This window comes from Aotus nancymaae, unplaced genomic scaffold (assembly GCF_030222135.1).
Source record: "Aotus nancymaae isolate 86718 unplaced genomic scaffold, 86718_ANA_hifiasm-v0.15.2.pri h1tg000016l, whole genome shotgun sequence".
Lineage (NCBI taxonomy): Eukaryota > Metazoa > Chordata > Mammalia > Primates > Aotidae > Aotus > Aotus nancymaae.
Genome location: NW_026988428.1, coordinates 57,350,378 through 57,472,849, shown reverse-complemented (window position 1 = coordinate 57,472,849; position 122,472 = coordinate 57,350,378). Strand labels below are relative to the sequence as shown.

The following is a 122,472-nucleotide window of genomic DNA, read 5'->3' as shown; positions in this document are numbered from 1 at the left end:
TTCTGGAACTCAATTAGAAACATAATAGCTACGGAAGATTTCACAGTAGAAAATGTGAAAAAGCGGATTTTAATGAACTGTCAGTTCAATGATCCAGTAAGATGAAGTTCCCAAAAAAGCAGCCAACCAAACCAGGTTAGCTTTAGCCTGACTCCTAACAATGAGCCAGGTTCCCAATTTAAAGAGGGTGTTGTGATCAGTCCTGGCTGCCACATTCAGGATTGGTGTAGAGCATGTTCAGGGGAGAGGAGAGTGAAGACTGCACGATTTGAAAGATTAGGGAATATGTAGCCTTGCAGATGTCCCCAGATACCTGAAGTGCTGTTGTATTGTTGGGAAATTGTTTCTTCTATGTGGCCCTAAAGAAAGAAATTATAAGGAAATCTACTTTGGCTCAATCAAAAGGAGGCATTTTTAGCTTGTCGAGGTGGGCTGGGATGGTGTGGCCCTCGAAGGGTTCAGATGTAGTAGGCTGGCATTGGTGGGGTGATATAGGAGCGATTTGTGGCTGTCACAGTGGCTTGTCTGGAGAGCCCCTCCCTTGACTGAGTGAGTTGTTCCTTGTGTACGTGCTGCACTCCTCCCTGCTCTCCCCAGCCTCCCTTTGTGTGGTGACAGTTGCTGATTGTTTTTTGGTTAAAGTGTCTATCATTTGCTTTATGCCTAAAAATATTTTGTTACTAAGTATTCCAATTTGTTTATTTGATCTTCACACTTCCAGCAGTTGCAGGAGACTTGTAAATATTGGCTTTGCATACACGGAATTTGTACTGTCCACCTTCTTCACTTCCTTTATTCTGGACCATGTGAGGCCCTCTATCAGCCTGAATACAAACACATGGCAGATAAAAGAGAGTAGTGGATATAGAACGCACAGTCAAGTATAATGCTGGGAAAACAGGATTCCAACATACTAAATGACCAGACTCGGATGGCTAAACTGGTGCAAAGAAGAGCACTTCTTCCAAATCCATGTCATTCTCACAGGGAACACTGCAAAAACACTCTACAAGGAGAAAGCAGCCCATTTGAAGGCCCACCTCTTGAATACATATTCTATTCTCCATGTTTTTATTCTTTTTCCTTGCTCCTGTGCCAACCCCTTGCTCACCGGCACGAAGAACAGATTGATTATCTGTGACTACTCGCTGAGAGACCCACAGCATCATTTCCACCACCCTTTAAGGCTGTGGATAAGTGGGAAACACCTGGGGTATCTTTCTTATTTTCTACTTAGGATGTCTATAAGCTGCTTGGTTCTCTTCCTTCCTGGCTCAAAGAAGGTGCTCAATAAAAATGTGTTACATGACAAACTGCTTTCTTAGTTCAGATACCATCATCTCTGGCCTGGACTCCTACAGGCCTTTTAAGTAGTCTTTCTGGCCTCTAATCTTGATCCTTCTCCAGTCAGTTCTTCACATATCCAGTCAGAATTATCTAACATGCTAACCATTTAATTTCCATGCTTAAAACTTACCTGTGGCTCTCAGGATAAAGTCCAAACTCCTTACCATGGCAATCAAGGCCCCTCATGATCAGATGCCTACCTACCGTCTCTCTTGGCCCTCCCTGGCTCTTCACTGTCTGGCTACAGCTCCACCAGACAGCCCTTCTGTTTTATATCACCTTCTCCAGAACTTCCAACACGTTGGGCTGGGGTAAACATCTCCTAATGTGCTTGTCTCCACGACGCTCAATCCTTGTCCCTTTAGTGGTTCTTAACATGTTGTACTGAAGTTGTCATCTCTATCATTAAGACTGTAAACTGGCCGGGTGTGGTGGCTCACGCCTATAATCCCAGCATGTGGGAGGCCAAGGAAGGCGGATCATGAGGTCAAGAGTTCAAGACCAGTCTGGCCAACATAGTGAAACCTCATCTCTATTAAAAAAAAAAATTAGCTGGGCATGGTGGTGGGTGCCTGTAATTCCAGGTACTTGGGAGGCTGAGGCAGAAGAATCCATCGAACCAAGAAGGTGGAGGTTGCAGTGAGCTAAGATCTTGCCATTGCACTCTAGACCGGGTGACAGTGTGAGACTCTGTCTCAAAAAAAAAAACCAAAAAAAAAAAAAACTGTAAACCACCTTGAGGTAGAAAACAAATATACACATCTCTGTCCAGTGTCCGGACAAAAATAGGAGCTCACTAAATGTCTGTGGAAAGCATAAACGCGTCTGGCATATTTATGCCCATTTTATAGGACACTACTGGTCTTTCCTAATGGACATATCACACATATGTGGAGTGGGCGGTGAGTGAAGACTTAACAGTAGTTCCTATTTCTTGCGCTGCCATTAACAAAACATGACTTTAGAGGAGGACAGGTTGAATAATTAAAATTTTAAAAGTCCCCCAAACTAGGACATATAATTGGTATTTTGAATGACTTTTATCATTTTATCTTTGCTTTTATAATGTACTTCTATTCCCATGAATAATTTTTTTTTTTTGAGACAGAGTCTCTCTTGTTGCCCAGGCTGGAGTGCAGTGGCACGATCTCAGCTCACTGCCACCTCCGCCTTCGGGTTCAAGCAATTCTCTTACCTCAGCCTTCTGAGTAGCTAGAATAACAGGTGCCTGCCACCACGCCCAGCTAATTTTTGTACTTTTAGTAGATACTCGGTTTTGCCATGTTAGCCAGGCTGGTCTTGAACTCCTGACCTCAGATGATCTGCCTGCCTGGGCCTCCCAAAGTGCCAGGATTACAGGCGTGAGCCACCATGCCCGGCCTCCATGTGTAATTTCTAAGTAAAGGTTTAACTTCTTATAAAAATATTCCTATAAATATGACAATTTATATACTTCCACATTAAAAAGTGGTTAAAATGCAGAAACTGGCACTGTAAAGCTCATGCATCTCTACCATGGAATACAGTACCATGGAATTGAGGTCTGAAAGATCAAAGTGCAAATGCTGTGTCAGCTACTTAGGAGTTGTGTGATTTGGGAACAGTTCCTTGGATGGCTATGAATGTTTAAAGTGTGACAAGTACCCCATATTGCACTTGGCACACAGTAGGGACTAAAAGGTTAGTTCTCTTCCTCTCACTTATGGTTTTAGGGAGATCTGGGAATACAGAGATTCATTAAGATATTTTTTCTTTCACTTTTGAAATAAAAGGCATAATTAGTTTCTTAATTCTGTTTTACTTTGATGAATCTACCTTTTAAGCAATAGATGATTCTTTAAGTATACATGAAAAATGTAATTTTGTCTAGTGATATGTGCCCCTATTCTCTTTGACATATTTTAAGGAAATAAAATTGTATTTAAAAATATAAAGGATGTAAAAAACAAACTGACAACTGTAATGCCCCAATGAATCCTGAAAATTTATTATTTGGGAGAATATCCAATATTGATTCTTTGTTTTACAGCTCATAATAATCAGAAAATACACATTTAAAATGAAAGTCAAAGAATAATTACATATAATACATATTACAGATTTATTTGTACATAAGCAAAGCAGTACTAAAAGCATATTTATGTGCTCACAATTAGTGAACATGGCAATTTTCTGTTTAAAGCTGCAGCAACTCAAATTCTCCTAGGGTCAATAAAGAAAAACATATTGAGAAATACATTTAGGGCTATCACCATGTCTGGCTGTAAATCTATTTTTAATCTTTCCCCTCCCCCCATATATATGTATATACTTTATTGCCTTTATATTTCTGCTGGTTTAATATAATTAGTATACTAAATAGTTTTCTACATTTATTTGGTTTCTAAAAATATATAAAATGCATTGAAAAGAGCTCCTGCAGCTTTCAGGCAGTCACTGTCCTGGCATCGAAAGCTTATTCTGGAGATGTAAAGCAGCAATACTGAATAAATAGTGATTGTTTTGTCTTTTTGATACAGCTGATGGCCTTCACCCCAAACTTAAAAATACTGTAGCAAATAGTATAAACATGCAACTTAAAAAAATGAACATAATATAAAAGTAATACTTATGAGCTAATTTTAATACAATATAAACCAACAAGACAACTTTAGGTAGAAGGGGGATGTGAACACAGCATGGTTATTTACATATAAATTAAGGCTCAATTTATAAAAGGCAATGCACAACAGGAACTGTCCATCTGCCCACACACTTTGCATGCCTGAAATTGAAAGTTTTTGTCTTTTCTGTGTTATTTCCTCAATCCATTACAGTTCTATCTTGGAAGATGTTCACAGAAATGGCTTCAAATGAACAGTTTGTTTCTCTAAAAACCATTTTGCTCTTATTCACAGAGAAAATTATCCTTTAATGCAGGTGTAAATTACATTTATGCTGTGGAAGCAAGTGCTTACATGTTCTTGTTATATACTGCCATACTTCACATTTCACACCAGAAATTGTTTTTTTACTGTATTTATATAGTTTTTACTCTGTCAGTCTTGCTGTAGCTCTTGATTATGACTAATTTGAACTATAGGAATTGATGATTGCTCATCAATGACTGGGAGAATTAAGTGGCTAACTCCTATTAATACCAATTGAAGTCTCATATTATAAAAAGCCCCTGTGCATCAAAACAAAAAACCAAATGTTATCAAACCCAAATATCTCAGAAGGACAACAAAAGGACTATGGATACCATGTCCACAGGCGACACACTATGGGCCATTCTCTGAAGATGATAGACACTCAAAAAATTAACTATACCAATGCTATTCTAAATTATTTCTTGGTAAGATAAAAAGATCTTTAAATGTATCTAATAATCGTAGAAAATCACAATAAAACACGTTGCAGTATGATTTTTTTTAAAAAAACACAAAACATTGTAATCTAATTTAGTATTTAGAACCTGAATATTCCCCCAGAGGAAAATTTTATATTTGGTATTTTTGTATATACCATTGCCCACTACCCCTCCAAAATGTATCCAAGATATGGCACTTATTAACTCATTTGTATCTGCAATAGATAAAAATGATCATAAATATACTAAAATATCTTCAGATGCTTCTATGAAAACGAGTTTTTTCCCCTCTGAGTCTTAGAAAATATTCCTTAGATATGTGCTTCCAGAAGTAATATAACTAATTAAAAAATACAGCTTCTTAATGTACTCATCATATTCACATTTCTATACTTTCCTCATCTAGGAAATTATTTTTAACTTGTAATTAGGTCTATGAAGATTATTTGGCAGCTTGGAAATTCTGATGAAGTTGTCAGAGAGGCTAACTGTGATACTATGCTGGGAACCCAGGACTGCTACAAGTTGCTAGGATGCTGCTTGTCTTTCTTTAAAGTTATTAGGTTAATTCTGATAACAATTTATAATTAGTTACATATTGACTGTGTTTTTCATGGTGTGCCAAGGCATCTCTGCAATTTCTAATTACAAAGTTTAATACTGCCTCCAGTTTAACATTTTGATTTAAATAAAATGTGATCAATTTATAAAATGTTTTTCTTTGTGAATAAGATCTCAATTTCTCTGAACAACAAAATTACTTCATACAGAATGACTTTTTAAAAAATAAGGCATATATTGAGCATATGTAAATCATTACTGTCACAAAAGTTATAAATTATTTTAATTTTTAATCATCTTAATTTTAAATATAGGTAGATAGAAAATAACTATTATAAATTGTGAGCAAATGTGTACAGGTTGTGGTTATTTGGGTAAGAATCATTTACTTCTTAAGTTATTTGCAAAGTAATATAATGGCAAGATCAATTTGATAACTCCAAGAACCCAAAGAAAATTGTATCTTCAGTTGAGGTTCGCCACTAAGCTGCACTAGGAAAGGCAACTCTGCATTATTACTTTCAGTTCTCTAGAAGCTTCTATACAGTCTCACAGCCATTCTTAAAATTTTTCATAAGAAACCTAAGTAGAGCAGCATTCTCAGCATTCACTAAACCAAAAATAAGTCAAGTGTGTTAAAACATCCAAAGTTGCCTTCATGCATAAGACATATCTCTATTGTTACCAAGCATTACCATATCAATCCACTTTTATTTTGTTGCATGTAAATAATACAGAGGATGTAATTTCTTCAGAATTAAAACTACTTTAAATTTCAGATTAAAGTCTTAATTATACTGTACCAAATCTGACCAGAGGGAATGTAAGAATGACTAAGTGGTGTCTGAATCAATCTGTCTAAATATCACTTGTATATCTTAAGTCACTATTCATGAAAAAGGTGTTGACTCATTTTTGGTTTTACAAATAAAACAACATATGTACAAATGGAGATTAGTGTCTGGTAAAAGTCAAGCCTAAAAATAAAAACATATACTGAATTTGACTTTATTTCCTTGCTAAAACGTACCTAAGTTTAATCTCCTTTCCATCTAAGTGACTGGAAGAAACCATAATGGTCCAAAATATACAGAGTAAATTATGTGTGAGGAATAACTTACCCATGGTGTGTACACCAATAGATCATACATATGAAGCGGGTTATTTTAAAATACATCACTTAAAAAGCAATGTTCCTGAACTGGACCAATCCAGCCCTCAGATATCTATAACTTACATGTTAAATCAGTTCTGAAGATCCACGTGTGTAAATGATAAGGCAGGGCAGAAACAAAAGACATAATGTATCAGGAAACCCCATGCCTGTATGGATACATACTTAAAAATTCATTTTTGTTCAACAGTGTCTGAAACATTGCAAATGTTTTATACATACAATTTACCTCATGAAAAATTTCTGTTATGCTATGTGGCCACACATATATTTGGAAATACTGTAATGGAAAGACTAAATTCCAGATATTTTAAAAACCCCTGAATTATTTCACCTAATTAAGCAATGGCTAGGACAGTGTCACAAAATGAGTGCAAGTGGGTTCTTCTGGAGTTAGTTTCGATGGTGGAGCACCCTAGGACACTTGGGTAGTGTAAATCAGCAATGCATGGATGGAGTCTGGCAACATGCACATAGTCATAATCACAAAATATGTAACATAAGTCTGTCACAGGATAAGTCTTAATAAAAAATATTAAAACATCAACAATCATACATCAATTGATTACATGAAATAAATTAAACTAAGCCAGTCACAAATTTCTCTTCATTCTTACTTAAGTCACGGCTTATTTACGTACACACTATATAATACTTTCCTAAAGCTCTCAAAATGCTACAAAAAAGGAAGGCTTTGCATTACAGCTGCTGGACAAAAATATCAACACTGTTGATGTGTGAAAACACAGTTTCTTTGTTCTTTAGCATCAGTGCACAGGGTATGGCTCCAAATGGTATGCAATTTAGAAGAGAAAAAACATACAGCGGCTTGTGGGATAGATCCTCTGTTCATCATTGGCACAAATCAAAAAGGAAGTTTACTGTCCTTGGTACCTCTGTTGGGTCTCCCCCGTAAAGACAGGTAATGTCATACATATATGCCTTCAGGATTAAAACCAGATGAGATAGGATTCTGCAGAATGCGGAGATTACTGGGGAGCTGCCGAGATGAACCAGGTCGCTTCAGGGACCCAGACTGGAATGTTGCCTCTAAACAGGAAACAAAGAAAGCCACTTGATGAACTCGTCAACTTGGAGTACTTAGCAATATAAAAAAATTAGACTCCTTCCTGCCCCGAAGAATCCGAAAGAGAAAACCGCATAGAGCAGTAATTGCAATCCCCTGTGTGCCCTGGGCTGGGAGGAAAGGCTAAAACCCTCTCAGGTTGAAGTCTATTTGATAAATAGTTTTTGGTGATTTGAACAGTGAATGATCTTTACAAAAGGTGAATATTTTTGCTTCTTTTTCTTGGTTGTTCACACCATATGCATATACAGATTTGGAATTGTCTTTTAAATATCAGCACAAATTAATAATAACTTTTAGAAGAAAAGGAAGGAAAGAAGGGGCATAAGGAGCAGAGAGAGGTAAGCAAAAATTCAAATTAACAGATTATGACTCATATATATTTCAGAAAAAAATTTTAAACTAATGATATGACACTTGGTGATTACATGCTCACCTAAGTAAATAAATAACCTAAATTTACTGGTTTTCCTCCCGAAATGGGAAATATGTTAAAAAAAAAAAATTTTAAGTGTCCCACTTAAAAATTATCTATAAATGGTAGGGTAATATTTTAACTGAATACAAGCACTTTATTCAAAGTTAAGCAGATGGCCAGGGATGCTGGTTCATGTTTGTGATTCCAGGACTTTGGGAAGCTGAGGGAGGCAGATCGCTTGAGCTCAAGAATTTGAGACCAGTCTGGGCAATATGGTAAAACCCCATCTCTACAAAAAATACAAGAAAAGAAAATCAGCCAAGTGTGGTGGCATGCACCTGTAGCCCTGGCTTCCCAGGAGGCTGAGGTAGGAGGATCACCTGAGCCCAGGAGGCTGAGGCTGCAGTAAGCTGTGGTTATACCACTGGCATTCTAGCCTGGATGACAGAGTGAGACACTGTCTCAAAAAACAAAAACAAAAAAATTAAGCAGTGAGAATAAAGGGAAAATAAACCATATTTAGCAACATCTCACCCCTTTCAATGTCTGCATGTGAGGCCTCTATTTCAATGGGCTCCGCTGGCAGAACAGTAACTTTTGTCCCTGTCTGCTGGATGAACTGCTGGAGATTGACTTGCCGCAGCTCCTTAGTCAACTGCTCCAGTTCTTGTTCTTTGTCCTAGATGGAAATTATTATTATTATAATTTTGAGGATTCACTACTGGACAGTGCAAGACAGTGACAACCTATCTGCTACAGGGGTTAAATGTGGGATATCTGCTTTCATAAAAGCACATTTAACAAGTCTGGTTTATACTGATACAATGGGCTAAAGAGGTCACTTTCACTCTGTGGTATAGGCCAAGAAATAAGCTAAGGGAAAACAATAGTTTCTTTAGTCTGTCCTCTTAAATGTGATGCTTTCCTCTGGGAAACCATTATGCACCCTTATCAAATAAATATATGTCTATAAACTTTCATTAAAAACAAAAACAAAAAAAGTCATTAACATATGACTACCAACTTAATTGTAATTTGATCCATGGATTTAGAATTCTGGTTTTTTGTAACCTGTTTCGATTTTCTTGGATACATTATTGAGATTAATCTTATAGCATGAGGAAAGCAAGATTCCCACAAGATTCTTACTATGGAATTCTTAAATCCTAGACAAAGATCTTAGAACTACAGAGCCCTAAAGGAGGAGATCAAGTTTGGACAGTTGAAAAGCTGTAAAAGCAAGGAAGGGCATTCTATTATTTAAACAGTTTTCATTTCTTTCTTTCCTCTACTGCATATAAAAGTACCCTAGCTCTACCCAGGCTGGGTGGGTCTCAAGGATTTGGTAGGGGTTGGGAAGAGATTAGAAGTGAACAGTTGTTTCCTTCACTTATTTGGATATAGGGGGTACTTGGGGATATACCAATATTTGATTATCAGACATTTTTCGGTGGGTAGAGGGATTTACTAGTAATGACTGTGGTAAGTTGGTGTTTCCTGTAAGTGATATCAAAAGCAACACAACTTCCACTTGTACCTTTGTTAAAGGTCAAAATGAATCCCAATAGTAAAATACTGACAAATCAGAGGCTCACAACCTTCTACAGCATGAGAAATTCTTGATCTTCAAAATTTTGGTGGTAGTTTTATCTCTTACTATAGATAGTGACAGAGAAGGGAGATTGTATCAGTTCTTCCTAAGACCTCAGCTTTCTCTGATTGTGGAACTCTTGATGTTCTAAAGTAGCTCTTCTCAAACCTCACCGTACACAGGTACTACTTCAGCATCTTGTTTCAATGTAGGTTCTGAATTTCTTACAAGTGTACACTGAAGCTGCCTGGCATGGACTACACTTTGAATAGTAAGCTCTAAGCCAGCACAGTCCAACAGAACTTCCTCCAATGGTGGAAATCTTCTGTGTCTACACAGCCAGCAGAGCAGCCAGATGTGCTACGGGGCACTTGAAATGTGACCATGTTTGACTAAAAACAGAATTTTAAATTACTTAGTATTTTAAATTACCTTATTAATCATAATTTAAATGTAAACGGCCATATTATAATCAATTATGTGATTTTCTCATCTCACCTGATAGAGACTGATACATCTTTGCAATTTTTGCAACACAATCACAGGGCCTTTTCAAAAATGGGTATCCAAGAAATGTAAGTTGAGAAGTTACGTGGCAAAATAGAAATTTTCTTGTACGTGAATTAGAAAGGAGGAAAATCAGAAAGAAATCTCTGTGCCCCTCTCAGGAAAGCAAAGGAGGGTACCGCGGAGAGGGGAGAAGGGCTGGGGGCAGTTTACATGTCAGGAAAGAAGCTGGGATTGGCTGGCAACATGGAGAAGTGACAGATAAGCAGTCAGCTAGCCACAACAATCCTGGCCAACCAATCAGTGGACAGCTCTTTTGGCTCTGGTTTCCCTATCTCTGAAAGGAGAAAGTGAGATTTACTATCTCATCATTAGTGTCCATTACATCCCATTACCTAATGCTACAACGGCCACAGTTAAGACAAGGCTTGTACATGGAGAAGGATCCGTGTGGCTATTGCTCTCTTCTTTATTCTGATCTCACATCTAAGCTCACTCAGATACTATCTAAGTCACAAGAATTCGACAAAACTTTTAAACAAGGCTGGGTTTCTAATTCTTTGAATGTAAGGAAAAATGGACAATTATGAAAAGGAGATTCCAAGAAGATATTAATGCTTTTAAATGGGCCAAGCATCCTATTTATCAAAGTGTCCTTACCTGTAAGCGTTTGGTGGCTTGTCCAAGAGATCTTTCCACAGCTTTAATGCCATTCTCCAACCTCAGACTCTGCTGGCCTTGAATGTCAATTTCCCCTTTGACCTTACCGATCTTTCCTTTAACCTCTTCCTCATTGACCTGTGCCTCCTGAACTTCCCGTTGCAATTTTTCTGCTTCCAGACCACTTTCCATAGTCTGGATCTGTGCCAAATAGTCCTTTAATTTGTTTTCATATTCTGTTATTTTCTGTCTTATTTCTTGAAGTTGATCCTTCAGCTGTTTTTCATTTTCCTGTTCAATCTGTAATTCATTTTCCCAAAATTCTTCCTCCTCGATTTCTACATCATTTCTTTTGATCTTTTGCTCTAGACGGACAATTTCCTCTTCAAGGTGGGAATTATACTTTTGCTCCCAAAATCGTATTTCTATTTCATTAGATTCCAGCTGTTTCTCAATGGATTGAAGCTTCTCCGTCTGCAGACGGATCAGCTTCTTCAACTCATCTGCTGTTGTTTTGCAGTTATTCAGCACCTTTTGCTTAAACTCAGTTTCTTTACCTTTTCCAAAAATGTCCATTAATCCTTTGGCACCTCCTGTAAATGTTAATGATTTCCTTTTAGGTTCTCTCCTTTTGATTGATTTGTCAATCTGAGGCCTCAGTTTAGCTAACGGGGGCAGACTCTGCCTGTATAAAGTTCTTTCAGGAATTCGAGCCACACTGTCTGAAGTGGGTCGCTCACTGAGAGATGGCCCGGTTCGTCGTAGAATGAGCTGCACATCACTAGCATATTGCCCCCATTTGTTTAAGGATATGATAGGATTTTCATGAGGTGCTAAGTGTCTTTCAGTATCTCTCCATTTCTCTATAAGGGTGTACCTTCCAGTTCGACCTAGGTAAAAAAGGTAAGAATAAATTCTCAAAATGGGATATTGGAACAGTGAAAAAATGGAGTAAGAACACCATTTGATGATTGTGTATTTTTTATTAGCATCAGAGGGTCAAGTTTTATAGTGTAGTCCAGGTTGCCTTTAAAACCTTCACTTGAGATACCAAGCCCCCCAAGACATGTAACAACACAAAATCAGAAGATGTGTACTGCACATACTCTTCAAACTTGCTTAGAAATTCAACTTTATATTTTAAACCTTGCCAAATACCTGACTGCCTAGAACTTCTCATTTGGGGCAAGACTGAACAAAGTTTGTTCTCCAGCTGAAACAAAGGACAACAGAATCGCTATGTGAAGTATGAGGAGCTGGCCCAGGAACTAAGTGGAACTTCAAAACTCAGATACACTTCCACTGTACAAATCCCTCAGCTATTTTTTCTGTATCAGAACTTGGGAGGGCTGGAGGCCCCATTTCTCCTCCTACAACGAGACATGGGGACCAGTGGAGAACCTGTGACTCAGCCACAGGAGCTGCCTAGGTCTCCTCTCTGTCTCCACCTAAGTGCTCTGCCAACCCATCGCTCACACAGCTGGCATCTTCCTGGACACACATGGCAAATAAAAAATCAGCTAAATGAAAAAAAACCCTTCAAAACACATTCATATAAAAAGAGAGGCCGGAAGAGAAGACTTGTTCAGTTTTGATAATAATATGATAGTATCAAAGATTCTTCTTAAAAAAAAACTCAAAGCAAAATATTATTAAAAACAAACCAGTGGGCTGGGTGCAGTGCTCATGCCTGTAATCCCAGCATTTTGGGAGGCAAATGGGCAGATTTCTCGAGCCCAGGAGTTCGAGACTAGCCTGGGAAATATGGCGAAATCCTGTCTCTACAAATAAAATATGAAAAAATTAGCCAGGCATAGTAGTGCGCACCTTGAGAGTAGCAACTTCCAACTATGTAAAGCTAGACAGAGTAGACAGGACAAGGGTTCTGGAGTAGAAAGGTTTGGGTCCAAATGTGGCTCTGCTACCTACTGTGCTTACATGATCTGAACAAATTAAATTAGCCTCAGTTTCCTCATCTGTTAAGAGTAGCATTTCCTTATCTGACAAGGTTGTTCTGAGAGTCAAGTGAGAATGTAAAATATAAAATGTTTGTGAAATTGAAAAGTACTATGTAATACTAGTTATGTTTATCAAAATGCCCAGGCTAACAAGGAGGATGAAAACAAAAAACAAAAAAACCTTAGCACATTAGATTAGCTTCTTGAAATAAAAAATGTTTCCAGTGATTTTCAGGTTAAAAATTACTCTAACTGCCCCCAAAGAAAAACTATATCACATATCTGTAATGTTAAAACTGTTCCATGCACACAAACTGCTTCAAAGGTCACAGCATTTTGTGCTTTTGGCTCTGCTGCCTATCAACTACTTTTAGAAATCTTACTCTTCTCTGAACCTCTGTGTCTTCCTTCAGTAATAGGAGGGGTTAGCTAAACCGGCAGAGTCCTTTCCAATTCTACCAGGCCAATGAGTATCTTTAAAAGAAAAACTGAATCATCACATTATATGAACTAAACAAAAAATTTTAAAGACCCAAATTTAATCATAATTCAAAATAAATCTGATTTTCCAGTGCTTAATGGTATTGCTGCCCTCTGAGAATGTCTTGGTAGAAAATTATTTAGAATTGCTTTTACTGCCAGTATTTGCTTTCTGTTAAATAATGAATATTTAGTACTATTAGGCCAAAAAATTCTATTTAGCAATATAAAAAAAGCTTTATAAAAAAGGTAAATGAATTAATAGATTTGATTTTATTATATAAATTGGGTTTTAAATATTTTATATAGGAATTAAATTCCATAATCACTGTTCCTAATACCCACAGCTTGGCAGCGCTCTACAGATCCTATTTCTTTCATTAACACAGATTCTGATTCCTCCTGCAAAACTCCTTTTAGTGTATTTGACTACATGGATATATTTAGTTATACTTTGTGTACTATTTTGATATAATCTTAAAATGAATACAAAGGAATATCTATCTATCTATCTATCTATCTTCTACGGAATTTGGCATTGTAGGACTGTATGACATTGTCAAATAATTTTGATCCAATTTAGTGAGGTAAAAAAATATTAATTATGGCTAGCTGTGGTGGCTCAGGCTTGTATTCCTAGCACTTTGGGAGGCCGAGATGGGCAGATCACCTGGTCAGGAGTTTGAGACCAGCCTGGCCAACATGGTGAAACCCCATCTCTACTAAAAATACAAAAATTAGCCAGGTATGGTGGCAGGTGCTTGTAATCCCAGCTACTCAGGAGGTTGAGATGGGAGAATCACTTGAACCCAGGAGGCAGAGCTGCAGTGAGCAGAGATCCCGCCACTGCACTCCCACCTGTGCAACAAACAACAAAACTCCACCTCAAAAAAAAAATTAATTATACTTTTAAATATTGAAGCAATTGAGACTAACCCCAAGAATCATTAAATTTATATACTGAAGAAACTCACATATAGATTTTAATGCATTAATGAAATCTTATTGAATGACTGACTGACATAAATTAAAAGAAAACAGGATAACAGCTTACTTTCACTTAAGAAAGCAAAATATACAACTATGAAGTAATATAGAATTTTTGAAAATACACACAAAAACTCAAACATGAGTCACCCAGAAATTTATGCCCTGAATTCAATTATTTTTTAATACTCCAACAATTTTTTATAATTTTAGGAAATTTCTCTTTCGGGTCATAAATCAAAATCATGATTTAAAAGTTACATCTTATTATTTAGTTAACAAATGTATATTGAACACCATGTATTTGTCAGAAACAGTACCAGGTTCTAGAGATACAGATTCTACTAAACACCTTCATCACCAATCCTCTTCCTAAGTTTTCATTTTAACTGACATTTGATGTTTTCTTCAGTATCAAATCCTCCCCACTCCAAAGATGCATACTGGACATCATTCAAAAGAACATGACAAAGAAGTGGCACATATTTTCAAGTTTCTGGATATATGAGAAATGATGTCAGTAACACCTGACTTATTCTTTATCTATGTAGGATAAGCTATCCAACAGCACCGAATTTTTCTGATAGTAGACGCTTTGCTTCTTGAGCTGTAAACATTTTCATGAAAATTTTGTAAAAATATTATACAGTTCAGGATTCTTATGCAAACTCCAGTAAATACAACTAACTTTTTCCATAATGACTTAGAATTCTTACAGTACATGTTGATCTCTGTAACAGAACTTATACTTTATTATCTTATAGCCTGTAAAATGCTTTCGATGCTTTTATATATATAATTTTACTTAGTTCTGTGAGTTAAGCAGCATAGATATTACATCCTCATCTTATCAGTGAAGAAATAAAAGCTTAAAGAATTTTAAGTAATTTTCTGATGACATTTATTTTTTACTACATTATTTAAGTTCTGAGTGAAACTACTAAAATAACTCTTACCCTATAGTATTTCTCAGAATGACAGTGATACAGTAAAAAATTACCTCTGAATATACCTGTCAGCCAGTTGTGCATTCAACCCATAGCTATATCATCCACAGTATATTTTCCCAGTGTGTTGATAAGGATATCATGTAGAATTACTGTCTACTTAGAATTATATAAGCTCACTTCTACTAAACATAATAAAAACAGTGACAGAGTACCTATGATTTACTGGGCATCGTGCTGGTTACTTTAAAAAAATACAAACCAAAATAATAGAAAACACTTAGCACTACAAACCAGAAGATTCTGAAAACTGTTCGTTGATGCAGCATAATCTAACCCATCTTGACTGAGGTATGCAATTAATTAACAAGTATTCACATTCATTAAAATAATATTTTATAGATGTGGAAAATACAGAAGCTCATTAAAACAAAAATAATTAGACTATTGTTATAAATATTAAAATTGTAAATTAAGATGTGGAAAATTAATTCACAATACAATAAATGAAATATGAGACAACGAGTCTCAAAACTACAAAGAGCATATGAAGAGTACAATTTTTTAAAAGCTCATCTATGGGTACACAAAAACATTGTTTATTGCTAGGAAGTAGAATCATGAGTGATTATCTTACCTTCTGTTTTCTAAATTTCAAGATAATCTACAATAAATAATACCACTTCGTAAACATAGAAAATCTATTCTTAAATTTCTAAAATTGATATTTTACATGTGAAACTAAGAGTTAAGTGTGATGATATAAAATACATATTCCTTCCCTTGTCTTCTCAATGACACCAGGTATCAAAGTATTGTGGATCAGAAATTCCTTCCCTCAATTTCCTTGATTTCTTTCTTTTCCTTTTTTCCTCTTTCATCTTTTGTTAGCTAGACTTTTATTTCTGTGTTAAGCTCTAAGCTACCTGAGGGCAGAAATACATCCTTGTCATATTTTTGGTTTGAGATATTATAAAAGCAAATGCCTCCACTATAACTTGAGATAGATGATCTGTCAAAAGCTTTCTGTTTCACTTAGATTTGAGAAGCAGTTTAGACTCTGAAAAAAATGCATTTCTGAGCTATTTTACAGGGGAAACAAAGTAGAACATTTAAATTTGGAATGTTTCAGAAAGTTCAGGAGGTACAATGACAAACTCCCAGTGCACTCTTGCAGGGTAGTTTAACCACTTCATGCCAAGAAGAGGATTCAACTAAGGTTTCACTTTTAGTTATTCTGTCATAATTTGAACAAGTATCCTACATCCATCAACTAAATCTAATCTGTAAAGGTGGTCAAAGATTACTGTAGAAAAGATTTCTTCCTACAGTATTAGATATATTCAACATCTTTCATCAAACTATCTTGTTTTTAGCTCTTTTCTAATTCAATTTGATTGATTAGTAATACAAAGAAAACATTAGCTGTCATATATATATTTGCAGGTTGACAACTTCTGTGCATGTTTTCATAGTAAGTCATTTTGATAGTTTCTAAAGTTTCCTAAAAATAATTTTAACTATCCAGAAATACCCAGTAACTCCTAATCAAGAATACACTGTGTGTGTGTGTGTGTGTGTGTGTGTGTGTAGTGTCCCCATGAAAAACCCAGTAACTCCTCAAGACTACAGTGTGTGTGTGTGTGTATATATGTGTGTGTGTAGTGCCCCCATGAGGGAAAGATGGGTGTGTGTGTGTGTGTGTGTGTGTGTAGTGCCCCCATGAGGCAAAGACATGCACTTAAACCTAAGAAACCAGTCTTCAACTTGCTTCACTATACATTCTTGACAGCCACCTGTGGTTCCATTTATCAGTCCATGCTCTACGAACAATCTAGATAGCCATTTACTGTGTTAGGCCTTGAAAGTTCTGGGGTTACTTTTCAGAGTGGCATTTTTCTCTAATTAATAAACTCTCACCACAGAAACCAGGATCCATAGCTCTCAGCTACTTGCCAGTGGAGTCATCTTTAGATGAATTCTGAATTCAAAGTATTTATGATACAGAAAGAGTTTTTTAGCCAAGTTTGGAGGAATATCATAAAACATTTATATTTGTTGACTTTTCAAAACAGCTCTTGAATTGAGTTATTGAGAAAGTAAAAATGAAAGGATAGATTTAGTTAAAATATCTTTTTGGCTGGTTCATAAATAAATATACTCTGTAGTCCAAGTGGGCAAACACTCACCTGGAACCTCTGGGCATTTTCCCTTGAAATTCTGTGTAAAAAGTGTGATTATGGACAGATGCAGCTTATAGCACTACTTAACTACTTTGACTTTTGTAAAAACTACTTTTTTTTTTAGGCACTGTCTATGGCTTAATTCCCAGAAAGCCTTTGACAAACAAGGATAGCTAAGTTTGACAATTAATAAACCTGTTCTTCACTAAGAAAAAAAAAAAAGCTGTATATTTTAATTCAAATAAATTATGTGAGACTCTTAATAGGGATAATTACTAAATAAGCTAGTAAAAAATATGAAAAAATTAAATGCCTTAACTTTCTTCTCTTCAATAATTAAACTTAAGTCTACGTATATATTATTCCCAAATGCAACGAGTTTCATTGGATTTGAAAGCCCAGAATTTTCAGCATTGCTACAATATATTAGTGTGCTATAGTGTTTAAGGAAAAATCAAAAGATGTCAATATTAAAAGAAAGCCTTGCATAGGGCACTGTCAACCTCTAACAGTGCATCTGCCACATCACAGGTGGCACAATCTCTACCAAATGCTAAAGTGCCTTGGCAACAGTATGATTCATTTCAATGCTGAGCTAATTGACATGTTTCCAATACAAACTGGCAAGACATAAAATCAACTTTTGATAAGGAGCTCAAAGATAAAGAGGCCCTGAGCACCTAGCATGGTGCTGGCCACACAGCTTCCTCTTAATACACGTTTGTTAAATGAAAGATTTAAGACACAAATATAAACTTTGAACCACATTACTGGTTTTACTGATTGAGGTGTTTACGCCCTCATCATTTAAGGCAACTAAACATACATAAACTATGATGAAGATAAGCTCAAAATAAATAAGAAGAAAAGGTAAAACATGGTAGGAAAATAAGATGAAGTCAAGAGCTGTGCTTCATCTTCACTGTATAATAAGATTTTATTTATTTATTTAGACTGAATTTCACTCTGTCACCCAAGCTGGAGTGCAGTGGCATGATCTTGGCTCACTGCAACCTCCATCTCCTGGGTTCAAGCAATTCTCCTTCCTCAGCCTCCATAGTAGCTGGGATTGCAGGTGCGTACCACCATGCCAGGCTAATTTTTGTAGTTTTATTAAAGATGGGATTGCCAGGCTGGTCTCAAACTCCTGACCTCAAGTAATCTACCCGCCTCGGCCTCCCAAAGTGCTGGGATTATGGGTGTGAGCCACCGCGCCCGGCCAATAATAAGATTTTAAAAGTATATATTATCCTTCCAGTGAAGAATGATGTTACTTCATTTGTTGTATTTTCCAAAAGTACGGAGAAATAAACAATAGGTGGGATTTTTCCTAATGAGGGATTCTAGGAACTAAGAATCTAGATTTTGGCTCAAGAAAACATCATTAGTTTCAAAAGTCACTGTAAAGGCTGAACAACAGGAGAGGAGAAGGTGGTGCAGATGCTAACTCAGAGTTAGTAAAATCTGGGGGTGTCAGAGAACAAGCATCATCACAGATTTACCTAAACACAGACAAACTGTAATAAGTACAAGTGTGCCTGTGAGACTTATTATGGAATCAAATGAACAAAATCCATTAGAAACCTGTATTTAAAACAAACACATACAACGAAAGGAAGCATAATGTACTTTCCTCAGATACCCAGAGTTCACTTACCTATCGCTTGAGCTAAGGCTATGACAACCTCCTGGCAAGTTGTGACTTCAGTGACTCCACAAACAATCCTCTGAACTCCATCCACCCATACTTTAAGTTCCATGGTGCACCGACCAGTCACCCAAGGGCCCTGAGAGTGGTCATCAGGGTGTTAGGTCATGTCGCTAGCTGCAGGAACACAGAGTGGACAAGGCTGAGTCTGTGTAGTTAGCTAAAAAAAAAAGGACAATAAATCACATTTAATAAAATGAATCAACATTTCTTCTAGTAAGTATTACACAAAACAAATTTTAATATATCATAATCTTACGACAGTACACAGGCCTACTTACTTTACAGAAATGAATTAAGCAACACAAATGCAACTACAGCCACCTATCATGACACTGTTTCATGTTACCACTATTTATATAATAATTTTAATTATGATCTCATGCTCCATTAGGTTAAAAATTCCTATTTATTTACCAAGCCCTATTCAATATATGAACTGTTTTTCTGTCCTGTTTTTTATTTTGAATTATTTCATTAGGATAATTTCTGAAGTTAAAATAAAGAAAAAGTTTGTCATTGTAGGAATTATAAAATTGAACCAATGTGCAATGCTTTGCCAATACTGAGTATTAACAATTTTTAAGAACAGTTGTTAAGGTATTTTACTCAGTTCATATTCTTGATTAAAAAAAAAAAACAACTGCTACTTGCCTGTCTTCCCAACAGTTTTTCCTTTATTATTTCACTGTTTCTTCTCATTCTCTCACAGGAATGCAAACTAAGTTAGTAAGATGTCTTGACAACTGTTTTTAATGTGTCCCTTGCCTCCCTCTCCCCACAGGATGGAGAGTGTCTGCCCTGTTGAAATGCCAACACCAGACACAGCATGAGAACAGGTGGGCAAAAAAAATCTTAGTTGAAGGAAAGAATTCATTTGATGACCAAAAATTTCCTTATGTATAAACTTCTGATCCTTTTCTCATTTAACGGGTTTGATAGTTTTCTTAAATTATGAGTTATTCAAAAAATGTAACTTTTGTTCTACTTGCTGTGTTTACCCAGTGTTTGATTTTGTATTTGGCTGCATTATATGCGAAGTAGAAATTTTTATTTTATCATACAGTCAAACCAAATATTCTTTATTTCTTGTATTGATAAGAATGTTATTAGCCTGCTAAAAATGATCACAATTCTTTTTCCTGTGGGCTTTAAAAAAATCTCAACTCTTCCTATGTAAATTCTCCAAACAATATATGATTTTTTTGTTTCTCCATTGTTTTGTGGTTTTCCCATGTACGTATTTGTTGTTTTAACAAAAGGATGTCAAAATTCATGAGATGTAATAAACATTGATTTAGTTAAGAGAACATTTGGATTTGTTTTTAGGTTTACAGCAGCACTGGTATTTCAGAATTAATAGCTTATTTAAAAGCTTATTTTTAAAACACTAATAAACTTTTCTTGTAAAATAGTAGTTACTACAAACAGTGGCTTAGTCCCTTGCACATTCTCTTTCTTTTTTTAATTGCATTTTAGGTTTTGGGGTACATATGAAGAACATGCAAGATTGTTGCATAGGTGCACACGTGGCAGTGTGATTTGCTGCCTTCCTCCCCTTCACCTATATGTGGCATTTCTCCCCATGCTATCCCTCCCCAACCTCCCACCCCCCGCTGTCCATCCCCTATTTCCCTCCAACAGACCCCATTGTGTAGTGCTCCCCTCCCTGTGTCCATGTGTTCCCATTGTTCAACACCCACCTATGAGTGAGAACATGCGGTGTTTGATTTTGTGTTCCTGTGTCAGTTTGCTGAGAATGATGGCTTCCAGGTTCATCCATGTCCCTACAAAGGACGTGAACTCATCGTTCTTGATGGCTGCATAATATTCCATGGTGTATATGTGCCACATTTTCCCTGTCCAGTCTATCATTGATGGGCATTTGGGTTGGTTCCAGGTCTTTGCTATTGTAAACTGCCCTTACACATTCTCTTAAAAGACCTAAGACAGTTCTAGGCCAGCTGGTCACCTGGGTAGATGAATCAGGTGACCTCTCACACAAGAGGAAGGAGAATAAACCTAATAACTTTCTCCAGAGAAGGTACACAAATCCTTTTTGTCATCCTAAAAACAAGAAAAGCCTGGCTGAACATTAGTCTCCTAACATGTTGCTTTAGTGCTCTGTCTATGATGCAGTGTAGGTTTCATTACCCTCTGTATGAAGAAAGAAGGGGCCACCTTGGCAATGACAAGCTAATTCCATAACTGTGCTCCTCAGTTATGAGGGCCTGTCAGATATTAAAGTTCCTGGGAATAAAAGCCTTCCAAAGTTAAAGAAATGTAAGAAAGCCAGTAAATAAAGTTTAAAAAGTTCCTTTACATCTGGACTTCTCTGAGACTTTAATAGGCTGGTGTGCACTCTAAATTTCAAAGGAGAGTTTTATATGCTGCCCAATCTAGAGAACATTTAAGGAAAGAAGACAGAAAAGTTCTGACTTGTTTCCTCTTCTGCAAGGCACCCTATTTACTGAAAACAGAACATGTTTTATTCTTTCTTGGTATAAAATTAAGATATCAAAAATGGCCAAACATTAATATACTGCATTATTACATTTTTAAAGCTGGATTAAAGTCTATTTAAAGTGCTTTATTAGTCATTAAAAGATCTTAAACTTGGAAAATCAAGCAAGAAAGCATACAGATCTCATTAAAACCCCCTGTCACCAAGAAACCCATCATTTAAAAGAATCCTATGGGACTTTACATTTTTTTCAATTGTGGAAGAACACTTAAGATCTATCCTTCTGGCACATTTTTAATGGCATGATACAATATTATTAACTACAGGCACCATGTTGGACAGCAGATCTCTAGAACTTACTCATTCCGTATAACTGAAACTTTACAATACTTCAACAAGCAACGGCCTATTTTGCCTGTCTGCAGCCCCCGACAACTTCCATTCGAATCTCTGTTTCTATAAATCTGACTATATTAGATATCTCGCAGAAGTTCTGTATTCTTTTTTAGACTTCGGCATACTGCCACATATTTTCCTATCTGAATTATCACTGGTTCACTTTGAACTTTTAATCATTAAGTGAATACAAATAAACATACAACACATGTACATCTGTTAAATATTACAGGATACAGGAATCTTATGGGAAAACACTAAACATAAATACAATTTCTTAGTAATATAAACATGCAGGATAATTTATCTTGTCGATCAGGCTTCCCATCATGTATGGCTCATCACACAAAGAAGATGAGTATTTGCATTTTTGTTTTAATACCACTAATAATACCTTTCAAACTGAAACTTTAAGGAGGGTAGGAAATGCCTTAATGGATCAGATCAATGGACCATCATGCCACCAATTTTATGTCTACGAGAACATGGCTTTCATCAGGTTTTGGCCTGTACTGACAATCATCCCTTGCTTTGCTAAAAATCATGGCATTCAGCATCATTCTGATACCAAAACCTGGCAGAGATTCAATATAAAAAGAAAACTTCAGGTCAATATCCCTGATGAACATCCATGTAAAAATCTTCAATAAAATACTGGCAAACCAAATCCAGCAGCACATCAAAAAACGTATCCACCACAATCAAGTTAGCTTTACCACAGGATGCAAAGTTGGTTCAACACAGGCAAATCAATAAATGTGATTCATCACAAAAACAGAACTGAAGACAAAAACCATGACTATCTCAATAAACACAGAAAAGGCCTTCGATAAAATTCAACATCCCTTCATGTTAAAAACTCTCAATAAACTAGGTACTGAACTAATGTACCTCAAAATAGTAACAGCCATCTATGACAAACCCACAGCCAATATCATACTGAATGGGCAAAAGCTGGAGGCATTCCCATTGAAAACCAGTGTAAGACAAGGATACTCTCTCTCGCCACTTCCATTTTATTCTCTGTCTCTATAAATCTGACTACGTTAGATATTTCACAGAAGTTCTATATTCCTTTTTAGGCTTTGGCATACTGCCACATATTTTTCTATCTGAATTATCATTGTTTCACTTTGAACTTTTAATCATATGTTGAATCATTAATTCAACGTAGTATTGGAAGTTCAGGCCAGGGCAATCAGGCAAAAGAAAGAAGTAAAGGATATTCAAATAGGAAGAGAGGAAGTCAAATTGTCTTTGTTTGCAGATGACATGGTCCAATATCTTGGGGATCAAAACCCCATCATCTCAGCCCAAAAGCTTCTTAAGCTGATAAGCAACTTCAGCTAAGTCTCAGAATACAAAATTAATGTGCAAAAATCAACAGCATTCCTATACACCAACAACAGGCAAGCAGAGAGCCAAATCATGAATGAATTCCCATTCACAATTGTTACAAAGAGAATAAAATACCCAGGAATACAGCTAACAAGGGAAGTGAAGGAAAGAGGAATACAAGCCATTGTTCAAGAAAATCAAAGAGGACACAAACAAATGGAAAAACATTCCATGTTCATGAATAGGAAGAATCAATAGCATGACAATGGCCATACTGCCAAAAGTAATTTATAGATTTAATGCTATTCCCATTAAACTACCACTGACATTCTTTACAAAACTAGAATAAACTATTTAAAAATTCATAAGGAACCAAAAAAACAGCCCAAATAGCCAAGACAATCCTAAGCAAAAAGAACAAAGTTGGAAGTACCATGCTACCCAACTTCAAACTATACTACAAGGCTACAGTAACCAAAACAGCATGGTACTGATACAAAAACAGACCCATAGACCAATTAGAACACAATAGAGAACTCAGAAATGAGACCGCACACCTATAACCAACTGATCTTCAACAAATGTGACAAAAACAAGCAATGGGGAAAGGATTCCCTATTTAATAAATGGTGCTGGGTGAACTGGCTAGCCATATGCAGAAAACTGAAACTGGACCCCTTCCTTACACTTTATATAAAAATTAAATCAAGATGGATTAAAGACTTAAATGTAAACCCCAAAACTATAAAAGCCCTAGAAGAAAATCTAGGCAATATCATTGAGAACATGGACACGGGCAAAGACTTCATGACAAAAATGTCAAAAAGCAGTTGCAATGAAAGCAAAAATTGACAAATGGGATCCAACAAGACTAAAGAGCCTCTGTACAGCAAAAGAAACTATCATCAGAGTCAAAAGACAACCTAAGGAATGGGAGAAAATTTTGCAATCTATCCATCTGACAAAGGTCTAATATCCAGAGTCTATGAGGAATTTAAACAAATTTACAAGAACAAAAAACATTAAAAGTGAATATAGGACATGAAGAGACACTTCTCAAAAGACATACATGCAGCCAACAAACATATGAAAAAAAGCTCAACATCACTGATCGTTATAGAAATGCAAATCCAAACCAAAATGAGATATTAAAAAGTCTAGAAACAACAGATGCTGGCAAGGTTGTGGAGAAAAAGAAACACTTTTACACTGTTGGTGAGAGTATAAATTAGTTCAACCACTGTGGAAGACAGTGTGGCAATTCCTCAAAGATCTAGATGTAGAAATACCATTTGACCCAGCAATCCCATTACTGGGTATACACTCAAAGGAATATAAATCATTCTATTATAAAGATACACACACATGTATGCTCATTGCAGCACTATTCACAATAGCAAAGACATGGAATCAACCCAAATGTCCATCAATGATAGACCAGATAAAGAAAATGTGGTACATGTACACCATGGAATACTATGCAGCCATAAAAAGGAACAAGATCTTGTCCTTTGCAAAGACATGGAGGAGCCAGAAGCCATTATCCTGAGCAAACTAATACAGAAACAGAAAACCGAATACGTCACGTTCTCACTTATAAGTGGGAGCTGAACACAGGGGCTGGGGGACAACACACACTAGGGTTTGTTGTGGGGTGAGGAGAAAGAGTAACAGGAAGAATAGCTAGTGGTTGCTGAGCTTAATACCTAGGAGATGGGTTGATCTGTGTAGCAAACCACCATGGCACACATTTACCTAGGTAACAAACCTGCACATCCTGCACATATACCCCAGAACTTAAAATCTGAAAAAAAAAAAAAAAAAAGAAAGAAAGAAAAGTAAAGTAAAAAACCAAGTTTAAACCACGAAAAAAAATTACAGCATTATTCACGAAGTCATCTGAAGAGAGCCCATCTCTCCAGCTTCCCAGCAGAAGCCCCCAGGAGTTGTAACCCTGATCTTTCCTTCGTATCAACTCCAACAGTTCAATGTCCAGCCCCAGAACCAGACTAGAGGAGAAAATGAAAGTCCTACACTGTAGGTGCGTGTGATGGATAGCTCATCATTTAGATTAAAGATCTGGGAAGCAAACGACATTCCAATTGGAATTTGGAATAGATTTTTCCATGGAAACAGTGATACAGATAGAAGAAAGGCTCTGATGCAAAGGTTTTAATATAGTTCAGTTATCGTTTTCATTATGAAGTTTCTATATGCAAGTCACTATTATTTTAATTAATTTTTACAATGAAGCACTAGGCTTATTCACTAACATGCTACTAGGGCACAAGTATTCTTTAGCAAAGAACGATTTATTGTCATAATATCCTCCTGGAATTGAGTGTCTGCATTTGTAGAAACATATTAACACAAGATCAATGCTTTCTTAAAGGAATTATAGCCAATCTTTATTATTTGCAGATTCTGGATTTGTGAATCTGCCTACTTGCTAAAAATTTGTTTGTAATCCCAAAAATCAGTATTTGTGGTACTTTCAGGGTTATTTGTAGATATGCACAGAGTGTGAAAAAGTTTTGAGCTGCCTGACACACATGCTCCCAGCTGAGACTGAACAAGGTGACACTGCTTCTGTGTTTCAGCTCTCAGACTGTCAACATGTGTCTTTTCTCAGTCTACGTGGTGCCATGTTTTCGGCAAGTTTTGTTGGTGGGATTTCACCATTTAAAATGGCCCGCAAGCATAGGTGCTGAAGTGCTGTTCAGGGTTTCTGAGGCAAGAAGGCTGTGATGTGACTCACAGGGAAAAATATGTAAGCTTTGTTTAGGCACAAGTTATAGTGCTGTTGGAGTGGGTTCAATGTTAATGAATCAATAAGCACTCAGTTGAGTTTCTTATTCAAAGCCCATCTACAGATAGTTTATTGACAATTATATTTTTCTCAACCATATACAATGTTAAAGCTCTGTCTGTGACTTTGAAATACAGACTTCTTTCATACCTAGAAGTATTAATCAACAATGCATAAAACAGCATTGGAAATCTTTTGGGAGTACAATATTTTGCAGAATAACTAAAGAATAGCACTTATTTCTGAATTAACAATTTGGGTAAGTTTTGGCCTGTCAATATTTACATTTACTGTATACTAAATATAAATATAAATGTTTATATTTAATGTGTATTAAATAAGTTATCTTAAACAGAAAAAACACATAAAGCAAGGATATATATTAGTGAGTTACCAAAGATGTTGTGACCAGAAGCTTCCCAAAAAACTAATAGGAATATTCTTTATTAAATCGAGTAAGTCCATGCTCTTTCTTCTACTTTTCATTACTCTCAAGTGGCAGCATTCAAACATGCCCAATGATTTAACACTCTCAAATATTATACATTTAAGTATTCAGCAATTATGGCAATAAATGGCACAAGTACTTATTATATGCTAAGCACCATGTACCATATTTCATTTCTTCCTCACAACATAATTCATCAAGTTAGATATGATTAGCTTCATTTCAATATGAGAAAAGTGAGTATCAGAGAGCTTAAATAACTTTTCCAGTGTCAAAAATCTAGTAATTTAGGAACACATATTTGAAATTTAGCTGAATACAGAAACTAAAGAATAAATAAGGCTAGGATTCTCCAAAAGGATTCACTGTACCCAAATAAATGTTTTTTTTTTAAAATGCCATGAACCACCCAAAGAAATCTTATCTTTAATTACCTGGAAATTGATTTTTGTCAATAAACAATGATCAGATAACGTATACAAACTTACCATTTCAAAAGAAAGAAAAGAGGTGCTAAATCATGCTAAGAAATGGCAAATAATTAATTAATTCAAAGAATCTATGAAAAACACAGGCCAGGAAAATGAGCATCTGATGCTCTGGTTCCTTTTTCAACATCAGTGAATTATTCCTTCAGTTTTGGAAAATCACACCCGGCTTTATTTTTACAGAATTTCTAAATAAAATATGTCTGAACATACACATTAATTTTAACTCCTGTCTTAAATACAAAGCAAAACTTCTTGGAGATTTCCTACGTTTTTGTTACATTAACACTATTAAAATATACTTTCTGGAATAAGCCATTTTGTTTGAGGCAAAGTTGATTAGTAGAAATAAGATGCACCAAGGTTCAAATCCCAAGTCTACTACTTCTTGTGTGATTTAAGTCAAGATGCATATTTTTCCAAGTGGCATTTGTAAGAAATGGAATGAAATAATATCTTTTCAAACTGTACCTTACCTAGTACAGGGCTGGGCACACAGTTTGAATTCAAGAGTTAGGTCTGGGTATGAAAGTGAAAGTTCTAACTTAAAAAGTGTAAACTTAATTTTTATGGAAGAACAAATCAATAGCAAAGCAAATTGTCAGAAATACTTCTATTAATAAGAACATCTGAAAATAAAGACATTTTAGGTTTTTAATCCACGTACCTAAGAGCAGCAGCACATTCAAAAATTAAGTGAATATTAGAAACGGTAATTCATATTTAAAAATTTCAGTCATATCTAGTAAAAAAACATGCTATGAATCAAGTTAAAATTATTGGTATGAGAATACTGATCCTTTATTAAGAATTAGTCTTTTCCTTAGGATAAACTTTTTAAATGAATATAACTAGTAACTTTAGTTTTTCATTTAGCATCAAATTTAAACTGAGTGTTACAAGGGTACTCAGTTGAGCTTCCTATTCAAAGTCCATCTCCAGATAGCTTATTGACAATTATATTTTTCTTAACTATATACAATGTTAAAGCTCTATTACCTTGAAATAGAGATTTCTCTCATACCCAGCAGGGTTAATCAATAGTGCATAAAACAGCATTGGAAATCTTTTGGGAGTACAATATTCTGCAGAGTAACTAAAGGATGGCACTTACTTCTAAATTAACAATTTGAGTAAATTTTGGCCTGTCAAAGTTCACAGTAGAAATACAAGACTTTTATGTAATAATTGCAATCCAAGAAAACGCAAAATCTTTATGTAAAATTACCTGTTTTAGAAAACCAAGAGATATGTTTTCAATAATCAAGGCTCATCTCAAAAATTAGCCCAGATTCAGAATAATCCCGACACCACTAACCGACACCACTAACAAGTCATTTCTTCCCATTCTTTCCAAGTTATGTTTTGTAAAATCATTCTAATACCCCATGGAAACATAAGAACATGCTTATTAGACTGAATTCTCCTTTGATGTCTATCTGACAGAAGAGCACTTACAAGGCAAGTATTTAGCTTGGGATTTTAAGCCTAGAACATCATACCTTAAAAAAGGTAAGGGAGGAAGAAGGCACAGAGAGGCCAGAGAGCCATGAGTGGCATGAGAAAATGACCACTTGGGGGGTATAAAAAATGGAAATAATGAAAAGGAATGGAGAGCAACACACAGAAATGTATAACTGAGTCTTGGTCAGGGCCTCTAATGGCCCCGTAGCCCTCATTACAAGCTAATTCCTCATGGGCCCTATCTCCAGTAGCAGTAGCCCTGAGTTAACTCTAGCTGGAATGCCACCATTCCACACAAATGCCATTATTATCAGCATATACATCTTTCTTCTCTTTTCTTCCCTCCTCTCTACCACTCCAGCCTTGCTATATTCTTCTTCCCAAGTCATAACCCTACCAACAACATTAAAAAATACATTTGGTTCTACCTGGTGAAGGCTCTAAAGAAGCTGTCACTTCTCATGCCTAGAGATGCCAGGGATGGGCACATGACAGCACTTTCTCCAGGCATGTAAAAGGTTATTCATTTTAGAGTTCACAATAACCAAATGGATCAGCACAGTGCACAGTGAGTGCTTTTAAGTTTATGCTGCCTCAGCATCCATTTTAAAATATAAGTAAACCCGGCTCAGTTGCCCTTGATACCGTTTCCAATACTACAGCCTACCCAAATGGTCCCAGCCAGTAGCCAGAGATAAAAACTTGGGAGGCATCTCTCCCACCTCATGGATCAGGCTTCCCACTTTCCAGCAGCTTCCTTGCTTCCTTCAAATGGACCAAGCAGGCATCTGCCTATAACTCACATTTTATTGCCCAAAATAGAATGCTACTTACCAGCTCCTTTCCTCTCTCTACCTGCTTGCGACCTGACCTTCCTACATGTGGCCTCCAGGCATGCTGTGTACCCTCCAGGGTCTGTAAGTACTACAAACTCTTAAAACTTTCACAGTGTGGCTGTGTCTTTGAAGCCATGCCTACAATCTGACCCCTGACGGCAGGGTAGCCCTGAAGGGACCCAGGCAGGTGAATCCCTGCTGGTACTCTTTTGTCCAGGCCTCTCTGCTGCTGGAGATGGTAGTTACCAGCTAAGTCGACATAGTTTCATTCAAAACAATACATCTCACCTTTCACAGCTGGCAGCCCACTGGCCATCAACTAGTACACTGAACATAGAAGGCTGAGGCCTGACCAGGTTATACATGGGATCAAGGTCCGATGCACAGGTGACAGCAGAGCCAATCTTTGCATAAAACTGATTTAGATTATTCAGAAAACTGAAATTAAATGATTAAGTTTTACATATATTTAAATAAATGAAGTGCCCAGTACAGAAGATGTTGAGGGAGCTGCCCCTCTCAAGAATTCTAGTTAAAACAGACCATAAAATGAGTTATTAATGATATAAGAACATTAGCAAACAAACCTATGTGTGGTCCGTTCTTGCTAATTTTCTTAAATGTTTATGGAAGGTGGAACAATATGGGACCTTACAATTTGACTTTACTGGCACAAAATCTCATAAATAAGAAACATAAAAGTAACATACCATTGGGCTCCATTTCTTGCTGCAGTATTATAAAAAAAGGAACATAAAAAGCCATCTGTTTTGCAATTATACTTTCTGTTAGGGTCCTAGACTACTTTGCAACCCTCCAGAGATAGTTTGACACGTGTGTGGTGCCAAGTTCTATGATGGTTTAACTCCTCCTGTTCAAGGTCTCAGAACTGGGATTAGAGACCACACTCTCAAAGTCTTAATGTGAAAATACCTGAAATCTGGCATCAGTGAAACCATGCTTTCTACTACATATGCTATTTCATGGCTTTCTTTCATGAATCATGAGAAAACTGGCAGTGAGTGTAACAATACACTCCTACAGAAAAACAGAATTAGTGAAAACAGTGATATTTTATAAGGTAGATTTAAGTATAAATACATCTGTGATATTTCTCCTTAAGTAGGCACACTTTGGTACCTTCATTGAAAACCAACTAGCCAAATGGTAACACCTTGCTTTTACTGAATCTAGCAACAAGAATTCTTACTATGTGAAGGATGCAATGGTAATGTTTTAAATACACACTTTTTTTTTTTTAAGAGATGGGGTCTCCTTACGTTGCTCAGCTAGCTGGTCTTGAACGTCTGGCCTCAAGTGATCTTCCTACCTCAACCTCCCCAAAGTGCTAGGATTATAGCTATGAGCCACCATGCCCAGCCACTCTTTTATTTAATCCTTTAAAAAAATTTTTTTGAATCTTTTTGGCTGTCACCATAGGAGAACAGATATTTAATCCTTTCAATACTCATCTGTTGCTCTATGTGACATAAATTATTAAACAAATGAGGAAATGGAGATATAATCAGTAACAGTAACTTACTCAGGGTTACCCACACAGTAAGTGGCAGATGCAAATCTGACAATGCTTATAACCATATACAGTTACTTCTATCTATGAAATAAAGTTATTAGCAAAGTTTGCAAGGGCATTTGTAATCACTAACTCTGGCTTAGGAGAGAAAGTAATCAAGTAAATGTGACCACAGGAGTTATAATTTCCAACACTAGTAAACCAAATGATATAAATTTAGTCAAATTATTGCCACAGAAATGAGAAGAAGCAAACAGCTGGTGTTCAATAACCAAATCAGACTTAGGAACATACGACCCCTGAGGTTCCTGGTGAAAACTGCTCCTTCCAGCCTCTCTCAGCTCAGTAAAGCAGGAATAGAGGTCTGGTCTGAAGCCAGATGTCATCTGATCGCCCAAATCTATGTCCTTCCCATTAAAAGCTGTCTGCCAAAAATAGAATCACTTTTCTTCTGTACAACTGAATAGGTATGGGCCACCTGATTAGGGACTTTTCTCTATTTAAGAGATGGTAAATTAGGTTCATTATCTCCTAGTCACCATTCAGGTATAATGACTCCAATTCCTAAATTAAACACTTAAAAATCAAATTGCTTGAATTATTTACATATTTAATATTTAACATTTTTCAATAAAATCCACCATTTTACTTAATAGGGGATAAAAAGACATTTATTTTTTATCTATGAAGCCAAGATGACCATGGACTTCTCATTTATGGTATTGTAAATATTGAGCCCATAAATTCTGACAAACAAGTACATTTCTATAATTATGATAAAGTAAATGTGAAAACTTTTCAACAAAACATTGTCCATTGTTAGGACTACAGTGGTGGCTTTGAAGAACCAAACCTCACATATCAAAGCATATTCCTCTGCAGGTATATGTTTCTAAAGCTAAGTTGGTATGGAAATACTTCAAAGACAAAATTAAAAAATTTTGTGAGGTAATGGTAATAAAACAGATATATAAGATTAAGGAAAATCTGAGCCCCTGACTCATGAGTCAGAATGGCTGCTAGACTATAAAACTTCTACTGGATTTCAATGGTAAAATTTAATGAGCACAGTGGGCAAAGCAGAAAAATTTTATGTTTCTTAGAATTTCTTTACTATACTTGTTCAGTTGATAAAGTACTAAAGACTTTAAGAGTATAGAAGCCAAAAAGAATATATGGCAAAACTAACCATGCATGATCCCTATGAGTCTTTGCTAAATTAAGGCTATTTTAGTTCATAGAGAACAACAACAAAAAAAGTATCCATTCAAACAATTTGAAAAGGCAGTTTTTCCTTAATCTCTAAGGTTCAAGAATAATTCTGATTGTTCTATTTGTTTTCTGAAGAAAATCTAAGCCAATTAAATAATTAAGTCCCTAGATGATATGCATAAGTGGGTGCATCCTTTGGTGATATTTCAAAGTAACAGGTATCTTTCACTGTAGCAAAATTTCGAGAGGCTAATTATTCAACGTAATAAAACAAATAATGCTATTGTTCCAAACAGTTATACTTTATTCTTCTTATTCTCTATAGTTGTCATTCTGTTTAAAGAGATAGGGTGTGCTGCTCCACAATTAGTTGGGAAAGATTTGGGCTTCAAACAATCTAGGAGGTGCTGTGCTGTTTAACAAGCATTTCATACTACTGGAGAAGACAGATGCTAAATTTAAGATGTGCATCATGAAATTCCAGGGCAAAAGACCTGATATTTATTGTAAATATCAGTGATACTGATTAAAGTGGTACTCTATTATTCTACTTATGGAATCGAGCTTAGGCCTGGTCCCTGTCCTTTATTGAAACTATGTCATCAGGTATAGATGAATGTGACACAATCATCAGCAGTCAGAATGAATGAACTATATGCCTAACCTAGAGCACATGAATAACATAAATAGCTCAACTGTAGGGTACAGCTACTGAATCAACTGTATACAATTCTAACATACTTTCCAAAATAAATTGCGAGCTTAACGGGGGAAAAAGCCCTAGTTTTTGCTATGCTTAAATATATTTGCCATTAGTATATCTAACTTCCACTAAGTGTTTACGTTCAAGTCCTACATTTTCAGAGTAAAAACCAAAACTCAAGCACTGCTATAGCAGTCACCGTGGCAGAGATTGCTTGCAGAAGTATCAACCCATGGAATGAAATGGGTTAAGTAAAGTGGCAAAGATCACTCCAGCACTCAAAAAAACCTCCAGCCTGCCTCAGTGAGTTGCAAAGTGGGAGGAAGTAGCAGCATGGCAATAGTGACTATTAAGATAGAAGAGGGCTGGGAATAGTATTGGGACAGTGTTCATGCCTAACAATTGAGAAAACTGACAGGATTTTTAAAGAAATGTTTTAATTGCAATGTAACATACAGAAAAATTCAGTAATTCTAAATGTTACGAATTTTCACAAAGTGAAACACACTTGTCTAATCACCTCCAAGATAAGAAAAACCCCTCTCCTAGTCCCAACACCCTCCCTTAAAGGTAACTATTATTATGATCTTTATCATCACAGGCAAAACACTAGTTTTGCCTGTTTTGGGACTCTATGAATGGACTGCATCATATGTAATGGTGCCTGGCTTCTTTGGCTTAACATTATATTTGCTGAACTTCATCTGCATAGCAATTGTTCATTCTTTTTCTCTGCAATTGAGATTTTGATTGTATAAACAAACTACAATTTATTCATCTATTCTACTGCTGATAGGCAAATGAGTTTCCAGTTTTTTGGATATTACAAATAATGCTGCTTTGAGCACTTGTATCTAGGAATGAAACTACTGCATTTTGTAATTGCCTGCTAACTGATCTCCCTACCTTCCCATTCTGTCTCCCTCCTTGCACATCCACTTTGCACATTACTGCTAGAGGAAAATGCTTTTCAAATACAAATTAGATTCCATTCTCCTGGTCAGAATCCTCCAATGGTTCTCCACTGCCTTCAGGATAAAATCCAAACTCTGTACAGGTTACTGATGTACTACCCCTTGTTTATCTTGCAACTCTCCCAGTTCCCCTCTACCCTTATGTCAAGACATTTCTATTCTCTCAATCTAACACTCACTCAAGTGTCTCTGAGCTCCATATGCTGCTCTCCTTCCTTGGTAAATGCTTTGCATTCTACTCTACTAATATTTCTTAAAATTTCTTTGGTATACTTATTTCAGTTGATAAAGTACTAAGAGTATAGAAGCTGGCCAGGCATAGTGGCTCACGCCTGTAATCCAAGCACTTTGGAGGCCAAGGCAGGCAGATCACCTTGGGATCGGGAGTTCAAGACCAGCCTGACCAACATGGTGAAACCCCGTCTTAAAAAAAAAAAAAAAAGAGTATAGAAGCCAAAAAGAGTATCTGGCAAAACTAACCATGCATGATCCCTGTGGATCTTTGTTAAATTAAGGCTATTTCAGTTCACAGAGAACAAAAAAAGTGTCCATTCAAACAATTTTAAAAGGCAGTTAGTTTTTCCTTAATCTCTAAGGGCCAAGAATAATTCTGATTGTTCTATTTGTCTTCTGAAGAAAATCTAAGCCAATTAAATAATTAAGACCCTAGATGACATACAAAAATAGATGCATTCTTTGGTGATATTTCAAAGAAACAGGTGGTATCTTTCACCGTAGCAAAATTTCAAGAGGCAGCCTTCAACAGGCAGCTTTCCGCAGTTTTTTGGTCTGGAGGTGGCCACTCTCCGTGTGCTTCCAAAGCATAGGTGGTTTCGTTTCATACGGTGACCCCCAAAGGTGCTTATCTGGCTGCTCCTCTGATTCTCCTACTACCTCTGGAACCCCTCAGCATAGTAGATGGCACAGAAAGGGTGATCCATGTGTGTTTATTGAATAATATAGGCACTAATTGTACAAGACAGAAACAAACAGAGTTTATGCTTAACCGGGAGGAGGGGGGTAAGGCACAATACTAACGAGAAAATGTCAGTGTGATCCCAGAGGCAATAAAATTGGCATTCAAGTATTTTAAGTAGGCATTCAAGTATTTTACGCAACACTGCAGTAAAGCCCTGCAGTATTGATTTAAACTCCTGAAATAAATGTTAAATCTTACCACTAATTGATGCTACTGTGAATATTATACCACACTATAAAACTCTTAAATATATCCCAATGCACTATCTCAAGAAAAAATGCTATTGTTCTAAACTACAATTTGTGATTTCCATATAATCTTAAATGAAACGGTTAATTGAAATAATTTATAAATATTTTAAAAACAGTGACAGGAAATGTTCAAGTAAATCATATTTACAGAGATAGAAACGTAATTACAAAAATATCTAATATAGCTTGGAAATGAATAAAAAAATCAATACGGAATAAAATCATCCTGATACGTTTCTTAACACCTTATCACTTAAGCAAAGCCTTTTCCTCCCTAAAAGCGAATTAATCAAAATGGACTGAATGCCACCAGGAAAGAAGTCATGCTCCACCTACACACTCACAAGGTTTTAATAAAAAGAAAGTGGGATTGTTAAAGTAAACAATGCAGACTTTTCAAGCCATTTTCAGATTCTGGTTTATAAATTATCTATCTGAATAACTTATCTTAGATTATGAAAATCAAAAAACAAAAAAACCCAGACCCATAGATAGGCCTAGACAGGCTGTGATTAATATTATCTCCCACTCCTAGGCTTGGGATATACGGAGTGAACACAGCACAGCAAGTGCTCTCTTCCTAACCCTTTCTTCAAACGTGTTGTTTTCTCAGTTGACAAAATCTTAAATTGCTATGCTCCCCCTTTAACTGGAGAAACGATAAACCAACCTTTCTAATTTATAACTACATTTTGGAAAAGAATTATATTAAACATATACCTCGTTTCCTTTCTAAAATCAGACTGAAAATTCCAAAACTTTTACAATGAGTAGCAATTCATTCTCTCAGTATGATTCTGCCGTAAGAAAGAACAGTTGTCAAGTTTTGAGTATTCTGAATTTGTAAGGACAATACATATTTCTGTAGAGCTATCCAGCAAACTTTAAAATTTGCATCTAGAATTAAGACAGATACAATATATGAAATTATCAGAGATGTGACATAAAGCTATAAAACTCATTTAAGTATACTCTATACTTTAGCATCTCCTTAGCATTATTATACAGATTCATGTCATGTTGTCCTATGCTTCCACTTTAAGACTGATATAGGCTTGGAATTTAGTATTTTACTCTGTGTGTGTGTGTGTGTGTGTGTGTGTGTGTATAAATATATAGACTTACGTATGTAGATATATATGTGTATGTATACACACACACACACACACACACACACACACCACTCTGCTTCTTTATCTATCATTTAAGCTAGAAATCAGAGTTTCCCCCACTTCTTCACAATTCCTAGTCTTGTGAACATAGTGCATACTCATTAAATTAACTGTATTATCCAATTGATAAAACTGAACTCAAATAAAAACAAACTCAACTCAAATATTCATGTTAGTCCTATATGAATATATTCAATGTCCAGAAAACAGGAAAAAGCCACAGTCCAAGAAAGGGTAAGCAGTTACCTTGCTAATAAAATGGGAAGGAAATATTCAAGGACTAAGTAAGTTACTACTGAGGAGGCCAGGTGAAGTGGAATGTTAGGAAAGATGTCAGCACTACAGCATGGGACAGATGCTTTCCCATCAGTCAAGAGATATCTCTCTATAACTATTCAACTGAAGCACTAGCAGGAGCTGCAGATTCTACTGACCTGGTTCTCAAACTTTGTGGCACAAGCCCAACAGAAAAAAACACTTCCTACCCTTTCCTGCCTCTTCCAAACTTTAGACCAAATTACTTTTCCTCCTCCAGGTAAGATGCCACTTCATTACTCCCTTTGGCCACTATTACCCCTCAATAACCTTTACTGCATATCCCACCTCACTGACATTAGCCCACTTTGCAAGTTTTTCCACTGCTCAAAATTTACTTACTAATGGCAGAATGATAAGGGAGTGAAGTTGGGAAATTTTTTTGGTTCAAATCCAAGGAGCCAATTATTTGTGTTTGGCTATCAAACTAAAAATGTTATGTTAAAGAGATAATTTCCTAATTTCTTCTTTAAAAGTCAAGAATACAAATATATTTAAAGTTATGATTCAACAATTAAAAAGGCAAAAAACAGATTACAAAAAATAAAACAAAAGAGCCACAGTTTAAGTGAATCTTAATGCTCAAATAAATGGTGCTGAGAGAATAAAGTCAAGAAAATGAAGTCATAATTTTAAATATGTGATTCATAAGCTCTATGTTAATTACGGTACTACCAGGGTCAGACATACAGTAACATACATAATTATGTAGAAAAGTCACAAATGACAAACATTATTTATCTTTCTAAAGTTATTTATTTTATTAAATCCAGGCAAATCAATTTGTTTACAGTAAGCCATTAGTTACACCTTTTATTTAAATAGCTCCATTCAAGAACTAAATAACAAGTAAAAGCAAAAGTTTTCTCCTCAACTCCCAGGTCACAGGGTGATTCTTTCAAAAGTAACAAGTCAATAACACTGAATAAAAATTCATACTATTAGATAAATCAATGGACGATGACATAGGAATCCCCAACTAATGGCACTGTTAACATACAACGAAGTTTACGCAACAGGCAATAGTTTAATAACAACTCTGAGATAACACCTTCTGGGTTTTTTTTCTCTGAAAAATTCAAATAGTGTTGACAAGTGTTAGATAATTTACATAAAGTTAGGCAAGGCATTTAACACTATCATTTTGTAATACCCACTCCCTGCTTGAAAACAGCAAACAGCTGAGATTAACTAATCTACTCAAGAGTTAAGTTATAAGAACTGAATAAAGAAGTCCCAAATCCTCCATCCTCTAACACCCAGCCTCAATGGGAATCTACCACTGAAATCAGAACTCTGCCCATCTGGACCCCCTTTTATCCCCCTAGACTCACAAGGGAACTATGAGCAGCAGACAAACAGAGACATCACATTCCACCTGCCTAAGAAAAAAACAGGGAATGAAGACTGTCCTATCTACTTAGCAAAGTCAATTCTTTTGGCAATGCTGTGAAAGGTACCTTAAGAATTCGCCTTCTGGGCCTGACCTGAGCAGTATGCCAAATTTCATAGGAGTAGCATCCCCAATGAAACTCACTGCTGTGGACCATTCCTTTCCCAATCACAAGGAACATCCATGATATCCCTTCCAGTTATATGATTCTAATGCTTCACACTGTGGAACCATTAAAATCGCTTTTTTAAAAAAAGACAATTCAAAAGCAAACTTTAAAAATATAAGCATTTCTAGAAAAAAGGGAAAACGTCCTACAGTTACGTAGAAAGAATGAACATCTGTGAATGTACCACAAAGCTCTAAGTAGAAAAGACTGACACAGACCTGAATGATAGGAAGGATTTGTCTTTGAAAACAAAGGAGTAATTTATTAGGGCTATAAAATTCATTGTGAGGACACTAAAGTCAAGTTAAATAAAACCAACAAGAGACAAAACAATGTCCTAGCTTTGTGCATTGGGAGCTAAGGCTTCACTGAGCACTAATTATATCTGTTGGAAACCAAGCAAATTAAATACGTTCCCTTTTAAACGCGGTGTGTGTGTGTGTGTGTGTGTTAACAAGAACATTTCAAAGAACAAAGCATTTGAGTTATTTTCCCAAATTAATCTTGGGAATTAAAGAGTAGGTTATACAAGGTTTTTGGATTTTTTTCAAATGTGCCCTGGATAACAGTGATGAATATGTATGCTGAAGATACATTTAAAAGCCAAATACCAAGTTTTGTAGTTTTGGGCTCTCCAGTATGCCTCAGAAGCTGAGGTTCTTAACACAAAGTATGAAAACACATAAGCAAATTTGCAGGATCTAAGGCGTTCATAACTGAGAATGCAAAATACTTTCAAGGAAATAGTTCCCATACAAGTATCTCTTTAGCACTCACCTCCCAACAAAAGCTAGAGGGGCCCACGAAAGTAGTCATGAAGGCCCACCAGCCAAATAAAGGCTATCAATGCAACAACGAAATATATATGCTTGTGAAAATAACTACCTGAATTCATGCTTGTTGTTTCTATGCCAATCTGATTGCTAGTTATAAACATCTAATAATAAAACCAAAAACATTAACTAAACACAATTTGGTAATAAAATGTTTAAAAATGGAATGAAGATTTTGGTACAACTATAATAAAATGGGATCTTGGTAGTAAAATAATTATAAACTCTACCCTCTTTCTAAATATGCCCTAAAAAGCATACAAAATACAAAAACTACACGAAATAACTTGTGTGAAAATTTAAACTTATTTGTATAGAGTTTACTTTTTAAAAAGTATACCAAAAGGAGTGAAGGTGGTGTTTGGCAGTGGCAATGATCCACGGAGGAGACAAAAGAGCATCTTATCACTGATATTGTTTAAAACGTCTGGACTGGCCAGGCCTGGTGGTTTACACCTGTAATCCCAGCTACTAGAAGGCTGAGGCAGGAAAATCGCTTGAACCTGGGAGGTGGAGGTTGCAGTGAGCCGAGATTGTGCCACTGTACTCCAGCCTGGGCAACAGAGGGAGACTCCATCTCGAAAAAAAGAAAAAAAAATTCTGGACCATGGTGATATGAAGGTCAGTTTTTAGGACTCTTAATTATTGTTAGGACTCTTTAGTATTGTTTTCAAATTCTCTACAGACACTGCTTCCCTCCTTGCTTCCTCCTACTGCCCTCACCTCCCCCCCCCACCACCCTACCCCTGCCTCGGTACAGCCCTGTCATGGGTTATCTGAATTTAATCTTTATGGCCTTTATATTCACTGTGTAGACTTTTTCATACAATAAAAGAAGGGGATTTCAAACAAATTATTAGGCAACCAAGCAATACTGTTAATAGTAAAATTAGAGAAACTCTGAGATATAAAAGGAAAACACCAACTTCCTATCACTTAGATACTACTTTATCACAGACAGTGTAATAGACATACACTTTTTTTTTTTTTTTGGTGATGGAGCCTTGCTCTGTCACCCAGGCTGGAGTCCAGTGGTATGATCTCAGCTCACTGTAACCTCTGCCTCCCAGGTTCAAGCGATTCTCCTGCCTCAGCCTCCCTAGTAGCTGGGATTGCAGGCGTGAGCCTGCAAGCCTGGCTAATTTTTGTAATTTTTTTTTAATAGAGATGGGGTTTCACTATGTTGGCCAGGCTAGTCTCAAACTCCTGACCTCAGGTGATCCACCCACTTCAGCCTCCCAAAGTGTTGGGATTACAGGTGTAAGCCACCATGCTTGGCCAGACATACACTTTAAAAAAAAAAATCAAGTTACCAGTCTTCTGGGCTATACTAAATATTAGTTTAAATATTAGTCTCACAGTCATCTTGGCTCTTTTAAAATAAAAATTAGTACACTTTACATTAAAATTTTAAAAATGAAACTTTCGAACAGCCCATATATAAAAATAACTTTCTAAAACATAATATTAAAATAAATACTAAACTTTTAAGAATAGCTTAATTTAAATTTTTGTGATATACTTTTCTACTTATTCCTCAGTAAGAATTTTTCAGTTCAAGAAACAGAAGCCTTCTCTTTTTCTTGAAGGGATGGATGAAGCAAAACAAAACAAAAAGAACTCATTGATTTTCCCCGACTTGCCCTCCAATTATAAAGATATGATTCACAAAGAATATTCAGAGCGTCTCCGCCATTGCTGATCTTATCCTGAAGTTAGTGAGGAACACAGATATTTAACCAAGAGAGGCCCAGATGTAGGTTAACATTAAAGAAATGAATGAGTGGTCACTGGGAGTAAACTAGGTTGTCCTTGGATGGATTTGGGCTAAAGGAAAAAGCTAAATGGAAGAAGCTATCATGGTATCTGCCCTTTAGACTGAGTTTGGGCCCTTGTGCTCAAATTATTTATATATATATGTATGAAATTACATATAAAATTATATATAATATATATGAAATCATGCACACATACATAATTTCATCTTTTCAGTATTTCTTGGGCTTAAAATTTTTTCTCTTACAATAAACACTTTTTTAAAAAAGAAATGTTAACTGTGTAAAGAAGTTCTTCCATTTCTAGCCCAAGTAGCATTCTTCTCAGCCAACTGTGAAGACAGAGACTAGCTACCACTAGACCCTACAACTTATCATACAAGAATAAAACTGGTTGGAAAGCCATTTCCACAGAGTAGGGGTCAGTGCCTTAGTACAGCCTAGAAGAGAGGTTCATTAATTAACCTTACCTAAGGATTAATAATTTTTATCAGTAGTATTGAACAACTGGAAAAATGTCTATTAAAAGTTTATAAGGCAACACTAGAGTAATCATCATAAATACCAACAATAGGATAGTTCATCATGACTAATGCACATAGAAATTAAAAACCAAATACTATGACAAATAGAAAGTACCTAGAAAGGTAAAAGCCATCTACAATGAACCAATTAGAATGCATCTACACTTGTTAGTGAATCTGCTCTATGGTGTTTTTTTAGCTAGTTTTTAGAAATGTAGTTTAATATCATGAATTTTAGTAGGCACATTACATGGAAAAGATGTAATAAATAATTTTGCTGTGTTTGGATCTTATCCCACCCTTGTTTGATTTCCCCTCATGCATTTTAGCTAGGATGTAAAAAGTAGGAGTTTCCTTAATTTTGCAATATGGGAACTAAAGGATGAAGGAAAAGGAATAGGAGTTACTTAGCCTATCAGAAAGAATAATGAAGATTTTTTCCCCCTAAGATTATTTGCTTAGTCATTCCCCTGGAAAAGAATGAGTTTAATTTTGGAAGTGGTAGGAATGACAGAAATCCTGCATCAAGCTTGTCCAATCCATGGCCTGCAAGCTGCATACAGCCCAGATGGCTTTGAATGCAGCCCAATACAAATGCATAATCTTTCTTAAAACATTATGAGATTTTCTTTTCTTTTTAGTTCATCAGTTATCATTAGTGTATTTTATATGTGGCCCAGGTCAATTCTTCTTCTTCCCATGTGGCCCAGGGAAGCCAAAAGATTGAACACCTCTGTCCTAGACAGAGCATGGGGCTATTTTGTCCTGCCCCGAGGACTTAGGGACATTGACACATCTCCCCTCACTCCTACTCCTTCACCCCCCAACCCCAGCTAATGTTGTGATTATCTTAGTTGGTCAGTGTGCCACGTGCCTGTGCCTACCATTTGCCCACCTCACTCCAGCCCGTTCTTCAACTACTCCCCACCTATGTGAAGTAGCCACATCTCCCTGCCCTGCCATGTCCTGCTTCCTCTGCTTGGAACATCTTTTCCCCCACTTCACCCACCACAACCTCCCTGCTACCTTGCAGGGGTCTGGTTGATGCGATGGTGGTGGGGAGAAAGCACCAGCAGATCCAAGTGCTTCCTCTTTGCTAGGCACATACAATGACTCAAAATAATCCACTGAGGTAATATTATTCTTATCCTCATTTTACTAATGAGGCTCTGAAGGCTGTGAAAGGTGAACTAACTGGAGACAATACGATTGGTACGAGTTGGGAGCTGAGATCTGAATGGAGGCTGACTCCAGAGTCCTGGCACTCAACCTTTCCCTGGAAGGTGGCAAACCTAACAGGGACAAGGCAGATATGCACATTAAACGCAAAGAAACAGTTTTCACCTCCACAAAGAAATACTCCATTAAAAAAATTTCAATACGTGACTCTTTATGTTTCTTTCTAGAAGGTAGATACTATTCACGTTCATCTAATGTGTCTATCATTAAAAAAAAAAAAAACCAACAGTGTTTGCAGAATTTTTTTCCCTCTAAAATAACAATTTGGATAATTATATTAATATCATTTTTCTAGAGAAACCATTTACATTCTAGAAAATGTTAATGTGCTTTCCTTGAAAGAATGAAAATAATACCTAAGCTTTAACACAAATAGAGTGGAAAAAATACAAAAAGATGTGGAATATCTCACTATTCTTGTCATTTTAAATTGTGAAAACAAAAATATACTATAAAACAATGTGTGGCTTTTCTGTTATGACCTGAAAGATCACATTTTTTACTTAGTGCTTCAATACATACAAAATTATTTTGCTCAAAGGAGCTTCACCTTGTACAATACCTTGTAATGGCCTGAGAGCTGAGCCTCAGTTTTGGTAAGAATGTGGTCTCCCGCTGATCAACTTGATCCCCTTTGGTCTCATTATAGAGTATTATTCATGGATTCAGCCGAACCATTTAGCTATATTTAAAGCATCCTTAGTATTTACCTCAGGGGAAAAGACACATTTCAAGGATAGCTGACAAATCTAATATATTTAGTTGCTACTCTAAAGCAGACAGGCCTGCTTGAAAACAAGATCACAGCATGCACTGCTCTCTGCAGGACCTCTGTGGGTAGGAAGCTCTTTCTTTTAACTGATTATGTAATATTTTAGCTTTGGTAGTAAAAGATTCCAGATGTTTACTCTAACAGCTTTGTACACACATGGGGATTGATGTTAGACACATAATCACTGGTTTTGGAGCAGGGCCAATTGTGTACATATGCTGTTTAATTATGTCGACACTCCAGGCATTTCAAACATCAACAGAATTTCTCAGCTCATATTCCCATTACAATTTCTGCTTTAAATGATTATAGAGGGGTATGGAAACTGGGCATTACACATGCTAATGAAATGTATATAAATCTTTTTACTTTTAATAGATTTGGAGGTTTCATGGGTTAAAACTCTCTTAGGCTATAAATAGCAGGTAAATATAATACAAAAACTGCCAGGGAACATTTCCCTCAGAATTTTTTGCTGCATGCTAATGTAGCAATTTCAAAAAAAATTCTTTGTCATTGTTCTCCTTCCTAAAAATTCATATCTCACAAGGGAACCTTTGACTCAGTCACGAAACAGTCCCGAGTCCTACAACTTGACTTTGGGATATACTTCTCTACACAAACAGTGATTCTGAACAACCTGCTATGAGTACAAAAAAACAATACTCAGAATTTTGATTTATATTAATGACTCAAATTACTCCAAATTCCTTTTGGGAAAAATGAAGCAGTGATATACACAATATTCCCACAAACTTTCTAAAAGACATTTCAAAGTCTTACATGTGAAATTGCAAAATGAGTAGCTCATCACAAGAAAGGATAAACTGGGCTAAGAAACTGCTACAAACTGAAGGACTTTTTCAAAAAAGCAAGCTCAATGGAAAAATCCCTGATTGGTAAATTTTTCAGATACAAAATTTCCAAGCATCTCAAGACCATACTTATCCTAAGTGACTACTTATCCTGGGATATGGGAAGTTTCCTTCATGTACTATAGGCTGCTGACATCAGGCACATAAATTTAAACTAAACACATACACCAAAACATATATTTCATCAAAGTAACTAACATAATGATGAGAAACAGGATATTTTGGTAAATTTATTTGGAACATATTTATAAGCAAAACATATAGGTCAGATCAATCCCTTGAAGCACCTCCTCAGATTTTTCAGATTACTCTGAATAAGAAATATTTTCAAAAATGATGGAAATACTTGTAGTTTTTACATGTGTGGCTGCTATTGAAATCCCTATTAAACATTTTTCTTTCAAGTTCTCCCATTCCCACTCTGATCCCTCAGACTCTACCTGACAAGAGGCTTTAGAAGCAGGCAGGCATTTTCTAGTCCTTTACTTTAAAGTCTCTCAGACCCACCAACTATTTGCCATTCTTAATCCCAACAGCATTAGTTCAAAACCTTTATCATCTCTGGTCCTCATAATTTTATAGCTGCTTTTACCTCTCTGTGATCCACCTGGCACACTGCCACCAAATCCAACCCTCGCCTCAGCTGGGCTCAAATCCTGTTAGTACCTCTACTGTGCATGTGGCAGAAGTTTACAAAGGGCTGCTGATTGAATTCAAGAAGTCTACACTGACTTCACATCATTACGAGGATAGATGGGTCTCAAGGGTAACGAAAAGCCAAAACATACTTGGAAAATCCAAGTTAAAGGACAGTGTTAAAAACAAACAAACCAAAAAAACCTCAAACATTCTAGCATCTTGGGATGTTGGAATTTAAAAGTTTGGCAATTGGCAAAATCAAAGTAATTCAGAAATCTAGCACATGTACTGGCAGAGAATTATAAACTCCTATAATACCTGAAAAAAACTGGGGAGGGGAGGAGAGTCTACAAGTTAATTTGGCACCAAGTTACTAGTTGTAAAAGAAAGCTTATTGGATTGTTGTCTCAGACATTATATAACTGTAAAGAATCTTCATTCATACTGAAAGCTGCAGAAGTGAAGCTGGTCAGAAATCAGACATATTTAAGAGGAAATCCTGTATTGCCTACCGTTTCAACTCACTGTTCCTATGACCATCTTGAAGGGGTCTGCAACTTATGGCCTGCTGCCTGGTTTTGTAAATAAAATTTCATGGAAGTCAGCTTCATTCATTTATGTACTGTCTATGGCTGCTCATGTGCTACAGTGAAGTTGAAAGTAACAAGAGACCATATTGCCTGCAAAGCCTCAAATATTTATTTACCTAGCCCTTCACATAAAAAGTGAGTAGGCCCCTGACTAAGTGACAATATGGAAGAAGGTAATCCTCCTGGTCCTGGACCTACAGCTGATAACACCTGGCTACACATCCAGTCAGAAGTGTAGCCATCAGAGGTGGGAAAGCAAATAAGTCATTTTTCCTCCTTTGTTAATGAGCACAGATTTTCTAATGATATCTTTTAATAGCAAATATTTTAATAAGGATAGAAACCAGTAGTGATGAAAATACTAGTTATTTTATTTTTAAAATTTTAGTATCTGGATGTCTGTTTTCTGCATACTCTGTAATATTCATATTGTAAATAATATTCGTATTATATAGATTTCTCTATGGTACTGATATTTGTAAAAACATACTTGTAAATATTGAGTGATTAGCACATTCTGTAATCAACTATAGAATATCTGTGTTGCTTACTATAGGACACTGAAATACTGTTTCTACAGAAAATAAGATTAAAATCGTGAAAATATTTCTATTAACTGATTTATGAAACAAAGATGTCTTCAGTTATCAAGAGAATTGGTGGTTTAGTGCAAGAATGTAATAATTAAGCACAGTCTGGCCTTTAACTGAATTGCTTTGTGCTATGGTTGGAATATATTTTGCAATGCCTAACTAACCCAAAAACCAGCCAATTGTCTGGTACAGTATGGGTGAGGAAATACTTTTTGAGTCCTAACCTTGTCCTAGAAGTTAATCTAGGATGTTTATCTACTAAAATCTAAGTTTAGGAAAAAAAGATAAATTCAGGGATGTCTATTTGGTTTGTAAAAGAAAGAAATTAAACATTATTCACTCGACTAACATGTATTTCTACACGGAAATTTCTGTTGCATTGCAGCATCTCAGTATTTTGACTATGGCATTAGCAACAGCACTGCAGAGAATCATAGGCTGTAAAAACATTTCCGTGTGTGATAGACAAAAACTTAATATTGGATTAAAAGGAACAGAATCCATCTTACCAGGATAAGTGGTTTTAAAAAGTCATCCTACAGAGCCCTGCAGAGCTTTCATTGAAAACAAGCACAATTACATGGAATAAATTCATTTCTGCTTCTTACAGTCCCTCTACCTGGGTTTACAAACCATGAGAAAGAATGAAGATTTACACTGTCACAGAAAATACTTAAAAACCATGGCTTTTAAACAAAACAGGGTTTTATTTTCTCCTGAATAAAACATTCTTTGGATCATGGGGAAAAAAACTAAGAATTATTTTATCACTAAGTGTAACTAATAAAAGTGACAATGTTTATCAATTATATATTAGAAAACAAACAAATTGAAATCAACTTTGAGGCAATTTAGACATATGGTATCATAATCAAAATCCCAAGATACTTTATCCTTTTGCCTCATTTTTATTTCAAAATTCATTTTTACCCAAAATAAATTCACACAATAGCATGCTTCTTTGTAAGTTGCCTTAAACTCTTTTTAAATAAAGTGAGGCACAAATAAGCCACCCAGCAAAGATTAAACAAAACTGATGATTTGGCTGCCATTTACTGACAGACTAAACAAGTTAAGAATAAATATCTCTGAGGAAACAACCCAATTAAATGTTGGTTAGATGGCTGATTCAAAGATAAATAGTAAGCAGAAGTATAACTCGGACGTCAGAGTTTAAGATTGATTTACTTTTTCCTTAATCAGTGGGTAAAACTGTTTTTCTATTATAATAAGAATGGTCAACATTTAAACCAACAGAGAACTTTTAAGTTTTAATAACAAAAGAGTGCCAAGGAGAAGGTTTTGTTCATCAGAACAAAAATAATCTGTTAAGGAAGTATTTTGGATCTTAAATTAGGGCCAATCGTGAGTACAGAGCACAGCTGATGATTAACAGAAGATGCAGTATTTAAACACGGTGGTAGAAGACACTGATTTACTTCTAATGAATACATGGTACATTATAAATAGTGATAAAAATGAACATGTTTAAACAACAGTAAAAGAAACCCTTTTGTTTCTTGAAATTGGGGCTTATGGTTTTAGCCACCAGAGGTCACCCTTCCCCAGAGAGTTAAAAAAGCAGGGCTTCCGAAGCACTGTCACTTATTGTGTATTTGTTAAAGCGATACAATGAAAAATAACATGGGTTGGCAATATTTTTCTTTCCCCAGCTAAAACATATTTGAGGCTGGGCCTGCCCCACACTTCTCCTTAATGCAGATACACTGGTAATGGAGAACAGGAGAGCTACAAACAGCCTGAGAGGCTCAAGTGGTCTACATGATAGACTTGAAACAGATCACTGAGGAGTGTGGGACAGGATGCAGTTCTCTGGAAGAAGAGAGACCTGTGGAACAGCACCATGCTAATGAGGGATAATGGAGAGAACTGGAAGAGGTTTCCAGAATTGTTACTGTATTGTAAACACAACCATTCCTGGACATCCTTCAGCTAACACTGCAGTAAAATTTTATATGGCTTTTTTCAATTAGTTTTCCATGTCAAACCTAATTATTGCGTACCAAATTTGACTTTTTTAAAAAAACAAATTAACCTTCAGAATTCAACATATACTTTCAAAATCGAATTGGAGAGAAAGAGATCTTTAATCTATCATGGAGCCTTGTACAAAATATACTCAATACACTCTTCCTCATTCACCCCTCCTTACATATAATACAAGGAGATGGCAACCAAAAGTTTCAACCTCTTTTGTTTCAATTGTGTTAAGAGGGCCCAGTTCTATTTATTGTCACTTATTGTAGCTGCAAGAAGTAAAATTCAAAGGTTAGAGTGCTTTTTAATAGTTCTATGTACGTGGCCAAGGAACATATAGACATGTATGATTATAACCTTCCAAAGCACAGTATTTATTCCATGTAGCACCAAAGGAAATCCCAAAGAAAAGGTACTTAGTAGCCCAGAAGAATCCTTAGCAATTTCTTTATGAAATACTTGGTTCGAATTCATTGTTTCACATTCCAACATACTGGCAAATAAGTTTATCACATATCATTTTATCTTTTGATACCTAACAACTTTTTTCCCCAACTACACAGGAAAAGTATGTTCATTAAAAAATATTCCAAAAATAGAAAAGGCTCTCAGAAAATAAAATCACCTATAATCCCACAGAATGCCAGGAAAGAAAATAAAGTTCTGAGTGAAACATATTTTTAAAACACACAAATTAAATTTATACACAGTCTCAAATTCTTTTAATTATAATTCATCTACATTATCCCCAAATCAACTATAATCTGCTCCCACTTTACCAATGACATAGTTCTGACAGGTTCATCAAGAACCTGATGCTGCGTGGGCTTTCTTCATATTGTTTCTTATTTCCTTGCACCTTCTTTGATGTCCCCAGAGCGTCTGCATAATTGACATTTCTCACAGACACTCTTCTGTCCTGACTTCTACATCCTGTTTTCCATGGCTTCTCCCACCCATCTGGTCATCCCCCTGTCATCTTCTGGGCTGCTCTTTTTCAGGCTAACATTACTAAATTTCTGGCTCAGTCCTCTATGCTTTTTATTCTATCCTCTCTCTCCCTAAGTGAAGAAAGTCATCCTTCTGGTATCAACTACTAAAACTACATGTTGAGGTGCCTAACACATAATAGGTGCTTAATAAATGTTTAATTTTATTAATGGCTTAATGATTAACTACTTTCCAATCTAATCTCCAGGAAATCCTCGGCTTCAAGGCCACAACCACACAGCAGAAGCCTCTTACCACAGTTGAGACTGGTAACTGGCTGGTTAATCATAAAATCAGGTTAAAGCAGTGAATCGTGAAAACATGAAAGTATTTTTACATTTAACTTTAACCAGACAAATGCCCATTAATTTGCCAATAATTTTAGAGTCAAGGCCATCTCTTAAGTGAGGGCCTGCTGACCCTTCAGTGTCTTTCTGGCCTAAATCATACCCATGGTGAATTATCAGTGCTATCCAGATTCTGTTTGTTTGTTTAAACAACAGCTTTACTGAGATATCATTAACATGCCATACAATTCACCTATTTAAGGCATACAGCTTGACAGTTTTAAATGTGTTCACAAAATTATGGAACTATATCACCAATCACTTTTGGGACATTCTCATTACCCAAAAAAGAACCCACATATCTATTAGCATTCAATGCCCATTTCCCATCAAATCTCCAGCCATAGGTGATCATTTACATCCTTTCTGTCTCTATGGATTTGGCTACTCTGGATATTTCACATAAATAAAATCATACATGTGGTCAAGACTCAGCCATATTGTAGTAAGTATCTGTAATTCACTCCTTTTTATTGCCAAATAATATTTCATTGTATCATTATATCACATTAATTCAGATCATTTGAGTCGTTTCAATTTTGGAGTTATTATGAATAACGCTGCTATGAACATTCATGTACAATGCTCTGCATGAACACGCATTTTAACTTCACTTGGGTATGTAATTAGGAGTAGAATTGCTGGGTCATATTATAACTCTATGTGTAACACTTTGAAGAACTGCCAGACTCTTTTTCAAGGTGGCTGTAACATTTTACATTCCACCAACAGTGTATGAGGGTTCCTATTCTTTACAATCTCACTCACACTCCTTATCTGCCTTTTTAAATTAATATTATGCCTGTAATCCCAGTACTTCGGGAGGCCAAGGTGGGCAAATCACTTGAGGTCAGGAGTTTGAGACCAGCCTGGTCAACATGGTAACAGCCCTGTCTCTACTAAAAATATAAAAATTAGCCAGGCATGGCGGTGTGTGCTTGTAATCCCAGTTACTTGGGAGGCTGAGGCAGGAGAATCATTTGAACCCAGGAGGCAGAGGGTGCAGTAAGCTGAGATCACACCACTGCACTCCAGCCTGAGTGACAAAGTGAGACTCCATCTCAAAAAATAAAATAAAATAACTAATTAATATTACAGCCAACTTAGTATGAAGGGATATCTCATTTTCATTTTGATTTCCATTTCCCTGAAGGCTAATAATGTCGAGTATCTTTTCATTTGCTTATTAGCCATTTGTATATAGACATTTGTCTATTCAGATACTTTGTCTATTTTCTAATTGGGCTATTTGTCTTTTTTACGATGAAGTTCTTATATACTGTAGAAATCAAGCTGTTTATCAAATTATTTGCAAGTAATTTCCAATAAAGTTTACATTTCACTTTTTGAAGGTGTCATGCGAAACACAAACATTTAATTTTGATAGGGTTCTGTTTACCTATCTTTTCTTCTATTGTTTGCATATTTGGTGTCATATCTAAGCAACTACTATTTAATTCAGAATCAAGAGGATTTATGCCTAAGTTTAGTCTAAGAGTTTTATAATTTTACTTCTTACATTTAAGTCTTTGATCTACTTAATTTTTACATATGGTGTGAGATAGCGGGCTAACTTCATTCTTTTGCATGTGGATCTCCAACAGATCCATGAACATGGGATATCTCTTATTTTGGTCTTAATTTCTTTCAACAATGTATTATAGTTTTCAGTGTATAACTTTTGAAATTTTTGTGAAATTTATTCCTAAGCATTTGATGTTTTGATATTATAGAGTTATTTTCTAAATTTCATCTTTCAATTGTTTACTAATAATATTTAGAAATGCAATTGAATTTTGCATACTGATCTTGTATCCAGCAATCGTGAACAGTTCTAATAAATTTTTAATGGATTCCTTAAGATTTTTCCATATGCAAGGTTGTTTTCTCTGCAAACAGAGGTAGTTCTACTTTTTCCTTTAAAATTTGAATGCCTTTTATCTCATGTTCTTGCCTAAATGTCCTGCCTAAAACCTCCAGCACAATGTTGAATAGAAGTGGCAAGGGTGGAACTCCTTGTCTTTTTTCTGATCTTAAGGAGAAAGCATTCAGTCTTTTACCATTAAGTATGATGTTGGCTGTGTGTGTGTGTGTGTGTGTGTGTGTGTGTGTGTGTGTGTGTGTGTGTGTTAGATGCCATTTACCAGATTGACAAAGTTGCCTTCTATTCCTAGTTTGTTGAATGTTTTTTATCATAAAGAGGGTTGAATTTTGTTAAATGCTTTTTTTTTTTTGAAATAATCATGTAGTTTTTGTTCTTTATTTTATTGATGCAGTATATTAAATTGACTTATTTTTTATATGTTTAACCAACCCTTGCATTCCTAGGGAAAAAAATCCCACTTGGTCACAGTATACAGTCATTTTTATATGCTGTTGAATTTAGTTTGCAAGTGTTTTTTGGAAATTTTTGCATCTATATTTATAAAAAATATTGCTGTACAGTTTTCTTGTAAAGTTTTGTCTGGTCTTGGTATCGGGGTAATTCTAGCCTCACAGAATGAGCTGGGACATGTTCTTTACTATTTTTGGAAGAGTACACAATGAATTGGTATTAACTCTTGCTAAAATGTTTCGTAGAACTGACCAGTGAAGCCATTATGAGATCTTTATTCCAATGAGATATAGAAATGTTACTCCAGGCTGGGTGTGGTGGCTCATGCCTGTAATTCTAGCATTTTGGGAGGCTGAGGTGGGAAAATTGCTTGAGGCCAGGAGTTCAAGACTGGCCTGGGCAACAGAGCAAGACCTCATCTCAATTTAAAATTTAAGAAAATGAAAATAAAGAACTATTACTCCAGTACAAGTATTTCCTCTTCACAGTTTTTGTGTCTTTATTGTGATACACACTATGTAAGACAGTACGGACCTTACAGACCCCAAAATAAACCATCACACTTATTACTCTGCAGAATTCTTTTACTATTAAATAAGTTGAAGTAAGTAAGAATGGCAAGAGCAAACTTGCTATATTAATCTTATTTACCATTCCTCATTCATTTCTTCCTGTGGATTTATCATCTTGTATAATTTCCTTATTCCAATACATCTTTGCATCACCTGTCATCTCCTTTGTGTTGGCATTATGACATATATTATATTTCCATCTTCTGTTGAGCTTTTTGAGTGTATGTTTTCTATCGAATCTCAGAATTTTTCAGCTACTTCTTTTCATGTTTTTTTTTTTTGGTTCCTTTTTCTTCCCTCTCTCCTTCTAGTACTCTTATTATAAGGTCAGTGCCTTTAATGACATCTCATATTTTTCTCTAAGGCTATGTTCATTTTTCATCATTTGTTTTTCTATTTTTTGAACTGCATAATCTCTAGTGATCTATCTTCAGGCTCATTAGATTTTCTTCTGCCAGCTAAAATCTACTGTGGAGCCCCTTTAGTAAATTTTTTTTCGTTATTATACTTGTTACTCTAGAATTTCTATTTTTTTTAAATATATATATAATTTCCCTTTGTAAAGTATTTTCTCTTATGGTTGGGTTATTTTGTATTCATATTCTATTTTTACATTTGTTTCATTACAAAGTGTAGTATTTTCCTGGAGATGCAATAGCAAATTACCATACACTGGGGGAGCATAAAACAACAAATATGTTTCTCTTACAGTTCTGGGGGCCAGAAGCCCAAAATCACTTTCACTGAGCTGAAATCAAAGTGCCAGCTGGGCCAGGGTCCCTCCAAAGGTTCCAGAAGATAATCCTTTCCTTGTTCTTCAAGATTTTGGTGGCTTCAGGTGTTCCTTGGCTTGTGACCCTGTCACTCCAATCTATGCCTCCACAGTCCAATTGCCTCATCATCTTCTGTCTTTAAAACTCCCTCTACCACTCTCCTATAAGGACCCACCAAGATAACGCAGGATAAGTCCCTCCTCTCAAGATCTTTCACTGATTTATTTTGTTATATACAATAATATTCACTATTTTGCCATATAAGGTAACAAGAATACACTTGAGATATACACCAAACGTGATCCTTACATTCATTTTCTTCCTGTTACATCTTAAACAAATGCCATAAAGCTGCAAATTTTAAGCTGCAGCTCTGAGGCACCTCAGAGACACATAGTTTAAAAATCATTATCAACCAATCAATACCCAGAAAAATTAGTTCCCCCTTATAAGAGAATTGTCTAAGTCACAGTTTAAAATACGGCATTAAAATCTTAGTAGTATGTTTTTGCCTAATCCAAACATTTCTTAAAAGGAAAAATAAATCCTACTGGTGATACAATATGACATAATAAAAAACAGTAATAATTTTAAAAAATAGCATTGTACCCTTCTGCAAAATGATAAATCTTTTTCTACAACCAGGAATCCTTTTAAATTTCAAGATTTCTTTTAAGTCAATTTAGTTACACACACACACACACACACACACACACACACACACACACACACAGTATGTGCACCCAAACTTCCACACAAGCCTATGCTTGAAGAACATTTATATTTTTTAGTCTGTTCTGGGAGCCATAAGAAAGTTTAGATTTTGTTGCACCAAAATTATTTACAAGAATAGCTGTAATGTAATGAGACTACATTTTTATTTAATATATATTTTCATGCATGCAGATGGGTGCTGTACCTATTAAGGTAGGCAATTTGGGAAATATATACTTTTTCTTTTTTTGCTCCCTCTCAAAATATATTTGAACTCCCCTTTTAGAAATTTCTTCTATTTTTTTATAGTCATATGGTCTTTAAAAACAGCATTCCTAAACTCACTCATGAGCAAAATTTACCCCATGTGACATGTTTTTGCTATTACTAAGATTATTTTGAAAGAATATACCACAATAGAGTATATTCTGTACTGGTCATACTGCAGACACTCTCCAAGGGACAATTATCATCACTCCATAATAACCTGAGCCAACTAACTCCTCAGTTTCCTTTGTGCAATCCATCCCCATGCCACCTATGACCCAAAAGACTTCCTCTAAATGCCTGTTTGCTTAAAAGATAGCATATCACACCACTTCACCACTGTGGCTAAACCAAACCAGGTGGAAGTCAATAATCTCACTTAGCCATGACGCATGGGAGGACCAGATTTACCAGAATTTAGTCCAGTTCTTGAGAAAAGTTTACTGGGCAAGTTTGGATGCATCAACCCAAGCCACTCATGAAGTAGTTATTCTAAATAATTTATCTGATTGCCAAAAGACCAACATCAGACATTGGGTTTGGGGCCATATCAAATTTGCCAACGTACTTCCTCATTGTAATGACTCCTGTGGTGGGCAGGTGATTACCCCTGGTTTGACCCAGCACTCATCTTCTTTCCTCTGGGAGCAGCATGGGGTACAACAAAAATATAGAGTCATCTACACCCTCATCTGCTGGTTCTCGAAACTATGTAATTTCTGGTTATTGATTCCAAGTTGTAAGTGTTGTTTCCTTACAACTTTATCATCCTCTAAAAAATTAAAATCATATTCTGTGGCTACTCATGCTGGGATCCATGTTTGGTTTTATAAAAATTCCTATTTTTAGTGCAGTTTTTTTAGTGAATGAACTTCATTTCTGTTTGTCAATAAGAAATGTTAAAGTAACACGTTAGAAAATTTGTCTAGTTATATAAGAATTTTTAAATTTAAAAAACTGATTTATTAAAAAAATAAATAACAAGGTTCTAGAGCTATTTCCAAAAATATTTTAAGCAAGAATAAAATCCTCATAGGCAGCTCCAAATTTGCTAAATTCACTACACAAATTTAAATGACTTCTGTAGCATTTAAATTTATATTCTAATGGATATAGTTAAGAAACATGATTAAATGAAGCAATCGTTTAAAAACGTAAACGAAAACTGGCTTTTACAGTGGCAAAGAAATTCTCAAAGATTCATCTCAAGAATACAGATATCCTCCAATGAAAAATATTAATGTTATTAGAAGCTGGATAAATCAATATGTCTAACAATCCACTTAGCTCTTACAGACATTTCAGTAGAAATGAAATCATGTGATCTCAAACTATCATCGCCAATGGGAAAGGCAAAGTGTTTTTCACCATGAAAGATCTTTCCATTTATGTGGAATATAAATGATTGCCTCTTGTCCAATTTCATCCTTTTTGCTTGTTTTATGAAAATGTATCTGGACCCTTAATTACTTTTTCTTAGTCACTCCATGTGAAGTTTTGCCAAGATAGTGTACTAGTGAGACACGGGAAAGGCAAGAGGAGAGGCTTTTGCTTTCTGGGGTCCTCCTGTGGCATGGGGGCTTCTGCAGTGTGCAAGTCCTGCAGCAAATGCAGTTTCTCCTGTGCCCAGCTCCTACGGTGTACAAGAGACAGCAGCAATCAGCAGGTTCCCTCAACACTCACCTTGGGTGGGTTTTTGGTAGAGTGCCCCTGGCAAGACACCTTCCTAGAAAGGTGGATTGCTGATAAGTTCCATCAACAAGGTAACTTCCCTAAGACTTCCCTGCTTCCACTGAGCTGGAGCCAGGCCCTCCCCAACATGATATGGATTTCAGTCCCAGGGGCCTCTTCTTTAGGAATTCTATCTCAGCCTTAGAAGTAGTAGCTCTTAAGTTCATAACACATAATATTGTATCTGCTAGTCCTATATTCCTTAGAATTGTCTTTACTTCTTATTTATCAATCTCTAACTTCCAATCCCTGGGTATATTTATAGTTCTTTATATTAAACTTTCCCTATTCAAATTATCATGCAGTTTCTCTCTCCTGACTGGATAAAGATTGATATCTGATTCTAGCAAATGAATGCAACAGAAAGCACTGTTTTCTAATTCTTCTTTGTGTACCTTAGGATAAATATTCCTACTTATAATTAACAATGACATAAAGACAAAAAGCAATCGAATTTTTTTTTGTAAAAATATTTTATTTACTAACTAAATAGCTTTTTACTCCTATATGAAAAATCAAAGAAAACCAAGTAAGAATGTTTCCTCATTTAATATTATTCATCCATAGGGAAAAAAAATTCCAGTGGAAAGTACTAAAAACATGAAGCAAATAAATTTGTGGAAAAAAATACTCGTCTAGTTTGTGCACAGCAGATAAATGAAAGAATTAGGTCAATTTTACAAACCACTAGAAATGAAAAGAAAAAGATAAAGATCTCAACTAGTGAATGAGCTTCAGATGTTATTTTTGTTAATGTGAGTAGAAAATTACGTAAATAACAGGACGGCTACAAATCAAGTAACATTAGGCAAGAAAGAGAGGAAGAAGAAAATATTTTCACACCTTATGAAATGGACTGACATGGATAACTGTCAGCAAACTATAATTTTATAAGCAACTTAAACTCTGAAAGCAGTCTTTGATGATTTTTAGAAATTTTGTATTTCATATTTAGAATTACCTAAAAATTAGTTTGCCCACTCAATATAAAATTTGCATTTTATAAAGCTCTTTCTCACAGATTCGTACATGTACCGACAAAAAAAGTCACTCTCTTCCCATACCCCAGATCCCAAATTGTGAACTTCTAGAACAAGAGAGCAAAAATGTGCCTATTAATTAGGGCAACATGGCAAGAAAATATCTGGACATGAGGGCTACAGTTAAAGATTATTGGGAGGATCTTAAAATCTCAGGCCAAGGGAGAAGCTAATTCTTTATTTAAAGGACCACTATATCCAAAGAAAAAACAGCAAAGCAAAAGCACTGGTTACTAGACTTTAAAACCAGGAAGATCCATTATATATTCCAGAAGCAAAACAAAAAACCAACCAACAAAGAAATTTTTTAAAAAAATAGCCCTTAATAACTTCCAGGTTTTTTAAAGTTTAAAACAAACAAAAAGGAATGAATTTCCTATGCATTTTAAGGAAAAATCTGCTCTTCCTGCCTCTAAACAGCTCTTCCTGCCTCTAGTTAAACAAACTCTTTAGTTGAAGGTTCTGAGTCTCCAATTTTAGAAATTATGACTGCTTGACAGGCAAAATACAGGTTAAAAATAAAGATAATTAGTGATTTGGTAACAAATTATAAACTCCAAATGGCCACAAGCACTTGAAAGTAACCATTAGTCAGAGTTAGTGGGGTCTGTGATCATGTGATCAGAGTTATAGAGAGGTGCCGCCTTCTGTTCTTAAAGTATGCACAGCTAGGACCTTATCAATAAAGAAAAGAGAGAAATGGTTAGTATGACAGGTTGGATTATTGGGAAAAAGAAAAAAGAGAAATGGTATCACTGAACAGGTAAAGTAAAACCGAAAAAAAATTACTAATGAGTTATTTCCTTTATTTTTCCACAGCACATTAAAATCAGCACTTCTTACAACACAATGATAGATCCGCTAACTCTAGGTATTCTGTTTTCTTCTCCTAACAACATCACTACAAAAATAAGTAGGTATAATTTCTGTTTCTTTGAAAACTGAGATAAGTAACTTAAAGTATAATCTTACTTAACTTTAAAGACATATACAAAATATAAGCAGTTTTCCATGGCCTCACACATCAATTTGGATTAAATCTCACCTCAATCGCTTTGCTTGTCAGATAACCTATCAACAGAAAAATATTTTGACATAAATTATTTTCTATTTCTTGGTTCTCTGTTTCAGATTTCAGAGGAGCAAACTGAAGAGAGCATTTTCTAGAAATGTAAACACTAAGCAGCGGGCAGGAATGACAAATTGATTACTGTCAGTTTTAGTGGTCTTTGGCTCAAACTTTCCAACCCTGATCTCCGTTACAAAGTACTCCTCAATAATCTTGCAGTAGTTGCAGCATCTTTTATCAAGGGATCAGTAGAGAGCCTAAAATACCTTTTAACCATACACGAAATTATTTTTTTTTTTAAAAGGGGTCTCATTCTCTTGCCCAGACTGGAGTGCAGTGGCACGATCTTGGCTCACTGCAGCCTCGACTTCCCAGGCCAAAGTGATCCTTCCACCTCTGCCTCCCAAGTAGCTGGGACTACAGCGTGTGCCATGATGCCTAATTTTTTTTTTTTATTATGTTTATTTTTAGAGACAGGGTCTCACTATGTTGCCCAGGCTGGTCTCAAACTCCTGGGCTCAAGTGATTCTCCCACCTCAGCCTCCCAAAGTGCTGGGATTATAGGCATGAGCCACCATGCCCAGCCTGTATGGAATGTTTTTTTAATGCTGTTTTCAACTGAAGTACTAGTAAGGTCTCAAAGCAAAAAGGACCAAATAAACAAAAGCTATAATCCTAATCTTAACAAGTTTTAATTTCTACAATTACAGCCACATCACAGAGTTTTAAATTCAATTCTTAAAGGATTAGTATTTTGTTCTATGATTAGAATTTAATGAAAACTTCACAGTATCTAATTATATAAAATGATCTAATCTCATCATGGAGAACTATGAGTATTGTCAAAATTTGTTTCTTATTTCAAATATCTATTTGAGAAATAATTTTCAAATAAATACATACTATGAATCAGTAATCAACCTGAAAAATTTTTGACATGGAGACTTCTACATGCCATTAAAAATGAAAATGATCTGTATTAAGTGCAATTGTCTAAACCAATCAAGACATACAGAATAATGCTGAGTGTCTGTTCTTCCTATAAAACAAAGCCGTAATTTATCTTATTTATTATTTCCCAAAAATATATTGGGAGAAAGTTAACACAGACACATTTAGAGCCAAGGATAGCACATATGTTTTATCTTGTCTACTAAGCCTGAGTGTCTGACTATAGATGCCAAGAATGTGATGCTTAAAAGGATGATCAGGCTCAGCATGAACACATACCATGATCAACTAATTATGCCTGCCACAGGCACAGGAAACACATACATCTGTTGTCGTCACTAGTATGAACGTTATCAGTTAAAACACATTTGCTGAAGTTTGCTGCTGTAGTGAGTGAGCGCCCACTCAGCAAGTCACTGGGCACATGGCACCACCCAGCTGTGCCTATACCTGCTGTGCAGAGGCACTGGCAGCTCAGGCAGGGTACCAAAACACAACTTCACAAAGCAACAAAGGTCCACACTCTCATATTCCTTAAACCAATACAACAGGTCTGAGTTTTGTCCACAAAACATAAAAATGTGCCATTTACTTGGATGGGATTTAGAAAAATAATGGTTACAAAACAGAACTCTTTCATTCTTTCCAGGACCACAAGAATAGGATAAAAACTGGTAATTACACTACTAAGAATTTCAAAGTCTTAATTTAGGCCTATTCAACATTAGCCACATTAAAGGAAAAAAGATTTTTTTATCAACATGAAAGTTAATGACGAAGTATGCATATATTGGAAAAACATTAAAAATTTAAAGCTAGTTAGAAAATGCTTATGATATACAACCAGTTTGAATAAACAATTCAGGTAAAAAGAAACTAGGTCCCTTTATTATAAAAAGTAAAGTTTTCAACAGCAAACAAGTGTCAAATTGTATGATATTACTGGAATTATAATTCCATGATTGTGATTTCTAATGAAGAGGCCTGGCTACTGCTCCAGGTGCTATTACTATGATTTTACCAAACCTGAGTGAATTTGATGGAAAATAGTAAAACTGGAAGGACACAGGATTTAAAGAATCAGCAGACTTGAGTTCAGAGTACCATATAACCCCAAACTCCCTTAAACTCATAGAGGTTCATTTCTTCATTCTTCAAAAATATCTGTTGGTTTGCTGTAAGCAATTAAACTACACTCACCTGTTTAAAACTATCTTAAGAATTTTAAAGTACTGTCCACCAGGTGGCTATCACCAGAGAAGCCACATTTTCCTGAGTTTATTGGATTACTAGACTTGGATTACTAGAAATGAGAAAGAGCTGGCAGGGCAGTCCTGCAGACACAGAACACATCAAGAATTCGGCCCTTTTTATTGGACAGGACTGCCAATAACAAAAGACCCTGTGGAAAACATGCTGCTAATTACATGGAAACCTGATCAGTTTTAAATTCTGGAAGATACACTCTCCTTTATTTTGATTCCATAAATTTGAATGCAGGAAAAAGCAAGAAGACAGAACAAACTGGCACAGCTCTTAAAACTCAGGTGAGGCCAGGTGCAGTGGCTCATGCCTGTAATCCCAGCATTTTGGGAGGCCAAGGCAGGAGGATTGCTTCAGCCCATCAGTTCGAGACCAGCCTGGGCAACAAAGTGAGACTCCATCTTTACAAAAAAATTTAAAAATTATCTGGGCATGGTGGCTTGTGGTCCCAACTACATGGGAGGCTGAGACAGAAGGACTGCTGGAGTCCAGGAGGTCAAGGCTCCATTGAGCTGTCTATGTTTACATCACTGCAATCCAGCCTGGGCAACAGAGTGAGACCTTATCCACCCCCACCAAAAAAAAAAAATGAAAGAAAGAAAGAAAAGAGGACTCACATGGAAGGAACGTCATGCCCAAGAAAAGACAAATCTGGATACTAATCATAGGCCCACGTATTTTAAAAATTCAACTCACATAATTAGCAATGATATAAATAATATACGGATATAGTTATGTTTAGGTGTCACGAGTGATATACTGGTATGCGGCTGAATGGGAATATGATGTCTATTCCTCCCTTTTCAGAAACACAGGAAGCTGTTTATAGCCACTGAAAAAAGGCTAAATAATGACAGTTCACACAACCAACACTCAAATATTCACTGCCAGTTACACTGCTATTTGAGGAAAAAAGAGGAAATTTGGTTTTCTCAGTTTTTAAATATTAAATGCCTGACAGCTTTTGTTCTATCTGTTAAATTCTTACCATATGCCAGGAGATGTTCTGTTTTGAGTTCTGTTTTAAATGTATCAATTTATTTAAGTTTCATAATAATCTTATAAGATAGGTATGATTATTGTTTCTGCTTTTCAGGGGAGGAATTCAGCACAGAGCAGTTATAAAACTTGCCCCAAGATCACACACTTCATTAGAGGAAAAGCCAAGACATTATGGAACCAGAACTTTAATTAATACTTCACTGCCTAATAAGATAAGAAAAAGAATATACATTGCACCTAACTGCTTCAAAAAACATTTACCACAGGCCTACTATGTGCCATGCATATGTTACTATATATTATACATATATCATAGATATGATATGCATAAAGTAACAAAGCTTTAAAGACACTAGATTTAAACTGAAGTTCATGGGTCAGTGTCTTAGCCCCTTTGTGCTGATATAGTAAAATACCATAAACTGGGTGGCTTATAAACAACACAGATTTTCTTCTCACAGTCTGGAAGCTGGAAAGTCCAAGGTCAAGCCACTGTCAGACTCAGCGTCTAGTGAGGGCCTGCTTTCTGGTAGACAGATGGTGATGGTGTCTTCTAGCTGTGTCCTCCCTTAGAGGAAGGGGCAAGACAGTTCCCTAGGGCCTCTTTTATGAAGGCACTAACCCCATTTATGATGGTCCTACTTTCATGACTCCTCATGACCTAATCACCTCCCAAAGGTCACAACTCTTAACACCATCACATTGGTGATTAGGTTTCAATATGAATGGTGGGCGGGGGGAGATACACAAACATTCCAACCATAGCACTCAGTCTCAATTAATTAATAATGTCAAGTCATAATATTTATTTGACTCAGGTGTTTGTGGGACTGGAAGCAAAGAGGAAGCAAGGCCTAGAAGAGTAATTCACCACTATTAAAAATAATATTGCTCATCAGGAAGAGGAAAGTTCTTTTGGAAAACATCTGGCTAATCTTTTTGGAAAATAGGTTCTGAGGAAATTCTTAAAGAGGACTGATTATGCAATTCTGGCTACAGTCAGTACCTACTATTTTCAATGGGGATTTCTTTCCATGGACACATGACTGACTCAGTTCTTAGGCATAACTGGGGCTAACACAAACCAAAATAGCCACAGGCCTCATCTCAAATAAACTGCAATATAAACTTATGTCTCGAGAATTATTTTCCAGATGCTGTGTATGTTCCTGTAAGGGTTCCTTTGGTTTCCAAAGTACAAAGATGGACAATTCCTCAGATGGCCTCAGGAGACTGCTCTTAGATCTGCCCTGGGCAGAACCCCGGAATTAACAAGGTGAGTGATATCTATCACTTTTGGATTCCAAGGAAGGAAAGACAAAATAGTATGAGGGCTCTTACAACACTTAAAAATGACAAGGGTACTTAGGTGGAGAGGAGCTGTTTTTTTCTGGTCTTGGTGACCAGGATTGACCCTCATTTATCTGCTTTCTATCCCCCAGTTCCCCCTGGCCTACATCTTAGGTATCCAGAAGTCTCTCACATTGTCCCTTGGTTGTGCGAAGGCCCAGAATCAATCATTCCCCACCCTCTCCTATCACCAACAATAGAACTGTTCAGCTCAGAAGCATTCCTTTCCTATTCACCACGTCCTCCTCCTATTCCTTAAAGTGCCTAAAGTCAACTAAATATATAGAGTGAGACTGGGCACTCACACCTATAATCCCAGCACTTTGGAAGGCCGAGGACTTTGGAAGGATCATGAGGTCAGGAGTTCAAGACCAGTCTGACCAACATGGTGAAACCCTGTCTCTATTAAAAATACAAAAGTTAGCCAGGTGTGGTGGCGCACACCTGTCACCTCAGCTACTCGGGAGGCTGAGACAGGAGAATCACTTGAACCCAGGAGGCAGAGGTTGCAGTGAGCAGAGATCGAGCCACCACACTCCAGCCTGGGTGGCAAAGCAAGACTCTGTCTCAAAAAAAATGGGGGGTGGGGAAGGAAATATCAGATTAAAGTAAAACACGTTAACTAATCTACAGTTGGTAATATGAGAAGAGATAATTAGGGAAAGAGCTTTCCTACTGTTTCTCTTAAACCACAGTGGGTCATCAGGCAGGTTAGGCAGCTGGGGCACAAATGTATCGGAATGCCACTCTCATGTGCTGGCGCTGTGCCTGCATGACCCTGAACGATGCCTCCTTCTGCTTTGTGCCCTCCTGCATGACTCACTTGCTTTCTTCTACAGGATCTGTGCCATCTTGGTAAAGATGGTCTCAGGGGACAAGAAGGAAAAACTTCACTGCTCTCAAGCCATTGCTTACAAAGAAGAACCCATTGGTTCTATCTTCCCTTCTAATTTATCACTAATTTCTAATTTAACTTCTGATTTAAAACCCAAACTCTTCGCTGGTGTCTGACCAACTCTCCCACAGAAAGAGGAACAAATGTTGGACAGTAAGTAAGCCTTCTGGCCCCAAGGCCTCAGAATGGATTAGGCATCTGTTAGTTATTCCTGGGCCATGGCACACAGGGGGCCTGGGCACCGGTACTACTGCAGGCACAGGATCCTGTGAGCATCAGGAATCCACCCACTCGCCCTCACTCCAGGACCAACACTCTCTCCATCAGTTTTTCTTTTGGATCAAAGAATAAATAAGTGGCTATTTTACCCATCTTAAACAAAACAGCCCCCTTCTGATCCCTTTCCTCCCACTGATTATCTTCTCTTTTGCAGCAGAACTCCTTTCAAGAATTGTCTATACTCACTTTCATTTTCTCACCTTCCATTCTCTATCAAGTTCATTCCTGTCAGGCTTCTGCCCCACCATCCACCCAAACTACTGTTATTGAGATCACCAATCACCTCACTAAATACAAGGGTCAGTTTGTCACTCCTTTCTCCTGATCTACTTTCCTCACTCTCTTCCAGGACACAGCACTTTCTTGGTTTTCTCCTGCTTCACTAGGGTGTCTTCTCAGTCTCCTCTGCTCTAGGAATTTTTAATGTTTGAGTATCTTAGGTCTCAATTATTAGTCCTCTCCTCTTCTCTATTTCTATCCACTCCTTTGGTGATCTCGTACAATCTCATAACTTGGACGTACCATATGCTTGACAAATCTCTATTTACATTTTTCTAGGTCAGACTCCTCCCTCACATCCAGATGCCTACTCAACATTGTCACTGCAACATCCACTAGCATCTCAGAATGAGCATGTCTAAAGAACTCTTAATCTCAGTCACCTAACCTGTGGTACTCACACCTTCTCATCTCAGTTCAAAACAACTAGAGTGCAACATTTTAGTTGGTCAGGCCAAATGCATACAGTTATCCTTGACACCTCTCTCTCACAACCCAAATCCAATCTGTCAGGAAATTCTGTTGGCTCTACCTCTAGCTACCCTAGTATTATCTTTTGGGAGTTACTGCAACAGCTTCCTAATAGGTCTTTCTGCTTCTACCCTCGTGCTACCCCCTCCCCAACACAATCTAATTTCAATAAAGAAGCCAGAAAGAAAAGAAAAATGCTACAAGTGGCATTGCTGCCTGCAACATGGTTTTCCAAATTGGGGAATAACTCTTGTTCAAGTTCTGAATCAAATACAATTTTTGCCTAATTTATATAATAGTTATATTACTAGAAAATTCATTACTATTAAGCCTATCCAGAAATACTTTGTGTATACATGGAAAAATTATGTTCAGTTGTGCATTTCTCAATAGGAAAGCAAGGTGGCTCATTTGAAAGTCATTATGTGGAACAGAACTGTGCACTATCGGATGCCCAGCATCTCCGCCACCACCCATCCACTAAATGCCAGTAATAGCCTTCCAATCATTGCGACAACCAAAAATTCCCTTACAAATTTCCCAAACATCCCTGATGGCAGAATCACTCCTCCTTAGAAACACTACTCTAGAAATAAGGTCTATGCTTCTGCAGGTATAGCTTTATTCTATAGTTTGATCATAAGAAGTATTGACAACATATTGAAAAGCACAAAATTCCATCTTGAGTGTGGAATTAAAATTTATTCAAGAATATCCTCATATATCCTTGGTTCTCAGCCCAGATAGTCCCCTATCCTAACACGTCGGTGAGCTTGGATTTCTTGTGAGGAAAGGATGGTGTTATGATAACTGGCAGCTAAGCATCACATTACTTGAAACTTGGGAATGCTGCTATAGAAATCCATTTTGTGGTAGGAAAAAAGATGGGGAACTACCAGTGTGCAAGAAAAAAACACTGGACTGACTTGGAAGTCAAAAGATCTGGGTTGTAATTCAGGCTCTGTGAATATACAGATATATGTGCTCATTCAACAGAGCTTTATCTACTGGCTATGCACCAAGATCACCAAGATGAATAAGAGTGACCTGACCTAGAAGAGAAGGCTAGAGGGAACATGTCAGTCTCCAACTGTGTGTCTTGGTTTCTTCAACCTCAAACCTGAATCTCCAAAGTACCTTCCAAGTAAAAAACAAAATTAAGATTCTATGTAGATGCTTGCAATATGCCTTGGTACAGCATATGGAAAACACAAACAGAAGCAGACACTATGGTACTAGACAGCTGACTTCAAGCCACCTATATGACATTATTTCATGTTCAAATGAGAACAGAAATATTACTATATGAAATTACTATGTTACTAATGTAAAAATCACTGTATTTCTACTTCTTAATATAAGAAAGATTGAGAATATACACTCAAATGATTCTTTGGAGCAAAATGGAATAGAAATGACAGTATCAGCCTGCTTTTCTGAAGGCATTATTTGTTGCACCAAAAATAGTGTGATCTTTAATCACTGTATCCCTTACATAATTCCCACTCCAACAAGGCAAATTTACAAAGAATTTACACAGTAAAATTGTCTAGTAGCTACAGTAGCTCACAGGAGAACATGCTAAAGGGAATGGAACAACATTACATCAACTGGCTAGAAATGGTATAGCTTTTAATATTATCTATCTGTATCTGACATTTAAGTGAGAACATTTTAAAGTAATACCCTTTTGAAGAATGAGGATGTATTAAATATTTAACTTCTTGAGATGATAAAGAAAGGATCAGGAATTTAAAAATGTAAATTTTTCTACTTACAGAGATGTGAGGTTTAGGTTACTCCAAACTCTTAATACTTCTGCTTATCCTCCAACTAGAAGTTCATGTACTTATATAAATAATTTTGATCCTTTCAATTACCATATGGCCCAGTGCCACTAAGAGGCTGTGTCTATTAAACTAGAATAAGAATGCTGCTTTTAAGTCAGCCATCCCCTGGCCACACTCGGCTGTACTTGCTTTTTCCCAAACACACTTATGCCCCTGTGCCTTTCTGGGCTTTGCAGAGGCCACTTCCTATGAGAGTAAGCCTCTCTAAAAACCTACTCACCTTTACAAACTCAGCTATACTGACACCAAAGAAGCGGCCCTCCTTCATCTCTGCACAGTTGAAGGAGCTCCTTCAACTGTGTTCTCATTCTGCTCTTGCACTATATACAACATGACTATTAATTACCTGCCTGTCCTTCCAGCAGATGCTGTAAGCCTCAAGTCTAGGTAATACCAGGTCTGAGTAAGGATTTGCTAGTGAAGAGAACAACTATGAAAGATAATGGTGAAAAAGCCTTGTTCCTTTTACAAAAGATCCAAATTTTGAGGGCTATTACTTCCTCCAGTCTAATGTTATGCTGAAATTTGATCCCCAGTCTGGCCGAGTTGGGAGGTGCGGCCTAGTGGGAGGTGTCAGGGTCATGGGGGCAGAGTCTTCATGAATAGATAAATGCCCTCCCCTGATGGTAAGTTCTCACTGTTAGCTCTGCCAGAGCTGGTTGCTGAAAAGAGCCTGGCACCTCCTCCCTCCTGCCAACCCCTCACTTGTCAACCCCCACAGCACATGCTGGCTTGCCTGCACTTTCCACCATGAGTGGAAGCAGCCTGAGGCCCTCACCAGATGCCCAATCTTGAACTTTTCGAGACATCAGAATTGTGAGCCAAATAAACCTTTTTTCTTTACAAACTACCTAGTCTCAGGTATTCCTTTACAGCAACACAAAATGAACTAAGTATTGTTAAACTCTATTTAATAAGTAAGAACTAAAGCTCAGAAAGATGAATGTGACCTCATTTTGTCCCATGTTCCACTATTCCCACACTGTCCCACTCAATGGACAAGGGCTCTTGTTCTCTGAGCGCACACTGTGAGTCAGAAACGAGGTGTGTATCTGAGTGACTGTGGGTCCTGGCTGGAACAGAAATGGTTTAAACCGTTATTCTGGTGTAACTATCAATAGTGTCCTGGTTCACTCTCCAAAGTGTCTGGTTTAAACAACTGCCCGTAAGTATAAAAGACTGAAAGTCCACTTATACAGACTACTTACATGTAGTCTATGTCTAGAACAAAACGAGCATTTGGGAAAAACAGTACTATTTAAATAAAAAGGATGACAGTTATCATTCACTGAATTGTTTATATGCGAAGTCCCTTACATATATAATCTAATCTTCAAACATCCAATAAAGCAGATATCATTATATCCAATATTCAAGTAAGGAGACTGGAGGTCTTAGAGACCTAAGAGATCTTAGAGAAATCAAGAGAAACCAGGTCCTCCAGGGCACACAATTAATTAGCATGAGAAGCTGACTTGCACCTAGATTAATCATTCCAGATACCTGGCAATTTCTGAAACTATAGAACACAGACACAGTTCCTTGAGACATCCTGAAGGGAAGAAAAAAAGGATGAGAGATAAGGATGAAGCCAGGGACCAGGAAGAAATCAAGGCTGCGTGTGTGTGTGTGCACGCGTGTGTGTGTGCATGTGTGTGCACACGTGCACACATATTTGTCTTAATAGAAACCAATGAAAGAAAAAGTTTTAACATTTAAAGCTTTAAAGGGCAAAACCAAAGACCACACGTTGAAATAGATGACAAAAACAAATGAAAAAGTATTCAACTGATACAGAACTCTGGTCTTAGGAAGACCACTGGGAAACTGTCACAAGTATTTTGAAACTGGAGGTTCAAGACAAGTTTCCCTACAATTTCCAAGGAGCAAGTATAGCCTAGCTGAAATCTGGGAGAAAGTAAAAGAAGGTAGGTGAGACAGAGTCAGGGCATTAGTTGATATAATATGTTATTATGTGGCAATAAAAGCTGTATTTTTCCTATCTGATATGAACCTTAATATGGTGAGACTACATGTTCCTCAAAGGCAGAAACAATGGATTTCATCCTATTCCAATATAACTTTCACAAAGCTCACTTTAGATAAAAGAAATTGCCTTTACAAAATTATTTTAGTAGAGCTTAAAAACAAAAAAGATTTTATGTTCTAACCTTGTCTTATTTTTACATATTTCTCTACTGCATTCAGGTCGATATAGGCACAGTCTCAATATCCAGGTATTAAAACCAGGTCATAGAGAATGACTTGACTAAGATGATAGTCACCAGCACAACGAGGAGTAGAATCAGTTGCACTCACAACCTATTGAGTTGTGCAACTCACACAAGTAATTACATACTGACTCCATTTTTACAAACTCAGACAAACGAAAGAATGCAAATCAAAAATAAATGGTCACCAAACTCTCACCAATTCAACCTGCAATCTAATAATCTTATCTGCATTTAAGATTATTCTGGCAATTAAAGAAATCAATCTGTAAAACAAAACAAAAACCTAGAATAAAGCACACACACACAACATCCATAAAAACTTAAAAAGACATAAATACACACCTTATATGTACACATTTCTTTTTTCTGCAGAGAAACCCAAGAAATTGCTAATACTGATTACCTTTAGATAGAGGAAAAACAATGAGAAAGGAGGAAATCTTATTTTTCATTTCATAACTTCCATTTTTTTTTTCACTTTTTGTAGAGACAGGGTCTCCCCTTGCTGCCCATACTGGCCTCAAACTCAGGTGATCCTGCTGCCTTGGCCTCCCAAAGTGCTGGGATTATAAGCATGAGCCACCTCATTTTATACCTTTCATTTATTGTATTACTTTTTTCAATTTACAATTTAAATATACAATGAATAATACTTTGATTTTGCTAAAAACCTATTTTCCAGAATTTCAGAAAAATAAAAGGTACCAGACACGTCATGTCAGAAGAGCAATTTTCTTCAGTAATCAATCCTTGCCTTTTAAGGAGGGAATTAAACCTGAAAACTTTTTCAATAATATAAAATCAAATTTTATTTGAACTTAAAAGTGGTTCATTTGTCATTAACTACAGCTCTTTCAAGAGCAGACCAAGATGCCCCTTGTTGCTGGGAATCGTCTGATCATGTTCACCTGGGTGACCTGTGTCCCATGATAAGATAGGTCCAAGGCTGCACCGCAGCAGTACAGTCTGACATTTCCAGAATCTTGAGTGCCACAGAGACCAAAGTTAATCCTAGTCATAAAAGGGTTGTGGAAGCCCACAAATCCATATATACTGCTAGAAAGAAAAAGAAGTCCACCATAAGAACTGTGTTCAGGAAGAACAGCACAAAAACAAAGCAGTACTTAGTCTTCAAAGGCACAGTATCTCACCCAGGGCACTTTTCCTAACTGCTAATCAAAACAATAGTATCCAGAGGGGAGGAGGTGGAGGAGCAAATAACAAATCAAAATGGCTGTGGAATTAAAATAGCTGTCCTAATTATCCCATTTAAGATTTGAGTAAATTTGATTCAATGTCACTGACAATCAGTATTTGAACATTTAAACTGCAGTGGCATGGGATATGATAAGCATGCGGGAAGGGGATGAGATTTAAGCGCAGGGACTGTCATGGTTTGAATGTGTGCTCCCCACAAAACTCATGTTGAAATTTAATTCTCATTGTGAAAGTATTAAGAGGTGGGACCTTTCAGAGGTGATTAGGCCATGAGGCTCTGTCTTCATGAATAGATTAATCACATTATCTCGGGAGCGGGTTCATTATAAGAGAGAGCGTTTGATCCTCTCTGTCTTCCCCTCTCCCCCAACCCCTTCCCCTCTTACCCTCTCCCCCTCACTGTTTACCATGTAATAATACAACAAAAAGGCCCTCACCAGATGCCAGCATTTTGCTGTTGGTCTTCCCAGTCTCCAGTGCATTTCTGTTCATTATAAATCGCCCAGTCTTGGGTATTCTGCTATAGCAGCACAAAATACAGCTGACCCTTGAACAATACAGGTTTGAACTGTGCAGGTCCACCTATACGTGGATTTTCTTCAGCCTCTGCCATCCCTGAGAAAGCAAGATAAAGCGCTCCTCTTCCTCCTACTCCTCTTCCTCAGCCTATTCAACATGAAGATCTTTCTGATGACCCATTTCCACTTACTGTATAGTAAATATATTTTCCTTATGATTTTCTCAAACTATCTTTTCTCTAACTTACTTTGTTGTACGAATACACTATATAATACATATAACATACAAAATATGTGTTAATTGACTGTGTATGTTATTGGTAAGCCTTTTGGTCAACAACAGTAGTTAAGTTCTGGGGTAGTCAAGAGTTATATGCAGAATTTTGAATGCACAGGAGACTGGCGCTCCCTAACCCTTATGTTGTTCAAGGGTCAACTGTAGACTAAGACAGGAACACATTGCTCTTTCTCATTCCCAGAGATGCTGATCCCTACACCTCCAGGAAGCATGGTACTGATAATCCAGGCATACATCTCAGTCAAATCATTCATTAATAACAGCCCAGGAGTTCAGTATATTCAGCCCTGCCTAGAAACTGTGATATGCCCCTTGTTATTCAATTCTGTGTATAGTCCAGTCTCAAGAAGTTTTGTTTTTTTGTATGTGTTTGAGACAGGGTCTCCTTCTGTCAACCAGGCTGGAGGGCAGTGGCACAATCACAGCTCACTGCAGCCTTGACCTCCCAGGCTCAAGCAATCCTTTCACCTCAGCCTCCCCAGTAGCTGAGACTATAGGCATATGCCACCATACCTGGCTAATTTTTGTATTTTGTGTAGAGGTAGGGTTTCACCATGTTGCCCAGGCTGGTCTCAAACTCCTGGGCTCAAGTGATCCTCCTGCCTCAGCCTCCTAAAATGCTAGAATTACAGGTATGAGGCACTACACCTGGTTCCTCGATACATTTATCCTTATGGTAAATGTATTTTTTAGTGTAAATACGTATGTATTTTAAAAGACATATAATGAAATCATAGACATCAGATCAACCTTAGACTTTAAAAAAATATAATCTACATTAAATTTTCTGATTAATATAGTACATACTTGATTTACATAATCTGTGTTTTAAATGAACACAGAAATTATTTTCCTGTAGTTTTGCCACTTGGAGAAAAATCATCATTAACACTTTACTGTGTTTCCACCCAGGATTTTATTCCCCCATCTAAGTTTTTTTTTAAGGTTATATTATGTCCTGATATTGTCACTTTTCAGGTTATCACTTTTTTTTTTTTTTAAAGAAAAGCAAGCAGATACTTCAGGTTATCATTCTTCCATTTCATTAAAGAGTTAAAAAAAATCTATAGATAGGTAGATAAACTCTTTTATTGGCTGCATAATAATTTGCCTTCTAGTTGTACTGTATGAGCATTCTTATCTTACTTCTCTCACTGCCAGAATTAGGAATCACAAAGGTCTTCAATACCCCTGATGAACACAGATGCAAAAATCCTCAACAAAACATGTGCCAACTGAACTCAATAGCACATCAAAAAGATGATCCATCACAATCAAATGGGTTTTATACCAGGCATGCAAGGATGGTTCAACATAAGCAAATCAATAAATGTGATACATCATCTAAGCAGAATCAAGGATGAAAACCATATGATCATCTCAATAGACACAGAAACAGCCTTTGATAAAATTCAATATCTCTTCAAGATAAAAACACTCAACAAACTAGGCAAAGATGGAACATACCTCAAAATAATAAAGGTCATATACTATAAACCCACAACTAACATCATACTAAATGAGGAAAATGGAAGGCATTTCCTCCAAGAAGTGGAACAAGACAAGGTTTCACCACTCCTATTTAACATAGTACTGGAGGTCCCAGCCAGAGAAATAAGGCAAGAGAAAGAAATAAAGGACATCCAAAGGTGTGCATGGTGGCTCACACCTGTAATCCCAGCACTTTGGGAAGCCAAGGCAGGTGGACTGCTTGAGCTCAGGAGTTTGAGATTAGCTGGGTAACATGGTAGGACCTCGTCTCTGCAAAAAATACAAAAATTATCCAGGTGTGGTGGCATACCCTCGTGCTCCCAGCTACTAAGGAGGCTGAGGTAGGAGGACTGCTTGAGCCCCAGAGGTTAAGACTGCAATAAGCTCTAAGTGTGTCACTGCACTCTAGCCTGGCTGATAGAGCAAGGCTCTGTCTCAAAAAAAATTATAAAAAATAGAAGGCCAAAGTAAAAAATTAAAAAATTAAAAAATAGGAAGTCAATTTATTTTTATTCACCAATATGATCTATATCTAGAAAAACCTAAAGACTCCACCAAAAAACTCTTAGATTTGATAAATGAATTCATAAAGTTACAGGACACAAAATCAATGTACAAAATCCAAGAGTGTTTCTACACATCAACAATGATGGAGCTGAGGAAGAAATCAAGAAGGCAAATCTCATTTACTATAGCTACCAAGAAAACAAAATACCTAGAAATAAATTTAACTGAGTTGATGAAAGCTCTCTATGAGGAAAACTATAAAAATTGAGGATGACCCAAACAAAAACATCTTATGCTCATGTATGAGAAGAATTAATATTATTAAAATGATCATACTGCCCAAAGCAATCTACAGCGTCAATGCAATCCCTATAAAAATGCCAACATAATTTTTCACAGAACTAGAAAAAACAATCCTAAAACTCATATGTAACCAAGAAAGAGCTTAAATAGCCAAAGCAATCCTCAGTAAAAATAACAAAGTTGAAGGCAGCACATTACCTGACTTCAAAATATACTATAAGACTATAATAACCAAAACAGCATAGTACTGGTATAAAACCACATACAGATCAATGGAACAGAACAGAGAACCCAGAAGTAAAGCCACATATTTGTACCCAACTCATCTTTGACAAAGCCAACAAGGACATACACAGGGAAAGGATACCTTCTTCAATATATGGTGCTAGGAAATTAAATAGCCAAATGTAGATGAATGAAACTGGACCCCTATCTGTCACCATATATATAAATCAACTCTAGATGAATGAGTTACGTTTATGTATAGGTTATTTATATGTGTGTCACGTATATGTTTTTGAATCTTCAATATTATAATGTGCTAAATATATTTCTTTGTTAAGTATTAAAACTGAACAAATCTTTAAGCCTACATCAGTGTGTATTCTTTTTTAAAAGGTCCACTAAGGGCCACAAACAAATTGTTTTAATTAGGTACTGATTTTTTTTCTGACTTGAAATATTTTTTTACATAACACAGGTATTAACTCTATTTGGGTTTTTTGTTTGTTTGTTGAGAAGGAGTTTTGCTCTTTTACCCAGGCTGGAATGCAGAAGCATAATCTCTGCTCACTGTACCTCCACCTCCTAGGTTCAAGTGATTCTCCTGCCTCAGCCTCCTAAGTAGCTGGGATTATAGGTGCCCGCCACCACACCCGACTAATTTTGTATTTTTAGTAGAGACAGGATTTTGCCATGTTGGCCAGGCTGGTCTCAAACTCCTGACCTCAGGTGATCCACCCACCTTGGCCTCCTAAAGTGCTAAGATTACAGGTATGAGCCACTGTACCCAGCCAATTCTATTTGTTATATTGTAATTAAATAATATAATGTCATACAGACATGTACTGCATAATAATGTTTTAGTCAATGATGTACCACATATAGTCTCATTAGATTACACTGGATCTGAAAAATTCCTATTGCATAGTGACAGTGTAGCCATCATAACATTGTAGTACAATGCATTCACTACTCAAGTTGTCAGTGGTGATGCTGGTGTAAGCAAACTCCTTGCACTGCCAGTGTTAGAAAAGTACAGCACTTATAATTATGTTCAATACATAATATTTGACAATGATAATAAATGACTATGTTACCAGTTTGTGTATTTACTATACTTTGTATCTGTACTTTAGAAGGTATTTCTACACTTATTTTTTTTAAAAAAGTTAACTGTAAAACAGTCTCAGCCAGGTCCTTCGGGAGGCATTCCAGAAGGCATTGTGATCCTAGGAGATGACAGCTCTATGTCTGTTATTGCCCCTGAAGACCTTTCAGCATGACAAGATGTGGAGGTGAAAAGTGATATTGGTAATCTCGACCCTGTGTAGGCCTAGGCTAAAATGTGTGTTTGTGTCTTAATTTATAACAAAAAATTCTGAAAACAAATAATTTTAAAAATAGAAAAAAGCTTATAGAATAGAAATATAAATAAAACATATTTGCACAGCTATACAATGTATTTGTATTTTAAGCTAAGTGTTATTACAAAAGAATCAAAACATTAAAATCTAAAACTTCATAAAGTAAAAAGATTATAAAGTGAGCTACGATTAATTTCATATTGAAGTATAAAAATTATTAACAGTCTGGGCACAGTGGCTAAAAATTTTAATTTTTAAAAATTAAAAATAGGCCTGTAATCCCAGCTCTTTAGGAGGCTGAGGTGGTGGACTGCTTGAGCCCAGGAGTTCAACACCAGCTGGGCAACATAGTAAGACCTTGTCTCTACCAAAAAAACTTAAAAATTAGCTGGGTATGGTAGAATGCACTTTTAAAAAATTAAAAATTAGCTGGGTGTGGTGAAATGCACTTGCAGTCCCAGCTACTTGATAGGCAGAAGTGGGAGGATCACTTGAGCCCAGGAAGTCAAGGCTGTAGTGAGCTGTGATAATGCCACTGCACTCCAGCCTGGGTGCCAAAGACTCTAGTCTAAAAAAAAAAATAAAAGGTAAATTTTTAAAGTAAAATTTAAAATAAATGTGCGGCTTAAGTGCACAGTGTTTATAAAGTCTACAGTAGGGTGCAATAATATCCTAGGCCCTAACAGTTACTAAACTCTCATTCACTGACTCACCCAGAGCAACTTCCACACCTGCAAGCTCCATTAAAAATACTGTATAAAAAGTGGTACACCTGTATAGGGTAATAACCACTTTTATACAGCATTTTTACCCTACTTTTCTATGTTTAGATACACAAATACCTACCACTGTATTACAATGGCCTACAGTATTCAGTACAGTCACATGCTGTACAGCTTTGGAGCCATGGACCATCACATATAGCTTGGGTGTGTAGGAGGCGATACCATCTAGGTTTGTAGAAGTACACTCTATAATGGTCACACCTCAACAACAATCACTTAAAGACACATTTCTCAACATGTATTCCTGCTAAGTGACAGATGATTGTATATTACCAATGTAATTATGTATTAATATTACAATGTGATTACATATTATGTAAAGAAAAATATTTGAATGCGACTTGAACATTTTCCCCAGATGTCTACCTTTTTATGATTTGATATAAGCAAAATTAAATTATTTTAATTTTTAATATCATTACACATATGAATTGTTCAATAATTTTAACCTTTGCTTCTGTTTTAGTACATTCTTTCTCCTAAACCCAAGATGAGATATGCGAATACACTCTTTTCTGATATATGTATTACTATATTTATATTCATTATCTGCAGTGGCACCTTTATCAATACAATGTTCTTCTGCGCTTTCCATTCTGCTCCAAGTATTTGCCTATTTTATTAACATCGCACCATTTTCAAATTAATATACAGCATTACAACTCTCCATTATTCTTCTTTACTGTATAAACATTTATTGGCTCTTATTTATTCTATAAAAATGTAAAATAATTCAAAATCACTGATCTGTGAGAAATTCCTGAGATTTTGATTGGAATTATATTAAACTTACAAATCAATGTAAAATATTAAAAGTAACTATTGTCTTCCTATCCAGAAACAGAGTCTCGCAATCATCCTCAGAGCAAAGTTTACTAGTTTCCTTTCTATGGGCGATTCATATTTCTTACCAAGTTTAATCCCTAGCATATTTCTTGCTGCTACTATCAATGAGCTTTTTTCCTCATATTTTTAAACTGGTTATTCTTACTATATGCAAAAGATCATGATATTTACATGATTTATAATGGAACCCTACCAAACTCCATTTTAGTTTATTATCCTGGGAACTTTCTATTATCTGCAAATAATTTTTATTCTCCCTTTCAATGGTTCTCTGTCTCCGTCACCCAGAGGGGAGTGCAGTGGTGTGATCCTCCCATCTCAGCCTCCCAAGTAGCTGGAACTACAGGTTGCAATACTGTGCCCGCTAATTTTTAAAAAAATTTTTGTAGAGATGAGGTCCTGAACTCCTGAACTCAACTGATTCTCCTCCCTCGGCCTCCCAAAATGCTGGAATTACAGGTGTGAGCCACCATTCCTGGCCCATCAGTGTTATTTTAGACAGTACTGATAACAGAAAGTATGTTGCCAATTTTAATAAAATTTTAGATCAAATTCACCATTTTCGTATCTTGGCTGTTGACAGCTTGACCTCAATGTTCTTTACAAAATTACAGATACTTCCCATAAAATGTTAACAGTAAATAACTCTAAATATTGAGAGAAGCAATATTATTTTCCTTCACATTTTCCCAGTAAACACATTTCTGCTTTTTTTTATTAGTTTGACTAGCCATGAACTCTCCCTATTTATTTTCCAAGTTTCCTTAAATGAATGGACACACATCGCGCTCATACATTCATCCTTCTCACCTTATTTTTCTCCTAGTGTTCTTTGTTTCAGAATCTTTAACTTCAAACAATCTTGGTTAGCAGTCAGTATCTTGCAGAAGGAAAGAGAGAATCAAACCTTAAGAAAAGCTTTCTCTTCAGAAACAACATTCTACAGGGAAATACAGGATATCTAAAAATGATGTCTGGATACACACTTCTCAAAGTAAGCTTACTTCACTAATAAAAATGATGCCTCATCCTTTTTACTAAAATACATTTTTACCCAATTAAGACTGCAGTACAAGATGCCATAAAATAAAAGTATTAGCAAACTGATAATAGGGAAGTCATAACATTCTCAAGTCAGAGCTCCATGAAAACCAAATTCCAATATTCTTAATATTAGACTTGCACGTTAACCAATGGATATGGCAATTTCTACAATCCTTATCAAATCCTGTTTCTTTCATATTTCATTAAGTAATCATCATACCAAACCTATCTTAAAATCTTAAATAACTAGTTTGTGATACATTATCAGAAAATGTCAATCTCAAATATAAACAGCTGAACTTTTCATTTTTATTCTACTAGGGAAGTTTTGAAGTGCTGAAACATGCAAACTGTTACTCATCTTCTAAAAACAGAAATAAAATAATTAGATCACAATGGATGGCTCCTTTCTTGGCCAAAAAAAGGATGATGAATGTAACTGGAATGTTTATTGTCACTGAAATTCTTCAGGCCTGGATTCCAAGTATGCGTCCTGATGCAGGTTACTATGACAACTTAAATTACAGAAAATTTGTCCCCCTCCTATCAAGTAGTTTTCTCTGCGAGATCATTTCAAGCCTTCTAAAACTTGCGTGCACAAATTATCTGTAACAACAATAAACAACTCATTACAAGTTTTATTCAAAAATGCCCCATCTAAACCCGTAAAAATGGGTGTAAGCATATAAAAATAATTCCATTAAACCTACACAGGATAGAAAAAATAACCTGAAAACACACACACACTCACACATACACACACCCTTTAAAATATAAAACATTGAGAGTATTTTTAAACTACTTTCCATTACCAGAGGCACAGTACATTACTACCATATGTTTCATTCCAGAAACTATGGAAAATTACTGGCAGTTTTGAACTATTATAGAACTAAGCCCTGTTTATCATTATTTTCCCCTCACTAACGCATTTCATGGGAAGGTACCAGAAAGAGGAAATGAGGGAAGACTGTAGTCCTATCTAGAACAGAAAGAGAAGCACATAAATAATCTGTAAAATTTATTGTTTTACCCAATCTGTCTTTTTACACAAAATATAAGCTTTAAGGTTTCTTTTCACACAGCCTAACAAAAGTGTCTTGTGATAAACTTGTGAATTATTCTCTAACATCACATGTTCTAAAAGAAAAATGGCTCAAGAGAAACTGCATCATTATGGAAAAAATGTCATTTAGTAGATAATGCTGATTGCAAGAAATTAATTTTTTTTTTTTTTGAGATGGATTCTTGCTCTGTCACCCAAGCTGGAGTGCAGTGGTGCGATCTTACCTCCTCCTCTCAGGTTCAAGTGATTCTCCTGCCTCAGCCTCCCGAGTAGCTGGGACTACAAGCATGTACCACCACGCCTGGCTAATTTTCGTATTTTTAGCTGAGACATGGTTTCACCATGTTGGCCAGGCTGGTCTCAAACTCCTGACCTCATGATCCATCTGCCTTGGCCTCCCAAAGCACTGGGATTACAGCTGTGAGCGACCAGGCCCAGTCAAGAAATTAAAATTTTTAAGTAGCTCCATGAAAAAAAATTAAGACAGTTTTACAGTGTAGCAATACCAAGACTTCAAAGCTGGTTTTGCTGCCCATCAAAGTTAACATGACTGAAATTGGATGTTTCATTCAGAAAGGTTTAGGGAAGTCCCTCTGCTGTAAACTGGGTTCAGTAGTCAACATAGGCAAATACGTTTTCTAAGTTTCAGGTATAGATATACCTCAATGCTAGGCAGGCCCTTCATTTATTTAAAACATTTTAAAATAACACTTCATTCAAAAAAGGGAAACAAAGCAATAAGCTAAAAAAGTCTCTTAGCACTGTAGGTCAAAGATCAAAGGCTGCTGATCTGGGGAATATTGAATGTTTGAAAAGAAACCACAAAAAAATAAAAACTCTTCAGCAGCAAACTCCAAGCAACTCATACAATCCCCACCTGTATTAGTGGATAACTACTAGTGATCCAGAAAAACAAAATAACTAAAATGTTCAAACCCAAATACACAAAATCCCCAAACATTAACCTTGAACCACAGTTCCTTAGTATAACTTACTCATAGATCCACTTTAATAAAAAATCATTAATGTATAAAAGAAAGCTTTATAGCACAGCTTCATCAGTAATGGTAGCCGAAACTAAAATTTAAGTGACCATCAGAGAGAACTTTTGTCAACTGTATTACCTAGCACATTTTTTTTCTTATGCTTTTCTTTTTTAGACCATATTACAAATGGCAGGGCCTTAAAAACAGGGTCTAAATAGGCCTTTTTGGCTCTCACATGGATATAACAAAATTGCCTTATAAGAATCAGGCTATCTTTTGACTTTCAACATTTGTGGCCTTCTAGTCATGGTTTTTGCTAATGTTGCAAGCAACATAGCAGGGTCTACAAAAGAGCAACTGAACCGGTAAGGATATGGATTTGTGGTTTTAGCAATCCAGCCTCTTCATATAATCTAGGAATTATTAAAAGGCTGTAAAGTTAAAGTTTTTTATTTCAGGGGGAAATCAGTTTATGTGAGGCCTTCGAGATCCATAATCTAGTTAAAAATGCACGCACATGACGTTTGCAAATGAGAGATTAAGGAATTTATGAGACATCAGGCTGGCTGGTGCCCTTACAGAGTTTATTTACTTGTAGAGTGTGAACAATTTATGCGTAAGTGATTTAACTACTACAAACAAGGTCAAATTATATTCCCTCCTGGGACCAATAAGTCATTTAAATACTCAAGAGACAAAAGATGACATACAGCAAGCATACTAAAACTGAGATGTAATTTAGCTGCATATTCTGACCTAAGGAGATTTTTTTCGTCCCCCCTTGACTTAACGAAGCAATAACAGACATTATTAAAGAAACAGAAACACAAGCTATAGGATTTTTCAGACTAACCAAGATTATTACAGAGAAAAGGCTGAAAAACTAGTTAGCCATCAAGATTTTCTAACCTTTCACTATTAGAAATACTTCTCTGCTTTAAGGGGCTGCCAATTTATAGCATTAGTAGAATTGTGCTCAGAAAGCCCAAGAGTGGTGACACACAGCTTTGAAGTATTTTGCTTCAGACTCCAAATCTGAAACCTAAGGTATGTTTTATGATGCTTTTAGTGTCAACCCAAATTTGGACCTAGGAATTATATTGCAGTAGCAACAGATAGTATCATCAACTATAGTCAGTCCTTCTCTAAATAAAGGGCTTACAAATGATGATTCTTAGGAGTTTACTAATAAATATGATCTATAAAAGTGTCCTGAAACTTTGGAAGGTTTTTTAAAAAGTCACTGAAAGTGCACTCTTCTAGAATGTAATTCACGTGAGGAGTACACCTCGGCACCACTCACCTCAGCACGCGGGAGTCTCTGAGCCAGTGAGTATGAGGTAGTCTTGAGGAAGGACAGCACCACACGAGTATTCTAGGAGGATCTACACAGGTACCTGCAAAGGTACACAGGATTCTTACAGTGCTGGCTGAAATTTTATCTTAGAAATCCTAAATCATTCCATTTTAACTTACAATCACCAAATAGCAAAATACAAGTGTATGGCTTCAAATAATTTTCCCAAGAATTTTCCTCCCTTGTGCCCACTTTCCCTCTTAGCCATCTGAATTGCAGTCCTTGTGGGGAGGGTTTGTTTTGTTTGGTTTCAATTAGCATTTTTGTGCTTTTGAAAGAGGAATTTCAGTTGTTTCTATAAAAGGTCATTTGATGGGCCCATGGAGTTCTAGGAGAGACTTTGTGTCTTCTTTTTCTACTGACCCCAGCTCTGTGATACCACACTAATTTCTTGAAAGCAGTTATACATTTGGAAAACTGCCTAAAGCCAGGACTAAAACTGAAGTTGAAGGAGACCTCTCAGGTCTTCAGTCCTAAAAAATAAAAATAAAAACACACTGCACTTTGCCTTAGTGAGTACAAATTCCTTCTACTGACTAACCTAAGAAAGAGGGTAACTTGGCAGCATTTCTTTTGACCATTTTATTGCCTAATGCTCTGAGAATGTGAAACTTTGCCACAACATTAGCTATAAAGAAAGCCCAAGGAAGAAATCTTGGCCACAAGATGGGAATTGATGCAATTCATATGTCTGCCACATTCAGACTATGCCCTTCACAGATGTTTCTGCATTTATTTATAGAAAGATTTACTTTAGCAACAAGACCAGCTTCCATCAACCATTTAAAAAAAAAAAATCTATCCAGACATCAAACTACTTGTATTATATGAATAGAAAATACTATCCCCAAATGTTAAAATCTGTAAATTTTTAGTCACGAAATAATATGAAATATCAAATTACAGCATAAGGAGAAAAAACTGGCAGACCCCAAATCTGATGTAAATATAAGAAAATATACACATTTCAAACACCTCTGAGGAAGGGAGAAGTTAATCCAAAGTTTCCCCTTTCAGAGCTGGCTCTCCCTGCACAGCTGCTATATCCCTGAATGAAGACTTTGTCTCCAAAGCTGGTTACTACACTCACACTTCATATAACTTAATAGTTGTTATAAAAATGCCAATGCCTTCCTGATTATTTTTTTACATAATGTTACAGTTGCAACACAAAGGTGCATTAGTGCCTGCTTCCAAATTTTAACAGAAAGTAGCAGTTACATTTTTGTTCTAATAAAAACACATAAGATTTAAGCTAGCTAGATATCACAGAATTTCTACTGCATCTTCTTATATCAGATGTTGGGTTAGAGTCTTCTAGCTTCAAGTAGACCTACCTACCTCCTAAAGAAGCTAGAAGAAATAGACACATCTGAGGGTGATAGGACTTGGCAAAAGAGCTAGTCTGTGGAGGGTGTCATCCAAAAAGCAAAGAAGGGTCAACCCTGCTGGGAAAGAGGACTGGGTGACAAATTCAAAACCAAGTAAGAAGAGGCTAAATAGACTAACAACCACCCTAATTCCCATCCTTGGGCCTGGGAGCTGTCTGGAATCTAACCTAGCTGCCAAAAGAATTCTTAGTTAACTAAATCAAAACCTCTTCCCAACCAATTTTTCTTCACTAAAGCCTCATCTCTCTTTTTAGTTGTGTTTTCAAGAAAAACTTTTGAGAATGGGAAGTGGACAGTTGAGAATGAGTTTCTGAAACTGACATAATCATTATCTTCTTTGTCTATAAAATAAGGTTGTCATTAGAGCCAGAAATTTAAAGGCCAAAAAGATGATGGTGGTTATTCTCTCATATGTAATTCAAACTGACACTAATATATATGCAGAGAGTAAAATCTCTCCTTCTTAGATTTTTATAACTGCAAAATTCACTTTGAGATGAGTGGTGCGGAGAGGGTAGGGGGCAGTTCTGCGGGTACCCTGGGATGTGCTCAGGATGTCTCTGGGAAACGCCAAGCTTGACAAAAGTCCAGGCTTGGGCTCTGGTGTACCTGCCCCGCTCCCTAGCTCCCCGTCGATTCCTATAACCTCATAACTACTCAACCCATTGTTCACTCTTCACCAGGTCACTTTATAGAAACAAACCAACCAAAAGATCCAATCCTATCAAACTACTGCTTTTGAAAGGTCTCCACAAAAAGTTCAACCTTCTCTTGTTTGTCAGTTAACTGCAGTGACAAAATGTTCCTAACCACAAATACAAACATGAGATCTGGCAAGCGTGGGACTATCTACAAAGGCAATGAGAAACAAGAGGTTTAGGTGAAGATGGTCTCAGGAAACTTCATGAGCCCCTTCACATCCCTTCAGGCAGCTGTCCAGGCAGGCCCATCTCCAGTGCCTCCCCTGAAGCCGCCACATGGCATGCACGGCCTCACCCCACTTCAGCTTCCCTGTCTCTACATCAGGTTGGCATCCCAGGTGTAGGCCTTACCAAATTTTTGTGCTGCCCAATCTCCAACTTACTCTCCAAGACTCCACTCAAATGTGATCTCATCACCCCCTGGAAACATCCCTTATCAAAACTAGTCACTCCAGGTATTCTCAAGTGGCTCACACTTAGTACTCACTGGTACTGTTCATTGAATTCTTATAACAACCCTGTGGGGCAGGTAATCTGTAATAAGGAAATAATTAGAAAAGAATCGAAAGGTTAAATAACTGGCCCAGGGTCATACAGCTAATAAACAGGAGAGGCAAGAACTGAACTCAAGCAAATTGACTTTACAGCCCATAATCTTCAACAACTGTTTGAAATGTTTGCTTCTTCTTGAGGGCAGAGACACTTTGCACTAACACCTGCATGCAAAACGCCTAGCACATAAGTGGTGCTAGATAAATGCTGAAGGCTTGATGAATTCAGAGAGTTTTACAGAATGGCGGCAGGTTGTACAGTGGTTCTGAACTTATCCTCAGTGAAAGTCCTGCTAATTAGAATGATTCATTTTACCTAGATATAATACTTCTATTACCACATGTCTGAAAAACAGATTTCTATTATACAAATACTTGAAATGACTATAAATCAATGAACACTGACATGTAATTGTGGGGAAAAGGAGAGGATAAAAATTGGAAGTTCCACCAATAATTATATTGTTTTTGGTAAAACTTAAGGTTGTTCAAACATTAATTGGACACTTATAAAAATGCACTAAAGATTAAGCAGTCTTTTATTTTAGTAGCTAGCCTCCACAATGGCCCCCAGAAATCCTCTCCTCCTGGTTTTCACACCCTTGTGTATTATTCTCCTACAATGAACAGAGGTAACCTGTATAGCCAACAGGGTATTGTGGAATGATGTCATAAAGACATGGTAGCTTCCATCTTGCTTCCATCAGATGCTCAAGCAGCCCTCTGAGGTCCATGTGGCGAGGAGTTGAGGCCTCCAGCCAACAACCAGCAAAAATTTTCAAGGTGTATGAGTGAACCACCTTGGAAGTGGATTTTCCTGCCCCAATCAAACCTTCATGCAGACTACGTACAAAATGGACTGACACCTAGGTTGCAACCTTATGAAAGATCCAAAATCAAAACCACTCACCCAGACCATTCCTGGATACATGATCCAAAAAAACTAGGTGAGAGTTAAAAAAAAAAAAAAGTTACTGTTTTAGGTCCCTAGGCATGGGGCAACTTGTTATGTATTAATAAGTAATTTATTTAAATTAAATAGTTTATAGCAATGCAAATAGAAGTTATTAATGTTAACACAATATCAGGTTATTGCAATTCCTAAACACTGAACACAAGCAAAATAGAATGCTCAAGAATAACTCAAGAGCAAAATAAATCCCCCAGTTTCCAAGAGGATCTTTTTTTTTTTTTTTTTTTAACAACAGAAGAATACAAACCATTCATTTCCTTGTAGATGTCTTTTAATGACTGTTGATTAATTGTTGGGTGTGTTCCCTTTCTCTAAATTAGGCCCACCAGGAGAGATAATCAAAAGACAATATTGTTGCTTATACCCATTACTGGAGATAGTTAAAAAGAAAGAAAGAAAGAAAAAAAAGACAATATGGCATTTCTATTACTGTAAAAATGAGAAGAGTTTATTGCTCTTGTTATTTAAGTATTATAGGTCTGACAAAAAGTCTCTAAGTTTTGGAGGAAACCAGCTACTCTCTACTCTGTGATTCCAAGATCCCCAAAACATTTTTCTGTGTGTTTTCTTGAAGCGCATTTCTTTTTATTGAAAAGAGAAAACTCATCTGAAATTCTAAATATTCAACTACAAATAAACTACGGTAGCACACTTTTATAAGTGATATAACTGTTTATCCACAAAATAAGCTATAAATATTACAGAATTCTAAACTACTCCTAAATTTGTTTCTCTAATAAGAGTGGGAACATTCAAGGTGGTTCTTTTTCCTTCTTTGACATCAAAATACATAGGAATACACAATATTAGTAAGGAAAATATCTTAGGTTTTTACATAATCCAGATGAAATGTTAGCAATATGATCACAGAGATAATAAGGTAGATATTCTGTGGAAATAAATCCATTATGATGCTATTAAACGATGTTAGTTTGCAAAGCAGAGAGCAATGGTAATACTGAAATTAATTATTTATATAATAAACCTTTACCAAGCTCTTACCATATTTGAAATATGACAGGGATTACAAAGATGAAGATATGGGTTTCATTCCACTGACTGCAGTATTTGTGAAATGTAACTAATGTCTAGTAACAATAATATCAAATAAATGTTTGGTAAACAACAAAGATACTTGGAAAAAAGCTACAGCAGAGTTCATACAAGAGAAACCACTAATGGCTGGTGGATATCTGTGAAGCCTTCATGAAATTAAGCCCCTTGTGCTTATATATGGCTGTAATTTTTTTTTAGCTTTTTCATATCAATATATCAATATTCCCATTATATAGGTTATATAAAGTTGAGTTTAAGATTAAGTGATGATCAGGATGCAGTTCCTGGCTTTGAAAAGTGTTAATAGGCACTCAACAAATAAGTGCCAGGCATCGCTCTATGTTCAGTTCAGGCACGGTCCACGACCTTATTACAGTCTCCATTTTGCACATGAAGGGACTAAGATTTCAGATTTAGTACTTTCCTAGGTTCAGGTGGCTAGTAAACGGTGGAGCTCTGATCTGAACTCAGATATACTTGATTTTAAAACTTCTGCTAGTCTCCCATACCAGGTAAATTCACCTATCCCATGCTGCTCCTAGCAAATGTTCGTACTCTCTACCATACCTCCTCCCACACCCATGCCACATTCCACCCTTGGCCTAATAAACTGATCCATAAACCATAAGGAATTGAGATGCATCCTTGTTAGTCTTAGGATTTCTTAACTGTTATGTAAGAAATCAGAAGAGTGGCAGAGAAGGGATAAGACAAGAAAGAAATATTATCTTTTTTTAAATAGCTAAGTAATCATTTTTTGTTTAAAGCAGTTTGGAAAGAAAATTTCATCAACTTTAGTAGATAAGCTATAAGATGATCATTTGCATAAAGTCATCTTCTCCTGGATAACACTTCAATATTTCACACACAAGAGAGCTATTTTCAGAAAACCAACTTCAGAGTTTTGATAAGTATTCATCATATTATTTAGGTGTCTTTTATTATTGAAGAACTGTTATTCCAATTTGAATCAGTAAGAAAGAGAGGGGTGGGGGGAAAGAAAGAAAGACACCATTAAATGCCTGTAGATTAAAAGACAAACCACATTAGCAGTAGAAACTGTTTCACTAATAGAAACACACATTAGAAAACGTGAAATCAGGACATAGTAAAGGCTTACATCAAGCAATCCCCCGAGAAAAGAACAGTATGGCTCTGGGTGTGGCCCGATGATTGTAAGAAAACATATGGTTAGGCCATAGTTTTAAGAGAAAACCATTCCTACAGACAGAAATGTTGGGAGGGAAAGAAACCTGAAGAACAGACAAGTAGAATCATTCTGCAAAGGAGACATCGTAAATCTGTCTTTACTATCACTTGGATCATTTGGTAAGTACAAGGCTCTGCTGGAGGCACAGTGAGTTTACAGATGAATTCTGGCAAGATAGGTAGACCCCTCAGAGATGCTTTCTAAAATCAGGATAAAATCAAAAAAGCTAACTAGTTTTTAACTTAAGTGAAGAAAATTACAAAGGTAATTAAACAGATGTTGTGAACCATCCTCCAGGAGATACAGTTGCTCTAAACATACTACAGGGATTCTTTGGAGGTTTCCATACTGTTTTGTGTTACTTGTTTATACCCATTCTCCTACTGCACCATGGAATCCCATCCCATTTCTTCTTTATGGTCCCACCACCTAGCACAGGATCTGGCAAACTCAATAAATGAGGACCAGAGGAAGGCCGGGGTTGGCGGGATTCCTGATAAAGCAGGAATTCGACATGCTATTTCCTGGACTGGCAGTGCAGGCGGCTAATACAAATCTCTCTTCTTCTCCCCTGCAAGAAATGACTGTTCGAGGTGGGAAGAGGGCTATTTTCTAAATGAAAGAAAAAAAAAATTTTTATCAAAATGATTTGTGACTTTAAGTTGTATTTTTGTACTAACAGAAACAAATCTCAAATAATGACTGCAGTCACCATTCCCCAATCACCCTGGCAATTTTTCTAAATACTACAGATTGCTCTAGTTAACCCCATCTCAGTTCATCAGATTTGATTATCCAGCTTATTTTTCCAATTAACCATCTGTTCAATAATGCTGCTACCAGACAACAATAAAAGTTCCAAGACTGCTTTTAAAGACCTGACAGTTCTGAGGTGAAGGTTGTCTGCATGGATGTTTTATACAAATTTTCCCATTTTTTTTCCCTTTATGGTCTCAAAAAATCTTATTTTAAAAAGAGCCTACTTAAAAAAAGTAAGCTCAACAGGAAGGGATTCATTTTTTTAAAAAAATAACATTAATTTCAAGCAATAATGACCTTCATTCTCTTTTTAAAACAAGAGCTGGTAGAAATTTTTAGCATATATTTTTAAAAGTCAAAAAATATACAAAGTGAATAATATTCTACTGTTGGATAGAAAATTAATACAATATGTTGGCATGTTCAAGTATATTTTAAACAACTATCTAATTTCTTAAATTGATCTGTTGCATAATGTATGTTAATTCTGAATACTGTCCTTATTTCAGTTCAAAGAAAAGCATAAACAATAAAGCCACTTCAAGTTGAAGAAAAAAATTACATTTAAATGTAAACACCACTTAAGCCAGGCAGTTGTACAGATTATACTTTACCTGTTTCTGAAATCTTACCATTTCCTGCCTTAGTACAGAATTACAGCATCCCAGTTTTTGGCTTGATTTTGGTAGACTCTTTCCCCTTGATGAAAACATATATTGGCTGTAATGTTGTTTTAATAACATTCAATTTGGTTCCAGCCTAGTCAAAAGAAAGCTAAGAGGCAAGACTGCACAGTTCACAAGATGTACTGTGGATTTTGGTCACTTCGCATCATGAACATTCACTGCTTAGCAATGGCTCCAGAAGTCAAGAGTTCAATGCTGCCCCAAGTTACAAGAAAAATGGTAGAAATACACAAGTGACAGCATGTACGAATACATAAAGAGGGGAGAAGAGGATAAAGAAAGGAAATTAAAGAGAAGAGGCAGCAAAAGAAGAGAGAGGCAGCACTAAGTAGGAGCCTTGTCCGTGTTGTGAGAAGCCAATGGCCGCTGGAAAGAATAGGTAAGACTACAAGAAACACATGGAAGGAGTCAATGAATGTCCAGTCCCTACACAATTTAGAGGGAAACTGGGTTAAGAGGAGCAGCCAAAAGAGTTGCTCAAAGAAGAAGTAAGCTGCTCTTGAGGAGCTTGAAAGCTGGGAGCAGCCTACACATCTTAGAACCCAAAAGGGCGCAGAGAACATACAAGTCGTCCAGTGGACCAAGATATGTGAGGTAATCCACATTGTATGAAATTAAGGCTTCAAAGGGAAAACTGTCCTTCTCCTCCGTACATTCTAGAGGTAATACAGATAACAGCAAACATTCTCATTTTAGCTCTTCGGTCACGTGAACTTGGGACAGTCACAACCTCCCTGAGCTTCAGTTTCCTCATCTGCCGAGCAAGTTCTTGGAAATAAGTACATCTGGTATGTCTTTTAAAAATTGCCACTGGTAGGTCTCTATAGCCCTGGGAGGTGCAGGATCCTGGAGGAGGAAGATCTAATGAATGTAAATCAAGGCTACACCTACTCTCTGGGTGTGTCTGAACCCAAGTTCGGATGCTGGGAAACTAACGGGGTATAAAAATCTCACTCTTAAGACTGAAGACAGACTGCTACAGGGTCACAGAGACCAAGAGAATCACCTGCCACAAGCCAATGTAGAAAAAAACTTCACCAGACCCTTCACTTGTAAAGTCCTATGTGCCAAGCCACTGTTCAAAGTACTTTATATATGTTAATTAATTTAATTCTCTTAATCTCATGAAATAGGGATTTTCCTTATTTTCTGATGATGCAAGAGGCACAGGTAGTTAAAGAACATATGTCCCAGGTCTCCCTGCTAGTAAATGGCAGACCATATAGGAATCCAGCTCTGTCTGCTGCAATCTGTGCTCCTAACAACTCCGCACACTGCCTTTAGCCAGGACTCCACAGCCCTAGCACTGCACTGCTGAAAGCTTGCTCTCCTGTCCTTCTTCTCTCCCCCAAATATTAATTTTGGCGAACCCTCCTTAAATTCCACATCTGTAAGATATGAGTAAGACCACTTCCTTTCCTATGAAGTGGAATATTTTTATGAAAACACCTAACACTTGGAACATTGCAAATTCTCAATAATTGCTGATTTACTCATTTACCTCAAGTAATTATTATCAAGACAAATGCTGCCATCTGCCTACCCCTCCTTGTTTACACAAAGCTAAGGCCCTGGCCAGACAAACTGGATCCCTGCACTGCCATAAACAGAAAACCACAGGATTGAGCCCACCTTTCCTCTGAAAGGCTCCAAACTAAATTATCCCCATGTAAGTCCCTTCAGTGGATACTACCTGAATCTAGTGATGCCTTTGGGAGCTGTGGATAGCAGAGGGTTTGTTTGATCCCAGCAATGAAAGATCCCTTGTTTCTGGGCTATTATTTGGTATGATACAGTAACATGCCATAGGGTCTACAGTTACAGCATTAAATGCCTCCTCCCTCCCACACAAAACCTTTAGCAAATCATCATACTAAAGAACATCTGTGGAATTTCTTAGAACACATTTCTGATTGGTGCAGCAAAAAGTACAATACCCTGGGAGTTAACAAGGTTTGTATTAAGCACTAGCAGGCCAACCCGGGAAAGTCAAAACCACCAATAGAATGTGTGTGAATCTGCATTTGAAAAAAGAAAGGCTCAAGACCAAGTTGGTGGTTTATATCACCACCCTGGATGTTTTCCTCTGGACACATTCCAGTTTGTTAATGGCCATAAAATTTAAAATTTGGCACACAAAACTAAAAATAACTTTTTAAAAATGGGTTCATCAGCATAAATGACTTATTGCCTGTGTTAATCCCGACTTGACTTTTTAAAATTAATTTTATTAAATGTTGAACAGGCAAAAGAGTAACCATAAAATGAGTAAGGTACAAATAATTAAAAAGAAATATTCATATACCCACAATTTTAAGAAGAAAAAGTAAATGACTATCACCTCTGAAGCTCCTTTTGTGATCCTTCTTAATCCACCCTTTTGTCCTCCACTAAGAGGTAATAACTCTTCTTAATTCTGTGTGTACCCCTGCCTTTTAAAAAATAGTTTAGTCCAGGCACAGTGGCTCACACCTGTAATCCCACCACTTTGGTGGGCTGAAGGAGGAGGATGGCTTGAAATCAGGAGTTTGAGACCAGCCTGGGCAACATAACAAGACCCCATATCTACAAAAGAACAATAAAAAAAAGCTAGGCATGATGGTACACATCTGTAGTCCCAGCTACTAAGGAGGCTGAGGCAGGGAGATTGCTCAAGTCTAAGAGTTAAAGGGTGCAGTGAGCTATAATTATGTGACTGTACTCTAGCCTTGGTGACAGGGCCAGACCCTGTCTCCATAAATAAATACATACATACATAGATACATACATACATACTTGTATCCCTAAACAATATAAGTTTTGTCCAAATTTCTGAAGTTCATATGAATGGAATCATACTACATAAAATCTTTTAGAACTTGTTTTTCTGTTGTTGATGCATGAACTGATAGTTCATTCATTTTCAAAGGTGTAGAAAGGGCTGTTAGTCACTGGCACACATAGGTATGAGCTGAGACTCGCTGTTTATGGGCAGCAGCCATACTAACTGCATGGTGTCTACACTGCACTGATTGCTCATTGTTTTTAATATCACTCCCATCCTATAGTAATCCACTATACAGATAAACCACAACTTATGCTTTCTACAACCCATGTTTTTTTTCCTCCAGTTTTTTTTATTTTTTCTTTTTTTGGTGCCACACAAAGTACTCTGAACTATGGTAGACATGTGCTGGGTTGTAGGGTACATGCATTTTCAATTTTAATAAAATCAGTTTTCTTCGAAACCATGGTCATGACCCATTATAGTTTATCAAATTTCCTGGGTTGGTTCCAACATTTTTAGTAAAAAAGAATAAATAAGAAAAGCAAAATAGTAGAGAACATTACCTTTAGCAGAGAACTGATAAGATCAGTTCCTAGATACTTTGGCTTAAATCATACACATGTATCATATACATACACGTGTGCCAATAAGTGAATTTCTTTCTGTGGGTCACAGTCCAAAAGCTCAGAACTGTCTTCTGGTTGATTAATTCTTTCTCTGGCTATGTCTAATTTGCCATTAAACCTATTTGCTGATTTTTAAATTCCAATTATATGTTTAATTTCTCAAGCACTATTTAGTTTCTTTCAGGTCTTTTTTCTCATTTTTATATTCATTTGCTATTTATTCACATTTTTATATGCTTAATATATTTTACATGCTTAATAAACGAAATATGCTTAATATTAAAAGTTATTTTACATTCTGTCTGACAACAGTAATATCTGAGATTATTACATGCCTAATTCTGTTATCTACTATTTTTGCTGGTTCTATTGATGATGTCTTGTTTAATTTGTTTTGTGATTCTTGACTGTCATTAAAATTTCTTAAAAATTTTTGAACTCTTGAAGGCTTGCACTGAAGAAAGATCCCTCCAGAAAGGACCTGCACTAGCTTCTGCCTTGTGCTACTATAGTGGAACCATTCTACAACTATATCTTTGTCTTTTCTTTGGACCACCCATAGATCTAAATTAGAACTGTAAACTTCCATGAATGCTGATTATTATTGGTTATAAAATACTAGGTAGTTTTTCTGAGATTTGCTGCAGATTGGGAGGTGATTAAGGGAAAAGTTATATTTCTAGTTCTATAATACACTATGAAAGTAGTCTTTAGAGGTCCCAGCTCTATGTGGAGACATTGTCTACTAAACTCTTTTCCCCAAAGCAGGCTCTGGGCTTTGTCTCATCTCCAGATCAACAAGTGACCAAAAAAATCCAGGCTCAATTGGACTCAGCAAGTGCTCTCCAACAGGGTGTTCCCCTTATCACTCTGATTTCTTGCTTTCACTTTCAGGCCAATGTTTGGTCTTTGATTTCATGTTTTCTTGCCCTTTAGAGATATATTTTATATAATTTATCCAGCACTTTTATTTGTATTCATTTTTACTGGAGGAGCAATTCAGAGTATCTAGTTTCACATATCATTAGAGATGTAAATACACTGACATTCTAAACAGCCATTATTATACTGAGCTTGTGTTCAACTAAAACCATTATATCTTTTTCATATGAACTATGTTATTTCCTTATTCCTGTACTTGCATAACTGCATAACTACTATTTTAATCTAAATGCAGAAATTAATATTCTGACCTATTCAACTTACACCTTATGTTTCAGTCATTGTTTTAAGCTATTAAAGACTTCTCAATCTCATTTAAAAATATTATTTACTTCAAACTTTTTCATTCACAAACTTGATTAAAATGTCTTCTATATTTTATTCCAAGTCGGAAAAAATGTGGAACACTGTATCATTCAGCATATGTTATTTTGAGCTTTTAAAAATAAAATGGATCCACCTGCAAAGTAGTACCCAGTACCTTCAATTTCACATCCCAAAAATATTTGCCTGAAAATGTGCTTTTAAAAAATTCGTGTTATATTATCTTTACTTCAATATCATTTAAGGATGATTATGAAAAAACATATCCTTGAAATAGGGATTGCTATGCCTCCCTCATAGACCACAAATTAAATTTGATATAGACATAAGAGTAGGTTAAAGCTAACAGGAAGGATGGCTTTGAAAGCTGTAATACGGAAATAATCAATCATGCTTTTGATGGTGCTGACAAGTTAAAGCCCTGACAGCAACAGTAAAGATCATTCAGGGAAGGCTAAGAGTCATTCTGAGGTTTAGCCTTTGCTTCAGTGATTAATTTTATAGGAAGCAGCAAGGGCATTCAGCATACCTGCCTCATTCCACCTCTGGGGACCAGCAACTAGAAATCATATTAACATTATGTAGAGTGACCATACAATTTATCCGTGCATGGTAAATGCATCTGATAGCAATAACTTCAGCATACCATGAGAATAACCCTGTATGGCAGGAGCACCTGAATGTTCCAAGTTAGGGAATCCTGGAGTGGCCAACCAGGAGATTCATTCTTTGTCTATGAGGAACATCAGAACCCCCTACCTTACAACCTCTGAGGTCTGGTGGAATGCAGGCCAGACAGAGGATCAAGGCCCTTAGTTCTGGGTTGAGGGAAGACTGCCATATAGAGATTGTTGAGGGTGGGGAGGCTAAGTGAAAATGCTATATAAACTGCATGCATTTGAGGTTGGTTCTCCTGTCCAGCCCGCTGCCACTAGACTCTCTTCCCTGGATGTAAGCCCCAATAAAACCCTATGTCATCTCGTTTGATAGCTCTGGGTCTCTTCTTTGGCCTCAGGAACCTGGTACCATCCATGCTGAGGTCAAAGGGATTCAGCACAACAATCATCCAGGACGAAAGACCCTGTTATTATGCCAGAACAACAGGAGTGAGCCAGGACCAATCCAGCAAACCAGATGCACTCCTTCTTTTAATAAAGCAATTGCCTCAGTATCTCCTTATACTGCCCATAATAAGTACCCACCCATTGCCTATTTTCTACTGGACAACATCCATATTTTTAGGATAATATGCTAATAATGCTCCTCAATCCCCCAAAATATGCTTAATATACTGATATACTGTTAAATCAGACAGCATGATGTCCTTTTTTTTTTTTAAGAAGAAAGTGTTTAAGAAACTTAACTAAAACAATTCACTGAATTAAAACATCTCATTCCATGAATTTTTTAAAATGAGTGATTTTTAAATTCTTCTTGCAATGAGACTCTGTCAACAGCCTTTCTGATACCTACAACCCTTGTGTGGCTTCAGCTGCTCATAGCTCGCTGAAATTCCGTCTCACAGGACTCAGAACTTAGTACTACCCCAACCCTACTTGCACCAGCTAACAGGAGGATACCGATACAACTGTAAAGCACAAATCCAGCTTCTGTAAGTGTTTTATTTGGCCAACATAGTGTTTTGATTCTTTTAAAGAATGGAAATCATCCCAAAAAATCGCAATCCTTGAAGAAAATCAAATTCTGTGTTTGGAAGACGCAGTTTGTGGATGTCCAGTGTTTGGTGAAGGCACAGAAGTGATGGAGGAAGGGTCTTTTCTACCCCATGCAGAAAAGATAACAGTTACTGCATTTACTCTTTAATCCCTTTTTAAAACCAAAGATAATGACCATTTTGTTGTATATATGGTTTTTATCTTAGAATAGATTACGGAAAGAGTCTTATTTCCCAACTCTAAAGCAAATATACAATTAAATTACGAGTATTCCAGTATAATGGCCCACCTGTGGGTTAAGTACCTTGTTAAGCTAAACCCACTGGAGACTTTTAAAAACATGGTATATTTGCTTAAATTAGTTTTTAACCATGAAGGGCAGTACTTAGAAAACCTGATGAAAGCAGAAAGAAGTAGCCCTTAAAGATGGGAGCTAGCTTCTCATGCCTAAATTTTCATAACTATCACTCTGAATGTTGTCACTGTGAACCTCTATTTAAGGGTCACCTTTTCTGAGAAACCTTTCCTGAGGCCTCCCTTCCTCTCCCAACAGTAAAAGCTAGCAGCTGCCTTCCCTACCTGCTACATCCTTCACCCATCCCCAGCAACTGGAACACTTCCTGTGCTGCTGATTCAGCTCCCCTAATGCACTTGTAAAAATTGCTCAAGGGTAAGGGTTGTCTCTGCCTCCCCATCACCTATACAATACCAAGAGGAACATGGGTACTCAACCTCTCTCCTCTACAGTGAAGCATCAGCATGGAGTGGTAGTTAAAACCAACAGTGGGGGAGCTGCCTTTGGCCTCAAACCCTAGCTCTGCCCCACCTCTTCGTACCTATGTGAGTTTGGGCAAATTATTCTGTCTCAGTTCTTGCAGAAGTAAAATGAGGAATAAAAAAAATCAAGTTATTGTAAGATATAAGTGAGTTAATACATGTAAAGTGCTTGGGACCTCATACATCACAGATACTCAAATACAGATTATAAATTACCGTTTTTTGTTTTTTTTTTAATAAAAAGTCTCCAATTCTTCAACAATCCTCAATTCAGTGCTCATCTCACTGTTCTTGAGAAGATCCTTAACGATTTCCTCACTGCCAAAAGTCAAGCTTTTAGCTACATGATTTCCATCTCAGCTTTAATACTGCTGGCCAACTCGGTTCTTGAGACTTTTCTCCTTTGTTTCTAGGGAGGGCACTGATCTCACTTTCTCTCTCTTGGCTTCTCTTCTTGCCTGGAGCCAGCTGCTAGAGCTCCCTGCTGCTTGATTCTCTCTTTATACTACCTGCTGCAGGACAAGCTTATCTACTAGTTGGTCTCCAACTATCAACATTTTGTCTAGTCTGTCTTAGGACTGATCATGTTGAATGAGTGATTGGAAAAATGATTGGGCTATATTGCTATTTCCAGCCCAAGCTTCCTTTTGAGCTTCTAATAATCTTTGTTTCTTACTGACTTCTAGGTAATATCCATCTAGAACTGAACATACTACCTTTTCTTTTTCTACTCCCTCAAATGTGCTATACTTAACTAGCACAAGGTACTGTGAAATCTTTCTCTCCCCAGATCGGGTATCCTATTAGCTATTAAATCCTACCTATTCTAACTTCCAATAGTAGACAAGAAACATCCTCTCTTCCCTATCACCATAATAAAATCCTTTCATCAAGGTTTCCATGCTCTCATTTTTATTACTGTGCTACCTTCTGGTCTCCTGATTTCCAGTAATCCTGGGTTGAAGACAGGGAAACAGGCACCTCATAAATGATGCCACCAGAATGACCAGCCTATAATGATCTGATCCCATCATGCCCTAATTTAAAAAAAAGTATTAACCTACATGTACAAATTTGAATACAATCCATTTACTAGTGTATATTTAATGAGTGCCTCCCATGCTGAATAAAGCCCTGAGTCCCAAAGAGTTCTAATAAGAAACAGTTCCTGCCTCTAAGGACCTAGTTTGGCAAAAACTATTTTGTTACTTATAAGGTACATACACACACATGCTTCTAGTCTAAAATCTAAAATACTCTGGACTGGAAATGAGATAAGCAATACCTTTATTAACATAATTATATGTAGCCCATATGTAATTAACATAATGTCAAGAATTAATAAAGATAGGAATGAGGGAACGTGGAGGTTTGTGACTGCCACTGCAGGTGCTCTTCTTAGGTGCAGTTGGCCAGTCTAACTTCCAGAATATATAAGGGTGTTATATTTAGGCCCAGTCCTAGTCATTTAGGAACTTAAAAATAACTTGATTTGACCTGAATTAAACAGTGTTCCAGATCAGCTTTCTGTATCAAAATCTCAGAAGCTTCTACATATTCAGCTAGAATATATTGTATGGTTTTTTAAAAAATTGTGTTAGAAGAGCTCCATCTTTGTTTCCATGACAGGTCTGAACCCACTGTCATTAATAAAATGCCATCAAAGTGCATTCACTCAGCACAGATAAGCAAGTGGGTAGAAGGGCCAGGCCAAGGAATGACCCTCTCAGCAACAGGGAGCCACTGAGGATTAGAACAGAGGAGTGTCACAAGTTCTATGCCCCACTTTACCACTAACTATGACTTTCCACTTCCACTCTTCAGTGACTGCTCTTCTGAAGATGGTACAATGACCTCCCAAGTGTCTCTCAGTGTCGATACCACCTGTCACTATGGAATTCCACAGACTGTTTGGTGTCAGCGGTCCTTAATTATAAAAACTAGTATCTTTGCCCTTACTGTAGCTGCCTCACAACCTTAATGTTCTCAATAATAATTTTTAAAAGGCCAACTTGGTAACTATTGGCAAAATCAAAGTATACTTATAAAGAAAGATTCTCAATTTTTTTTTGCCTGGCAAATTTTTTAATGTGTATTCTTAAGCTGACAAGTCATATTGCCAACTAAATTCACTAAATTAGTACACACTTAACTTCGTTAGCTTGCTAAATATCTGAAAGATGGAAAACAATTTTCCTGTTAAATATATGAGGTCAAGAACAAGAACTGCAATGATTTGGGTTATTTCCAGAAAAATAAAAATAATCACATAAATGAAAGAGACTTGCTAAGAAGTTAGGTTGGGAGAGAGATCCAAGATGGCTGATCAGTAGCAGCTCGGGCTCCTAGTTCCCAGTGAAAGCGCAGAGAACGAGAGGACACCACACTTTCAGACGAATATTTGTTGCTCACGGACCAGGAGATTCCCAGCAGAAGAGCCCCACATGTCACCAGGGCGACTCTTGCGGCCGGCGCGGCGGTTTTGCTGGTGCCTTAGCGCGCCAGTTTTTGGTTCAGAGTCCGGAGATTCCCGGGCAGAAAAGCACCATCAATCTTAACACCGCTATTTTGGCCGGCGCAGTGGACTGCTCAGATTTCGGTGCTGGGAATCAACAAGTTGGACGTCTGCTCAGAGACCTAGTTAGAAAGTCGGTAATTACAAAGAAAACAGACGGATAAATATATAATGAAGGGAAGAAATCAGCATAAAAAGGCAGAGAATACTCAAAATCAGAATGCCTCTCCCTCTACAGGGGATCGCAATTCCTCATCAGTAAAGGAACAAGGCTTAATAGATTACGAGTGTGTTCCAATAACAGAAGCAGGTTTCAAAACGTGGGTGATAAGAAACTTCTGTGAATTAAAAGAACTTGTTCTAACCCAATGCAAAGAAACTAAGAACCTTGAAAAAAGGTTTGACGAAATGTTAACGAGAATGGACAATTTAGAGAGGAATATAAGTGAATTGATGGAGCTGAAAAACACAACACGAGAACTTCACGAAGCATGCACAAGTTTAAACAGTCGAATTGATCAAGTAGAAGAAAGGACATCAGAAGTCGAGAACCAGCTCAGTGAAATGAAACGAGAAGACAAGATTGGAGAAAAAAGGATGAAAAGGAATGAGCAAAGTCTCCAGGAAATATGGGACTATGTGAAAAGACCTAATTAACGTTTGATAGGTGTACCTGAATGTGATGAAGAGAATGAATCCAAGTTGGAAAATACTCTTCAGGATATCATTCAGGAAAATTTTCCCAACCTGGCAAGGCAGGGTAATATTCAACTCCAGGTAATACAGAGAACACCCAAAGATATTCTTCAAGAAGACCAACCCCAAGGCACATAATTGCCAGATTTATTAGGGTTGAAATGAAGGAGAAAATACTAAGGGCAGCCAGAGAGAAAGGTCAGGTTACCCATAAAAGGAAACCTATCAGACTTACAGCAGATCTCTCAGCAGAAACCCTATAAGCCAGAAAAGAGTGGGGACCAATATTTAACATCCTTAAAGAAAAGAACTTTCAACCCAGAATTTCCTATCCAGCCAAACTAAGCTTTATAATAGAAGGAAAAATTAAATCTTTTGCGAACAAACAAGTACTTAGAGAGTTCACCACCACCAGGCCTGCTTTACAAGAGCTTCTGAAAGAAGCACTATACATATAAAGGAACAACCAATATCAGTCTTTCCAAAAATATATCAAAAAGAAAAGAACATTAACACAATGAAAAATTTATACTAACTAATGGGCAAAACAGCCAGCTAGCATCAAATGCCAGTATTAAACTTATATATATTCTAATTGGATAAAAAGCCAAAACCCATTGCTATGCTGCATCCAGACCCATCTCACATGCAACGATACACAAAGACTCAAAACAAAGAGAAGGAGGAAGATTTATCAACCAATCAGAGAGTAAAAATAAACAAAAAGCAGGAGATGCAATTCTCGCCTCTGATAAAGTAGACTTTAAAGTAACAAAGAGCAAAAGAGGCAAAGAAGGACATTACATAATGGCAAAAGGATCAATGTAACAAGAAGAGCTAACGATTTTATAGATCAACGAGACAGAAAATTAACAAGGACATCCAGGACTTGAACTCAGACCTGGAACAAGTAAACTTAATAAACATTTATAGAACTCTCCACTTCAAATACATAAAACATACATTACCACCTCACACCTATTCCATAAGTGACTACATAATTGGAAGTAAATCACTCTTCAGTAATCGCACAGCATTTCATAGGTTTAAATGAAATATTGGTTGGCTGTTCGTTTGTTATTTTCTTCCCTTATTCCTTCCTGTTTACATCAAGTATAATTATTGGTATAAAAGAGGTTTTCAATACCCATTACTAAACTGCATTCTAGCCTGGGCAAGAAAGCAATACTCCCATTCTCTCTCTCTCTTTCTCTTCCTTTTTCCTCCTCTTCTTTATTCTTTTTCTTTCTTTCTTTCAAAAAAAAAAAAAAAGAAGTTAGGTTGTTTCTTAAATTGAGGAAAAATGAATAAGACGATTATGGGCAAGCTGCCATATAAGCCAGTAAGTTTCTCTCTGTGTAATGGTCATGGATATAGCCCATAATCTCAGCCATTTCAAAATACTTAAGTCACAGCCCGAGGATGAATCCATGCAAACTTCTCAGTGATACCATAACGACACGGCTGGCGTGCATTCACTGGTAATAAGTCAGACATCAGTCAGGTGGAAGGCTGTGGTATAATGACTTAATGGAAAGAAGCCTGAAACAAACAGGGTCATAATGACAGTGTTGTTAATCTCATCTGCAGCTATTCGCTTAGGCTTTGTGGGATTCATTTTCCTACCTATAAAATTGCCAGACCTGATTATTTCTAATGACTGTTAAGAATCAAATTAGATAATGGACACAAAAGTGGCTGAAAACTAAATAGTGCTCTGTAAAAATCTAAGGTGAGAGGAATCAACAATGAGGGGATAAACTGTGGACTAGGGAAACATCATGAAATTATAGGCCAAATTCACTTTTCTTGGCAATCTGTGCAAAACCATGAGAGTCCCAGGCATGTGGTGTTAGGCTCTGGGAGTAACACACTGGGCTTGTTCTTCATGCAGCAGAGGGAGGAAGAGAGGCTGGAGACAGTTGTGTCAAGTTGTCCAGGTTCTTGGCATTTTGAACAAAGAACTGGACAAAACGCCCAGCAAAGCAAAGAAAGAATAAAGCACCAAAGGACGAAGGCAGGGATTTATTGAAAACAAAAGTACACTCCACAGTGGGGGAGTGGACCCAGGCAGCAGCTCAAGGGCCCGGATGCAGAATCTTCTTGGGTCCAAATACCCACTAGAAGTTTCCCGTTGGCCACTTCAGGCTTACCTCATGTAACTGAAGTGGCAGCCCACAATCAGTCTGATTGGTTGTAGAAAGCAGCCAACCAGAGGCTGAAGTTACAAATGTCACACTCAGAGCAAAAAGCAACCAATCAGAGGCTAGGGTGAAGTTACAAAGTTCTTCTGTGCAAACCAAGACTCTGCTGGCAATCAGTCTGATTGGTTGAGGACAGCAACCATTCAGAGGCTGGACTGAAGTTACAAAGTGGCAAACGAAAACTCTACCTGCACTCAGTATGATTTGCTGTGGAGAGCCAATTTCCCATCCTCTAGACAGAAAAGGTCAAAGGGAGTAGCCTGTGGTCCTTTTGTTACTTAAGCGGAAAAAGTTAGGGTTTTCCTTTCAATTTAGTTCTAGGAAGTCAGTGTGAAACAGCCTTCAGTTCCCTGCCTCCAGATTCTATTTTCATGCTTCAGTGGCATCCTGGGTGAGGAGAAGACCAGAAGTCCTGTTCATAAAAACCTACTGGCTTGGAATAAGGTCCTTCTTTAGTGCAGCATCTAAGACCCTCTACACCTGGTCCTAGCCACATTATGGGCCCCATTTCTGTCTACTTCCATCCCATGCTGAGTGACTCTAGATAATGTGCTGCCTCCCAAAGGTACTCTGCACATCTATGCTCCAGAGCCAGCCACCACCATGGTTTTCTGGCTGTGGTGGCCTCTCCCCAGAGCACTCTATCACCTCTTGTCCCCCTCTGTGCCACTGTCCTCAGGTATACCATTTATTCTGGTCCTTTGGTCCTTGATCAGCATGTACTACCTTCTAAATAGCTTTCTCTGTTTCTCCTTCCTCTTTCCTTTGCATTTATCTCTATTTCTAAAATAAGTCTTCTAAAGTTCAACTTTTGCTTTGCTAGATTACAAGCTTTTTAAAAGGCCCTAGAGGCCATTTCTTATCTTTGTAACACCAACCACCATAAGTATTGTTCCTTTGACTTAATACACTCCATAAATGTTTGTAGAGTGAATAGAAACATGGCAATCTTAATACCACTGGATGACGCTGAGCAGTATGCTGAACCCATGTTATTCCAAAGCAATCCCAACATTCTCTAATATAAAATCTGAATATGTTGAAATCTTAATTCAGGACAAAGACAGGAAAAACTGCATCTCACAACCAAGCTTGCTACCAACTGAAAGCTAAGCAAACTCTAGGACAGTGTGACATCCTTTACCCTGGTGGGGTAGGTAATTATTCCTAACCTCAGCTCCAGCCACTCCCCCAGCCCACTGTGCACATCTAACTTTAATGATATCAAGACTATTTGTTCTCTGGCAGACCACATTCTCCCTTACACCCTGTGCCTTTGGACTTGTCCTGTTTGTATGGAGTGTCCTCCCAGAAAATGCCTTTCATCCTCAAGTCTTAGCTCAAAAATGAACTTTCCTCATTAAGATTCCCTGATTTCCTCAGGTGGACCAAGGAAGATCTTTCCAGAAGCACTCACTTCCAATCCCACCCTAGGAACCCACATCTCTATTGATCCATTATCACACTTCACAAATTATTTCTTTAAAGGCGCCTCCTCTAACAAAGTATCTGAAAGATAAGATTGGTTCTTACTGTTTTTGCATAGCCAGCTTGCAAGCACTCAACAGATACTGAATGAATGAATCAATGATGAATAAAGGTACCACCCAATCCACCAACATGAATTATCTACGATTAGTTAACCTACATACGCTGCGTTCAGGTTTGAGCGCTCACCCGTCAATACGACTGTAAGAAGCAAACAAACTCAGAGTGCAGCCCCAACAGTTTCCACCTACCTGAGCAATATTCCCACAGAAACAATACTACCATCAATGTACAGTTTTCCAAGCTGGCCCATCAAGCCCTGTTCAATTTGAAAAATCCAAAATAGTTAAAGCTGTACTGAGGAAAATTAAGATTTCTACTTTTTCAGATTCTCCATTAGGAAATGTTGGGATTGCTTTAGAACTAACTTGGGCTTAGAGTACTGCTCAGTGTCTGCCAATACAGCACTGTGGCTAAAAAAAAGTATTTTAGTAAAAGTCCCTGTCTGCTTTGTAGATTCTCTTGGACCAAACAAAAAACCTAGTCATCCCTTGTAGGATAAATACCTTTGGAAAAACATGTTCCAATTCACTGTGGATCTCTACATTGCTCACATTTAAAATCAGAGGCTTCCTTTAAACGGAATCTCCATTCTCTTTGCAAATTAGCCATAGCACTTCTCACCTATTGGCTGGGCTTTCCTCCTCCCTCCATCTTCTTTCTTTCACCTCTTCCACTTGCATGATCAGGAAAAATTAGTTTAATATTAGCCAAAATAAATTAATAATAAATAAATCTTCTAGGGAAAAAAATATACTCCATTTACATTTATGCTCCAACCTCAGTGGGGGCCCCAACACTGCTGAGCCCCACTCCTTTCTCCCTGGACCACCAAGCTTGCTCAGAACTTAGCCACTGCTTGCCCCAAACTTCTCTGTTTTGCTCAAACTCCAACCTCAAAGCCATGTTTTCACTTCCAGATAACATCCTTCCCTCATCCCTCACTTCACAGAGAAATTAATGGCAACTGGGCAAGAGTTGTCTTATTCCATCTAGGCTGCTCTAACAAAATACTATAAACTGGGTAGCTTATCAGTAACAGAAAGTTGTATTTCTCACAGTTCTGGAGACTGGAAAGTCCCATGATTATGGCACCAGCAGATCAGACGTCTGGCGAGGGCCCACTTTTTGGTTCATAAACGGCACCTTTTCACTGTGTCCTCATATGGTGGAAAGGAATCGCTGGTTCTCTTTCATAAGGGCACTAATCCCACTCATGAAAGCTCTACCTCCATGACCTAATCACCTTCCAAAGGCCCCACCTCCAAATGCCATCATCTTGGAGGTTAGGATGTCAACATATGGACTTTAGGGAGACACAAATATCCAGACCATAGCAGGCTCCCTCTTTAATTTTTAGATGAAGAACCTCACTGCCTGGCAGTCTGTCTCACAAACTCAGTATCTCAAGTTAACCCTCACGGTCAGTTTTTAAGAAAGATACCATCGCACCCAGCTGACCAATGGATGATGCGCAAACTGAGAATCAAAGAGATTGAATTATGTCTTCACAGTCCCATGACTACTAAGTGACAAACAGAACCTGGTTATCCTGACCTTCAGTTCACACAGCATGCACATCTGTTTCAGTATAGTCCCAATTTATCTTTTCAATTTTCCTTCCTATGTCCCACCGTCTAGCCAAACTGGCCAAGTGAACCTACTCAAGAATGTAAAAAATAAACAAGCCTTTGCTTCTTAAAAAAACAAAAAAAACCCTCTATTTTTATGATTATAGAATATTTGCTTATTCTGGGGAGACTGAGGAGGGAGGATCACTTAAACCCAGGAGTTTAAGCTTACAGTGAGCTATGATCTTGCCAAACACTCCAGCCTGGGCAATAGAATGAGACCCTGTCTCAAAAAAAAAAAAAAAAAAGTAATCCATAAAAAAAAAAAAGAATGAACAATCTACAGTTATACATAATATGAATGAATCACATAACCTTGGGTGCCAGAAACCGAGACACCAAAGAGTACATGCTCTATGATTTCATTTATACAAGGAACACAAAACAGTCAAAACTATGAGATGCCATTAGAAGTGAGGAACATAGGGCCTATGGAGATGCTGATAATGCTGTATTCTTGATCTGTGCACTTGGTGCATAGATTTGTTCAGTGTATGAAAATTCAATGAACTGTATATTTATGCATGTGCATACTTGAAGTCAAAAAATAATGTTAATATTTTGTTATGTCTTCATTCTGGTGCTTTTTTTTTCCTTTTGATATTACTGTTTTAGAAAATAAAAATTGTTGTCACATTATATCATAATTTTGTATTCTGTCATTTCACCTTATAAAAAGTAAAGCATTTACCCAAAGTACTGTAAACTCTTCCTAAATACTTATAATGGCTATAAACAGTCCATCTGGAGTCTGTACCATAATTTACTTAACCAGTGCCCTGATACCAACCATTTAAACGTTTCTAATGTTTATTATTATAAGTATTGCTGAATACCCTTACTTTTTTAGTTTTAGCCACTCTCTTCTCTTACTCTGCTTTATATATTTATAATATTAAATATTATAGCTTGTATTTATGTACTAACTGTATCCTCAATGGTTGATATAAACTTCCCTAAATCATAGACCACTTCATTCTTCCTCGTAATCTTATGTCAGTCTCCTGAACGTGGTCAGGTACTTACTATTTGTTTAAGTGTTTTCAGAAGCCAAGCAAAACTTCCATTCCTATTAATCTAGATTTTGGTTATCACCTAAGTCATCCATGTAATAATATGAATGACTAAGTCAGTTATGTTACAAATTCTTCACTTAGTGTTCATACCTAATGTCTATAGGCAGTTTGGCATGGTCCTGCTTGAGGGTATAAATTCACTCAACAACCAGATGTGCTGGGTCCAAGCATCCAGTGAGAATTAGACAAGTGCCTGCCATCAAAGAGCTTGCAGTCAGTGGATAACTAAATATGGATCCTGCTTTCCAGGAGACCCAAAGTCTAACAGGGAAGGCAATGCTAAACCAATCTGGACTCCTCACTCTTGTGACTAAAATCACAAATGCTCAGATGGGAACAAATATCAGTTCCAGAGCCAAACTCTGAAAACTTCCCCTGGGTGGTTACTGTTATGTTTCTTAGTCTGTGGATGAATGTGCCTGCTGTATTTACAATACAGTTTGAAGTGTTTTACAAACATTACTAATGCCTTTGTATCTGCCAGTGCAAAAGCACAGAGCATTTTTTAAGTGCTAATAAAAAGAGACACACTATAACAGAAACAAAAAGAAAGCCCATTGGAAACAGCTGAGAGTGGTGAAAAAATATTTTTCTTTCTTTCTTTTTTTTTTTTTTTTTGCATATGGAATGAAAACTGGGAAGATCCCTGAAGGGCAAAGGATAAAATACAAGCATTAATGACTAACCAGAACACAGAAGAAAGATTATCAGAAGTTTCTCCATTCTGAATGTGCAACAGGATGATCAGTGCCAACGGTGGGAACTTGGCCCAATGTTAGTTCAGGAGGCCAGAAAATTGTTCTACAACAGAAAGGCTGTGCACAACCAAGGATCCTACAATTCAAGAGGTAAGGGGTGAACTTGGATATCAACAGCTACTGAGAGGCTCCCCAGGGCCCCACAAAAATCATTAAGAAGCCATGTACTTCAAGAGATTTTTAATGCAGACAAAGTTGCTCCATTTTAGAAAAAGATACCCCTAGAACATCCAGCAGCAAGGACATAACCAGTTACTGAGCTTCAAGAACCAACTTGCATTCCTTGAACTGCATTGAGGACTACAAGCTTAAAGACCTCTTAGTCACTTGAAACTCGTGAATAAATGAGCTTAACAAGAGCCTCTCAGAAGCTTACCTGTTTGAAGTAGAGGTAATTTTAGACTCTAAAATTACAGGAATAAGAACTATGTATGCATATGGTATAGAAGGAAGGCATGATCATTTCCTAAGGGAGTGAACTCCTTCTGCAGGTGAAAGCGACAGCCAGGCTGGTTTTAGTGTTATCGCGTATTCTGGTAGGCAAAAAAGAGGATGAACCATTTCTCCATGTCATCAAATAGCATGTTCAGCTGTTTCAGCATCAATGCATGGGAAGTCTTATTAATGTAGTCCTGCTGGCAGCCGGTGCCCAGCCCCTGAGAACATTCAAGGGATGGGAGGGCAGACAAGCAGTAAGGCAGGACAGCCACGTGGCCAGCCCAGGGTGACACCAGAGTCAGCTGTCAGAGGTCCTGTGTACCATAACAGAGTCTGAACTCAATCCTGCGGGCACTGAGAGTTGGGCTTTTGGCAGGTCAGTGACACAGTGAGATTTCTGTGTCCAAGAGCTCATCTGGAAACACGGAGGATGGATTTCAGGCCAGGAAACTAGTTAAGAGGAAACAGTCTAAATGAGAGATGATAAATCAGGGCAGTGAATGATGGAAAGTGGAGAAAATTTCCTCAGCTGTCCTGGAGGTAAAATCAGAAGAACGAGATGAATTACTCAAAGCAAGGTGGCACAGGAAAGGCAATATTAGGAGTAAGATGGATGATGGTCCCACAACACCCGGCAGGAAATCAAGAAGGAAGTTAGGTGATGCACTGATCCTGACACATGGTTCAGTGGGCAGGGGCCCGGAACTCAGGGCAGAGCACTGCAGGAGCACAGACTTGGATATGCAGCACCATAAAGGTTGGAGTAAAAACAATGAAGGTGGGTGATGGGTAAGATCACTCATAACAGAAATTCTTACATTCTTAGCATGTGAACTCCTTTCAGAATTTGATGAAAAATTCTGCAACCTCTCACCAAAAAAGTGGTGGGCAGGGAGAGGAACGAAAGAGAAAGGGTGTAAAAACACATGAACATTTGAGAAAAAATATCAGGAAGCTCGTGGGCTCCCTGCTGCCCACAAGGGGACGGTAGGTTAAAAAATCTTGAGGAGGCAGGTGGGCAAGGGTAGAGGGTTACAGGGACAGGAAGTGAGTGGGAGGTCAGGGGAAATAACGATCTAAAGCAGCATTTCTCATCCAGGATGCCACTGGCACATTACGAGGAACAAGTCTTCACCAGGTAGGATGCTGAGGACCCCTGGCCCAGCCCCTGGCCACTAAATGCCAGAAATACCCATATCTCCAGTCTCTGTGGCAACCAAAAAATGCCCCCATGTATTCCAGAATGGCACCACCCCATTGGAGAACCCCTGTTCAAGAGGGAGAGGACAAAGCAGCAAAGAAAACTTGTAAAGATCCAAGATGAAAAGAAAAACAGATCCAATTCTCGAGACACCCCTCCAAAATATACCCAGGATGTGACCCTTCTCTTCGCTTCTCACCTCCACAATCAGCACCTCATCTAAGCCATCCGTTGCACAGATTGTTGCAATTATCTCCTAACTGGTCTTTCTACTTCTATCCTTATTTCCCCTTGGCAAACACTTTCAATATGGCAGTGGAGTGCACCTTTTCAATTTTACTAATTCTATTTAGCAAACACTTTTATAATACTATCTGCCATGCTCTGTTCTTCACAAATATTAACTCATCTAATCCTCACGACACTATAAGACAGGTATCGTTACTATCTCCATTTTACCAATAAGGCACAGAGAAGTCATGGAATTAATCCATGGTCCTACAGCCAGCACGTACAGGGTTGGGTTTTTACCACGGTAGCCAGCTCCCGAGTCTGTGCTCCTGCCTTCTACCCAGGCTGCAGGAAATCAAGGAGGAAGTTAGGTGATGCACTGATCCCGAGAAACTGACACATGGTTCAGTGGGCAGGGGACCGTAACTCAGGGCACAGAGCACTGCAGGAGCATAGACTTGGACATTCAGCACCATAAAGGTTGGAGTAAAAACTATGAAGGTGGGTGATGGGTGAGATTACTTGAGTTTATTCATTCCGCTATTCAAGACCCTCAACTGTCTTCTCACTCAGAGTCAAAACCAAGATCCTTGTCATAGCCAATAAAGTCAGGGGTATAGGGACCCCCACTACCTCCTCTGCCTCATCTCCAGCCCTTTGCTCCCTCCGGCCTCACCCACCTGGCCACTGGGATGTGGGCACACCTGTGAGCACCAGCTCCAGGGCCTCTGCACTGTATCCTCTATCTGGAGCATTGTTCCTCTAGGCAGCTAGAGAGCTGGCTCCTTCATTAAGTTCTCTGCTCAAATGTGTTCACATTAGCAAGGGCTTCCTATCCATCCAATATCAAATAACACTTCCACTGCCACCCATAGCATTTTCAATCCCCCCACCTTTTTTTTCTCTAAAGCATTTCTCATCACATAAAGTGAAAATACTTGTTCATTTATTATATGTCTCCCCCAGTAGCATGTGCTCTCCATGCAAACAGAAGCTTTGTGTGTTTTACTCCTGCTATATCCTCATTCTTGAAAAGGCGTGCAGTTCAGCTTTGAATGAACAAAGAAAGAGTGATGCCAAAGAAGCAATGTTTCAAGATGGAGGGGATAGCCCAACAGTGTGAACATGCTGCAAACAACTTCAGTCATATGAGGGCTGAAAAGTTTCCACTGGTTTAGGCAATTAAGATATGGATGCCTGTGGCATGAAATGTTTCTAAAAAAAAATGGTACCTGGCTGGGGAATGAGTTGGCAGGTGAAGTAACAGAATCAATAAGCATAGACAACCCCTGTAAGAAGCTGCCAGAGAAAGGAGGCAGCTAGAAGCAGCAGCAGGGTCAATGGACTTGGAACACATTGTTTCCAGGCCCAGGGCAAGAAGTCAAGGAAAAGCGAGACTGAATTCAGGAGAGAGACTGAATTACTGATAGAGAAGGGCCCTGAAGACAGCCGGCTCCTTGGTGTGCGCGGTGAGGAGCTCTTCTCCCACCCTTGCATGACTTAAACAGACGGGGTTGTCTCTAACTCCAGTTCTCTTCAGAACCACTTGCCTGGACCGACTGCACAGGGTCACTGCCTGTCCTCCCCAGAGAGCACTGAGGCCTGTCCTGCCTCCCAGTTCAAACAGAATGATTATTCAGACCTCACGGAGTTGGGTGAGGGGAAGGCATTAACTCTCCACTGAGGTACTTCCTATCCATTTGTTTCCATACGTGGACATACACAAACATCTTTATTTCAAAACAACCCACAGGGAAGAATCAGTGGCCCCATTTAGATATTAGAAACTTGAGGCTTGGTAAGGCTCACAACTTCTCCAAGGCTACACCTGTGTAGTCAGGCTTTAACTTAAGTGGGCATTCTTTCCAAATCATGCCGTTACCCAGCAGAATACAATAGGGGAAGAAACACGTAATCAAGACTAGAAAAATTAAAATGAAGCAAATGATCTAGGTTGAGAGATTTTCAACAAAAGAAAATTAATATAATTATCAATAGAAAAGATAACAAAAAGTGTATTTGATATTAGTTAAAAGGGGCAAGGTATGTATGTGCCCTCATTACCAGACATTATTATTGTAACAGAGAGCAAATAACAAAAAGAGAAAGGAAAAGAGGGAGAAGTAATGTGTGAGTAGAAAAGCCTTCCAGGAAGGCTATTGTAAGGAAACTAGAAATGTGATTAAACATGACAAAAACACATTATCAAGTACTGTCTTGGAGACAGCTGCTTTTCATTTAGTTGGTTATCCAGCTGTGATACAATATCAATACTGTATGATATGATGTATACATCAACTGATACAATAAAAAAGGATTTAATAGACAACTGATTTTTGACAAAGGTGCAAAGGCAATTCAGTGGAGAAAGAATATTTCAACAGTGTTGGAACAACTGAATTTCCATATGCAGGCAATTAACTTCCATCCATAACTCACACCATGTAAGAAATACAAAATGCATAATAGACCTAAATCTAAAACCTAAAACTACATAAAACTTGTAGAAGAAAACACAGGAGAAAATCTTTATGACCTTAGGCTACGAAAAGATTTCTTAAATACCACCCCAAAAGCACAATCTATAAAAAACAAATTTATTAAGTTAAACATCATCAAAATTAAAATCTTCTGCTTTTTCAAAGTCACTGTTAAGAAAATAAAAAGACAAGACCCAAACTGGGAGAAATCCTTTGCAAAGCATGTATTTTATGAAACACCTGTATTCAAAATATATGAGAATTCTCAAAAATTAACAATAGAAAACAACCCAATAAAAACACCAGCAAAAGATTTGGACACTTCACCAAAGATACAAAGACAGCACGATAAAAACTTAAAAAGATACTTAACATCACTAGTTGTTAGGGAAATGCAAATTAAAACCACAATGATGGCTGGACATATGGCTCATGCCTAAGATCCAACCACTAGGAGGCTGAAGTGGGAGGACTGCCTGAGGCCAGGAGTTCAAAACCAGCCTGGCCAACATAGCAAGACCTCATCTCTACAAAATATTTTTAAAACCAGCTGGGCATGGTGGCACACGCCTGTAGTCCTAGGTAATTGGGAGCTATGGACTGTAACACTATACTACAGCCTGTGCAACAGAGTAAGACCCTGTCTTTAAAATTAATAAAAATTTTAAAAATCTAAAACAAAATACCACAAATGACTAATAAAGACCAACTATGGCAAGTGTTGACAAGGATGCAAAGAAAGCAGCATGTTTACCTGCCATTGGTTAAGAATGTAAAATGGTACAATCATCTGGGAAAACAGTTTGGCAATTTCTTAAAAAGCTAAGTATACACCTAACCATATGATTCAGCCATTTTGAATCCTGGGTACTTACCCAACATAAATGAAAGTATATGTCCATACAATATTTGTATGCAAGTATTCACAGCAGCTTTATTTGTAATAGCCAAAAATTATCAACAATCCTAGTGTTCATTAATAGGTAGATTAATGAGTTGCTGTATACTCACACTATGGAAAACTACTCAGCAATGAAAAGGAATAAACTACTACTACATACATCAACATGAATGAATCTCCAAATAATTATTCTGAGTTTAAGAAGCCTCAACAACAACAAAAGTACATACTGCATGATTCCATTAATCTAAAATTCTAGAAAATCTGAACTACTCTATGGTAACAGAAAGTAGACCAGTGGTTTAGAGGAAAGGGGAGAATGGAAGGAAAAGAAGTTACCAAGGAGAACGAGAAAATGTGGGGCAGGGCATGGTGGCTCACGCCTCCAACCCCAGTACTTTGGGAGGCCAAGGTGGGCAGATCATTTGAGGTCAGGAGATTAGCCTGACCAACACGGCGAAACCCAGTCTCTACTAAAAATACAAAAATTAGTCAGGCATGGTGGCACAAGCCTGTAGTCCTGGCTACTCAGGAAACTGAGGCAGAATTGCCTGAACCTGGGCGGCAGATGCTACAGTGAGCCCAGAACATGCCACTGCACTCCAGCCTGGCCAACAGAGCAAGACCCTGTCTCAAAAAAAAGGAAAAAGAAAAAACAAAGAAAAGAAAGAAAAGAAATTTGGGAGGATGATGGGTAAGTTCATTGTCTTCATTGTGGGAATGATTTCATGTGTATACATAGATCAAATCTCATAAAATTGTACGGTTAGGTATGTGCAGTTTATTGTGTGTCAATGATATCTCAATAAAGCTGTTTTTAAAAAGAAAAGGGAAGGAAGTCATTATACACTAAAAAAAAAAAAGAAAAGAAAAATATACCACATATAAACTACTATAAGATTTTCTAACATTTATCAGGTATTAGAACTTCCTGTAGTAATGGCCAAATTTTACCTTCAACATTACAAAATATCCCTAATCTACTTCTCAATGGTATTTCTACAGTAGAGTTTCATAGATTATAAATCCATTCAAATATTTTAAGCAAAAATTTATTTAAAGGGCAAAATCTTACTTTCTGTCCAATATCTATCCATTAAGAGAACGCCAATTTCTTTTAAACATATGTACTTGATTCTGGAAGAACTTAGTCTTAAGTTATTTTCAAGTAGTAAAATTACTAGAAGGATAAACATGATTTAGCACTCACAAGCCAATGATAGCTAACAACAGTGACAAAATATATTACCCATATAAATAAATTATATTTATAATTTATATAAATATAATTTGTATAAATAATTTATATAATTTATATAAAAATAAGTTGTGGCAAATTATCACAACTCCCCTGTTATAACCTGCATTTACATCTGATTTCTTTCCAAAACAAAGAGTAAAACATATGCTAATGAGTAAGAAAACATTTTTCGAAGGGAGTGGTGGCTCACTCCTGTAATCCCAGTACTTTGGGAGGCTAAAGCGGGCAGATCAAGAGGTCAGGAGATTGTGACCATCCTGGCTAACATGGGGAAACCCCATCTCTACTAAAAATACAAAAAATTACCTGGGCGTGGTGGTGCATGCCTGTAGTCCCAACTACTCGGGAGGCTGAGACAGGAGACCTGGGAGGCAGAGGCTGCAGTGAGATGAGATCACACCACCACACTCCAGCTTTGGGCAACAGAGTGAGACTCTATCTCAAAAAAAAAAAAAAAAAATTAATTTGGACAGCCCTACAGTTCACTGTAATATTTTATGATATAGCTGAATGTGATAAAAAAAAAAATTTGCTAAGAATAGCCTTCTAGCCGGGCACGGTGGCTCACGCCTGTAATCCCAGCACTTTGGGAGGCCAAGGCGGGTGGATCACGAGGTCGAGAGATCGAGACCATCCTGGTCAACATGGTGAAACCCCGTCTCTACTAAAAATACAAAAAATTAGCTGGGCGTGGTGGTGCACGCCTGTAATCCCAGCTACTCAGGAGGCTGAGGCAGGAGAATTGCCTGAACCCAGGAGGCGGAGGTTGTGGTGAGCCCAGATCGTGCCATTGCACTCCAGCCTGGGTAACAAGAACGAAACTCCGTCTCAAAAAAAAAAAAAAAAAAAGAATAGCCTTCTAAATCCTATAGGAAGGATGTAAAATAAATGAGAAATATTATTAGTGTTAAAAAAGCTCCAGGGAACTTGTTCAAGGTCACCCAAATAACCAGTGGACATATATACATGACGGAAAAAAAAGTAACAAGGACTCCCAACCATAACTTTCCTCTCCTCCACAGTGGCGGCTACTTGTGATGCGAATGTCCTGCGGGCACAGAGGCCTGGCACAAGGCAAATCACATGGTGTGTCCCTCTCAGCCCTTGCTCCCAACAGTTTTTTAAATCGGGTCTAAATAAGCATCAGGGTAAGAATCTGGCTAGCAGGGACATCTCTCTCTTCTCATGCCTTCCTGACTAGAAAATCATGGGTGTGGAAATATGGGAACAAAAGGGACAATTTTTTTGAGTGAAGCAAATGTATGGAAAGAAAGCTTCACTTTTCCAATTCTGACCAAGTAAACTACTCACTCCTCATCTATGAGAGCACCTAACAAGGGCTCAAAAGTGCTGCTTTCCTCCTCCTTGCTCTCCCACCCCAAGAGCACCCAGGCTTAGGAAAGCTCAGGGTCGAGACCACTGAAAGGGGTCACAGTTTGGGAACCCCCAAGGTGGAGTACAGAGGAGTACATTCTGAAGGACTCAAATCAGCTCCAAAGTGGTCCTGTACACTCAGTGCTCTACAAGGTACAAAACTATGAAAGAACCAGAACCACATTCTAAAGGTATGAGGGAATAATTCTTAAGGAATACTAAAGTCCTTAAAAAAAAATTAAGAGAAAAACGCAGAATTATGTAAGAAATAGAGATTACAAACATCAGTAACAGACATAAGTACTTCAGAGTTAGAGGACATCAAGCTAGTATTTCGTAAAGAGCAACCACATGACAAAAATACTCAAAGCTGTAAGCCTTCCTTGGCCTTGGAAGGTCATGAGACTTACTGGCTACAACAAGGAATGCTTTACTGAGAGAGAAGAAAAGAACTTCCAGACTTCTAGGTGGCTCCCACTTTTTAAAAAAACCTCCTCCTCTCTCTTAAGTGGATGGTCCAATGATGTCTAGTTACCATGCCAGTCACATCAACAGCGGGACAGCACTGAGCATCCTTAGAATTCTAACTCTTGGCTGGGCGCGGTGGCTCACGCCTGTAATCCTAGCACTTTGGGAGGCCGAGGTGGATCACCTGAGGTCAGGAGTTCAAGACCAGCCTGGCCATCATAGTGAAACCCCATCTTTAAAAAATAAAAAGAACAAAAAAAAGAACTTTAACTCTCGTTTTTCTTTTTTTTTTCTCTTTATTGTACTTTAGGTTCTGGTTCTGGGGTACAGGTGCAGATCATGCAGGATTGGTGCATAGGTACACACCTGGTAATGTGGTTTGCTGCCTCCATCCCCTATGGTCCCCCCGCTCCCCCCGCTCCCCTGGCTCCCAACCTTCCTTTGATGTCTGGCACCAGTAACCGACAGCAGCTGACTAACGTATTATCATGTGACACTGTGTAAAATAGTGAGGCACAGTAAGTTTTTTTTTCTTTTCAGTAATCCTGTGCTGGTAAGAAAGACAATTATTTTAATGATGTACTTAGAAAAAGGATTATGTACAACAGAAAGTCACAAGGGTAACACTAATTAAAAGATGTCTCAATTTATTACTATGACTCCTTCACAGAGCCTAAATGCATTTTTACCTGATATTTGCAAAGGCGATTTCATATCACACATATAACCAGCAAAGAAGGAATATAGAAGTGTGGGTCTGGCTTTTCTATCATGAAAAGCAAATTTCATAGTGATAAAGAAAGCAATCAAGATACAAATACAGAAACCGGGCAAGGTGGCACATGCCTGTAGTCCCCGCTACTCAGGAGGCTGAGGCAGAAGGATCACTTGGGGCCAGGCGTTCGAGACCAATCTGGGCAACACAGTGAGACCCCCATATCAAAAAAGAGATAAAGATACAAACTGATAATACGATCTTACTCATTATATCAGCATATTTATTGAGCACTTACTACATATACCAAGACCTGGTGAATAAATCAGGTATTATTAACTTCATATTAACCTCAAGGGCAAGAGAAAGATCCTAAGTGATTAAATAATATATCACTGTAAACATTAAGAAGGAGAAAATAATTGTGCTATGAGGGAGAAAATAAAGGGCCTCTAATTCATATAAGGATAAGGGTGGCCTTGTCAGAGAAGACCTTTATGAGAAAGGATATTTGAGCTAGCACCCAAGGATGGGAAGTTACTCAAGAGATGATCCTAAAATAAGGAGACCAACAGCATGAGCCACAGGCCTGAGGCTAGTCTGCTGGAGAACTAGCCAAGATGACAGCAAGGGATGCAGGTGGAGGCAGGGGCAAAGTCATGCAGGACCCTGAAGTAATGTAGAGGATTTGGTATTTTATTCCAAAAGTAAATAAATGTGTTTCCTGAGAGCCTTGAAAACTTTAAAACAGCAATGACATTTTTTTTTTTCTTTTTCAGGCTGCTGGTAGGAAAACAGACTGGAAGAGGTACAGAGTGTGTGCAGGAGGCACCACCCCAAGGAAAGATAATACAGTACAGTGGCTTGCATTAGAACAGTGGAATAGTGGGGACTGAAAATCAGACCGGTTTGAAACAGATTTTTCAATAAAAATGGACAGCAGGACTTTGTGATGAACTGGTTTGCTGGGGCTAAGAGAATAGAAGAGAGAGTGGTGTGAGCTACTCCTCGGGTGGATGAGATGAAAAATGGAGGAGGAACAGTTTGAAAGTCTGAGTGATCAAGAGCTCAATTCTGAAGGAGTTTGACATGTTGCCATTTATTGGCTGAGATGTCCAAGCACATTTAATACATACTTGATGTTCTACTCACCACAGCATCCCTTTTAGCAGTAGTATCCCCATTTTCCAGAAATCAAACTGGAGATCACAGAGACCAAATTGTCATGGACAAGCTCACTCACCTTGGGAGTGACAAAGTCACAAGTGCAACCGAAGGCTCGCTGGCAGTGGGGGTAAACATTCTTTCCACTATACAGAATACTTGGAAACTCTACACTTTGAATTTTTAAGCCCATTTAGGGTTGGAGCAAGTTAGCATCAAAGAAGAGTAAACAGACATAACATTTTTTTTAATCAAAATCTTTAATTTATGATGCATGTTTTTCTATCCAACTCCCTACCCACTCCACTTTCACCTGCAAAGAGTTTTGTAATGTTTTGAACACTAGCAAGAGATCTAAGATCTTAATGTTTTACAATAAATGAGCAGTCATGCCAGGAATTAGCCATAAGAAAAAGGCAACAATATCCCGCAGCAAACAGTATTTTTACTTCCAAGTCATTATATACATCAATATAAAACAGATCAATTAATGAGTCAGAAACGCTCAAGAACTAATCATTTCTCAAAACACAAGGCAGCCAGGTCAATAACTGACATAAGTCACCACGTGTAGAAGGCTACAAGAGCCAAGCACTGAAGATTCAGATTAAAAGGTTGCAACCTTAAAAAACAAATAAATAGAAGGCAAAACAAATTAAACAACCATGTCAAATTTTAAACCTGTAATTCCCAAATATCTGAACCAAATGCCAAATTCAGGAAGCATGCATCCTATAAACAACTTAAAACACTCTCTGTTCTTTGTAACTGCTCTTTCCTGAAGAACACTGACACTTCTGCAAAGTGAAATGCCTTCCCTACCTGCACAGCCCCATGATTTGCTCCCTCTCAGGGCCATCTAATGCACCTGTAAGCTACTAAAGCCCAGAAATAAGGTTTGATTAAGACACCTAGAAAGAACTCAATGCATAACTGCCAATTGTGTCCATTACAGAAAGTACCACCTGGAGACTTGAGGAAAAAATAAGGAAGGGGGAGATTTTTGAAAGGTTTTATCATATGTATTACAAATTATATTTTGTGGCATTTGATCCTTCAATAGAATAATCATCAAACTATGTTCGGTCTTCTTCAAGTGGAGGATGGTCATGTGTAATTTTATGGTTTTGGGAGACTTCCTCATGGAGATAAATAAAATTAAAAGTACCACTGGTATGCCCGCTAAAAGGTAAAACTCACACAAGCCACTTCCTTGAATGATAGTGCTGTCTCCTGCGTTCTGATTCTTGCGTCCACTCTGCACCTCTCCCTGCAGAGAGCTGGCTGGCATTCACTACTGCCTCACTCAGGCAAAGGATGGGATGTCGAAAACCCATTAAGAAAGCTTTTCATTTTCTGTTGCTTCATAACATGATCGTAACTCCTGGCAACTCCAAGATGAAAGGCAAAAAAGAAAATACAAACTACTTAGGGCCCCCTACCAGAATGAGTGGTTAATCTAATGGAGAGAAGAGCAGAGATTTATCCATATTTAAAAATGCTTCCTGGGAACAAAGCAGATCTAATGAATTGCTGAGCCACAATCCACTGGAAAATCCATAAATGTTCGTCCCTGCTGTCGCAGGGTTAGAGGATTTTTTTTTTTAATGCAATGCTTTAATGCTAACCAGACAGGACTAACCTGACAGGTTAAGTTAGCTATGAAACGTGCTTTGCATTTATTTCGCTTCCAAATCCCTAAAGATCAGGAGCAATACTGACCCGCAATTATATATCGTACGTTGCACTGCTCAAGATGCCATTTGATGCTGGGAAAGTAGTGGTTTAGCAACACCAGGCGGCTCTATGATGCTAAAATAACAAGGCAACACTGGTTTCCGAACCCAGGTACTCATATTTTATAACCCAGTGCCGCACCAGGACCCACATTCAAAGCTCGCATCCCTTCAGGTTGAATCTTCAGGGTTTGTGCAATTTACCTCTCAAAGTTTCTAGTTTGCAAGACAGAATTACTCTGAACATCCCCTCCTGTGGACTTCCCTCCCCAAAGGGACTGGTGACAAGGGGGAATAAGAACGCAGATGGTTAACAGTTCAAATGAAATTTAAAAACATATAAACCAATCATTTTTTTCAGAGGAGAAAATAAGTAAGCATTCACCAAACCGCCACCCGGCAAGCGAGCATCCGATTTCCATCCGGAGGGAACAAACATTTTAAAAGCCAGACATAAAATTCCCTTCGCAACAAAAGTGGCCTCTAAACTCCCTTGCCAAGGACACAGAGAGGAAGCAGAAAAGCAACGACCAAGCTCGTACTTTTCAGTCGGCTGCGTGTGTGCCGCGGGGAGAGGCGCAAAGGGTGACACATCAGGGAAAGGTGAACGCAGAGGGAGCGGGAGCCCGCGGCGGGCAGGGTGGGGGCGGAACGGACGAGGGACCCAAGGTGCTAAGAGAGGGGCGACGGGGCGGAGGGCAGTCCCGAGGCTGCAGGCGGGGCGGGCGGGATCCCCAGCGCAGTCCGGATCGCCTCCTCCGCCGCAGAGTAAAGTTAATACTTACTCAGTTTCGCAACTGCGCCGCCCCCGCAGGCCGCCCGCCGGGGCCGGCAGTGGCGCTGGGGACGCGGCGGCACCCGAAGCTCCGCGGCCGCCTAACGCCGGTCCGCAAGCCGCACAGCCCGGCGCTCCCGGCGCCGCGCGCCCCGCACGGGCGGGAGGCCCCGGCTCCCCAGCGCGCCCTCTCCGCGCACCTCCTGGCCCGCGCTAGGTGAGTGTGGACGCCCTGGCGGGGGTGCCGCTGTGCGCGAGCGCTCGGCCAGCGGCAGAGACGCCGCGGGAGCCGCCCTCAGAGCCACCGCCGCTGCGGGAGCGAGCGGGCGAGGCTCGGCGAGGCTAAGCGAGGAGCTGCGCGGCGGACGCTGAGCGGGGTGCGGCGCGGGGCACCGGGCAAGCGCGGGCGGAGGAGTTGGCGGCCCGCTCGCTCCCGCGGCCGGTGCTTCTGGGCTGGGGGCCGGGCTGGGGGCCGGGCCGGGCCGGGCGGCCGGGCGACTCCGCCCCTTCGCCGGGCTGCGGCTGAGCGCGCGAGAGGAGTGGCGCGGGGGCGCCCCCCTCGGCCGGGCGCTCGGATTTCAGCCGCCGCTCCTCCGCGCCCCGCCCGCGCCTGGCCCGCTCGCCGGCGCCGGGAGAGACCTCGTAACGGAACTGGGACGCCAGCGCTGCATTGTGGGAGCTTTTAAAGCTGCGGGAGCGCGGCGCGACCCTCGGGCCCACCGGGCCACGCTCGCCAGGCCCGCGACGCGCTCCAGCCGCCGCCCGGCCCGCGACGCACCGAGGCCTGAGAACCCGCAAGGCCCGGGTGCGGGGAGATGACCAGTGTGCCTCGTGACGCTCCCACGGGCAAAATCTTCCATCGCCCGGGGCTGAGACTTGTCAAACTGCCCTCTACGGTCACCCGGAAAGTAGGAGGCTTTTTCCGCAGAGGGAATTTTTTTTTTTTTTTTTTAATTTAAAAGAGCCCTTCCATCCCCACTCCAAGGACTGGGTTTGAATTGCTTTTCATCTGCAGTGGCAGTGATTCAGCGTACCTCTTAGCAGCAGGCAATGACAGAGGCAGGAGACGAAAAAAAAAAAAAGAGAGAAAGAACACACAGCAAATGAATCAAACGGACGTGAGTAACAAAAGTTTAGAAAGAGCTGGGCTCGGATTCAGAAAAACGCCTCATCCCCACCTTCCTCCCCGCCCCACTCCCAACCCTTTTAAAAATAGCAGATAATCAAGGAAGGAAACAGTGCTTTCATATGGAAATACAGATGTGTATGTTGTTTTCACTATTCCACTATTCTTTGTGTGTGACATGCAATTACTCAAGGCACTGGACAGAATTCAACCTTTGGATTTTGTGCTCACACACACCCCAACTCTGCAACAGCTATTAATTTGGAGGGCGATGGGGTGCAGATAGTGTATGAGGTACAAGAAAGCATTCTAGTTAATATGCCCCCCCTTTAATTTTCCAGACACTTGCTTTTTTTTTCTTTTATTAAACATCATCAATACAAGAATATTAAGCTTGAAGCAGAATTTGTTACAGCGTATCTGACTCAGGACCTGATTTAAGGTTTGGGGTTTTTTTTGGCCCTTTGTTTCTTCATCTTGTTTTTTGACCTTTAGTTACTCCACACCTCATTAGTTCCTTGACCTGCAGGTGGACTGAGGAGAGAGCGATGTTAAGACACATATTTGTCAAATCAACATTTGGAGAGGAGAAAGTTCTCTATGATTCAAATGCAAAACCTAAGGGAATAGTATTTAAAAGCCAACCTGTAGAGCATGGATCCTCCCTTAACCCTACTAGAAAAGGAGTTGCCTAGCCTTAAGGTGAATGTTTCCTAACCTCTCATTCCCTTGTCAGCCTTTCACTCCACTGAACATCAGCCATTGCTTAATTGCCAAATCTTATGGAAAAATTTAATTCCCATCTTGTGCCCTTTGAGGCATTTGCCAATGTTGACCTCTCCTTCTTAGAACTTTCCTCCTTTGGGCGGTGGCTCACGCCTGTAATCCCAACAATTTGGAAGGCGGAGGCGGGTGGATCACCTGAGGTCCGGAGTTTCAGACCAGCCGGATCAACGTGGAGAAACCCCGTCTCTACTAAAAATACAAAATTTGCCGGGCGTGGTGGCGCATGCCTGTAGTCCCAGCTACTGGGGAGGCTGAGGCAGGAGAATCGTTTGAACCCGGGAGGCGGAGGTTGCAGTGAACCAAGATCGTGTCATTGCACTCCAGCCTGGGCAACAAGAGCGAAACTCCATCTCAAAAACAAAACAATAACAACAACAAAAAACCTCTTTTCTTTGTGGTAGTCATCTTTTGTGTAGGTCTTGAAGCAGGGGTGAGTGATAGCAGGCAAGAGTGTGGTTATCGTTGGACCAGGATTCAGGATCTGACCAAGTAGCTAACTCTTAATCCAGTCTGTGTTGACCACCAGAAGGATCTGGACCTCGGTGTTATCACACCTAGAGGTCAGCGAGTTGACTGACTCCTGACAACCAACTCTTACATGATCAGCATTTAAACCAGAACCGAACTTCCTGATTGGATAACAATATCCACTATTTAGGAGAAACCTTTCCTAAAAATCCAGGCACCTGGTGAGGTATCCTCACCTCCAATCTTACTTTGGTGGCTGCCAAAGTCTGAATTTGCTCAGAGAATTTGCCTCCATCCAGTGCTGGATAAAAGCAGAAAAATTTCTACCCTACCTAGCCCATTTGGTTAATGCATTATTTCTTCAGAGTATAGTACAATTTGTTTTAGGCTTTTTTAGCTATAATCACATCCCTAGTAAGCCTTCCTGAGATCACACCAAATGTCCTTGGTGGGATTTGCAAACAACCCTTCTGGTTTCTAATGATATTCCAGAAAGGAGCCTAAATAGAGTCAGTGAGTATTCATGCACTTCAAACCCTCTGACATAGTAAGATTTGATTTTTAAGAAAACAACTTGTGAGGATGGATTCAGAAAAGAGGCAAATCCAAAGGAAGAGTCTAATCTGGAGAGCAGTGGGAATGAACAGGAGGGGGCTGTATTGAGAGATGAATTTATCATCTTATAGAGACCTGGAGTTGGAGGTCATAAATCTAAAATCAAAGTATAGGCTGTGTTCCTTCTGGAGGATCCCAGGGAGGATCCATTTCCTTGCCTTTTTCGGCCTCTAGATGCCACCTGCATCCCTTGGCTTGTAGTTCCTTCCTCTATGTTCAAGGCCAACTGCAAAGCTTCTTCCCCGTTCTTTCTTTGTAATTTCTGCTTCATGCTGATGGGGACATCTCTCTCTAGTAGGAATTGATTTAGATGCTTTTCTAGCCATGTATATTACAAACTAAATGCAATTGAATTACTTATGGAAGGAGATGACAGGTGACCTCATAATTTGTCAAATCATCGTTGTTTAACTGACTTGACTGTTAAGATTGCTGAAGCAGTGATTTATTATCTCAGCTAAATCTGTATCAATCTGGTGACCCATGTAACTGAAGCCAAGATGTTAATACTCTAAGAAACCTAGCTTATGTCTGCAGCTCTTGGGGATAAATCCCTTTATCTTGAAATACCTGGCAACCCCTTTTTAATGTCCAGTGGAATCATATTACCAAGTTTGAGAAATGTGTCTAGACCAGCATTTTCCAAACAAGCCACCAGGGAACAACAGTCTGTAAGATGGTGATATCATTTGGATGTTTTTCCCCTCCAAATTTCGTGTTGAAATGTGACCACCAATGTTGGAGGTGGACCTGGTGGAAGGTATTTGGGTGATGGGGTGGATCTCTCCTGTAAGGCTTGGTGCCCACCCTGCAGTAATGAGTTCATGAAAGATCTGGATGTTTAAGAGTCTGGGATCTTCCTCCTCTCTCTCTTGCTCCTACTCTTGCCAAGTGATACGTGAACTCTGCCTTTGCCTTTCACCATAATTGGAAGCTCCCTGTGGCCTCACCAGGAGCAGATGCCCATCCCATGCTTCCTATACTGCCTGCAGAACTGTGAGCCATAATAAACTGTGAATTATAAATTGCCTTTATAGCAATGCAAATGGACAAGTACAGACGAAATGCTGGGAAGACAGTTGTTCCATGTTCAGTAAAGTCCATATAACACAGTTGTGACTATATTCTAGGCCAGCCAAGTTGCTTGTACTCAGAAAGAGATGGTGTCAGGACCATAGGAAAGGGAAACAATAAAAATAAGAAAATTTTAAAAAGGGATTGTCAGTGAATCAGAATTCATCAAAGGCAAAGTCTTAGGAAATTCCTTCATGAGGAAGTTTAGGGGGACAATGGAAATGAAAATTTTTAAACAAATAGGTATGTGGTGCTGGCAGGAATAAATTATGGACTTACGAATGTAACATAAGGTTCTTTATTACCTGGACTCACCTGTCTTTCCAGCTCTGTCCCACTTCTTCACCAATTCTATGTTTCACCCATAATAAACTATTTAGAGCTTCCAAGTGTTAAATTTAGCCGAAAGCTGCCTCCTTACGTATTTCCAGTCAAACTAAAAGTTCTCCATACATAGTGAACTATAACCTAATGATTAAACAGATTGTAACCTACTTTTGTACCAGTCACCAAGTTTCAGCCAGTCAGACAGAGGTGGCCTACTTGTTCAAACCATGCTCAAATAAGGGAAATGTCATGGTGTAACCAATCCAGCTGTTTCTGGACCTCACTTGTGTTTTCTTAGGTTACTT

At 37.7% G+C, this 122,472-nt stretch overlaps 1 protein-coding gene across 7 annotated transcripts; it reads right to left on the bottom strand.

The window, feature by feature from the left end:
- Positions 1 to 3,310: 3,310 nt before the first annotated feature.
- On the bottom strand, positions 3,311 to 118,664 carry RASSF8 (Ras association domain family member 8). 7 transcript variants are annotated; one of them, XM_021666856.2, is made up of 6 exons: positions 117,782 to 118,221; positions 80,107 to 80,200; positions 18,910 to 19,120; positions 10,698 to 11,587; positions 8,474 to 8,618; positions 3,311 to 7,484 (listed from the first exon to the last, which is right to left on the bottom strand). In XM_021666856.2, the coding sequence occupies exons 3-6, from the start codon at positions 19,010 to 19,012 to the stop codon at positions 7,363 to 7,365; spliced, it is 1,260 nt and encodes a 419-aa protein (XP_021522531.1). In that variant the 5' UTR covers positions 19,013 to 19,120; positions 80,107 to 80,200; positions 117,782 to 118,221; the 3' UTR covers positions 3,311 to 7,362. The 7 variants fall into 7 exon arrangements, with proteins under 7 accessions (XP_021522531.1, XP_021522533.1, XP_064233436.1 ...); XM_021666858.2 differs by having other exon boundaries at positions 18,910 to 19,077; XM_064377366.1 differs by lacking the exons at positions 80,107 to 80,200; positions 117,782 to 118,221 and adding an exon at positions 118,550 to 118,664 and having other exon boundaries at positions 18,910 to 19,077.
- Between the last annotated feature and the right edge of the window lie 3,808 nt (positions 118,665 to 122,472).

What these genes read in the sequence shown, in the direction of transcription:
- RASSF8 (XM_064377366.1), bottom strand. Translation starts at nt 19,012, where the DNA reads ATGGAACTTAAAGTATGGGTGGATGGAGTTCAGAGGATTGTTTGTGGA. An exon ending in AAGCCACCAAACGCTTACAG is followed by an intron (nt 8,619 to 10,697) that starts GTAAGGACACTT and finishes ATTTCCATCTAG; the next exon opens with GACAAAGAACAAGAACTGGA. An exon ending in ACATGCAGACATTGAAAGGG is followed by an intron (nt 7,485 to 8,473) that starts GTGAGATGTTGC and finishes TTTCCTGTTTAG; the next exon opens with AGGCAACATTCCAGTCTGGG.